The following is a 135,692-nucleotide window of genomic DNA, read 5'->3' as shown; positions in this document are numbered from 1 at the left end:
ATATATATATATATATATACATGGAAATGATGACTCCTTGCCGTCTTTGCTGAAGGTTGTCAGTTGATAATTAAGGGAGAAACGTCGTGCTTTTGTAGTAAAACTTGGGGTGAAAATAAAATAAAATGATGAATATAAAAATAAAATAAAAATATTATTCCCTTCAAATAGAGAAAAATCTTAGAAAAAACAAAAAAAAAAATTAATTAAGAAAACTATTTATTTTTTCAAAACACTTTTATATCACTTGAGAGTTAACATGTATAATATGTAATCCGAGTATTAAACAAACAATAAATCTCATAACTATAATAGCTATAGCATTATTATGTTTGATTTTCTCAACATCTCCCCGTCCCCGGGATAGACTAAGCTCTTGCAATATCACAGCACCGAATTCTTAGCACTACATCAAACCAAGTCTTGTTACGTATGAGATTTTTTTCATATCATATATTATGCTAGACACACACACACACACACTTTTACTATTTAATTCTCTTTCGTTTTAAATATATGTGTTCATTTTAAATGCGATTCTTTTCTTTCTTAGAACCTTAAATTGAATTATTGAAAATATAGATTACTTCTCCTCTGATAAATAAATAAAAAAGCCAGATTTACTTATATTTTAACTATTATACTGATATATTTATTTTTTCTGAACGAATCAGCAATACAAGTTTTAAATAATTGTACTAATTTACAATCTACCATTTCAAAGGTGGATACTCTATGTCTATCTAGTGCTAAACAACAACAAAATCCTAGATATGATCATGATATGTAAGCTTTTGAATTTTTATTTCATAATCATTCATCTAGATTTTTTTTTCCCGATTATTTGGATAAAACTAGCAAACAAATGACGTACGTCTAGTTGCTCTACAGTAATGTTCTTTGTTAATGTGATGTTTTTGTCGCTATAGAAAACAACATTATTTATTTATTAATTTTAGATAATGAGAAAGCTGCTGGCCGTGTGTAATGATCAGTGTAAATCTTCTTATGGGATTGACATGCAGCAACTAGAGCCGAATTTAGGTCGCCATTGAAGGTGGGAGCTAGTTCAGTTCAATTATTGCATGTGGGGACACCCTCATCCAATTAATGCAGGAACATCAATTTGCTCACTTCGATCGTTTTTGTTCATCTTTATCCTTTGGTTTCGCATATCAGGTCAGGCATCAACTTGATAGCCACTATAACAGGGCTACGTCCAATGAACTCAGCCTTTTGTAACAATTAGTTACTTAGACGTGAAGATGCATAATCTTCGTACGAATTTAATATAGATTTTATTGCTTATTTGATATAATTCACTTAAAAAAAAAAGTTACAAGAAGAAAATAAGATTTATGATATACCAAAAATAAGAATATATTCACTTCATATTTTTCTCTTTTATTAGTTAGTGTTTTTTTTTAAGTGAGTCACATGAAGAAACTAATAATAAGTTTGGTTGAGTAATAGGAAATTTTATGAAAAAGAATCACATGACAACCATCAAATTTAATGAACTGATTTTTATACAATTAGCGTTGTTCCTTTTCATTTTGACTAAATGAGACTTAATTGATTGCATATATGTGTGCTAATTAGTGACCATATTTCTCAAAATTAAATTCCTTCTATTCTTCTTACATTCCACTATTCCAGCCGCGTAAGTACTGTTCAGGTTGTGGATCGAGTCACTGTCCTGTTATTAATGACACGATGCATAAAGAGGCAAATAAATAATTGGATTGGATTAAAAAAGAGAGAAGAAGTTTATGCTACATTTAAACTCTTTTTCCCTTGGCATGGGTATTTTTTTCTATAGGAGACCATAAATTAAAGACATTTATAAGAATGGAAAGCAAAACGCGAAGTGGGTATTTTTCTGTTTTTGATTTCTGCTACTAAGAAATGACTTGGAAATATGATAATGGTTGTAATTATTAAAACAAAATAAAATTAGAAATATAATTTAAACTTATTAAAGAAAATTAAATTATAGGTCGAATAGACAATTAGTTTAGTCAATTATTGTAATTGAATCTTTAATTATTTGTTTTTTTATTTAAACTTAATAATAGACAGCAATATAAGAAATTAATACTAAATTATCGGCATAAATTGTAAATTCTACTTGCTCTTATATATACAATAAATATATAATTCTCTTCATTGTATCATAGCATTAATCTAGGTATCAAAATAAAACACAAACCCTTTAACTGACTTTTATAAGAGACGAAGACAAAGGAAGCATGGTTTCAGGCACTAGATAGAATCATCTTTATCATTGGCTTTACCTTCACCATTCAAATCAACCCGGCGTTGTCTTTGTGCCACAACCTTTGGTTAAAAACAACTATAGCACATAGATCCAACCCATGATTATAGCTCTAGCAGTCAGAATTAAGATTGGATTCATAGATGGCTCAATAAAGGAGCCTGATAAGAAGAAACCAGATGAGTATCAATAATGGAATCAGTGTAATATTTTGGTCAAAACTTAGCTGCTAGGATTTATGTTCAAAGAGATTGCTATCAGCGTTATCAACTGCAACAATACCAAACAAATGAGGCTTAATTTACAAGAATAATTCTCACACGTTAATGTGGTTCAATTACTTAATGTTAAGAATGAAATTCATGACTGAGTGCAAAGTAATATGTCTATAGGATCCTACTTCACAAAACTGAAATGTTTATGGGGTGAACATAATACACTATGCACCTTTTCAACATGCACTTGTGGATCAATTAAGAAAGTGGCTACATATTTGGACACATAGAAAACCATGATATTTTTTATAAGTCTTAATGATTCATATGTAGGTGTTTAAAGCAACACTCTGCGGCAAGATCCAATACCCATAATAAACAAGGTATATTCACTAGTTTTTCATTATAAGAAGCAATCACAAGTGACAATCGGGAACTAAAACCATGAGACTAAAACTAAACTAAGACACTCCAGATGTCAACAAACCACATTATCAAGGATTGTCGCGAGAGACACTCCAGATGTAATGGAACAAACCACATTATCAAGGATTGTCGCGCACATCTCATATGCACTTTCTGCCGCTAGAAAAGACATGTGGTTGAATATTGTCATAAGAAGAAAACAGTGATTGAAGTTGAGTTTAATGCATTAATTTCCAAGAGAAATCTAGTTACATCACACATGAATGGAAAAAAGGAGATGAATTTCCCTTTCAAAGCTGAAGAATGAAAACAAATACTCAATATGTTAAAGACTAAAATATCATCTCCAAATCATATTAGTAATTGTTCAACATATGATAAGCTCTCAAGTAAAGCCTTTTCACTTATTTTTAATGGCAACAGAGTACATAAATTTTGGATAATGGATACACAAATCATATGATTTATGATCCAAACCTGCTCACACACTCAAGACTTGTTAATGGCTGCACTGTTGAATTATCGAATGGATCAGTAAAACAATTAACTCACGTAGGCAGAGTTCATTTATCTTTTTATTTGATTTTTGACAATGTTTTATGTGTCTCATATTTATGATTGAATTTAATTTCAATCACTAAACTAGCATTTAATTCCTCTTCCATAACCATTTTTCTAAGCCAATTTTATATGATTCAAGACCTATGTTCGGGGAAGATGATTGGGACGGGAATTGAATGGAAAGGTCTCTACTTTCTCAACGGAGCTGAGAAAGGAACATGTAACCATACCAAAACTCCTAACCCAAACCTTTGGCATTACCATCTTAGGCATCCCACAACCAAAGTCTCTCAATTATTTCCTAAAATTAATTCTCATTCTAATAACAAATGCTCGATTTGTCTATTAGCAAAACAAACTAGACTTTAATTCTTTAGCATTACCATCTTAGGCATCCCTCAACCAAAGTCTCTCAATTATTTTCTAAAATTAATTCTCATTCTAATACCAAATGCTCGATTTGTCTGTTAGCAAAACAAACTAGACTTTAATTCTTTTCAAGTGTTATTGCTACTACATCTCCGTTTGATTTAATTCATGTTAACATTTAAGGCGGTTATAAAGTTACTTTTATTTCTAATCCAAAATATTTTATTACTATCATTGATGATTACACTAAATGCATATAGGTATATCTTATGAAAAACAAATTAGATATTAGGGATCTTCTAGTCAACTTCATCCACATGGCTAAAAATCAATTTGATTCCAACATCAAAATGATTTGTAGTGACAATGGTCTTGAATTCAAACTTGAAAGTGTTTATGTTCACAAAGGTATTATTTATCAAACTAGTTATATTAATACTTTACAATAAAATGCCATTACCAAACACAAACATAGGTATTTTTTAAATATAGCACGTGCCTTACTTATTCCAACTAGTCTTTCAAATTAATTTTGAGGTGATGCTATTCTTGCTTCCGCATCTCTTATAAATCAAACACCAACCCCCATTCTCTATGGAAAAACAACATATAAAAAACTCTTCTCCACAGTCCCATATGACTCACACTTGCAAGTGTTTGGTTGCTTATGTTTTGCTTCCATCTATACATAAAGTAGCTTAAAATTTGATCTTTAAGAATCTCGGTGTATCTTTCTTAGATATCCTTATAGGAAAAAAAGATATCGAGACTTTGATCTAGCTACAAAAAAAGGAATAGTCTCAAAAGATGTTATTTTCTTTGAAAACATATTTACTTTCTGTATACCTGCATCACATACTACTCTTGATGCCCCATCATTTCCACCTTTCACTCTCACTTTGTTTTTATATTTAGACACAAATTTTGAACCCACTTACCCACATACACCTTATATAATTCTTTCTACCGATCCTTTAGATCTCCTTACCGAGCCTTTATCTCCAGCCATCTTCATCCTATAAATTATTGATTTATCTACCTTAGAAACCCTCTCTTCCCCTATGCCTATTCCTCCCTTTTTGTCATGGTTATCATTTCATTACTACCCTTTCATACTTGTAGGATTTTATCTTACCATGACTTTTTTTTCAAAGCCTGTCATGGCATCCTCCATGAACCTAGTTCACACTTCAAGTATTGTGTATCCCCTCTTTACTTACTTATCTTATGCTCACATTTCTCCTACTCACAAGGCTTATATAGCTTAGTTTACTCTCCTTAAAGAACCCACTAGTTTTTCACAGACTATTCAACTTTCTTAGTGACATAAAGCCATGCACCATAAGTTTGCTGCCTTATAAGCCACTAGAACTTAGAGTTTGGTACTATTGTCATCCTGTAAATAACCAATCAGCTATATGTGGGTAAATAAAATTAAGTTGAAAGTTGATAGGACAATAGAAAGATATAAAGCCCAGTTAATGGCTAAGAGCTACAACCAAGTTGAAGGTGTTTATTACCAGGAAATATTTGCTCTCATAACCAAGATAGTCACTGTCCACGTCTCACATAGTGTGATAACTTTACGTGGTTGACATTTACATCAATTACAGGTTAATCTACTTGACTATAACTAGAACAAACTTGACTTATAATGTGCATATCTTAAGTCAATTCGTGGATAAGCCTCGACAACATCTAAAAGCGGCTCATAAAGCGTTGAAATATATCAAACAGACACATGGAAATGCATTTTGTTACCATCTACATGTGCACTTCAGTTATGAGTATTTTATGATGCTTATTAGGCACATTATAAAGACATGTGAATATTAGTTACTAGTTACTACATTTTACTTTGAGAGGCACCCATTTCTTAGAGGACCAAGAAATAAACAATAATATTATGTTCAAATACAGAGGCAGAATATCACTTCATGGCCACCACATGTTGTGAAATTAAATGGTTGAAGAACATTTTGAAGGACACAAAGATAAATCAGACATAACCAGTGACTTTGTTTTGTGATAATCAAACAGAAATGCATATAGAAAAAATTGAAAAATTAATGATTTAAATACCTATATTTAAACTACACATCAACCAATAGATGCTCCAAGCAGCTTGAGACTTTACTTACCAAGTTGGGTGTAATTAATATACATTCCAACTTAAAAAAAGAAATGTTAAAGGAAATCAAATTACAAAATAGACAGTTAGCTTAGTTAAATACTGTAATTAAATCATTAATTATTTATTTTCTTATATAGGCTTGATCATAGGCAACAATATAGGAAATTGATGTTAAACCATCAGTATAAATTGTAAACTCTGCTTACTCTGATATATACAATAAACATATAATTCTCTTCAACATATAATTCTCAGAATTGTGTTATCAAACAAACTTTTAAATATATAAGAGTGATTGATCATAGAAAAAAAAAGCTAAATAGTTTAATTTTCATGCTCATTTGAAAATTGAAAAGTTTGCTACTCCATTTTGAGAGAGAGTGAGAACAACGTCGAACATGTGTTTGGTTGCTATACAAGACATACACATAAAATTTTGTTAAAAAATAGAAATATAAATATAAAATTTTTTGAGTAAATTTTTACTAGAAATAAAATGCATATAAACATAAATCTCCTTAATTTCCACTATCTCCATCTTTCTTATTCTAATAAAATAATCAAATAATATCCAAAGAATTAACTAATTTGAATGGTTGAACCCTCCCATAGTTGGGTTCCACGTCCAAGCTTCCATTCCTGCAATTTTTTTAGGCTACATAGCACTAGGACACACCTTCTAATAAGATAGAAAAAAAGAGATATTACTCACTCTACTAAAAGAACTGGTGTATAATCACACCTTCTTTCTTATTTATATAAAAAGTGAAGGAGCTACTTGATTTATTTTATTTTATTTTTTAATATTTTGATAATTTAAAAAATTAAAAAAATTATATTTGTTTTCTATAAGGCTATCATTATCTTAAATAAACATCTTAATATTTGGTTAGTGTTTAGTTTTACGAGCGTCTAACTCAATTAAATCACTTTTAGCTTCTTCTTTTCAATATCATTCATCTATGTTTCATTGATTTTGAATTTGCCTTTGTAATTTGTCTTGGTTTTGTTTCTATGATGTTAGTGGAGATATAATAAATTTCTTAATATTTGGCTGGTAATCAATTGTATGAGCTTCTTTTTTATCACATCATTAAATAAAAAATTGTTAAACAAGTGGAGTCCATAAACAAGATTATTATTTTGGCGGGTTAAGCCACGAAATCTAAGTTGATCTAATATATCATTGTTTTAATATTTAAAAAATATATATCATCTTAATTTTTTTTAAATCAAATCATGCTTTTTACTAGTCGTTCAGGTTGCTTTTATACCTGCAAAGTAGATTAGGTCACATCATGGCAACTCCCACCTAGGCTAGGATTCAGTCGAGGGGTTTTAAGGTTAACGTATTCAATTGATTTCCCTTTTTTCCTTTATCCTTTTGTTTTAAAATTCCATCTTCCAATTTTTTCTTTCCATCGAATCATTTTTGGGTTTTTTTTTTGTTTAATTTTATCCTTTGACATGTGGTTGATTTGAAATTCATCTTCATAATTTTTTTTGTTTGCTTTTTATGAATTTATCATAGTGTCAAATGAATATCTCAATATTTGATTGGTACTCAATTTTATAAGTTTTTATTTTTACTATAATATCGTTGTGCAAAAAATAACTTAAAATAAAAAATAAAATTGTTAAACTTAGTGGAGTCTATAATCCTTATCTTAGGTTTGATGGATTACGTTCCGAAACACGTTTCAATCCAATATATCATTATCTTAATATTAAAATAAAAATAATATCATTTTGATTTTTTTAAAGAAATCTAAGTCAAACTTTTTTTCTTAACATCTATGTTTTATTGGACTCACCAAGTCAATTGAATCATGACTAGACAACCCACACATGAGTTAATTATAAACCTAGGTTAGGTAAGGAGTCAATTTGAAAGATTTTAAGGTTGACATGTTATATTGGATTTAATAACAATACTAAATATTTCTTTATGGCTTTGATATTTTTTTCTTGATTTGACTCATAGCATAGCACAAGTCAGTAAACTAGTTTGAACTAAGTCATAATTTATGCTTAAAGTTGTATGGAAGTTGATAGAGGTACCAAAAAATTAATCTAACCTTTGATCACCTAACCTTTGATCATACCAGCCTAACATATAATCAACCATCTCAATGTTTTGTTATCAACCGAACATGTCTAAATCAATAATTAGTCAACCACCTAATGTCTAGTTAAGTCATTCTATATCCAATCAACAAGTCAAACCTTCAATCAAGTGAAGAGAAAAGCGAAAAAGAAGAAGAATGAGGCTGAACAACCCAATCTTTGATCAACTTTAACCCAACTTGGATAAACCTGACATCTAGTACAATTGAACTCTCTTTAGCCAAACCCAACTAAAGGTAGAAAGGGGAGGAGTAGGGGAGGAAATTCAAGCTCAATTAAATCATATACCTAGATTACTCTTTTTCATAAATAAACAATCTCTCTGAAGCAAATATTTCCACTAATAACCATCCCTAAGCCTAACTGACACCTATTTTCTTAGCTTGGATATCCTTTTGACTAGTGACTGCTTTAAACCTAACTTAACATCAACTTTCTTTTTCACCAATACATAAAAAACACTAATTTATCAATTAATAGGAAGTGTGACACACCGATCAATAACTTGACTTTGTTGTAGCCTAACCACCTTTTTCACCAATACATAAAAAACACCAATTTATCAATTAATAGGAAGCGTGACACACCGATCAATAACTTGACTTTGTAATAATGCAAATTTTCTCCATCATTTTTTCTCTCACTTGTATAAATACAACAGGTTACCAAATAAAAATAATAGGCAAACCCATATTTATTTGACTCCATTACTCTCATGTTTCACACTATACTTTTTTTTTTCTTTGCTTCACACATATTCTACTTCATTTGGCTCTATTATTCTCATGTTTAACATCATACTTTTTTTTTCCTTGCTCCAAACATATTCTATTCTTTTTATATTTGCTTACTAAAGCTGAATTTTGACTAAAGTTTTTCATGACTTTATCATAAGTTATTACTGCATGAATTGAGTTTATATTCATCATAAATATTGATAAAACTAGTTTTAAATTCTCTAATATGATGGCAATTATACCCTTTGATTCAAGATTATGCTCTTCACTTTCCACTAAGATTCTTATCCACTAAGATTCTTATCATCTTGCATATATATGGTTTTATAATCACATGAAAAGAGAATAAGATGTAATTGATACATCAAGAACGAAGCATGGTTGCATGAGTATTTTACTTGGTTTCATTATTTATTAAAATATAAGCACTAGGAGGCAAAATAGATTTTTTTTTGTTTCATTGATGATTGAGAAATCAATATATAAATATGGTTTAAATTATGAACCAAATAATTATATATAATTAAATTTATCCAAATCATTTATTTAATAAATAAAATTTAAAATGTGAATCTTTTCATATTTAATAACACAATCATAATTATAAAATGAAACAATTAATAATATATTCTTCATAAAGTAATGTGAGCAAATTTAATTAGTTTTAGATGGTGAACTAGTTCGTGTAAATGAATGACAGCCTTTTCAAATCTTTTTTCATATTTAATAACATATATAACCATATTTCATGGAAAGAAATAATTATCAATAATATATTCATTATAAAATTATGTTAAATTCAATGATGTGTAAACATCCTATCAGTTTGATCAACAATTTTAGATAATAATTTTAGATAATGAATCGTGCATGTAAATAGATAACAACCTTAATTTTAAGATATTATTTTTCTTTTTATATTATTTTTTGGTTTTATGAAAGATTAATTTTTTTTCTATCCCACTAACTTGAGGTTTAGATTTTAAAACTAAAAAAAAATAGTATAATTTATTATTCATGGTATCGACTTAAAATTATTAACCATTTAGGAGAGTAGTAGCTTCTGTGGTTATTCCAAATGCAATGTATACATTATTTAATAAGAGGTTTATATTAAATTAAAGTTGTAGGCCTTCCGTAAAAATAATAATGTGACCGCAGGTAAAAAAAATAAAAATTATTATTTTTATATAAAAAGTTGATAATTTTTACTTTTTCATGTGAAAATAATAGTATAATTGTAGATAAAAAAAATAAAAATTATGAGCTTTTCATATAAAAAACTGATAATTTTATCTATCTAGATATTACATAATCCTTCAAAATCTACACACAGATTTCCTCGTATCATGGTTGGAGAAGAAACTTAATTTATATATATATATCTGTGTGTGTATCATGGTTGGAGAAGAAACTTAATTTTGCTTTAATATATATATATATTACTTCTTTTTAGAAAAATGCGGACTCCAATCTTTTTAATTATATTTTTTTTTCCAGTAGTGTTTTTAGCGTCAAAGTTATTATAAGAGCTGGTCATTACATGATTGCTGGCTTTATCTTAAACTTGCAGCTGCGATAACTAGACAGTGATACCAAGTCAAACAATCAGGGATAAGCCAAAAGTTCGAGTGTTCTGCTTGGTTTCTTCTTTTACTAAATAAATGTAAGCACTGCAAGGGAATAATTAAAAGGAATCTGTATTCTTTGATAAGGGCAACCTTCCAACACCTCTCTCTTTTTCATATATGTTTCTTTAATTTAGTTTTACAAAAAAAAATTTCTCTCTTTTTCATATATATTTCTTTAATTTAGTTTTACAAAAAAAAAAAAGTAATTATATTCATCTCCCTGAATAAAGTCGTCCATACCAAATTCAATTGAAAAAAATATTTTTTTGTTAAAATATTATTTAACAATTAATTAACCCTGAGCTCCAACCCTACCCTAGGCAAGCCATTTTTTCTTATTTAAAATATTATTTTATGATTAACTCGAGCGCTTGCATGTATTTTTATACAAAATCAAGTCTCCCCGGTACTCTACTGCATTAGTACTTTTCGAAATACCACTAATTAAATTACTAAAAATACTTATAATAATCTTTCAATATAAAACTTCTTGTAGGTTTAATAATTTAGCTAACCAGGAATTTCTTTTAAATTTATTACCGGAAACATTGTCCAACAAAATCTTAATTAAATTTCATTTTTAATTTGATATCAAATATGCCTCGCAGTAAATAATTTTTGAGAATTTAAATTGTCGGTTTGAACGACAAGTTGTCGCCGGGTTCCATCGAATTTGACAGGGTCTTCTATATACACGGTTTAAATAGTCAACCCATGAGTTTTTGTTCGACTGACGTGTGTGGTCCAGTTTAATTACACGAAACTCAGTAAGAGCTAAGAAAGTGACCCTTCCATGGAGGACACGACACGTCTTGCCAAAGGAAGAGCCAAAAGAGACACACACTTGTCTTTTTAAAGGAGGGAATCACCACTTTGACAACGAAGCACGTGCACGAAAACGACACGTTAACAAAGGCATTTATGTTCGGGAACAACGAGCTGGAGTCCACATGATGGAGAAGTGTCTTTTTAGCGTGATGTTTTTTATTCAAGAATTTATTAAAATAATATTCAAACATTAGTAACAAGCTAACAAAGATATCAATGTCGGTATAGTTTTGAATATATTCTTTAAAAATTATTAGTTTATGTTATTAATTTGAATTTTATTAATTTTAAAATCTTTAAAAATTTATATAATTATCGACTTCAAAACTAAAAATTAGTTAAAGTGCTAATAAAATATTATGAACATCTATATTAATAAAAATAAAAATATTTATATTTGATAATAATTAGTTATACACACATGTCTTTTTAGAAAGAATTTCTTTTATTCATTGATATTGTAAAATAATATTTTTTTTTGTTTTTTATAATTTATTTTTATTTTTAATATATAAAAAATGATATAAAAATAAAAAAATAAAAAATAAAAAAAATCAGGAATTTTTAAAAGTAATGTTTAACCATAATAAATAAATAAATAAATAAAAAGGAGGAGGCTTGATGCGGCTGACGTAAGCTAGGGTGGCAGTAAAGCAGCAAGTGTGCAAGTACTTTCTAAAAGCAACGTTCAGAAGACAAAGGCAAATTGGGAAGGGAGATGGGTCCGACTAGAGAAGCAAAATGCCAAGTCCTTTTGTTCAAATCACGTACTTGTTGGGGTGAAAAGGCTGAAATGTGTTGGAAAGAGAACTTTACAAATAGGCAGCCATTCAAAGCTGTGCAAGAGGATTCTTTGTTTCTGCCTTGATTGATTCATTATTATTAGCAGATGTGATGTCCGCGTGATGTTACTGGTTCGTGTCATACTTGTAAATTTGTGAAAAAGAAATTATATAGAAAAAACTTATTATGATTTATAATTTTTTAAAAAAAATGATACAAAAAACAAAACAAAAAAATTACACAAAAAAATATCGTAGTAATCTATAGTGTTTCATAAAAAAATTTACACTTATAATTCTTAACGGGTTTAATATTAAAAAAAATAACAAAAACATTTATAAAGATAATTTAAAAAAAAATCATAACAAAAAAATTATATAGAGAAACACTGTAGTAATCCATAATATTTTTTTAAAAAAAACTATAAGGCTAATTTTCAGTCATCTTAATATGAAAAAAAAATTAATAAAGACAATTCTAAAAAAAATTTTAAAAAAAAATATATGTGGAGAAACATTGTAGCAATCCACCTTATTTTAAAGAAAAAAACTACAAAACTAAATTTTCAACTTACTTTATATAAAAAAATAAAATTAACAAAAATGATTTCAAAAAAACACAAAAAAATTAAAAAAAAAAAAGAAGATAATTTTGGAAAAAAAACAAAAAAAAATATTTGAAAAAAATTAAAGCTGAATTCACAACCAACTTCTTCATATTTAAAAAAATTAATAAAAATAATTTTTTAAAAAAAAACATGTAGGGAAACACTCTAGCAAAAAAATCATTTGAAAAAATATTATAACAATCTACAATATTTTAAAAACAAAGCTACAAAGTAAAATCGGCAAATATCATTTTGAAAAAGAAAAAAAATCATAAAAAATTTATTTAGAAAAACATTTTAGTGCTCCATAAGATTTTAAAGTAAAAACTATATAATAAAATTTTCAACTGATTTAATATTAAAAAAAAATTAAAAAACAATCTTAGAGAAAAAAAATGTAAAGCCTAAAAAAGAGAAAAAGAAAGGGAAAAAATACAAAACAAAAAATGAACAAACAAAAAAAAACGAAAAAAGTATATGATGTGAGAAAGCTACTGTAATTTTCCAGACCTTTTGAAGATTGTTAACTAGGTCATGGATAAATTGGTGTCTTGGTTATAGGCTACTTCTCTTTTAGACTCAGCCGGCAAAGGAGGGCATGATGAACTTTGTCTAGTAACAAATGATATTTTTTGTATTTGAAAAATATCATAATAATATTTTTTTTATTTTAAAAAATTTATTTTTAATATAAACACGTTAAAAAAATCTAAATAAATACATCCAAGAAATTAATTTCAAGAAAAAAAATTAAAGATTTTTAAAAACACTATTTCTAACTAGGGAAAAAAAAACTTATTACCAGACAGGGAGAAACTAGTGGGTTGACAGAAATAACCAATAGCGACCCGATAAAAAGCTTATGAGCCAGGAGTCGATTCAAGTCGTTAAGCTGTAAGTACCAAACCGTAGTCCCCCCTGTTGCGATGGTATCAATGTAAGTATAGTTTTGAATTTATTCTTTAAAATTTATTATTTTATGTTATTAATTTAAATTTTATTAATTTTAAAATGTTTAAAAATTTATATAATTATTAACTTGAGAACTATAAAATTAGTTAAGATACTCATAAAATATTATGAACATCTATATTAATAAAAAAAATTAAAATTTTTATATTTGATAATAATTAGTTATACATGCATATCTTTTTAGAAAAAAAAATTATTTATGGATGTTTTAAAATAATAATTTTTTAGTTTTTTAGAATTTATTTTTAGTTTTAAGACATAAAAAATGATATAAAAATTAAAAAATAACTAAAAAATAAAAAAAATCAGGAATTTTTAAAAGTAATGTTTAACCATAGTAATAATTAAAAAAAAAAAAAAAAAAAAAAGAGGAGGCTTGATGCGGCTGACATAAGCTAGGGTGGTAGTAAAGCAGCAATTGTGCAAGTACTTTTTAAAAGCAATGTTCAGAAGACAAAGGCAAATTGGAAAGGGAGATGGGTCCGACTAGAGAAGCAAAATGCCAAGTCCTTTTGTTAAAATCACGTACTTGTTGGCCTGAAAAGGCTGAAATGTGCTGGAAAGAGAACTTTACAAAGAGGCATCCATTCAAAGCTGTGCAACAGGATTCTTTATTTCTGCCTTGATTGATTCAGCTGGCACAGCACATTATTTTTTATTTTTTATTTTTTTAGTAGATGTGATGTCCGCGTGATGTTACTGGTTCATGTCATACTTGTATGCTATTGTAAATCTGTGAAAAAGAAATTATATAGAAAAAAATTATTATGATTTATAATTTTTTAAAAAGAATTATAAAATTAAATTTTTAATTAGATTAATATTTAAAAAATAAAAGTAACAAAAAAATTAGAAAAAATTATAACAAAAAAACAAAATAAAAAAACTATGTAAAGAAATATTGTAGCAATCTATGATGTTTCATGAGGAAATTCAAAAAAAAAATTAAAAATTTTTAGTCAATTCAATATGAAAAAAATTGATAAAAAATAATTAAAAAACACGGGAAGAAACACTGTAACAAAACAAAAATCATGTGAAAAAACATTGTAATAATCCATGGTATTTTAAAAAAAATTACAAAGTAAAATTGACAAAGATTATTTTGAAAAAAAAATTAAAAAAAATGATTTAGAAAAATATTGTAATAATCCATAATGTTTTTTTAAAAAAACTACATAATAAAATTTTCAACTGGTTTAATATTAAAAAAATTAAAAAAGAATTTATAAAACATAAAAAAAGAATTAAAAAAAGACAATCTTGGAGAAAAAAGAAAAAAATATGTAAAGCCTAAAAAAGAGAGAAAAAAAAATACAAAATACAAAACAAAAAATGAACAAACAGAAAAAAAAAAAAAACAAAAAAAGTATATGATGTAAGAAAGCTACTGTAATTTTCCACACCTTTTGAAGATTGTTAACTAGGTCATGGATAAACTGGTGTCTTGGTTGTAGGCTATTTCTCTTTCAGACTCAGCCGGCAAAGGAGGGCATTATGACCTTTGTCTCGTAGCAAAGGATATTTTTAAAAGTATTTATTTTGTATTTGAAAAATATCATAATAATATTTTTTATTTTAAAAAATTTATTTTTAATATAAAAAAATTAAAAAAATATAAATAAATACATCCAAGAAATTAATTTCAAGAAAATAAATTCAATATTTTTTAAAACACTATTTTTAACTGGGGAAAAAAAAACTTAATACAAGACAGGGAGAAACTGAATAACCAATAGCGACCCGATAAAAAGCTTATGAGCCAGGAGTCGATTCAAGCCGTTAAGCTGTAAGTACCAAACCGTAGTCCCCCCTGTTGCGACTTTATGCCAACTACCACGCATCGCTATAATGTAACTAGAATTGTTTCGCATCTTTATTGATTGTCCTGCAAAGTACCCTGGCAAAGCTGCCATGCCAGGAGTCGTGACCCTGATCTCATCGTGTCAAGTGTCAAGGCACGATTGGTCATGGGATGGCAAGGTCTATTCTAGCCTCCCTGAACTCTGAGCCTGCAGTTTAACAGCTAACAAGGAAGCTGAGAGAAATCCCACTTTTTCTTTCTTTCTTTCTTTTATTTTCTTATCTCATTTTTTTCTTTCGGGTTTTTTTTCAAAAATAGAGAATATTATGAAAAATATTATTTTATTGTTTAAAAATAAAATAAGATGGTAATTTTCTTATTATTTATCCGTGCATTCTCAAAGAGATGGGCTGAGGGATACTCTTCTGATGGGTTTTGATCTTGGGTTGTGGCTGTTCTATGGGCTGGAAAGAACCCGTGTGTCCTCAATTGCTAGCTTTATGCCCTGCTTTAGCTAGGCCTGAAGGCCTTTTGTGGACTTGGGCTTTTATCCGTGTAATCTGGTTTTGGGTCTCATGAAAATGTCGATTGCTAGGGATCTTATGAATGGGAACTGGAAGGTAACAATTAACAGGTACTGTTCTGCAGAAAACAAACCCACACCCTATTCTAATTCTAAATCAGGATGCGCATATCTCTACTAATTTTATAAGTTTTGAAATTAATAATTATACAAATCTTTATTTATAGAAATCAGGGAATAAACATTACCCTGAAATTAACAACTAATTTTAATAGTTACTGTATACAAATATCCAGCGTAAAGGCCAGGCTAAATGGAATGTCAAAACAAATTTCATGCCCACCCATAAACTGAACTATAAAATTGAGGTCACAGGACTAAGTGGGTCTAAGCTGCTCTGAATATCAAGAGCTGAAAAGTAACATTAACCTTTCTTTTTTTAAGAAAAAAACACGAGGAGTTTTAAAAAATAAAATAAAAAACATTATTATAATATGTTTCTGAGTGAAACATTTTGAAAACGTAATCTCTGTCATATTCTAAAACAGGCACCGAATCCAGAGAGGATTTTCAAGTTTCAACTCCAGAATAAAGGTAACATGAATCAATATTCAATCTGATTCAATACTTTTTACTGACAAGCTAGCATGAAATCCTGGGCTTGTTTATGAAATTGAGATTTTGAAACTAGAAGACATGTTGATGGATAGCATATTAACATCCCTGTGAGAGTATGGACAACCCATCCCCTCTCAACTTATTGCCTGTCTTCCGGTGCTAAGCTAGGTGTCTCCTTGGGCTCCTTGAACGGTGTGTGTCAAATGATCTGGCAGGGAAGTAAAGTAACAATTAAATCATCAACTTTCGACCACATCCTCGGAACAGAAAAGGTAAATCTGCTATGATTTTTTCAAGGCCAAAAGAGAGCTTTTTTCAAGCTGAGAAAGGGTTACAGGTTAGGCTAACACCAAATATAGCTACAGCATATGATAATTCATGAAAACAAGCAGACCTCCTCCCTTCGAAAGGACCAGTGCTGAAAGCCCAGTCAACAGAGATGGTCCGAAATAAGAGTTTAGTCCCATTCATTCCAGATATAGCAGCTTGAGCTTCCATAAAGTTCTCATATTCTATCAGAGCATACCCCTGAACAAAGAATTTACCTTTTCAATATCTACAAGTAGAAACATCCCGATATATTATTTACAAAACCTGCGAAATAATTTATCAAGGAGTGGAGCATATCTTCAACCATCACCATTCTCTAATGTTTTTCAAGGGTTTGTTCTTGATACCTCACACATAGCAAGTCCTATCAGAATAAGGATATCCAATTCCCAAGTTGCAAATCCATTGGCAACAAATGCAAGGATCCCCTACTTGGTAACAATCATGACCAATATTCATAAAATATTAAGCACCCCCACGATCCACAATTATAAGAATTTTAATCTTGGTCACACGCGCAATAATAATCTTCCACCAATTTTTATATCCACCTAAACATTTCAAATCTATAAAAATCAAACCCAATCTAGGGTTGACTTGAACCAAAACTCGGGTTGTATGTTGGGTAGATAGACCTATGGATCAACATAAGCTATGATGTTTAAAAAAAAACAAAAACAAAACTCAAAATAACCTCATTTTGGTTTAAGATAAAAGGTTCGAAGTAAAACCCAGTGGATCCGGCTCCGGATCAGCAAATCACCAGGTGGATTTGCTTGACTGGATGGAGTTTTATAACTAAGCATAAAAAACACAACAAACACTTTCTACCGGAAAAAAAAATAACTACAAACAAATAACAATACATTATCAAACTCCTAAACTCTCTACCAGACATTGCCGCACTCACAAATTAAACTTAAATATTTTATTTTCAATTGGTTAATAATAATTACCTTAAGAAATCCGGTGCGGCGATCAAGATTGAGATGCAAGTTGTTGATGTGGCCATAAGCACCAAATAGAGTGAGAATATCATCTTCTTGTGCTTCTTCATGCACTCCACTCAACAAAACACTCCAACCCTCTACAGCTACATCATTTACATTAATAATTGAATATTGAAATAGATAAATAAAACAATAACAAAGTTAACAAATATCTTCCATCTTTCTATTTACTTTATTACGGTCTGTTTGGAATCATTCTTGGTTAATATGCACAAATCTCATCATTTTAGTTTCTCTTTTGTGCTACGCCAAAGAAGCATAAACCCTAGGCCTTAGGCCTTGTTTGGTTGTTTTCCATTAAAAAAAAATAAAAAAACCTTAAAAATCTTATATCCCTGGTTGATTAAAAAAGAAAAACTCGCATTCAAAATCATATAACGTAAATTTTTAGCACGGCTTAAGGATAGAGGAAATACTGACAGCGAAGAGGAGTGAAGAGTTGAAGGACATTTCGGTCAATCCCACCCTCTTCCTCTTCTTCTTCGTCATGGAGTAGTGTCTGTTGCCTTGATTCTCCTCGTCCTCCGAGTCTGAGACCTCTGCCTTTGCGCCTTTCCCTTCCTCTTCCTCTTGGCTGTTCCGTCATCAAGAAGTCGCCGTTGTCTTTGTCTACCATGACTCTGCCTCTCATTCTCTCTCTGAGACTTTTTTTTGGCGACGCAGTGACTGGTGAGGAGGCAGTATTCGTTGTAACAGTACAGTACAGTTTTTTGTTGCGTGACCGGGAAGTTCCCGCCAGTTGTTATTTTTCAATCTGTTTGGTCATTCGATTAACTTTATCCTACACACGCGGATGATATGTTTGTTATTCTCGCACCAGGTTATAAATATCTTCTTACTATAATGTTGTACAGGTAATTTTTTATTTTTTTTTAACATCTCTTGTGTTATTTATATTCTTACAGTCATTTATTACAAATTAGATAATCTCATATTCTTACAGTCATTTATTACAAATTAGATAATATTTGGGAGTGTGATATAGACTGAATGATTTTTAAAAAAAAATTATTTAAAATAATTTTTTTATTTTTAATATCAACATATCAAAATAATAAAAATATTATTAATTTAAAAATTAAAAATCTTAAAAATATAATTGGACCGCGTTGCCCAACAATACCTATCCTAAAGCAAAACCACACTAAAAACTTATTTTTTTGTGTTTTAAAAGAGTTTTTGAATAAATTTGAGTTTTTTTATGTTTTTTTATTCACTTCAAATTAATTTTTTAAAAATTTTTAAAAATTTTGAACAATACCTAATTTAGTTTTTTTCTCAAAAATACTTTTAAAAATAATTAATATTAAAAAATAAAAATAAAAAAGTTAATTAAAAAAAACTATAATTAAAATCAGTAAAATTTATATTGAAGTTTTTAGATAACAAGGGTGAAAGTGCTCGTGCCCAAGGTTGTTAAAATCATGATTTTAACACGGCACGAAAAATACTAAACAAACTCAGATTGTAAAAACAGATTATAAAATCGTAAAATCATAAGAAATTTTAAAATACATAAAAAAAATTCATACTTATTGCCTGTTGGTTAGAACATCTTATTGAACTATACAGTGGAAGCATGAATTTTTGAACTACTAAATATGATGAAATATTTAAACTATATAGATAAATGTTTTTCAAGCCACATAATCTTTCTCTCCGTTACTGAAATGCATCCTCTTTTGCATTTACTATTTTCAATTCATTTTTATTATCTTTTGAACTAAGAGATTGATATTACAACCAAGATTGGTTCAAGAATTAGAATAGAAAGAAATAAAAGACCTTCAATAACAGAAGTTCTTATAGAGGTCGGTCTATTTAACCAAGCTAATCACATAAAGCAATGAAGAGCCTTTAAAATAACACTAGAAAAAAAAAATGTAAAAGAAATCGTTTTGTTGTGAAAATTAACCACATCAAGGAATCAAAATCTTAAGAATAGAAAACGAAGTAAGATTAAGCAACTAATTTTTGCTTTAAAACTGCAAGCACGAGTAAAGTTAACATGGACACTGAGGAAAGGAAGGAGTGAAGATTGGAGCCACTGGACCGTGAATACTGTCATTGACCGCTTTTGTGGAGGATGGAAATCGTTATCACCCGCTGTTATGGTTGCTGATTAGGGAAGTCACATGAGTAACATCCAATAGGCACCTGACAACTGGATATGAGGGGGGGATTTTATTTTCATATTGAAGTTTTTAAATAACAAGGGTGAAAGTGCTCGTGTCCAAAGTTGTTAAAATCATGATTTTAACACGGCACAAAAAATATTAAACAAACTCGGATCGTGAAAACGGATCATAAAATTATAAAAAAATTTAAAATACATAAAAAAAAATTCATACTTATTGCCTGTTGGTTAGAACATCTTATTGAACTATACAGTGGAAGCATGAATTTTTGAACCACTAAATATGATGAAATATTTAAACTATATAGATACATGTTTTTCAAGCCAAATATGGATACATTTTTTCAAAGCCACATGATCTTTCTCTCCGTTACTGAAATGCATCCTCTTTTGCATTTACTATTTTCAATTCATTTTTATTATCTTTTGAACTAAGAGATTGATATTACAACCAAGATTGGTTTAAGAATTAGAATAGAAAGACATAAAAGACCTTTAATAACAGAAGTTCTTGTAAAGGTCGGTCTATTTAAACAAGCTAATCACATAAAGCAATGAAGAGCCTTTAAATAACACTAGAAAAAAAAAAGAATATAAAAGAAATCGTTTTGTTGTGAAAATTAACCACATCAAGGAATCAAAATCTTAAGAATAGAAAACGAAGTAAGATTAAGCAACTAATTTTTGCTTTAAAACTGCAAGCACGAGTAAAGTTAACATGGACATTGAGAAAAGGAAGGAGTGAAGACTGGAGTCACTGGACCGTGAATACTGTCATTGACTGCTTTTGTGGAGGATAAAGATCGTTATCACCGCTGTTATGGTTGCCGATTAGGGATTTGTTTAGTTGGGAAACTTAGAAAGAGTATTTTGTACTTTGTGATTTGTGAAGATTGAAGACAATGAATTAATTCCTTGAAGTGAAGAAACTCACATAAGTCTGTGACTGTGCAAAAAACATCCAATAGGCACCTGACAACTGGACATGAGGGAGGGATTTTATTTCAGCACCTCATTTTGGCACAATCACAAAATCAATCTTGAAATCATGATTTTACACGATTTCATCTGATTTTATCTATTTTCAATTGTTTCAAACAATTCATAATTTTTTTAATATATTTTAATATAAAAAATATTTAAAAAATAATTATAAACACAGAAATACTATTTAAATAGCATCATTAAAAAAATATCAAAAGACGAACTCAGATTCCCGAGCCAACATATCCCTCCAGGTTGTGGCTAAGATTAATAACACAAATTAACATGTGCAAAAACGAGATCATCCAAATACAAAACAAAGAGAAATGAGTTGAAAACCTGAGCTTACCATTTGAAGAAGAATAATAACAATACACATCAAAATTAAATTAAAATTGCTGCTGCTGCTGCAGCAAGTATAAATTAAAGTTGATTACTGTTTCTTTTCCTTTTCCTTTCTACCACTGAATTAAAGGTGCAATTGACTGCAGAACTAAATAAACAATGATGAGAGGGCTTCCTTTGTATGCCTCAACAGTTTCTTTAATACCATCCGTAATGGAAGGCTCCAGTCTTCCAGGTATTTTTTCACTCTATAATTCAAGGACTGCTAAGGTTCTTCAGATCTTCCTCATTCGCATACCATGTTGGTATTATCTTTGATACGTGGGGATAGAGATCCTTGTACGAATTTCTGATTGTTCCTTCAGCAACTCCAGTTGCTAGTGAAATATCTGCATCCAAGCCACTACTATCAGTTGCACGTTTTGAAACTCAAGCAGTTAAATTACTAAAACATGGGTATCCAGCGGTATTTAAAATCTAGAATACTGGATGGCTTGTCTAACTAAAACTGATAGAATAGGGTTTTTTCTGAAATATCTGGTTTTATCCAACACTAGGCCATTTGTTTCCACTTCATAAAAAGAGTTAGAGACGATCATCAAACCTCGGAGAGGCTTCTTGTCGTCTGAAAGCTGAGTTATTATATAAATAACAGCTGCTGCGATTGATATAGGACTCCTCCTGCAAGCATTACAAGTCATTAGAGGGTTTTTTTTTTTTTATTTGGGGGGGGGGGGGGGATGTCAACGGCAGTCAACATCAGCTAAAATATATTGTGTCCACAAACAAGTTGATTTCTGTAAACAATCATCAGCACCCAAATTAGCAACTTTCTCTCCCTTCCTCTTGCATGCAAGAAGAGAAATTTGAAAATTAGCAGGGCATGGCACAACCACAAAGTTGTGGATAGCTTTGAAACGATGTAATCATTATTCAGAAAGAGAAAAAAAGGGTGGCAGCCATATTAGTTGAACAACTTAGATTGATCCAAAAGTTTAATAGGTTAATAGAACACAGATTTAAAGACTATTTTCTTTGCCAGGTCTTTGAATTATTTCTTCTTAATCTAAAGTTTATGGATTTCACAACAGTTATTAAGCAGAAGTCATGAGGGGCAATCAATGTCAGATTCCTTTAGTGGGTTAAGTGAGAAAAAGAGAGGAAACCATAGCTTTTCAAGTAAGTAAAGGTAATCTGATAAACTTGTAAATACCTTATATCGAACTGTTCCGACGTCTTAACAGCTTCTGTGGCAGCTTTAAATGTATGATTAGACATTCCAAGATTGGAACAGAAACGTCTCTACAGATCAAGTTGACACCAAAGTTAATAGCAAATGGTGCTTACAATAACAATAAGAAACGCTGTCTGTAAATAAACAATGAAACTAACACAGCATTTTATGGGGGGGGGGGACACACCATAAAATCCCCAGCATGTATAGTTCCCATCTCCACAGACTGGCCTGCCTCCAAACCCAGTTGTTTCACTATGTATTCTTTTGCTCGGCCAATTTCCTTCTTTGTGGCTCCATTGGCGACAGAGCAAATTTCTAGTTGAAATCCAGAGGTTCAGGGAAGCTCAAACACTTAGGAAAGATTAAATCATGAAACATCCAGATGTTAAAAGGATGTTAGGCGGTACCCTTTACAGTTCGGGGCTTGTCTTCTTGTCGACAAGCAATATAGAGGCAAGCAGCCAATAAAGCATCCTGATTCCTTCCTCTACTGGACTTTTGATCCTCCACCTTCTTATAGATCTCATTAGCCCGATCCTTCAATATTATGATAAATGCATCGCCGGAGAAGGAAAAAGAAACATTAGGGGAAATTCTCGTGAACAACCAAACAAGAAAAGCATCCAAACCCTTCCTCATAAGAGAAAGAGATGGGGAAGCGCTTTTAATATTTGTGATTGTTCTATTCATTGTAATTTTAGATGCCTAGATAAGAATTATGTAATTCTCCATAAGCTTGCAATAGAAGTGCATAACAACATGTTATCTCATCAAAACTCACTCACTTTTCTCTCCCCACAGATGGGTGAGTCTCTTTCTGCTTGGATGACAAGAGTGAACAGTTATCAAAATATTTGAATTTCACACTTGCTTCATGTAGATGAGGCTTTATCAATCATACCGTAATAGCAAATATAATGCAGCTCTATTTACATGCCAGGCATTGAAATTCCCTTCACAAGTGATGCATCGGGAATAAAAAAAAGGATCTCCTATATTACAGTCTCATTCGTTTACATGAGATTTAATCGTATCCACAAAAACCAGTCACTTCATTCCAATTGAGCCATAGAGATTTAAGAATATGCTCGTGTATCATAACTTCATAAGAATGTGCCTATACATTTTAAGAATGCTGGAAAAGGACAAATCTGGGTGGAACAATATATATGGCTCATTCCCTGGTAATACTCTAGAAATACCAAGAAAACATACTTCATTTACATGATAGTTAAGGTTTAATGCCATATTCATAAGAGGATGTTTTAAAGACACTGTTGAAACCATAAGTGGTAATAACAATGTACAAATATCAAGTCTGAATACCTTGATTGTTGCAACAAGGCCCAACCTGAAAAGGAAATTTCACAAATTAGCAATGACTTTGCAATAGTGTATTTCTTCAAAAACATCATTGCACAAAGAATGTATGTGCATGGAAGGAGAGAATTCAGTAAAATAATGCCAGCACTCTTTGAAGTGTAGAACTTTGTTCCGTGAAGAATACACAGCGTGAAAAGGTACAGACTAATCAAGTTGGAACCCAAGTCCACCTCTTCTATAACGACATTCATAAATCTTATTTGAACCCAGATGATATAGTTTAAATTAATATCCATTCCCCCTCACTTCAACAAATCCCTTCTAGGGGAGGAATTCATATTTCTAAATACCTAAAATTTCAATAAACAACACCCCCCCCCCCCCCCCCCCCCCCCCCCCCCCCCCCCCCCCCCCCCCCCCCCCCCCCCCCCCCCCCCGCTACAACATCAGAACTAGACCAAATGCAGGAGGATCCCAATTCAAATCCCTCTCATGTAAAATCAAATCCACAGCACAAACATCCAACAAAACCCCAAATCTAACCAACACAAACCAAAACCACCAAACCATTAGCAAGTCATGAACTTTCATTAAATTGAACGCACAAACTGGAATGGCTACATACACAATCTTTTCAGCACACTGACAACTGGATGCTTATTCCACCAATTCAACTGAAGCTTCACTTTTAATCCTAATTCCTCATTTTAAAAGATGCAAGATAGACCTTTTCCACAATGTTTATGAGGTATAAACATAATCAAACTGGAATGGCTACATACACAATCTTTTCAGCACACTGACAACTGGAGGCTTATTCCACCAATTCAACTGAAGCTGCACTTTTAATCCTAATTCCTCATTTTAAAAGATGCAAGATAGACCTTTTCCAAAATGTTTATGAGGTATAAACATAATCAAACTGGAATGGCTACATACACAATCTTTTCAGCACACTGACAACTGGAAGCTTATTCCATCAATTCAACTGAAGCTGAATTTAATCCTAATTCCTCATTTTAAAAGATGCAAGATAGACCTTTTCCATTGTACAGGCCTTCAGTAGAAACAACCGAATCATCCATGGGTTTCAGCCCTTCCAGTCAATATCCATCCTTACTCAAAGAAAAAAATGCCATTTTGTCGTTGAATTAGCATTTCTACTATCACTATTAAGACCCATCAATCCCAATTTCATCAACCTAACCGCGGACTCAAACCATCAACTAATTCCATTAACATTGCACCCAATCAAAACCCATCAAAATCAAGATTCAAATCCAACTCCCCTATCCATCAAAATAAAAAATCTAAAGAAACCATCAATCCATAAACTTGTATCCCTTAACCTCAACCAACCAGATCCAAACACCTCCACAACTTCGTAACCAGTCAAATAAAGCAAGACCCAAAAAAAATTTACCTGTCAGACATGGTTGCAATGGTTTTAAAAGCCAGAATCAACCCACGATCAGGATTGGACCCACGGTTCTGCCACCGACCAAGAGAAGTCGACAAGAAATCTCCGGAAGCACCATTAGGTTTAGCAATAACAGTAGAAAGGCCACCATCTGTTAACAAAGGATTAGTAGGTCCACCAACACGAACTGGATCATTATCTCCTGATTCATTCGCAAAGGTTCTCCACTCTGATGTTTCATCGATCGAGTGAGATTCTAAGACAAGACCACACTCTGAACACACTGTGTCTCCTGCTGAATGGTCGCATACTACCTCTGTGTGTTTCTTGCAATCTGAACAGAAAGCGTCCCCCATGTTTCGTTGTTCTTCTTGATGGTGGCTTTTTTTAACACGGTGCGAGGAGAAGTGGGAGAAGAGAGATGATAGATGGAAGGGATCCCCGTCTTTAATTGGGGAGCTTATATAGATAAAGTTGGGGTCTGTTTGGTTGACATATTATTAAATGCCTCTTGCTTCGCTTTGAAGAAAGATATGGTTTCGGCTCGACCTAGAAAAATTAGGATCTACAGTTTTAATTCGCTGGTTTTTTAATTGAGTTTTACAATATATAAATTTGATAAAAATTAATTAACCCAGTGACCAGATAATTCTGATAGGATTAAAATTAATTAACCCAGTGACCAGATAATTATGATAGGATTAATATAAAAAAATTATTTTAAAAAAATAAAATAATATTTTTTTAATTGAATTGAATTTTATAATATATTATTTTGATAAAATTTAATTAAAATAGTGACCAAGCTAGTTCTGATTTGGTTAATGTTAAAAAAATCATTTAAAAAAATAATATAATAATTTTTAATTAAATTAAATTTGATAATATATTAATTTGGTAGAATTTATTTAACCTAGTCACTAGCTAATTCTGATTAAGTTAATGTCAAAAATAATTTATTTTTAAAAATATAACAAAATATTATTTTCAATAAAAACAATAAACTTAGGTCTAATCAATTATAATTCCTACACTTATGATGTTTTATTTATTTATTGAGTTTATAGAGTATTCAATATTTATTTATTTATTGAGTTTATAGAGTATTTAATGAATCTGGATATTAATTATGATACATATAAATAATTATGTTTTGGATTATTTAAAAAAATTATGAAGCAATAATTTCAGATTTTTTAAGTTGAATTGGCAACTATGGTTCAATTTCAAAACTCAAAAAAAGAAAAAAACTTTGATTGTTTGAAACATATATGTTATTTTCGCCATTTCTATAGTTTACCTATTATTGATTAAATCATGGTGGAAACATGATATTATTTACAGCCAGCAGTGCACTTAACTGACAAGTCGCATGGATAGATGGATGGTAATTATGGTTGTGTCACTTCAACTATGGGAGTCAAGTGGTAATTAATTACTTTTACTGTTGGAAAATGTTGTTTTTGTTGTGAATGTTTCTGTAGTTTTGGGGGAGAAAAATGCCCCGTTGGAAATCTTTTATTTGAAAAACAAAATACTCTACTATTATTATTAAGTGTGTGTTTATTTTTGCTTTTTAAATTATTTTACAAGTTGTGTTTTTTGTTTGAAAAAACATTAAATTAATATTTTTTAAATTTTTTTATAATTTTGAAAATAAAAAAAATATATAATTATAATACACTTTCAATTAAAAAATACTTTTGAAAACAACCTAAAACCACAATACCAAGCATGTATTAATTATAAAATATAAATACAAGTTTAATGGATAAAAATAGAAGAACTTTGTTCTTTCTTGATATATAATGCTTAAAAAAAAAAGTGAAGATAAAATAATTTTTTTGTTGGTTTTAGTTTACTATTGTAAATGCTTTTAAAATAGGACTTTTTACTTACAAAATGATAAGTAACAAGCATGTACACGTTTTGTCGCTTTTCCAAGATAAGAATAAAAAGAGATAAAAGAAAAAAATTACTTTAAAGTTATCTTAAATACAAATTTATTTTATATTATTTATCCATCTTTAAAATGAAAAATAATTTTTATATTTTTTTTTAATACTTTACAATTAATTTACGATGCTTTAGCCTAATCATGAGGTCACTGCAATTGTGGGTAGGTATAGAGTTCTTTTGTTTTTTTATTTTAAAAATAAAATTGTTTTTTTATTTTAAAATATTTTTTATGTTTTTATATTATTTTGATATATTGATGTTATAAAAAAAATATATAAAAAATTATTTTTGATATATTTTTAAATAAATTTAAAAAAACAACTAATAACTTAGTTGTCAAAAAAACCAATACAACCCATATAACTTAAATTGTTAAATAAAATCTCAATATATAATTTATATTATTTTTTGACACACTTTCAAGTAAAAGTTTTTTAAATTCAAATTTTTTATAAATTTATATTAATTTATGATTAATTTTTATCAAAAATAAATAAGGATAATAAAATTTAAATTTAAGATCATTTTATCATTAAAACTTAAATATCTTGTTAAATAATAAATTCAATTTAATAACCTGAATTATTAAATAAAATTTTAAAATATAATTTATATTATTTTTTAATAAAAATAAAACTGAGTTTTGTTCATTTGCTCACGTGGGCAGCGTGGATGCCTGGTTGAGCTAACAATGGAGGTAGCTTGGAGATAGTGATTTGCATGAATGCATGGGAGATGGATCGTGTTTGATTTTAAAAGCCTGGGGCATGCTCTTTGTATGCCTCCAGGGGGTGCTGAATTGGTGATATCTGGTCCAATATAGATCTGCCTTCATGATCTTGACATGACAGTCAGTTGGCTGCTCATTTTCTGATGGGATCTGGGCATAAATAAGTAATTTCTCCATGATCTTGGTTTCTTCTTGTTGTCTTGATTCTATTCATCGATTTTTTGCTCTCTTCTCCATCTTACTAAAATGGTTCGAAGTCAATTTTTAGAGATATAGAGCTAATTAGGTTTTAATTTTGTATTTTAAAGATTTATCAGATCGAATTCTATAATTTTTAACATGACTGAAAATTTATATAATTATTAATTTTAAAATATATAAAATTAATCAAAATACTAGTTTTAAAATCAATATTAACCTAAAAAAAATTCAATATCACATAAAATCAGGTTGGAGCATGGCTTTATACCCCCTCTTTCCTTTTCTTGTCTGATTTTTACTTAGGTTAGGGTTTTAAATCTTGAATTAATATTAAAAATAATTTATTAATTTTTTTTCTTAAGAAATCATGTTAACGTAAGAGATGTGATATTATAATTGCTGGGAAAGAAGATTAATATCGATGACATGCTCAAGAATACGTAAATAAATATATAAAAAAAATGAGTAGAGATTTTTATTTTCTTTTTCTATGAGCCCGCAAGAGTATGAAGAATAACAGGCTGAAGGTCCAATTGCACTGAAGCCTGGGTGCTGACGTGTTTTATAAGGCTGGGCTTAGATTTTGCCCACGTCAACCAAATACATGGATATTGCATATTGCCACCTGAAGTTGTTATTACCACTCCTGTTGCTCTTCTCACATCTATCTTTATTAATCTATAGCGAACTGGAAGACATAAAGATTTGCTTGCTTTTTAACAGGGTAGAGGTTTTTTCTTAATATTTTTTTTCATAAATATATTAAAAATATTTTATTTTTATTTTTTAAAATTTATTTATGAAATAACATACTAAAAATACCAAAAACAATTTAACTCGAAGCTAAAAAAATTTAACAAATCTTAAAGATACAAATCATAATCTTAAACACCAGTGCATGGTTTTTTTTAAATAATACTTGAAAATATATCAAGGTAATTACAAATCATAATCTTAAACACCAGTGCATTATTCTTTTTTAAATAATACTTAAAAATATATCAAGATAATTTTTTTATTTTTTATAATAATGTATTAAAATTATTAAAAAATATTAATTTAATATTTTTCGAGTAAAAAAAACTTAAAAAGCATTAGCAAATGCATAGCCAAACACCTCCTTTGTCGAACTCTTAATTTTTTGTTTGATTAATCGTTTACTAGTTTCTTATAGTTTAATCAGTTGTACTCGTAATAATATATTGTTCTATAGCTAAATTAACAGTCTAAGTTCATCCTTTTTTTGTTAATTTATTTCAACGGCCCAGGTCCACAATGCCATTACTATAAAAAAAAGAGATAGAAAAGCCCAAAATGGATTTGTTAATTTATTTCCACGGCCCAGGTCCAACAATGCAGTGGCCTGGTGAAAACCCAAGCTACTGACAAGTCGATAAACTCATAAAAATAAAAATAAAAATCATATAATCTCACCTTCACTAATTGCATAATCATGAACGACAAGGATTATGTAAAAACTCCAACATTTTCAAAACCAAGATCGATCAAATCTACTGCCAAACTTGAACCTGTGCGAGTAGCGACAACTGACAAGTCGATGAACTTTAGGTCAGTGAAAATTAATTTACCTTGATTTAAGCATATAAAAATAAAAGTTGCTTTCACTGTTAAAGCAGTCGCGAACGTGTATGATTCCCAGCTCGACCAATTCTGACAATGATTTGGGCTTCCAAGGATTTTAACGTTGTGAGTGGAATTGCTGAGGCTCTCTGATGTTTAACAAGACACCTCAAAGTAGGTAAGTAACTGGCCATGGCGCAAATTCAATGAGACGGGCAAAACTCCTAATCTACCTCACTGTGATTTTGCGTTAAAACCATGTTTTTAAATCTTTTTTAAAAAATTTTACGTTATTTTGATATATTGTGTAATTTTTTTAAAAAATAAATAAATATTATTTTAAAATATTTTAAAATAAAAAATAAACAATTACTATTGTAATATTAAATATTATCTCGTCTATCCAAATGTATTTATTTTTATGATTTAGATTAAAATGACTGTAAGACGTGGAAAAAAATTTATAGCTCAACATGTTAATGTTACTTTTTATTAACTCTTGGGTGACTCATAAATTTTAATAAATCCCATAAATATAAATTAATATTTTAAATATAACTAAACACCTTGTTTTAACATGGAATGGATTAAAAGCAAAATCTAACACAAAAATAAAGTTTTTATTATTATTTTTATGAATATTTAAATTAGTTTGTATGTATTTAGATTAATCTCACGTGCTCTAAATTTAATAATATAAGTTTTTAGTGGTAGTTTTGTAAAATTTAAACCGATAAAATTTAAAATAAATTTAAAATTTAATCAGCTAATTTATATACATTAAAATCAAAAAAACAAAAAATTCTTACAAAGCTTTGATGCAGGAAGGGTATCGATCTCGGGCAAATTTGCAAGAGAAGGATAATGTATGCGTAGGATTGCAAGTGGGTCTTCTGACGAGGACCACATGGTCTGGCACGAGCTAAAGGAAATTTTACGCTACCTGTGGTAATTTCGAACATTAAAATTTTTTTTAGCTAAAGGAAATTTTACGCTACCTGTGGTAATTTCGAACATTAAAAAAAAATTCATTAAGAACTATTATTCAAAAAACTAAATAATGAATAATAGAGTTTTGTATAGTAAATATTATACTTTGACCTTTTTTAATAAATTTTGAAAAAGTTTCGAGATAAAGGTAGAGACTATCTAGAAAGTGTAGGGTAACAATGCAAATCACTGCTTTTAAAATTTCAGAGATAATTTATTTGATGATTAAAGAATTTTATTTCATTTTTTAATTATTTCAGATTCAAATCTTAATATCAATAGATAAGATAATCTTAAAAAATGAATTTTGATTCACATATAAATCTGGTCTGAATATACTTTTAATATATATATATATATATATATATAAAATTTGCCATACGGCGCCTCTAGTTTAGGTGTCAAAGCCTTGATTTGCGCCTGACTTGCTTGCCTTCTGCGGCTTTTCCCTTTTCTTGAATGTGAATCCCAAGCTTCTTCTTTTTTTACTGGCATTTATCCAGTGGCTTCTCATCTCGTATAACATCATGCCTGACTTTTCGGTGTTGAATAATAATTGCTTTTTAATTGTTTTTTATTTAAAAATTGATAAAAATAATATTTTTTAATTTAAAAAAATTATTTTGACATTATCATATAAAAAATCTAAAAATCTAAAAAAATAATTTTAAATTTTGACATTATCATATAAAAAATCTAAAAAAATAATTTTAAACAAAGAAATTTAATTTTTTTCCAATCTCCATATGGAACGCAACACTACAACGGAGCTAAATTTTGCATGCAGACAACCTTAATCCTTTGTTATCAGCTTACCATTTGAGTGGGTTTTGATCACTGCAGTATCATCATGGATTAGAACTCAAGAGGAAGTCATGAAACAAATAAAAAAAAATTAAAAAAAATCACGAAAGGTATGTCAAGCAGATTACAAACTAGTCAAATCAGGTCTAAATTATAATTACATGTCGGGGATTTATTTCATAATTAATTTTATTTATTATCGAAATTAGAGTCACTCTAAATACATAGTTTATAAACTTCTTTCAGCTATATTGTTTAGCAATGCTCTCGCAAGGAACAGGGTAGTCTAGTTTTAATAGTCTGATTATATATAAATAAATATTTTTTTAGCATGTTAGTATTTTATACTGTCATCTCTGTAAAAACATTTTACTAATTAATTGATATGGATGTATAACATTTTACTGTAATATCATAATTTTAATAATTAATTGATTATAAATTTAATTTTAATAATTAAATGATTATAAATTTAAAGTTTTAAAAAAATTTATTTAAGAAAATTGTATAAATTTAAAATTTAAAAAAAAATTATTTAAAAATATATTAGTGAATAATATAAATCATATCATAACATCTTATTTAATAATTAAAATTTTAATTTAAGATAATTTTTTAATATAACCAACCCAATTCACTTTATAATGTTTACGTGTAACATAATATAATTAATAAATAATGAGTTTATTATTCACATGTCAAAATAAAGCATTTTATCTTAAAATTCTCTGTGAACAGCTGATGTTTTACTGCTGTACATAGCTCATTGGTCCGCATCTTGAGCGAAAAGGAATTGAATATAATCATGTATGAAAAGTAAATATAATAATATTAAAGAATTATGATCCTTCACCTTAATTAACCAGAAAAAAACCAAGAAAAAAAAATCAAAAAAATCAAAGAAACAGGACAATACAAGAATCTGACGTATCCAAATATACAAAATGGATAGATTAGCATCAAGAACAAACTAGGTTGCTCGACAAAGACAGAACCATCAGTAGCAAGATGATCAAAACACATGTACGAACAATATTAATGGTCATGAAATATAACAGCCGATTTGAATGACATCACTTCGCAATCTATGCTTAGTATAAAGTTTAATTTTCGGTAACCATCAAAATCATTTCCCCTTGAAGAAAACTCATGTTTTAATTGGATTACTAAATCGTAAGAAAACATTATACCAATTGTTATTAGATTGTCCGTTTGCCACCCACAAAATGAGAAACGACACACCAAACAATATCAAGTGGGTTGAGAGTTGCCTTGTCAAGTTTAAATCATCTGGTGAGTTGATCAATTTAATCTGTCTAGGTCAATTTTAATAAATTTTTTTATTCAAAACAATATCTTTATTTTAAGATAAATGCATATTAACTTATCAATACACAATTCAAGTTTTAGGTGAATTTAAATCTCATGTATGTTATGTTTTATAATTGCGGTTTAAGTTTTAGTTCTTTTTCTTACTATTTTTTTAGAGGAAGGTTAGTGTTTTAGATTTATCATTTTTTACAGTGAAAAAAAAAATTTAATTATATCAAATTAATGATATATTACATAACATTTTTCCAAAAGATTATATCATTTAAATTAGTTAGCTATTATATATCATGATCGATCAATCGATCGTTAATTTGAAACAATTTTAAAATTGAGAAGATTCTCTAATAAATACAGAGTATATTTAGATTTGTAAAAATTTAAATAGAAATTAAGTATGATATATATATATATACACACACACACATTGATCTTACATTTTCATATCCGGAAAGTATGGATCTCTTTATAGGATAAGAGATGTTAATACAAAAAGTTATAGAAAATTTTGAATATGTTACAAAATGATAAGTTTTTTATGTCTTAAACTGAGAAATTGTTATATGAAATTATATCTTCAAAGCCTAAGAGGTGTCTATTTATATAGAGCAAAATAAGATTGTTTTTTTTTAAAAAAAAATTTGTAAAGAAAATATATTTTTTTTGAAAAATTTGTTTGTTGTTTATGTAAGTGAAGGATCAACTTTTACAAAAGTTAAAGTGATAGCTAGTTGTTTTAGCTATTTATGATAATAGAAGAAAATGGACATGATGATTTAGAGGATATTGTCTTAGATATAAAATGAGCCAAAATATTTTCGAGTTCTTTAAAATACTTTGTTTTTACAGCAACAATGACTTCTTATGATTTTTGTTTAAGAGGTAGAATACCATAACACTCATCCTCATCGTCATTCGCTAGGCCAATGATAGAACCTGAGGATAATGAAGATGGAGAGGGATCATGGTCTTTGATGCTTTGTAGGAATTGCTTCATGATTTTAAAATATTTTTCTTTAGATTTTATTGAGATAATAAAAGCATAAGCATGAGATCTATGTGCTAAGAATTTAGGCTGAGGATTTAAGTCTATAATCTTAGCATTTTGGTGTTGCTTTAACCATTCTATGATAGCAAGTTTAGAACTTTTAGTTTCTACTACAAATGAGTTCTATCATTTTACATTGCATCTTCTGATAAGGATTGGATACCCATACAAGGTATTGTAGTTAAAATACCAAGAAACAAATCTAAAGAATAAAAAATTTAAAACAAAAAGGAGAATTGGTGGGAATTGTTTCTTAGTTTGTAAGGGTTTAAAATTTTGTTTGGAGTAAATGTATTTAGTTTCAACTAAAATGTGTGATTTTATTACTTCATAAATACAATTAAAGTAATCCCACAATTAAAGAAATCATTTAGGTAAATTTAAAGTCTCGATGGAATTATCAAAATAGAAAAATAGAATAGACGGGAGTGACTACTCATGGAATTTTAAAGGAAAAGGGTGTTGAACCATATTTGTTGATAATTCCAATAAGAATAAAAACGCATAATGAGATTACCAAGTTTGACATGGTAATTGATTGAAAATTAAATTACTTGATGAAGAGGTTGTTTTCTATCAGAATAATATAGAATATTTTAAATAATGCATATAGAGAATGTTTATTAATAATGATTTTATTGAAGTTTGAAATGTTTAAATTTTGCAAAACCTATTATCTCAAATATTGTCATATAGTAAGATTGGGGTTTGGAAAAATCGCAAGGTTTGAAATACTAGTTTGGAGGAAAGATTTTTGTAAATGTAATTAAAGGGTCATAATAAATAAATATATTTTCAATAAGTAAAATATTTTTTTAAAATTATTTTTTCATTGAAATTATTTTTTTCTTTCTAAAGCTTTTGAAATAGTTTAAATGGAGAATTTGAATTAAAATGAAGTATGGGTTTTTGTGTGTTTTAAAAATTGGTTTGAAGGATTTATTCATCTATAAAGATTTCTCTTTTTGTGATGATTTCTGGCTGATAGTTTGTAAGGCTAAAAGTAATTATGATGAACTGGATAAAAAATTTACCTAATGTTTTACTTGTAAAAAGCATTTTATCTCCTCATCTTCAATAACTGCTTTTATATCAAGATTTGATTGGTTTTGTAAAAGAAATAGTTAAGATAATGATTTTTGTAAGGTTTTGTGAATTTTAATATTATGAAAATTCAAATTTTATCTTTGTGGTTTTCTCTTTCCCTAGATTTAGGGAGGCATTATGATTTGTTTTGAAAGAATTTCTTATGTTAGGAAATCATGAATGAAAATTTTAATTTTGAGTTAACAATATTGTTATAATTTAACATTTATTTGAATAGGTCTTTTTTTATAGGAATTTATTTTTCATTAAAATTATCATCATAAAAAAGATTAGTAACGTGTTATTTTCTTTTTTAAAAAGCATTTAGTAAACTAGAACAAACATTTTTTTTTAATCTTTCTTTAAAATTCTATTTTTTCTTGTAAAACAAGTTTTTATAATTGTTGTTTTTTTTTTTTTTTGTAGAAAAACATCTTATTTAAGATGCATGAGATGAACTTTTTTTTTCTCAAATTAATGCATTAATATGATAAATATGAATAAGACATGGTGTGATGAAATTTAAAATCCTAATCTTTAATTTTTCTAGAGAGGAAAAATAAGTTTCAAGTCATTGATTTTTAAAGTAATGTTTTCATGACTAAATTTGTAAAAAGTAACCATGTTAGTAAAATGGATTGCAAAAAATAATGGTACGATTAACTTCAACTATAACACTAAAGAAATTTCTAAAATAAAATCCATTATTAGAAATTCAATGCTTATAATTTGTATTTGATAACTAATTTAATATTGCAGTAACTTACTGCCAAATGTTTTGTTAGAAATGTTTTATGTGTATATATCGGTGCTAATAAAATGGTGTTGAATATATAATAACTACATAAAATATGTAAATTATTAATGAATCAGATTATATTATAATAAAATTAAATATAATTTTTTATTCAACTCTTAAATCAGGTCAAAATTTAATTAGCATATTCTGTAGGTCATATTCCTTGTAAGGTTTGTAAGCTAGCATCAACCAAGGACATGAACATGTCCAAATTAAAGCCAGAAGCTTTATTTTTTATTTAAAAAAAAAACAATCATTATTTTTCTAGGACTCGTTTCTTAATTAAATTTCAAAACTCTATCTCATTTAACTTTCATTCCATTTAAACAATTATATATATATAATACCCTCATTTTATCAAATAAAAATTACTAAAATATTTTATATATTATTTTTCATAAGAATTATTGATATTCATAATTTATTAAATCATGATTTTTTTCTACCATTTAACTTAATTTCAAAACTTGAGAAACTCTAGTTTCGTAACTTTCAAAAGACGCTAATTGAGTGGCTGCATCACATCGAAAGAAACATTTTAATTTTATGTTCTAAAACAGATGAGGTATGACTTAGAATAGCGAAAGGTTTATGGTATCTCCATTATACTAAATAGACTCTTCAGCATCCACAAAAAAAAAAGGTTTTTCTATATAAAGACGACTCCATTGGTGGCCGGAAAGGGTAATGGAATTCAACCACAGATATGATAAGAAAATTAAGCGATCAAGATAGAACCACTAATTTAATAAATCACATCAATCTGACAAACCTGTTTTGCAAGAATTCATTGTGGTATTATGAAAATCATTTTAGCAAAGAAAATTCATATTTTAGTTGGCTGCCTTATTCAAAAGAACTGGATTAGCCTGTAAGAAATGTGGTTTTTAATTTTTATTTTATTTTTTTATTTTAAAATAAGTTTTTTATATATTTTTAAATTGTTTTAATATGCTGATGTTAAAAATAATTTTAAAAAATAAAAATATTATTTTAATATATTTACAGATAAAAAATATTTTAAAAAATAAAGTTATATACTAATATAAATATTACTTTACCACCATTTTGTATTCAATATATTATAAAATTAACAAAATAATATAGCAGTCATCTCATGATGCAGCTTCCAAGCTCTTTCGAGAAAATAACAATAATAATAAATACCGCAGCCTCTTCATAATTATTAGAAAAATACTTAGACTGACTAGCCTCAATTATGATACCATGCGCATGTTTTCAAAGATCCTTGAATTTTATCGTTGCCGTTGTTGTTATTATTTAATTGTCTGGAACATTTATGCCTTCAAACAGCCTTTCTCGACCGTGGTTTGCGTTCCTTTTTCCTTTCTACCTTCCATTTATTTCATGAAGGTTTTAGCTGAAACAGCCTGTGTTCTTCTGTGTTTTATATTTCATTCGCTTGGCATGACCGTAAGTGAGCTTTTATGTTTTGGACTTGAATTAAAAAGAAAGTTGATATTTCTTTTTCGTTAGATCCTTCAATCCAATATATAAATCTCATACTACAAATTAAATTCTCATTTTAACATGAATTGTTTGTATACTGTCTTTTATATGTGCTTTTTTAAAAATTTAAAATTTATTTTATTTTAAGTTAATATGTTTTTAATATGCTTGTCTCAATAATATTTATTTTATTTTAAATTAATATATTTTAATGTATTTATTTTAAAAATAATTTTTAAAAAATAAAAAAAATATTATTAACATAGTTTTTTAAATAAAAAACATTTTAAAAAATAACCTTAACAATTTTTACAAACACGCTAGCTAAATAAATAATCTAGTCTTGATTTGAAAAAAAAACTATATAAATTACCATAACATTAGGCTAAAAAAATAATAGCTCTTTTTTCAAGAAAGTTGTCTCAAATTATCTGTGATTTCATGTCATTAACTTGAGCATTAAATAAATTCCTTCCAATATCATATCACCTGGGGTTTCATGCCCTTAGTGGCTCCTTCTCTCCACTTGAGCCCGTAAATTTCTTTGCAAAATAATCTTAAATTGGCACCAAAATGGTGGTGCCGCCTTGGCACTCTCGTCGTCTTTTCTTGGCGGTAAAAAAGAGGTAAGTTGAAATTTCCGATAACATTATTTGTTGAAATAAGGAAATAATTACTGGCATTATTTTCTGACTACGTCTTCTCCAAAGGCACAAGTTGATTTAATTCTTTTTTATAACTGACAAATGTTTAGACTACCTATTTAAAAACATGTTAGGAATATTAAATAAAAGTTGGGACCACTCTCGTCACGCGCTTGACGCAGTCGTGGGTCTAGTATTCTCGAAGCATCAAACCTTAGAAACCCCGCACAAAGATTGCATATGGTCACGTGACTCGAAAGTCCATTACTGTAATTTAAATACCTATTTTTCCCTTATAAAAAACCAGGTCATCGTTCTAGGGGGTAATTAGGTAATTACACAATGATACATCTCGCATTCCAAGATTTAAAGGGGGCAGATACGTCTTTTCCTAGTATAACGCATGATGAAATGACCTTTATAACCTCCACGCAAAGATGTTTTAATTTTTTATAATGCAAATTTATTAATTTAAATTAATCTAATATATTTTTTCTTTTTTAGATTAATATAGGTGTCCGGGCCAGCTTGCGCGCACCATGACTAATCCCACGGGCCCTGAAGTTAACGACCATGTAAGCCTCCAGTGGCCATTATATGAGTAACCAAGGACTCGAACATGAGACCACGACTAATATATTTTTATTTTGATATTAACTACAAATTTATTAATTTAAATTAATCTAATATTTTTTTTATTTTGATATTAACTGAGTTATCCTAATTTCATGAAATTGACATTTTTAATTAATTTTTTTATTTAATATTAATTTTATTAAAAACTAAACTTAATAATATATTTTAATTTATTTTTTAATAAATTATTATAATCTCATGATAATTTTATCCTGACAGTGAGCCAAGCATGTATTATAATGTTATTATTTTGTTTTGTTAAAGTCATCCTGTTTTTTGTTAAAGTTATTATTTTGTTTTTTATGAGTTATTATAATTTCATCATACAAAATATATATTCACAAGTTAAATTAAGTCAAACTAAATTGATTTAATATATTTTTTATTTTAATATTTATAAATACAAATTTAATCTTAAATATTTATTTCAAATCCAGTTATATTTCCACCTGTTATCTAAATTATGCAACAATTTATCCCTATATAAATTTATGTTTTTTTAACATCTCCTAAATACTTTTTTTTCCTGCATCAAACAAAAATAGCAGATCTGTACCGGGGGGTAAAGATCTAGATAACACCTATACAATAACATGGCATATGTGTGTCAGAGCTCAGATGCAATAAGCGTAGAGCATCGTGCATCCTTTTCAAAAAGACATGGGCATCTGGGATTTCAAAACGTAGCTTTGCCATTACAGCAAGTGATGAAATAAGAGTAAATCACATGAAGCTTATTTTTGCATTTAAGCTTCATGTCCTCGAGCTCCAATGTCTTTTTCCTTTTCAATTAAGAACTTGAATTGTTCTTAGCAAAATCTTGAGTCTGTACACTGTAGCCCAAGGAATTTTATTGTAGAGAGAGAGAGGGGAAATTACGGGCTGGAAGAGAGAGAAAGATTTTAGAAAGAGAAAGAAGAAGAAGATATGAATCAATTGAATTACGGCAGCGTATCTTATTTTCATGGATGAGCTGCCTGCCAGGTCCTCTTCGGCTGTCTATTTGGGTCTTGTTCTCACTTTTAATTGCACAAACGATATTTTTCTCCATCTTTCTTCTTGTTAAGTCAACTTGATCCATTTAATTTTCGAGAAAGGCAAAATCAGGATCCTAATTATCAAATATGTCCCAACTTCTAGAATTAAACTTGGAAGTGGTCCATCCATATATTTTATTTCAAATTAATATAGGGATTGATTTGGTAAAGTTCAGGTTGACCTACCAAAATAATTAATTTAATAAAACGAAATAAGACTACCAAATTAACTACAAAGTTAATAAAACGAAATAAGACTACCAAATTAATTACAAAGTTTTTTTTTAGTTTTATTAAATTAATTACAAAGTTTTTTTTAATAAAAAACAACATCTCAGCCTAAGCTTTACATATTATTAAAATATATTTGAGCAGTGTTCATCTAAGCAAAATTTTATACAAAATAGATATTTTGAAGTGCTTTTTATCTAAAAATAGATTAAAATATTTTTTTATTTTTTTTAAAATTTATTTTTAACCTTACCATATTAAAATATTTAAAAATATAATTTTAATTTTTATAAAATAACATTTGAGCTAAGCAAAGTTTGAAAAAGATAGCTGAGTGGCGTTATTATTGCCATTCCAAGTAAAGTTGTAAACTTAAGAAGAGAAAAAAGTTCTGATCTTCATTTAATTAAAAATCACTTTGATCCACTTAATTAAATTATGTTAAATCACCTTTCATTGGCCAACAGAATCTGTGTCTATATGACACACGCCTGGGAAAGACGCGTGGAATATATAGAGTGAGAAATACAAGCAGATTGGATTAATATTTATTATTTGATCCTTATACTCTCAATATTGTCTTAATATGGCCCGTTTACTGTTCTTAGCCGGTTCCTTTACTCAAGAAATTTTATCGATGGCATCCCTCTATCCAATTTCGGTCCTAAACACTGTTTATTCTTGATGCATGGCCTATAGCATATGCTATATTCACCCTTTCGGACATGCTGTCAAGAACTAATAGTGAGTTGGATGAAAGCTAAAGGAAAGTATTCCATGGATAATCCAGTATTTTATCTACTAAAAAGATCAATTTCAAAGTAAAACCTGGCTCGAGCTGGGTCTCGAGCTGGCGGGTCACCGATTTGACTTGCAAGGCCGAGTTTTATTGCTATGGAAAGGACTATATTAAGAAGAGTTTTTAACTAGTGGGACTAACTAGATAAGAAGAAAAGTGGAGAGTTCACATCAAGCAAAATGTAAGGATCAGAAGGACCAATTCTAAATTAAAAGGAAACAATAATTACAGTTAGCAGAGAAGCGAAGTTAGAATCCAATCACATTCCCACTAGCGAGAAGATATGGGCAAAGCCAACCAAAGATGGGAAGGACAGCTCTTCGATTCTCTCTTTACACGCAATTTGACTGCTTAAAAAATACAATTTAATTTTTCAAAAGCTGAATACCATAGCCTCCATTTTAGACACCTTTCTTGCTTTCCTCCTTGGCTCCTTCGCTTTGCTTCCTCCTTCGTTCTCTTCCCTCTCTCTCTCTCTCTCTCTCGCACACAAATAACACGTCCCTAGAAACACCTTCTGACATTACCTAAGAAAAAACCTCAGTGTCTTTCGATTTTGAACCCACAGAAACTCCCCAGAACATCCCGCGGCATAACAACTATTAAGACAAGTTGTAAACCAACTTGTTTATTTCTCTCTACAAGCACTTGCACTTCTCTGTTCAAAACCGGGTTTTAGTTCAACACTTTCACAACCGAAAACCCTCTCTCTGTCTCAGAAAAGAAAAACCTTTGTAAAAGAAAGGAAGTACATAAGACTCAAGATTTCTTTTTTCTCTTTCTTTTTTTTATTAATATTCTCTTTGTAGTATAATACTGGGGTTTGCTTATCTCAAAAAAACTCTTTCTTTCTCTTTTTTAGTCGTTGGGTTTTTGATAAAGCCAAAAAAGGTAGAAGCTTTGTATTGAGAATAGTTGGCAATGGTGCAGTACTTTAGGTATCATCAGTTAAAGAAGGGTGAGCATCATCATGCTGGGGAGGATGAGATGCTATCTTTGATGAGTGCAACAAGCTCTGGTTATTTCAAGAGATCAAGGCCTAAGCTTTTTTCTCTTCTCATCCTTTCTCTTCTCTCTTGCTGTCTTATTTTAGGTTCTCACTTGTTTTGCTCCCCCTCTGCCTTTTCTCTCTTGTGTAAGTTCCGTTCTCTCTTTCATGGTTTTTGGTTATTTTTTCTTTCTTCTTCTGGCTTTGTCTTGATGCGTGTCTGTGGTTTTCGCAGATTCTTTTGGTGTAGAGACTGATGGGGTTGCTGCTAATGTAAATGCAAAAGCTTCTCTGTGTTCTTCGGTTTCTAACGGTTAGTTCTTTTTATTTTTATGTGCTGTTGCTCTTGCCTTCTTCTTCTGTTAATAAGATTGAATTGGATTTAACAGTATAAGGTATTAGCAGACTGGAAGTCTGTTGCTTTCTGATATTTAGAGTTTCCTTAGGCTACATCGACACGTAACCTAGAAAAGTTAAGGCCGAAAAGATGAAACTGTATTTTTTTCCCAGTGATTAGTTCATGAAGGTGAATGAATGATCTAGTTTCTTGAAACCACAAAAGTAGACACGAAGTTACTGGGTTAAAAGTTTCTTTCTTACCTTATATTTGTTTTCTGAGTTCGATAAAATGTTAGACTCTTGTAGCAAAATGAATTGTGATTTACTGTTAATTTCCTCAAATTTTGACGCAATTTTTTGGTGGTAAATTCAGGAACCATATGCTGTGACCGGAGGAGTATTCGTTCGGATGTCTGTGTTATGAAAGGGGATGTAAGAACAAACTCTGCCTCTTCTTCAATCTTCCTCTACACCTCAAAGAGTACCGATGCTGTGATAAAAAATGTTTCGAGGTTAGCTGATAAAGATGAGGAACTCCAGCACGAAAAGATCAAACCATACACCAGAAAATGGGAAACGAGTGTGATGGACACAATTGATGAATTAGATCTTATCGTGAAGACAGAAAATTTTAGGAATAACCATCATTGTGATGTCAAGCATGATGCACCGGCAGTGTTCTTTTCGACTGGAGGCTACACTGGTAATGTTTATCATGAATTCAATGATGGGCTTTTGCCTTTGTACATTACATCACAGCATTTCAAGAAGAAGGTTGTGTTTGTAATCCTTGAGTATCATGATTGGTGGATAATGAAGTATGGAGATATTCTTTCACATCTTTCGGATTATCCTGCAATTGATTTTAGTGGAGACAAGAGAACTCATTGCTTTCCTGAAGCCATTGTCGGTCTTAGAATCCACGACGAGCTCACAGTGGATCCTTCGCGGATGCAAGGGAATAAAAGTGTTGTTGATTTTCGCAATGTTCTAGACCGAGCATACTTGCCTCGAGTTCAAAGTTTGCTTAAAGAAGAACGGCTAGCTCAAGAAAAGCTAAAACAGAAAGTGCATTCATCATCATCGGAGATCAGAAAGGAAGTGCAAGATGCAACCTTGAAGAGACCTAAGCTGGTCATATTATCTAGAAATGGCTCTAGAGCTATAACTAATGAGGATTTATTGGTGAAGATGGCTGAAGAAATTGGATTCCGAGTTGAAGTAGTGAAGCCTGAACGAACAACAGAACTAGCCAGGATTTATGGGGCACTTAATTCAAGTGAAGTTATGATAGGTGTCCATGGCGCTGCCATGACTCATTTTCTGTTTATGAGGCCTGGCTCTGTTTTTATCCAAGTCATCCCTCTGGGAACAGAATGGGCAGCTGACGCTTATTACGGGGAACCTGCAAGGAAGCTTGGTTTGAAGTATGTTGGCTACCAAATTCTTCCGAGAGAGAGTTCGTTGTATGACAAATATGATAGGAACGATCCTGTTCTTCGAGATCCCGAAAGGGTGTCCGAAAAGGGATGGCAATACACAAAGTCGATCTATCTTGACAACCAAAATGTGAGGCTAAACCTTGGAAGATTTCAAAAGAGGTTACTTCGTGCTTACAGTTACGCTATCGCAAAAATGAACCGCAGATCTCATCTCCAATCACAGTGATATTCAGTACTTGTATGAAGTTGGATAAATGGTTTTTTCTTTTTCTTTACGTACATCATTGATTGATTCATCTCTGTACATTAGCAGGTACAAAAGGTCAACTAGGCGTATATGTTTGTATAAACTACAGAGTCTTTTAATATGTCCTCGCTTCACAAGGCATGGAATAAATAATAAGCTTCGTATGTGTAAATTACGCAATGTTACAAGTATTTTAGATGGGCTGATAATTATATTTTTCATTTCGTTCACTTTCAGTCTCTCCAAAGTTGTTATGTCAGCTTCTGCTGCTTCAAGCAATTATTTCTTTCCCTTTTACAATCCTGTTAATTTTGACGTCTGTTGCGTTTGAGTATGCGTTTTTCCAGACCAAGATAAAGCTGAAAATAAATGAAATCAAATTTGGAATGGAGGATGCTGTACGGATAAGACTGACACGTATTGCAATTTTCCATGAAACTTGAGACCTCGTGAATGCTGGTCTGTATTTACTGATTCAACGATAACATGTGATCACATGATGTGCATAAGGTGCTCTATTATTGCCTCAGTCTTATTTCGCAAGGAACAATATCCACGTTCACGAAGGGCTGCAGGAGAAACAAGCATCTACCATTCCGCTCGACTCTGATTGATACCAATCGAACAGCGTTTAGACTTCTTCAGAAAGAGAAGCAGCATGCCTAGTTCTGGAAAGTGAGCCCTTCTTAAAAATTTGCAACCATAGATATACTAGAATCACACAATAAAATGTAAAAGCAAAAATTGAAGGGAAAAAAACCAGGCTTTGAGATCAAGCATTTCAATTATGAATCAGGTTACACTTCGTTCCCTCTGGCATTTTTTTTGGCATGTACATGTAATCCTGACACTCAGTCTCTATCAGCAAAACTCTCATTGACATGTAAGTGTCTCCCACCTAACTTGGGAAGGCTGTGCTTCGAGCCGAAGCATCATTGCTGTATTCTTCAATTAGCTTGATAGAACAGCCATCAGTGTCAGTTGCATCTTGGCATTGCTTCTAGAGTTTTGACAATCAGACGTGTTGACCTAAAGCCATCGTTTTGTCGACTTTGTTGAGGGATGGACTGGAGGGGGCGTCTTGGCATTCCTCTTAGGGTCATCTGCATCAAAACGGAACATTACATGAAATGAGGTCCCCTTCTCTTATTTTAGATGATGTTTTTTCTATATATATATATATATATATACACTTGCAGTGGAGTTGAGCAAATAATGCTCGAGTAGGTTACACTTGCCAGGTTCAATAGGCTTTCCTCCAAGAGAAGATCTGCGTGATGTTGATGTTTGAACTCCTGTAAGAGATTGCCTTCTTAGTGTCCTGGCATTAGCTGTGAGTGGTGTCTTTAGATCAGTGTCATTGCATATGCCAATAATAGGTGAGAATTCTTCCTTTGAAATCTGCTGATTCCTGTAATTTGAGACAATATGTTACTGCAAAGAAATTTCACTCACATTTCAGTGGATAATGATTTCATATTTGACTTGATGAGCTGGTGGTTGAATGCAACAATCAAGAATTACCTTCCTAAGTCTGGAATCAACCAATCTTATTAATTACTATAATAGAAATATGAATCAAATTTTGAATCAAATTTTACAGATGTCTGAACACACACCTCTTATCGGAGCCGTTAATCAGTTTTCCAATCGTACGGAGGGATTTCCTTATTTGAGATCCTTTTCCATGAGTGCTTCCTTGTGTGCTACGAACAAGATTGGCCGCCTGAGAATCTGTAGAAACACCAAGTTCACTCTGCATCAGAATCTTAGCCTCATTTCTGGAAATTACTTGCGGTTCTGGTGTTATTGGTAGCTGAAGAGTTGGAATTTGCGTCCTGCTATTATCTGTTTTGACCATTCTTTTCTGATACAAACTAGTAGGACTTCGAGTATTGAGGCGATAAACTTCAACGGTGGAACTGCCACTAGCAAAATGCCCTAATGGTTTTGGCACTGCCTCTGCATTTCTGGAAATTACTTGTGGCTCTGGTGTTATTGGTAGCTGAAGAGTTGGAATTTGCGTCCTACTACTATCTGTTTTGACCATTCTCTTCTGATACAAACTAGTAGGACTCCGAGAATTATTGAGGCGATAAACTTCCACCGTGGAACTGCCACTAGCAGAATGCGCAAATGGTTTTGACACTGCCTCTGCATCCTGAATAAAACCATGTTTCTGCAGTGTTACCGAGTCAAAACGTAGGGGCCTGCTTACATCCTCTGCTCCTTTTGCCTGGAAATGCTCTTTCTTGTCATACTTTGGCCCTTCCAAGCTTAATCTTTTGGAACGAGTAGGTACAGAAGGGGTTTTTGATGCCTTTCTATCTTCAGTATTCGTGATTTTCTCAGACTTCCTGCTGCTGCCATTCTCAATACTCAGCCTCCGTGCACGTGGAGGAGTTCGCTCAGGCATCACTTTTGGTATCTCACATGGAGATCTTGGGTCCTTCATTTTATTAAACTGCACATTCTTCTCTTCCTTTCTGGCCAATGCTTTCTTGAGGTTCTCAACCTGAAAGTTGTCCGTGTTGAAATTGTTATGTAACCTGATATCCTTGAGTAGAATTTACATCCATTTGATTTGATAACAAAAGAGAGTAGAAAAGGAACATGATCAACAATTGCTCTCAAAGCGTGCAATTTCAGTTCGTAAGTAAAAAAATAACAGAAGCAAACTATAGTAGCCTCAATTCAAAGAAGAAGAAGAAGAAGAAGAAAATACAACAGCACTAGTACGTGAGGAAAGAAGCCAACAGTATGATGGAATGTTATAAATTTTGGATATACTTGTGAGAACCAACCAACTGATGCAACAAGTATACTGACCATAATGTTTTTGTTGTCAACAAGATAAGAATCCAAAAAACATCACATAGGCGACTTTCTATCCCACCGTTTGCAGGACTTGTAACAGGGAAAATTGGACAGAAAACAGATTCTGAAATCCAGATAAATAAAATTCAGATTTACCTGGTCCTTGAGTTGCATGATCTCACCGCTCTCTTTGTTTGCACGAACAGCACCGAGTTCAATAGTTGATACCCTCTGAGCAAACTTCAAAGTACTGATGGTTTCACCAAAAGAATCTCCTTCTGGACTTAAATGGGCAAACATTAACGTTTTAGCGTGTCCACCTGAAGTAAAAAACGCCAAGAAAAATGTAAGCATATGCTAGGAATCAAAACCAAAACAGAGAAAACAGTATAGAGAAGCTGGAATTTTTGAGAAACAAGTTCATTTGTCTTATTTACACATCACAACCTAAGGAATCTTGTAGTAGAAGTGTGAGTTTGCTGTTTCTGTAAGGGATATGAGAATTCTTTTGAGCCAAGGCTGTGATTACATCTCCTAGACAGGAGAGAGACTTATTAATGTACTGTGCCTCTTTGAGCCTATCTCCCGTAACTTCTGATTTATCCACTCGTTCACTTCCTGCAAGGTCCACCAAATGGAGGGAACTGTGGAGGGTGCTTCCAGATACATCTTTACCATGTACATGAACTGTCAGGATACTGCAGCAACATGTCAAATCACCCTATCAATAAAATGAAACACATGCATGGTTTCAGATTTCATCCTAGTTTGTATAAATCAACCAGAAAACTGACCTATGGGAACGACTGCTCCGGTTGTTGAGTGCAGTGGAACTGACAACACGATTGGCTTCACCGAGTTTCATCAGGTTAAGAACGTCTGCAGTGGACTTCACAGAATGCATTTTAGCATCCGGAAGGCTCAAGCCATTATCACCAGCACAACTCCGAATCTCTAATTTGTGCATGGTTAAGAATACAAAACTTATTACATATGCATGGTTACAATGAAACGGCAGAGTAACGACCTTGACTCACCTACTATGAATGCTTATTTTGCACTGTTTTTATGATTTTCAAATAATAATAATAATAATAGCTAAAAGGATATTTGGTAGCTGTTGAATCTTCAGCAAGAAGGTCTCGTACTTGTTCATTGTAAATTTCAACCATTTGAACTTGAATACTGTAATTTACGATTTCCTTCCTTTCATTAGACATCTGGAAGAGATCACTCAAAGCTAGATAATTAATCCCCATATCCTTGGTTGACCGGCCTGATGGACCACTCTGTTACCACAGAATTTATATATATCATCTGGGAGAATATTGGTTATTGTGCAGATAGCTAACATGTAAACAGAAGAATTCTATGTTTCTATTCAAAAGGGAATAGACTAAAGCCAACTAAGATTAGAAAAACTTACCATGGTATATGTTTTTCCTGATCCAGTTTGACCATAAGCGAAAATGCATGCATTATAACCATCCATCACAGACCTGATCAGTGGTTGAGTGTCCATAAATACCTCATCTGGAAATCAAGAGTCAATATGCAAAATCATCAGATTCAATACATATGCTGCACTGGAAAAATGTTGCTATTGGATAATAGTACCTTGAGTGGCAGTAGGTCCAAACACCCGGTTAAACTGAAAAACTTTCTTTCCATCCTTATGGGGCTTTAGTGGATCCGAAATCACTAGCGAACCGTCATCTCCAATATAATCGATAACATTGCTTGTTCTATCACCGAAAGCAGGCCTGATTCTGCAGTAAACTCGGATATTTCCTGTGGGAAATAGTAATTCGAACAGATCAGGATATTGAACTTCAGTCGCTCATAATAAAAATTAACATTTTAAAGATTGTAACAAGATTCAGGAAATAAGTGAAATTCATGTTTTATAACAGCAAGCTAACCTTTCAAATCCTGAACCATGTTGTACAAGTTCCTGTTCTCTTTCAATACCCTATGGTATCCAAGAGCTGCAGTAGACATCTCTTGTACTTGAATTCCTGATCCGTAGCAATTACAAGAGCATTTAGCTTGTAATTCTTTTTGTACAAATGTGAATGATATTGATATGTCTAGAGATTGGTATTTACAGGAAAAATGATAATTGACATCTAATTTATGAGATTGTTAACAAGCTGAGCTCGTCAGAATATCTCATGGAGCTTCCAAGATATCACAAGTAATAATGGAGTCGAGTCTGAAGAACAGAAATCTAAGACAGATAGCATTAATCGTAGCAGTGAAGATATTTAATTACACACATTGAGAAAGGGATGGTGACACTGTCAAAGTTAATGCATGGTTATTCTTGTACAATAAGTTATTTATAAAAGTAATATACCGAGTTCTCTCAAATCTGTCTGCAGTTGTGACTGTAAGCCCTGGAACTCCCTTTTTGTCAGCGTCAGCAAGGCCTTTATATCCTGAAAGGAAAAAAAAAAAAAAAAAACACAACCAAAAGAATTCAGAAAAAGTCTAATCCTCTAAAGTTTAAACAAAATTGTCAGCTTGATAAATGAGACTGAGGTCATTTTGTTTCCTCACATCTATCCTAATTAAACAAACTTTCTAGCCAAATTTTCTTAAGTGATTTTATGTCACTTGAATAATAGCCTTTTACATGTCAAAACAAAACAATTACTGCTACACTGCAACCTTTCAATCCATGTAAAGGAGAGGATAATAACAAATAGGTACTAACCAGAAGTTCTTTTTCTTGCATTTGAATTAATTGTCTGTGGTTGCAGTTGCCCTTTCTTAAGCAAGCTTGGCAACACTGTAAAACATGAGTCACAGGCACATCAGAATATCTCGTCAGAGACTAATGGTTTGAATCATGAACGAAGAAAAGAGATGTAATTTCATCAAGGTAAGGCAATTGCAAATACAATTAGAATGTTAACAACCAAGAAAAAATACGTAAAAAAAAAATTAATTAACGTGCACTTATGATATGCTAACAGCAAATTAACTTTCATCTTTTACTGTGAGAATCAACAGATTGAAGATGATCGCAAGACATGTATAGAGCAGCAACGATGACACTTAAAATCTTCAAATTGTATATTCCATGGCCAGAGGAGAAAGAGAAAAAATATTAAAGAAGTTGATGGAACTTTAACACAATTACAGCTTTCTACATGCTTATCTATCGACTGCATTTGTAATAAACTATAAAAAACTCACCTTAGAATCTCCTGGTTCAGACGATTCCTCCATAGGCTTTATTGTTGAATGAGAAGGTAAGCTACCACCTTTAGCTGTTGATTTCAACTGTTCGGACCAGAAGATGTAGAGCATGTTCATAATAACTTCATATATGAAAACACAGTTCAATAAAGAGAGATTCGACAGGAAACGTGTAAGCGCTACTATCTTGTACCAAAATATTTCCATTTAAACATGCGATTTGAAATGGTGGCGAGATGATATTTATATCTTTATAAATAGGTAAAAAGTCAAATTATTTGGGAGGGTAAATCTAGGTATTTCTAAGTATTTGCACTTTTTGCGCTAGACAAAGCATTCTCATGTAACTCAGATGCTCCTGGCTAACTATTAAACAGTGAATATCCTCAAATCAGGGGTGCTTTTTTACTAGGAAATCTTTTTGTATGCAGGAAGCAACCGTAGGGGATTGTGTTGATTTAAATAAACTAACCTCTGGGAACTTGTTATGAAGCTTATCTCGTAAACAGCTTAACAGGATATCACTGAACAGCTTCATTGGATCCTGTAGCATTAGAAAAACATTGATAAGAACAATATGCCCTATATAACAGTAAATTTCATACGTCATACAGATTATCATTACCATGTTGTTGCCGGAACGGAGGGACATGAGAAAGTTGCTATCCATGTTTTCCTTGGAATCAGCCATATGCTCAGCAAGTTTCTTGGCAATTAAATCTGCAAAATCCAATACATCACATCAAAGAGGGGAAGGATACACTAAGAAAAAGCAAAAACCACCGTACATGCTATGACTTACAGTTTCTGTTTAGCAGGTGTTTTGTATTCAAGTGATATAACACCATGAGATGTCTTTGCTTCATTTATTACAACTACTAAAAAACTTTGAATGTATCCCAGAGATGCCTATCGACTTGTGCAGGGAAAGAGAGAGCTAATACCTTCAATTTTCTTCAATTCTGAATCTGTTGGTGGCTCTTTTTCACAGGCCGCAGACATGTCCAAACGCCTACATGAGTCTGATGAGATGGGTTGAGAATTGTTCCTGATAGCAGAATGAATAACCATAGGAGATCTAGCAGGCTTATAGAATCCATTAGGGTTCATCTGCTTGTACTCATGGTATGATTTAAGCGCTAAGATGCAATCAACCACATTAGTCCCCGACCCTGTCTCCAAAGAATCCTTTCAAGATTAAATCGAAAAACTCATTAGTCAATTGTTGGTGCTGACATTCATAAATAAATACATTTGCAAATGCTTATACAATCAGACACATAAATAAAGCCTAATTTACCCTTTCAAGATCAGAAGCTTCGAAGGCAGGCAGCCTTAACTCTTCAACAGCCACCAGAAAATTCTTTACATTCTCAAAATACTGATAGGCTGGTAATGGCTGGGATTCTCGGGTTAATGGTAGTAAAGGTGCATGAATCTCCACCACCTTGACATAATTTTCAAAGCAAACAATTAAAACATTGAAATCACTAAAAATCTAGACCAGCTCTATGGTCAAAACAAAGATAAAAAAGCATTGTTAAAGAGACTATTTTCACATTTCATTGGGACTTTTAGCCAACTTTTCCTAATAATGATAAATGAATTAGAAGTAGCAGTGAAAGTACTTTAGGCACTGCCCCTGGATGCACTTTATTTATAGCATTGCAAAGAACCAAGCCATTTCTTAAGCGAGAAATGAACTCTTTCTCTGATGGATTGTTTGATATGCCTATTGGACCCACGAGATTTTCAAGCCATGAAGCCGCTTGATATCTTCGCCATGCTGCAAAAAAAAAAAAAAGTCAATAACATTAAAGATTATCACCATATTCTTCAAAAATTAACAATTGTTAAAATGTTAAAGATTTGATTTTTACTATAATAGAAGTTAGTTTCTAGTCCAAAAATGAAACTAAAAATCATAAACACCATGTTTTCTCGGAAACCAAACAAATGGGTAAAGTAGAAACAAGAAAGAGATAGTAATCAATAATCAAACCTGCTTCTTCAGCTTTTCTTGAAGCCAATATATCATATAATTCAGTTCCTGAAGAATCCTCCATTAACACCAACAAAAAGACCCTTCTTGTTCCTTAAAGAAAACAATCAAAACAAACGACAGTAATTAGAAAACCAAAACCCCACATTTAAAAAACAAAAACCCATTTTACATTCATCTTCCAAAAAAAAAAAAACCACAGTAACCAATGAAACAGACATTGATGTTCAAGAAGAACCTACTTGTTTCACTTTTTTGGGTACCTTTCACTGCTTAGAAAGCCTAAAAGAATCCAAGAAGTGAAGAGAGAGAACGAGGGAGAAATTCAGAGAGAGAGAGGATCAGAGAATGCTATCAAAGTTTGGTTCTTTCTCTCTTGGAAATGAGAAACTAAGCAAAATTTTGCTTCTTTTTGTTTATAGTTTGGTGTGGAGTGAGGTTCGGATCGGAACCTAGGGCTTTGAAATCGTAACGTTAACTGGTGGTTCTTTTGAATTCAAATCTGCAGAGGGAACAACGTGCAAGCATTTCGACCGTCGAGTTTGTCAAGAAGGTAATCAAATCAAACGGTTCATCTTGACAGATCTATGGTTCGACGTCTACATTGTGGAGAGTGAAGTGCACGCCTGATCGGGTATGAAGCGAGTAAAAACACGCCTTATATGCGCGTGGTATGAAGTGGGATAATTAGCTGTTTTCACTCTTGCAGCAAAAGCTTAGGGATTTGCTACTTTATGCAAAGGTAAAATTGGAGATCTGGCGCTTGATGATGTGATTTGTTTCCTAATTTGCATTATCATTTGAATGATTCTGTGTTTTATTTTTAGAAAATATTTCAAAATTTAATTCGAAGCTTGGCGACCATGCCGTAAATTCAAAGGTTGTTGAGGATCATGGGAGATATGATGTTAACTTCTGTCTAATTTTTTTTTTTCAAAATGGAGAAATGAGAGTTTTTTATTTTCCCTCTCATGAGTTGTTCTTTTACAACCTGGTGATCATGGAGTAATTTTATGGTGATGAGGAATAATTAGTTGCATGATATCATTTATTTTTTATAATTTATTTTATAAATTAAAAGATAAAGAAGAGAAATAAATTATATTTTTATCATTTTTTTTCCAAATTGGATAACAATAAACAGCTAATATAATACCACAATATATTTTTTATACACTATAATTTTTTTCATATATAATTATGTTTCTTGGTCATGAGAATTTGGTTAATTTTAATAATTTATGAAGTTAGTAACGATTGGTTTCAAATTTGTAGGTATCTTTAAGGGAAAAAAATGACTCACGTTAATAGACAGTAATTAAAAATTAAAAAAAAAAACTCTTACCATTCTAAAATTTTTCTGCTTCTTCTTCTTCTTCTTTTTTCCTTTTTCTTTTTCAATACCTAGCTCTTCCTCTTCTTCTATCTATTTTATTGAATTAGAGAGGCATTTTATACTATAAAATGTTTGGGGATAATAAAAACTAAGAAAATGATGTATAAGAAAAGAAAAAAAAATATATATGAAAAAAAGAGCACCTATCATATAAGAAAAAAACTAAGAAAATGATGTATAAGAAAAGAAAACAAATATATATGAAAAAAAGAGGGAGCTTTTATAGAGGTATTAAAAAGTTTTTTTTTTAATATGAAGAAAAAACAAATTGTCATGTCAATATGAAAAGAATTTTAGCAAAAATCATTGCATAGATTTTTTTAAAAAATAATTCTCAACAGATAAATAATGTTTAAAAAACAACCCAAAAACTTCAAAATATTTTTTTTATAATAGAATTTTTTTTTCTTCTAAGACATTTTTGAAAAAAGTGTTTAAGAGAAACAACACAATCTATACAAAGTGACAATATCTCTTTCCTTAAAATTCTAATAACAGATGCAAAACATTTTTTCCGCCTCTAGGGTTATCAGAAACATACTCGTAAATCTAATTTGCTTGATTTTAATTCATATTTTTAATGACTTATATAATGTATTTTAAAAGCATATTTTACCTCTAAATTATCATATGTCATTCAGGTAATGGCATTTAATCAACACAATTATTAATGTGGTGCATTTAATCTGGTTAGTGGCAGATTGGCAATGATAAAGATTTTTTTTTATTTTTTTTATATTGCGTACTGATTTTCATGTCTAACCTTTAAAAATTTAAATGTGTTTTTAAATTTGTATTAGTTTAAAAGTTAGTTTTTATTCTTTTAATTTCTATTTATTTCTATTTTAAGGTTTTTTAATTTTTTTTATTTTAATTTCATCTTTTTGTATTTTATTTTTTATCAAGCCAGCTAAAAATCAAATTCTCTTGTTGTTGTTAACTTTGATTCTGGTCTTTATTCTTGTAATTGTTATTTACTTTATTTTTACTATTTTTTGAAGTTTTTTTATTTTTAATTTCATCTCATATATTTTATTTTATTTATCTAATTTGATCATCATTTTATTGATTTATTTTTTTAATTCTTTTCTTGATTTGTTTTTTTTTCACTTTCACTCTTGAATATTTTATTTTATTTTATTTTTTATTTGATCAATTGTTCTCATTCTTTTTATTGTCATTTTTTTATCCATTTTGAAACTTATTTTATTTTTTAATTTAGTCTCTAATTATTTTCTTTGATTTAGTTTTTATACTAGGATTGGTCACATGACTCGAGCCATTAATTTTTGAAAAGTATCTTTTAATATCAATCTTTTTTAGTTTTTTTTTATTTTTTTTCTTGTAATTTTAAAGTATCTTTTAATATCAATCTTTTTTAGGTTTTTTTTTTATTTTTTTCTTGTAATTTTTAAATTTTTTTATGGAGTTATCTCAATTTTATATTTCTGATTGCGGAATAGTAGAGTTAACCTGAATTTACTCAAGTTTTTTTTTTAAATTCGTTATTTAATATTAGATTATTAAGTCTTAAACTTTGTTAATTTTTTTTTGTTTTTTTTATATGGGTTTATCATGTGTGGTGGCTTGGTGAAGTTGACTAGAACTAATCTAGTTTCTTATGACTTTTTTACTCATTTAACTTTGGTTTTTCTTTAATATTTAAATGAATAATATTTTTAATATATAATTAAAATAACTTTCTTATTTTTAATTATAATACTTTTAGTTTTTCATTTAGTTTCGCAGGGTAAAATGAAATGCCAACGTTAAAAAATGTCATTAGCAAGAACTTTCTTTTTCACCTTTACACTAGCAAAATAAAATAAAATAAAATAAAAAGTATTTCTAATAAAAAAATCTATTGTAATTAATTAAAATAATATTTCCATGAATTTTCTCACCTTGTAAACTAAATAAAGAATGTTTGAAAAAGAAAAACAAATAAGCACAGTATTTTCATCAAATATAATAGCAATTCATAATGCATCTTGTGCGTTTATTTTCACTGAAAAAAAATTCAGTAATTTTCTTTCAATTAATCATATAGTATTATGATTAAAAAAGATTTATTTTATATGTTTAAATGCAAGAATCTCTAGAGTTCCAACATATATTGCACAGACCACTTTAATTCAAATTTTAAATCGAAATAAAATCACTATATAGTTAAATCTCAGTAAATTAATACAATGGAACCATGGAGATTTATTTAAACTTGGGATCGAATAAAAATATTATTTAATCAAAATTATTAATTTATCAAGATCATACTGTGCTAAAATTAAAATGACTCAGATATATAAACTTTCCATTAAACCCTAAATAATATATATAGATAGAGCAGAACACAATCTTCGCAAACAACAGGTTAGGACAACTTCCCATATTAATCCAGCAGGAAAGCCAAAAAAGTGATATAAAAACCTTCCCTATTAAGGTTCCCTATGTATAGTAATATCCATTATTATTCATTGAGAGTTTTATCTTCTTAAAAATAAACTGTTCCATTTTACAATTCTACAAATATTAATCTCATTGGTCCCCTGATTTTCATTTTTTAGGGTTTCCATGTTGGCATCAAACACCCATTTACCAAAAATTCTAAAAGAGGTAAATAACCACCTCATAAGTAATTAAAAGTTAACCAAAATTGGATAATTGCTACATATAGTATCCTATCTGTCACCTTTCCTACGAGTATACTAATTCTGGTCACACTTTCCTTCATTAGTCCTTCACAATCCTTATCAATTCAAGCAACATAGTTATTGTAAATCAAGATTTGGTTTCATCTTCTCTCTTTATATATTGAAACACACATCTGTTGTTTCATATTCTTGTTGGTTGCAGAGTTCTGTGTTAGAGGAGACTAGGAGAGACCATTAGCATACATGACTGAAGAGAGGAAAAGAATGGGGAGAGGGAAGATTGAGATAAGGAGGATAGAAAACTTGAATAGCAGGCAAGTCACCTTCTCCAAACGCAGGAATGGGTTGCTGAAGAAAGCTAGAGAATTATCAGTTTTGTGTGATGCTGAGGTTGCCGTCATAGTCTTCTCTAGCACAGGAAAGCTTTATGAATTTTCAAGCACAAGGTATGTTATGCTTTTGCTTTTTTATAGAATTACCATGCGATCTGAATCTAAAATCGTTTTAGTTGTTTTAACAGAGTCAAGATTTGATATCATGTAAAGGGCTTTTTCCTATCTTTCTTTCTTTTTTCGTTCTTGATCTCTTGTGCATCCGTGGCAGCTACTGTGTTTTTTTAATTTTTGATGGCCAGGTCTTGGTCAAACTCGTGTTCAAGTGACTAGTGACTTAAAAGGCAGAACAAGTCAATGGGCCACTGAATACAAAATTATAAAACATAAATTCAAAAGTAAAGGAGCCATCAAGAGATGAAGGGGATGGTTTCTAGGATACAAATAAATTGAGGTTGTTCAAACAGGATATGAGCACAAACCCTAGTAGATTAACAATTGGAAGCTACTTTAGTTTTTTTTTTTTATCCTTTTCCCCTTTCCTTTTCATCTATTTTTTGGATAGTAAAGCTGTATGGAAAGATGATCGAGAAAAGGAATAGTACTTGTCAGGTTAAAAATAGAGGTCATAAAGAAAATTTTAAGTTATTCCTATTTTTAAAAGGTTACAAAGAAAATTTCAAGTTGTTCGATGTGCCATTGGTTTTGGGCTAGAGTTGGATAGATGGTGGTGTTTTTGGGCCATTTTCAGAAGCCTAGAACTGGTTCATGAGAGTGAACTAAATCATTGATAAGCCTTGCATAAGAGCCCTCTTTCCTATAAGCTGTATAGCACATAGATTTTAACATTGCAGTGCCAGTCAGTCAATGTGTGTACTTAGCAAATTTCCACACATACCAATAGAGAAAATCTTCAGTAATGCATGTGTTGAATAACAAGCAAGAGCAAATTAATCCTTATCACACTCTCTTTCAATTCTTGAATTGCAGCATGGAACACACACTTTCAAGATATGGCAGTGGCCTGGATTTGGATTATAATGATCATCCTTCTGATGACCATGGGGCAGAGGTATGCTACAGTTAAAAACAGTATCTTATTGTCAGTTTATCTCCAAACTATATTAAATAAGCGCTTAAAAATCTTTGTGAAAACAGCATTCAAATAGTGCAGAGGTTAATGCAGTGAAAGATGAACTCTCAAAGTTACGGTTGACATGCTTGTGAGTCATCATGAATTGACCTCAATTCCAGGCTAAATTTTTCTTCAGAATCGAGAATTCTATTTTGATGTCGCCCTTATGATTTTTGCAGGCAGATGATGGGTCAACAACTCGATGGATTGAGTTTCAAGGAGCTGCAACACCTAGAACATCAATTAAGTGCAGGCATTCTGTCTGTTAAGGACAAGAAGGTAAACAAATTCTATAATGAGCAGGTTCTCTTTGTATTTGATCATATCCTGCTGAGACTTTGCCGAACCTTTGCTTTCGAATGCCTTGTAACTCATTGTTAATTGTTACAGGAACAAATGCTGATGGATCAGCTTAAGAAATCCAAAATGCAGGTAAAGAAGGCATTTCATTATAACTTGCATGCCCTCGTCAAAGTAACTTTCCATTTCCAATTAAGTAACTTTGATACAAATCTTTTTGCTGCTTTTATTTTCAGGAGCAAAAGGCCATTCTAGAGAACGAATCTCTGCGTAAACAGGTTCGATCATGTACAATTTCGATAATTTCTTGAAGTGTCAATCTTCATGATTGATTAATTGTTTCTTTTCTCTCCAAATGTACATAGATTGAGGAACTCAAACGAGGATCCCGGCCAAAGTCTGCTTTCCTGGAATTAAGTCCTTTGGACAGGAGATTTGCCGTAGCAAGTTCCAAACCTGATAGTAATCGCAAGCCACAGGAAGAAGAAGATCTTTCCGCCACTTCACTGCACTTGGGGTATTTACACACGCTTGGGTTTAATTTCCTGTAATCCATGCTTAAAGAAATCTCCTAGTTTTCTATCATCCTGTAGTTGTTTAGTTGCGGAAAAACAGAAGACACGAAAACTTAGCTATTTTGAGATTCAGCTAAATGTACAATGACAGAGATTCTAGGTTTAAGAGGCAATTAACAAGCTGCAAGATGCACATATATAATTCATACTTGGTTGGACAATTCTGCTTCCTAGCATAATACAAATGAATATTTTTCTTGTTTTTTTACAAGATTCTCATCCTTTTCTCTGTTTTTCTCAGGTTGTCATCTGATGTTTGTCACAGGAGGAAAGCTGCCAAGATTGAATCTGTCTCCAATGATTCAGGAAGTCAGGTGGCTTCAGGGTGATGAAGCATGACATAGATCCTCTTATAATAGGAGGGTTTGTACTAGTTTAGTTGATGAATGTTTTGAGTAAATTTTCAGTCACAGATAGATGTTTTTGGTATATCAGTTTTACCTAGATTTCTAGAGATAACACTCAATGGCTGGTACAGTTTATAAATTGATATATGAATAATGCTAATCTTTTCCGAATTCACTGATGAATTTTCAACGATTGATTTGTGAGGTCAACAACAACTGAAATCAACTAATTCAATGAACTAGAATTTTCAAAAAAGTGTTTTTATCATTATATCTTTACCAAAAAACATCAGATAAAATTTTTTTTTTAGATATAAATTATTGAAAAAACAAACATGTTTAAGTGAAAACGCATTAGGCTTGACAATGTGTCAAATCCCAGACACATCAAAAGGATTTCACATCCTCTCTTAGATGTGTCACAAGATAATGGCTATTTCCTTCGGTTTGTCAAGAAAAAATAATCGTTCCCCTAGACTTATATAACTACCAAGTTCAATTATCTTGAGTTTGATATACCTACCATATTCATGTTACCTTAAACTTGATTGCATGCCAAGTTTAAGAACTTTAGATTTGACATATTTACTAGATCTACATTACCTTATTTTTTTAGGTATGCCAAGGGAGGTTGGTTGTTACCTTGAACTTGTCTAACTATCAAGTTCAAGTATCTTGGATTTACTTCATTGTCAAGTCCAAGTACCTTGGGTTTAATATATTTATCAGATTCACATTACCTTGAATTTGGAGGATGACTAAGTCTAAAAATCTTGGATCTGACTTGTTTGTTAAACTCATGTTATCTTAAACTTTGTTAATTATTTAGTTTAAGTGTTTTGGATTTGACATTTTGCTAAACCTATAACATTACCTCATTTTCTTGGGCGTACAAATAAAAGATTGTCATTTCTTTAAACGTGTCAAAAAAAGATGGACGTTACCTTAAACTTGCTAAATTATCAAGTACATGTGCCTTGAGTTTGTCATGTTTGGCAGACTTATATTATCTCAAACTTAACTGATTGCTAAGTCCAAGTCCAAAAACCTTGGGTCTATTATATTCGTCAAACCCCCATTACTTTATTCCTTTGAGCATGTCAACAGAGGATGATCATTCCCTTGAACTTACAAAATTATTAAGTTCAAATACTTTAAATTTAACATAATTATTATTAGATTTACGTTGCTTTAAATTTAACTACTTACTCTCAAACTACTTGTATTTTTTAAAACATTATTAATAACTGAATTTTATATAAACAACCAGGATTTAGGTATTTCAAAGAAATTTTTTATCATCAAAATCATTGAATTAATGGCCAAGCTAGAATTTCATGCGGGGGGACGTTAAAAAAAATACCCACGTAAGAAATGTACTGCTAATTGTTTTTTATAATTATGTTTGAAACATAAACATTCATGAAATGAAGTATAAAATTCGAGTAAGCTATTTTATTTTTAAAGTTAATTAAAACTAAGTTTTTGAACCAAGAATATTCATAAAATGAAATATAAAATCCAAGTAAGCTATTTTTTTTTGTTAAATTTAATTAAAATTAAGTTTTTGAACCTAAGAATATTCATAAAATGAAATTATTCGACTGCAAATTTAAATCATGTAGTAACTAATAGCCAATGACATGGCTAGCAAAAGAGACGTTTTAAAGAGAGATCTTTGGTTGTCTATGTCTCCATCCGTTCTTAATTAGAATAATCACAAAATTTTGTTATCTCTCATTCCAAAATAATGCTTAAGACTAGTTTATTCCTTAAACATGAGTCCAATTATACTTAAAGCTAAAAAGTGCGGTGTTTTTATTCTTCATAATTCATCCTCTTATATTTTACTATGGATTAAAATAGTGTGTTTTTTTTTTAAATTAATTTCTAATTTTATCCTCAAACTTTTTTCTCTCACAATTAAGTCCTTTTGAGATTAAATTAGAGTTTAATTGTATGTTTAGTTTTTTGAAAGGAAGAGTTGAACTAAAAGAAAAGGGACCATGAAAAAACATGTTGAAAATCTCCATTAAAAATTAATTTGAATCCTTTATCTATTTTAACTATTAGGTAATCGACTCTTGAATTTTACAAAATTAAATTTGGGTGTCAAACTTTATCTTACTCATTTTAAATTTTTTTGTTGTTGGAGAAAATAGAAGAGATTATCAAATTCTAGCTTAAATAAAGAAAGTGTATATTGGTGAGGAATTCAATTACCAAAACAATTATTTTTTATATCAAATGGTTTTATATAATAATGAGAGTTAAGATTAAGTGTTTTTTTCCCTTAAAAACACATAAAAAATTATAGATGAATTTTAGAAGTTTTTGTTTTGTTTTGGGTGAATTTATGATTTTAAAATAATTTTTTAAAGATTTTTGAAGGTTATAAATTGATTTAATAAGATCTTTAAAATATATCCTTATTATTTAGAACAAAAAATTTTTCCAACCGCAGTGAAGTAAGTATCATTTTATTAGTTTTCTACTAACTTTAATCTACATGTCAATTCTAAACCAGCTTTAATCTATATGTCAATTCTAAACCAGCATGGACTTCTTAATTCTCGAAGAAGAGGACATTATATAAAAAATGCTAGAGAGCAAGACAATGCCTAGTTTTCCAATAGAATTGGTCACTTGCGAATAGAGCACACATAAATTGCAGGGCCTTTTCTATTCATTTAAAAAACACCCTAAATAATCTTTAACATTATATTTTGGTGGTTAATTAATAAAATCCAAACCATAATTTATTAAAGTAAGATAAGGGATTCTTCGTTATGAAAACCAACCCTAGACTCCCCCATCCCTTCTAGAATTAATTAATTAATTAATGGTGATGTTAAATTGAAGTAGACATGTTATGCATGCATTATGAAGAGGAAAGAAATGTCAGCTACTGGTGCCTCTATTGGCCAAGTGGCGTGAGCAAAATTGTCATTGCTCCTAGGGCAGCCCTCTATGATGCATGGGTTAGGCCACCAATGAGACTAGTCATATAATTAAATGGAGCATGGAAAAGGTTGGAACCGTCCACAATGTTTATTTTTAAATCTGAATAAAGTAATTAATGATGGTTTTTTATGTTATATAAAGCCGTATTAATCCGTGTTTTGTACAAGAGATTCCAAAGGGGGAAAAAAGATTAAAAAAAAAAAGAGAGGTTTTTTATGTTATATAAAGCCGTATTAATGCGTGTTTTGTACAAGAGATTCCAAAGAGGGAAAAAAGAGAAAAAAAAAAAGAATTATGCATAGTTTATTAAGTGGCTTTCCAAAGGACGGGGACAAAGTGGCCTCTCACAAACATGATCTTGTATTGACCTTCAAAATCATGCTCGTAACCCTTCTGTCACCTCTCCTTCTCTCTCTCTATATATTTTATACATAGAGCCGTATGAATATATGGCTGTAATCTATGCAGGTCGTTTACATACCTTTTGGCTACAATTTACCCTTTAAAGCGTGTGTGTCTGTGTATTTTTCTTGAGTAATGGAAAATGTTGTAAATCTCCAAGGTAATATTGAAGAATATATATTGCAAATATTTAAAGGTTTGTCTGTTCATACATGATTTATAGTGTTGTACTTGACAGAATCTCGAGAAAATAAAGTTGAAAACAAAAGGTCTTAGCTCCCACCACGTGTGAAGGGTTTCAACTCTCCTAATGTACTTTCCTTTCAGCTATTTGGGTGTTAAAAAAATAGAAATTAACAAAAGAAAGAAAAAAAATTGTCATTGCAAGGTAATTTTATAGAATATTGATTACTATGATTTGAATGTCTTCTTCAGCTTGAGCAAAATAATATATGTCGATCTTCAAGCGCGCGCACATATATATATATATAGATCAGTTAATTCTTCCAAGGAAACAGATTGTTGACAAATACTTTCTATATGGACCCATTTAATTTAAAGATTTAAGCCAATACCATTTTAGAAATTAAAGAAAAGTGGTCCTCTACATGAAATAATTCAATATTGCAAGGCCTCTATCAAAGCTAGAGGTGTAAAGCATACACCAATCTTGAAATCATGAAATAGAGCAGTAATTTTGGTCAATGGCAGACGAGAGAGAGAGAGAGAGAGAAAATGGGCTACAAAAAATTCAATTGCAGATGCAAACGGCAAATCTCAAGTGCCTGTTCCAACTACTGGCTAGTATTTTTATAGTATTTTGACTCTATAATTAATTTTTTTTATGTGGATGTATAATCAATTCAAATATAAATAATAGATGTAAAGATGTGATTGGAAAAAGGAATTGATATTAATATGTGGAAATTAATATGAGATATTGTCATCATTAAAACCCCAGAAAACACACAGATTTATGTGTTCCTCAATGAGATTTTCATCGGGTTGGAAGATACCTGGCCATCAAACGTGTGTGATTGTTGAATTGATGGTGGAGATGAGGTGTTTGAAGAAAATAAGGGGGACCCACAAGCATAATGAAGGGTGGAGATCATCGATGACTATAGTGTAAAGCACCTAGAGAATGAGGGGCCATAATGATGCTTTGCAAGGAAACATTTGAAAATGTTAATACACACCGAGTATACGTAGGAGTCCAAGAAATCATCACCACCACACCGCAAAACTCCACAGTCTCCCTTTATATTGGCCACCTCCAAACACTATCATCACCTTGTCGGCCTCTTTCATCTCCCATTTCTCCTCTCCTCCCTCAATCCAACACCTCTCTCTCTCTCTCTCCCTCTGCCAATTCTCTCTATGCAAAACCAATCAATCTATCCATCCTCTTCTCTTTGATTCGACATCTCCTCTAATCCTTCTTCAATTAAACCTAGCTTGTTCAAGCTCCTTGGCTTCAAATACCAACTAGTTTCCCTTTCTATCTTTCTTTTTAACTTCTCTTTGTGACACTGAACATTAATCAACCATGAAACACCAACAGATTACCCTTCAAAGAAGCAGTACCTGTAGCAGAAGCACAAGAAAGATAATCCCATCTAACTACATGAGATCAATCCCTGAACAAGAAGATCATCACTCTCCACTCTCTTCACAACGCCTTGATGATACCAAAATCTATTCAAGATTCACTTGTTTCTTTCGTTCAATCCTCAAGATTATATCTTTCCCCAATATAATCATCCCCAAAACCTGTAAATGGCTATCAACCCCAACCCATTACCTCTCCATAACCCCTTCTCTTGGCCGGAAAGTGACCGGAACCCTCTTCGGAAACCGCCATGGTCATGTCAGCTTCGCAGTCCAGGATAATCCTGGCTCTGAACCGGTCCTTTTACTCGAGCTTTCGATCTCTACGGCAATGTTAGTTAAGGAAATGTCATCAGGTTTGGTCAGGATCGCCCTGGAATGCGATAAGGTTCGTGCTCCTCAGGTTCAGACAGGCCGGCAGGGGAAGCTGTTTAATGAACCAACATGGACTATGTATTGTAATGGAAGGAAGTGTGGATACGCCGTGTCGAGGAGGTGCACGTATTCTGATTGGTACGTGCTTGGAACTGTGCAGAGTGTTTCAGTCGGTGCTGGGGTAATTCCGGTGGTGGAGGATGGGCGGAAGAGCGGTGGTGGGGAAGGAGAGTTGTTGTATATGAGGGCTAAGTTCGAGCGAGTTGTAGGGAGCCGTGACTCAGAGGCGTTTTATATGATGAATCCTGAAGGAAATGGAGGGCCTGAACTCAGTATATTTTTACTTAGAATATGAGAAGAAATAAAACAAGGGATCAAAGACTTTGCGATTTATTGTTACTCGGTAATGTAAGGTGGATATGCTTGTTTAATTAAATAATTAGTAACATGCATGGTGATGTATTTCTTTTTTTTTTTAAGTTTTCTATTTTTATGTGATTTTCTTGTTTGTATTTTGTTTAGATTTTAGATGTTAGATAGTTTGCCTTGTTTGTGGAATAAAGCACAGTAATGAAGAAAAAAACAGATCAACAATGTTTTTTTCCTTGTCTCAGGGTTGGATCATACAAGAAAATTTAACTTAGATTAATTTTATATATTTCATTTCATCATCTAAAATAGTACCTATCTAAGTAACAGATCTCTCTCTCTCTCTCTCTATATATATATATATATATATATATATATGTATGTATGTATATAGATTTATATTTATAGTTAGCAACATTTTCATACCATTCACAGACATTCCTTCATTTAAATTAGATTAATTTTATATATTTAATCATCTAAATTTAAACTGCTCTATATTTTGCAAGATCTTTAATGATTTTCAGTGAAGTTAAATTAAGAATGATAATATAAGAACTAAATCTACTCATCACTTAAATGTATAGAGGGAGGGGGTGTGAAAACGAGTTTCATCTTTTAACGTGCACGCGTGCATGCCACGGCTAAAGAAGAAATGATCGGCATGCTTATTGCCCTGGCCCAAGACCATGAATTTTCACAATAATTCTACTACAGTTAGTATTATTCTAGCAAACAGGACTGCCTCGACTGTCAACTTGGGAAATTGTAGAGGCATTTATACATATATTTATTTGTCTGCTAAAGGCAACATTAACTTCAAGAAATTTAAGGTTAGCTTTTAGTTTAGATGTAAGTGCGCTTGATATATATGACTATGAGAGTTTGATTGCCTTATAAGTTGATTGATTAGGATACCCATGGCCAAATTATCCGAAAGGAATATTAATGTTATTTATCTTGAGAAAACATCTCTAATATATTAATTAGAAGCAGGGAGAATTGTCGAATAATAGGAGAAAAATTTAAGAAAATTAAGAGTTATTTCACACGATAATCTAAATGATTCATATATAATTTTATTTTTTTGTTCATGTATAGCATTATTCGAAGTTAGGTAACCTCATTTTATTTGAAATTAAGAATTTTAGTGTTGATTTTATTGGACGATTTCTTTTACAATCCACTTTTCAAAACATTTTAATTAATCATGGATGAGTATATTAATTCAATATATACATGGGGTTTTTTCTCATTCGAAAAATACTCTAAAAATCAACATTACTCAATTTAAAATGTCTTAATTTGGACTAAACATCGAAAAAATAGCATTAGTCAAATAAATATTTGCAGATTAAAGTGGATATATATATATATATATATATGAAATTATTAATTAATTATAGTAATTGAGTTTGGCAAAGAAATAAAACTTAGGTCTGCGCTCACTACTGTGTCGACCCACTTCCCTACAAGTTGGCACATCGCGGCCATAAATCACTTAAAGGAAACACTACTCTTTGTCCCCAAGCAGAATCTTTATTAAGGATCCGTCATTTTATGCAAAAGTCATAATCTTTTCCAGTATCTGGGGAAGGTTATCGTCTATCCATGGATAAAATGACGTGCATTGATTTGTGATGAGAAAAGCCAAGCTTGATGGGACGAGATATTATGCTGTTAATTGTTGATCATTGGATAATTCTGTAATGAGAATTGTTCATTTGGAATTATATAGTAAGTATGCTATTCAATTTTTTTTTAACGTAAAAAGATAATTAACATTATTAACATGTTTTCTTGGAAAAGAATTTTAAATTATACAAAACTTAATTTGATTTAACTATGTTAACTTGGTATGTATAAAAATAATATGAATAATTGATAACAATCTAGATTGATTAAGAAATTTTTTAAATAATATTTTTTAAATATTAAAATAATAATATATTAGATTAAATTTAATATTAAAATTAAAATTAAAATTAAAAAATTAAATTAAACAGTGATTTGTGCTTCTACAGTAAATTTAATATTAAAAAATAAAATTAAAACTAAAAAAAAGTTAAAGCACTGTTCAAGTCGAAGGTGCGTTTAATTCCTTTTTTAGTTTTTGTTCATAACTATTAGTGGTTGTTTTTGTTAAAGTCAAACTTACGAGCTTAACAATTACATGTGACGCACTGTGATTGGTTGAAATTTTGATCAATACTGTTCATTGACTTTCACTATGTTTGGTTGTTATTGTTATTCTACTAAATTAAGCACAGCTATGTTTCATCTAAAATTAATGCATGTTTTCTTGTGAAATTAAAGCATTTAATTATTATTTAAAAAAATATTATTTTGTTTTTCAAATAAAACAAGTACCTCTTACTTTTAATTAAGATCATAGTTGTTTATTGTGAAATCTAGTTTTCATAATTAAAATGACAACTTTATTTATTATTATATTAAATTACGCATGATAAAAATAATATATAGTTCTTTACTAACTCTATTTAAAACAAAAAATCTGTTAAAATGATGTGACCATACATATTGTTATCCAATTTTGTTTTTTAAATTATTTGAACTTGTGAATTATTTTCATAAAAAAAATATTGATACATTTCATGTGATTTTAAAAAGTTATAAATAATTTAATATAAATAAAATATTTTTAGTACTTTACAGTCCTTATCAATCATTTTATATCTAAAAACTCCAACAATAAGATTTAACCAAATACCATTTACCCGCTTTGAAGACTTGGAATTTTCATCACAAACTCAAAACATAGAAATGCTAAAGTGAAAGTGGAATTTAAAAGGCTGCTTCTATAATATATTTCAAGACCCACCCACCACCTTACCTTCCATTAGAAGAAAGAAAGAACTACAGATGGATTTTGACGAGGGTTTTCCGTAATTATTCAATAACAACAACAATTGACGATGTCGTATCTCAAACGGATCAAGATCACATGGGAAAAAAATATCTTGGTCTGGTTGAATTAATCTCAAACGAATCCATGAACACCCAAAGATGCAAGATATGGTATTACAGAAGAGGAATGAAAGTACAGCCAAGATAACATATGGACAATGTAAACGTGTCGAAGCTGTGTCCCATAATCGAGAAAGGACCTCAAGATCTATAGGTTTTTGAGTCAACAACTCATAAAGATACGTTATCTTCAGAGGTCCAGTTCGGAGTTTGGACATCTGCTTCTGTATTTAATAACGTCTCGGATATCTTTGTCTAGCATTAGACAATAGTTTTTGAAGGGAACAATTACGTGGTGTTTTATTTTTGTTTATCTGAAAAATTAACGTGTATGGTATAAAATAAATGTATAAAATTTATACCTAACAAATAGGAAATAGATCATAGATTACTCACACAAGTTTTTGTTTAAGATTTAAATAATTCTTGCTGTACTTTCAAAGATTTTTTTTTTTTTTAATATGGTATATTGATTATTATTGAATTGGCTAATTAATATGTTTTTGTTTAAGATTTAAATAATTCTTGCTGTACTTTCAAAGAATTTTTTTTTTTTTAATATGGTATGTTGATTATTATTGAATTGGCTAATTAAGGATGCCCCAGCTGGCACTCCTACTATAAAGTGCAATGAAAAACAATATCAAAATCGTTATGACAACTTCTCTAACCGCTGATCCCTAACTCAAAATATTTTAAGGTTTGTAATAAGGCTTTGAGTCAGAGTTTTTGGTAATATATATTGAGGTTAGAAATCTTGAGAAAACTTGTGCTGCCAATCTACAAGTAAAGGCCCTTTTAATTTCAACCCAATTGGTTCTTCCATTTTTTTGCCAAAAAGAAGAAGAAGAAGAACACAATTCCCTGGTGATCTCTTTAATTGATATTCTATTTTTGTTTTCACCTTAATTTTTTAAAAAAATTCAGATATCTTAGACAGCTTAGACTAAATTTTTACAGTCTGGAACTAGTCTTTATACAGGGTTAAGCCCTGTAACCTGTAACTCAAAGAGATTTGATGTTGCTGGATTTAAACTTGAGATAAAATCCCTAGCTAAATACCGCTCGACCAACCCTGGGGGATTTTTCATCTTAATTTAATATTCGGTAACTAATGATTTTGAATTCCATCAAAGAAAATGAGAGAAGAAATTATTATGAAAAAACAATTAAATATAAATAAAATAACCCGATCAATGAGAGATTTAGTCTCAATCCATAAAAACCATATTAAAAATAGACGACCTCTAAAAAAAAAACATAATTGACCATAATTAAGCATTAGCTAGAACAACTAATAACCAGAGTGTCAATGAGGGCACGATCGAGAACATGTGGAAACTGCATGCATGACATTGTTTTCTTGAGCAAGATAGTTTTGGATGAGATCGTCTCTAAGCATTAATTAGAAGAGAACACATACGCATCCTCCCAATCTCTTCTACCAGAAGGATATTTTTGTAGGTGTAGACTAATTGATGCAGCTAGCTGGCTAGTTCGTAAATATATTCAATTTTGAGCTTCTCTCACTCCTCTTATTCAAAGGCATCAGTTCATAGAGACTTTAGCACCAACAATATGGTGTTGCTGGCTTAAAATGGTGGAACATGGAATGGAGACAAACCCAAAAGAAAAGAAATTGAAGAAAGTAACGTGGCTCTTATTCATCAAGACTGTAAACAGCAGCACTCACTGAGCTGATCCAAAATACAAAAGATGTAAAATAAGAGTATTAGCACAAGGGTACTCACATGGGAAAATCGTCTTGGGGATCTAAGAGAACGTGAACAAAACACTTGTCACATATATATAGAATGGAGTGCCGAAAAGAAACCAGGGCAAGATAGATATAACTTGAATAAATATTACGCATGATAGTTGTTTTTGATAAGAGATAGATATAACTTGAATAAATATTATGCATGCTTACAGAAACTAGCTACCTACCTTGTATAATAAAAGACACTACAACAGCTCCTGAGTTTAATGTGAATTTATACACTTATCGTCATCGTAGATTGGAATTGTGAAGTGATAATTTTACCTTATAAACAGAACACAACTGGCTTTGAGAATAGGGATATAATATATATATATTGTTATTAGAAAAAAGAAATCTCCTATATGCTCCTGGAGGAAAAAAAATAAAAATAAAACTAGAGGGGAGGGACACTTTCAGCATTTTTCATTTTAGTTGCAGAGTGAAATTATTAAATTAATCTTGAATTTTAATTGTTTTTGTCTTGTTAATTTTACCTTATAAACAGAACACAACTGGCTTTGAGAATAGGGATATAATATATATATATTGTTATTAGAACAACTTTGAGAATAGGGATATAATATATATATATATATTGTTATTAGAACAAAGAAATCTCCTATATGCTCCTGGAGGAAAAAAAATAAAAATAAAACTAGAGGGGAGGGACACTTTCAGCATTTTTCATTTTAGTTGCAGAGTGAAATTATTAAATTAATCTTGAATTTTAATTGTTTTTGTCTTGTGTCAAGGAGTATTTTTATCCTTTCACTTTTTATATATATGTATGTATATATGTATATATATATATATATGTATATATTATTAAGGTGTCGCCTTTATTTTTAAACAAATATATGTATATATGTATATATGTATATATTATTAAGGTGTCGTCTTTATTTTTAAACAGTATGTGTAACAAAAATATATTAGATTTTATGTTGGTGGTTGTTTTGTTTTGTTTTGTTTTTTGTTTTTTTTATTGATTTCAGAGTTAATCTTTATATACATTATCAGAAAATTATTTAAAAAATTATTTAAAGAGAAAATTATCTAAAACTTATTTTGAATTTAATTGAAGTAAAATGAAGAAAATCAGGAAACCGAAATGCTCAAATTATATTTTTTGTTTATTCATAATTTTTTAAAACTAGCAAATTTTTTAATTCGTTCAAATCTTTCTTAGAGCTTAATTTTATCAAACGAGATTTAAGATAAAAATTGGTAAAAAAAGGGGATAATCGGTCCTATCCTAGTTACTTGAAATATAATTTAGGTAAAATATAATTGGAAGGATCAAAACATTATTTTATATAGGAAGATTTGAAAAAACAATTGGGCAATTCAAAAAAATCTTCAAAATGGTTATTTTTTATTCGAACTGCCTGAATGCTTACCCCCACTGCCACCAGCTGACCCGTGATATTTTCAGAATATTTTTTTTATATATAAATACGTGGCCTAAGGAACACCTAGACGTTTATTCAAGTTAAACTGACCTTGCCGTCGCCAAAAAGTGTTTATAGATATGGATTTGGTTAATTCCTAGAAATGACCTGTAGTGGTCGAGTATATAAAAATGGTTCTACTGTATCTTAACGACGTGGCTCTGTCCAGGTCCATAACCATAAATCTCTGTGATTGTTTCCTCAGTCATCGCCGAGCCCGTCTTGCTGGGAGCATTAGCAGGGCTTAACATGGGAAGATTATGTCGTTGCTAATTACAGTATAATTATGTATCAAGACATGATTACTGATTAATTTGGTTTAAGTGCTAGCCACTACGCATGCAGGAGCCCGTCTTTCTCTGTGGGGAAAAGGAAGATAAATTAATTTCAATTTCTCCAGTTCCAGTTCGGACCTCTGCCTAAATTAATCAAGTTTCCAGATACCTGTCTCATGCTAACCCTAAATGTGTAGGACTGACGAAGAATGAAAAGCTAATAAATTCCAGGATGACATAAATATTAAGACTAGAGAGAGCCTCGCGCGCACGCAGATAGCAGTTAAGAAACATCCCCAGGCATTACGTATTTCAAGACTCATTGGGCTAGTATCCAATTAACATGGAAGATCAGAGACAATTTCAGATGAAAAAGAAAAGAAAGCAACGTGAATATTCATCAAGAGCATGAACAACTGTTATATAGCGATGAGTTCAAGCACGAGTTCACGTGGAATACAAACATGCAAATTATAGTAAAGTTGGCGATTAATAATAGAGGGCAACGTTGTGTTGGATCATATATATATATAATCTTGAACAAATATATTATATATACTGCATTCACTATTGTTTTTAGATGTGTTTTTTAAAATGTTTTTGGTTTTAAAAGATATTAAAAAATATTTTGATAGGTTAGTATTAATATAAAAATCTAAAAAAAATATTTTTTAATATTTTTTTTTAAATACTTTGCGCTGCAGTATCTTAACCATTCTGATTCCCTTCCTTTTTATGCCTTTGAACATCATAAATGATTAGCCTCCACGTCTTTAAGATCCAGTTGAACCATTTTATATATAAACTGGAATAATAAAAATCATATATAGAAATTAAACAAGTCTATAGACTTATAATAGTGATCTTCATGTAGCACTCTGCCTAGGTCTGTTAAGCTTCAACGAATACTATCCTTGTATTGGACTTGAAGCTAGTCATTTAAGATGTAAAAAAAAAACAAATCTTCATGACGTGGCTCGGTCCAGTCCATAACTATGATTAGCTGGTGTTCTTCCTTAATTTTATTAGATGAGCTTGGGCTCTGTGATGTTTAGTTCATTTTATATATCTATAATTTTTTGTTTGCTGTATGATCCGTGAAAAGGTGACGAGTGTCTTGTCCGCTGATCAGTTTTTGGTATGAACTATTTTTTCTTGAACATCAATGTATGTTCAAATTGAAGTTCTTACAGCATAACCTGAAGGTTGGAGAGAATGGATTAGAGCCAAGAATTAGGTTGGAGAGGATTGTGTTGGGATACTTAGATTAATCAGTCCTTTTTAATAGATTTTTAAGGTTAGATTATATTCTTAAGCTAATTTTTATCCACAAAGTATAAATTGTTCGCATCATAATTCAAACAAAAACTATTAAAAGACAAATTCGTGTAACTACAAGGTGAGCTTACTTACATACACAGCATATAGATGAAGCCATGAAAAATAACATTTGTTTCATATTATAGGAGTCACAAGACTTGAACTAATGTTCTTAGGTAGAGATAACAAATTTATCATGTTTTTAATGATCATATTTTTAATGAAAAATAATAATCTATATTTTTTTCACATAAAAAAAATATTTTATCATAATATTTTTTTTAAAAAAAAAAATTTGAGTTCAAGAACAAATCTACTTATCAATCAAATTAATCTTTCTATATTGTTAACTAACTTATGACTCTAATGTAATGATAGTTACAACCGCACTAAAAAATTATCACTAAAATGCATGCTAAACATTATATTTATCCGATCTTTGAAAAAAGTAAAATGCATGCTAAACATTATATTTATCCAATCTTTAAAAAAAGAATAATTAGCATATATTTGGAAAGAAGAAAGCATCTCTTTTTATAAGTCAATTTATTTTGTTCAAGAGGTCCAATTGGTCCATGAACATCGCAAATTTGCAATACCCTTCTCATTTGCAATTTGGGCCTTTTAAAATCAAAACTCAGACATGGCTAGAAACATCATGGGCAGTATTGTTGAATTCTAGAACAACAAGCACAAGCCCAAATTTCCTTACACTTCGGGAAGAAATGGGCTAAGAACATTTTCCTTCCGAGGTTTTGGAAACAGAGGTAGCATAAGGGTTTAAGCTAATCTGCAGCAGAGAGAGAGACTGAAAGAGAAAGAAAGAAATTTGATCGAACAATTTGATAAAAATAGTTGGAAAATGCGTTCAGGGTTAAAGGGAATAGTAAAGAAAGGAATAGGAGAGATGGGTTTCAACGCAGGTGGTGGAGCCATTAACTGGTTCCCTGGCCACATGGCTGCTGCCACCCGCGCCATCCGAAACCGCCTGAAACTTGCCGACCTAGTCATAGAAGTCCGTGACTCTCGTGTAAGTATACGGGTTTCATTTGTTTTATTTTTTCCGAGGTAAAGAGCAACTTTTTTTACTTGTTCTTGTTTTTGTGTTTGGTAATTAATGTACAGATTCCATTATCGTCAGCAAATGAAGACTTACAACCTCAACTTGCTGCAAAAAGACGTGTTATTGCTCTTAATAAGAAGGATTTGGCTAATCCTAATATTATGCATGTAAATTGTCTGTTTCTTGCTTCTTCGTTTTGTTTTTTTTTGAATTGGAAAGGTTGAATTTTTAGAGTTGTTTGTTACTTAAATACTTGTGTAAAGTTTAGAAAAGGGAAAATAAAATTTGGGTATAGTTAGTTATGTTAAATTTTGTTTGGAGAGTTGTGAAAGATTTCAAATTTAATTGATTAAGTTACTTAAATTGGGATTTGACTGGAAATGCGGGTATTTTGTACCCATTTGATTTTGTGAATGATAAGAATTTTGGGGATTTTTATAGTTTCGAAAATTTGTTAACAAAATAATTTGTCTATGTGTTTGCATAAATTAATTTCATGATCATTTGATTCCGGGAATTTGAATAGTTGGTTGGGGATGCTATGTTTAATATGAGTGTGATGTTTGTATGTTTAATTGTTGTAGAAATGGATTCGTTATTTTGACTCACGCAAGCAAGATTGCATTCCGATAAGTGCACACAGCAAGAGTTCTGTTCAGAAGGTTAGTTGATAAGCTAGATAAAGTGCTGTTAAAATTTAGTTTTCAATTTTGGTTCAAATATATGTATAGTTGCTGATGAAATACTGAAAAATAAATTTGCTTTCATCATAAGAAAACCTTAAATCTATGCTAATTGATTGAAAATGTTGTGTTTATTACCATGTCTCAGCAGTACAAAAAGAAATACTTGCATTTGCATTAATGTTTTCTTTTTCATTGGCTGAAAGAAAGCAGGTGGCCAGCCTATGCAATATTTAAAGTAGAACAGCTAGCTATCTAAAGAAAAGAAAACAAATGAAATCAAACACGAAACTGACTTCTGCTACAATTGCTTGACTTTCATTCGGTCAATTTTATTTGATTTACTCCATTTGCCTGTGTGTTCAATTAAATTTGAGTTTTTAATCTAATATTCCTGTAATATTTTCAAGTTTGTTCATAATGCTGTTTGTGATTCGTGTGCTGAAGCTTCTTGAAGTTGTGGAGTTCAAACTCAAGGAGGTGATATCGAGGGAACCTACTCTCCTTGTTATGGTGGTTGGTGTTCCTAATGTTGGGAAATCAGCTTTGATAAACTCAATCCATCAAATTGCATTGTCTCGCTTTGCTGGTAAGATGTTACCATATTTTGTGTAAACCATTGTTATGAACTATAATTTGGCTTGCATGTTAACTACCTGTCTTTATGTTCAAGTCATGTGTTGGGCGATGATGATTTGAGTTTTCTACATAGTGCAGGGGAAAAAGAAACGAGCTACAGTGGGTCCTTTGCCTGGTGTAACTCAAGATATTGCAGGATACAAGGTGAAGTATCTTGGTTGCCTCATTTTTTTCAGGCCCTGGATTATGTGATAAGTATTTCTGTCCGTCAACCTGCCTATCTGCATACAAATGCTCAGTATGCTGTTGCACACCCATATACACTCTCTTGCTATCCCCTACAAAACATGATAATGCACTGGATTTGCCATGTATAAATTCAATAGCATCACTTTCATATTTTCACATAAAAGCCTTTCTTTTCCATTTTCTTTTATGTTTTTTTCTCTTTAGTTCTTGCTGTGAACCTCAAAGACATCGTTTAGAGATCCATGAGTCTTTGCTCAGATGCTTTTTTTCTCACTTAAAAATATATTTTATTTTTCTGCCAAGCTGCTTTTGATACCTTTATCAAACTAGAAAAAAATGATCCTCTCAAAATTCTGAATTATTTCTTTTATCTCTGTCTATTTCTGCCTGTCGCTTTTTGTTGTTTTCTTGATGAAATATTTTCAGGCACCATCCTTTTGGTTTGTTCATGCTGTTGTTGATATACTTTATCAAATGTTGATTACTTTGAATATGATTTGCAGATTGCTCATAAGCCTAGCATATACATGCTGGACACCCCGGGCGTGTTGGTTCCCAGTATCCCAGATATTGAAACAGGATTAAAGTTATCTCTTGCAGGTTTAGTCCTCTTTGTTTCCTTTTTAATTACCTGAGCCTGACATTTCCAAAAATTGCCATATGCATATGCCTCAACAAGTTCAAGACACTTGCATTAATTAATTGCTACCATCCCATAAGTATCGTCCCCTCTGCTGCATGTTCACGTACACCTAGCAAAAATTATGTGTTTGAATGTATGTGCAGGATCAGTGAAAGATTCTGTTGTAGGTGAGGAGCGTATTGCCCGATACTTGCTAGCAGTTTTAAATACTCGAGGCACTCCTCTTCACTGGAAACACTGGAATAACAGAAAAATGGATGGGATTCGATATGAATCTGAGGAGAAACACAAATATGATCCTAAAGATCTTCGGCCAAATAGGAGGAAGTCACCTAGTGTGTCTGATGTGGTGTATGTTGAGGTAACAAAGTCATGCTGCCTCTCTGCTTCTCTCTCTCTATATATGTGTGTGTTTGTGGAATCCAGAATCTGAGGCTGTTACAAATTTTATTTGAAGAGATTTATTCAATTATCTTGATTAAATTATGATTGGGTGACAATTTGCAACTCAGATGTTTAGAGTTCATCGGATCTTCATTCATTGAGTATATATAACTACATAACTTATTCTGTCGACATTGGTATCGTTTCTAATATTTTTTTGTCTCTGTTCTTGTTCACCTACAGAATCTTGTCACAGAAGTCCAATGTGCAATGTACAAAACACTGGCAGAATTCAATGGTAATGTGGAGGATGAGAATGATTTGGAGAATCTTATAGAGCAACAATTTGAGGTGCTGCAGAAGGCACTGAAGATACCTCATAAGGCATCTGAAGCTCGCTTGATGGTATCAAAGAAGTTTCTCACTCTTTTTAGGACAGGTAAACTTGGTTGTTTCATCCTTGATGATGTCCCTGAGACCAACACTGTATCATAAGATCTGGAATTTCAAAAAATTTCTTCTTTCTTTTCTCTCGGAGATATCCAAAGCTGCAATACCGCATATACTGCACTGTCACCTGTAACCATGTGCTGTATTTTAATTTTGAACTCATTTTTCGTGTGAAAAAACTTGAGATGCCCGTGTTCAAGTTGGTAATGAGCTTTCTGTTAATCTGGTACTGTTCCCTCTATTAGCCTCCGGTGATGTTGTTTGGATGATATTGGATGGTATCTCTTACGACCTTGGTGTCCTCTTCTGGTTCAAGTCTCAAGGCTCAATTAAGCAAGTATAAAAATGGATTTGATCATAATCTTGAAAATTGCACCGAGTCCAGGACTTCAGGCGGGGGGCTAGATGAACCATATTCTTCTTATAGGCAGTGGCATCGGCTAGGAGGAAACACGACAGAATTGAGAAACTAAAGTTCGCAGAATGGTTTATGGACAGACGATGGGAATGTCTCGTAACGAAGTCCTTGTGTATTTACATGAATAATTCTCAGCTCAAAATTTATTTTTTTAATAACCAATTTTAAAAATATTATTAATTTAAACCAGTTTATTTTAAATTTCTGGAAAAACACAAATATAAAACAGGCATCATTATAGTAATAGATCAGTTACCATTAGGTGTCGGGTGGATGATTAACGAGTTATGCTCTCTTCGTCGTCGTCGGCGTTCAAATCTTAAAATCAGACAGGGAAATAAAAAATCTACCAGTCTTAAAGACGAAGTGAGTTTGGGGTGTTAAAGCTGACCCGAAGGAAGCTCCAATCTGAAAACCAGATTGGAGTCGCTAGGACATTCGGCTCAACTTGAGTTGGGAAGAACATGGAAGCTGCTTAGGATATCTAGTTGCGAAATGCCAAAGTTTTCTGATTGTAAAGAGACAGTGAGAAAACGAAATGCAGAAATCAGTGGCTTTTCCTTGCTGTTTACTTTTGAGAACTAACCAAAAATCATATAATTTCCTCCATCATCTTAGTAGTATTTTATCCTACAAAATATCAACATTTTTGTGTTAAAACTACTTGATGTGTGATGATCATATATATTTGGAAGTGATGGAAGAATCTCTCTCTCTCTCTCTCTCTACACACACGCACATATTTGGCTCTGGCCGCCGTCTCAAAGACAAGGCCAAATAAACTTTATGACTATTAATTTATATAGACAATACCCTTGGCAGAGACACCAAGTTAGCAGGGTCACTGGCTATAGAGGGACCAGCATTGTCCACAAGTAAAACGCAGGGCCTCAAAACTGGTTATGAACAATAACAATGTCCATCTATCAAGATGAAGATTCAAGAGAGGGAGAAGGAAGAGCAGTTGGAGTCCAGTTAGTATAAAAGAAAAGGAAGCAATGCATACATCTGATATGGAAGATGGAACCGTAGTACTGGTGGCTATCAACTTAAAAGGAAAAGTGGCAGTGCGCCTAGGAAGTTGCTAAATAGGCAAAGTGGGTTACGCTGTACCTGATCGGATCACGGTCATTATGGGTGCAAAATCCTCCCTACTTGATGCATTTGCGGGTGCCTCTCCCTCTCCATACATGTTAGCTCCACCTTTAGTTTGTGAAAAATTATAGTAAATTGACTTACTTTTACAGTTCAAGAGATCGCACATATATTAATGGAAGATAAAATGAGTATTTCCTTCCATCATCAAGCAGAAAGCAGTTTTACTGCAAGTATTTAAAAAAAAAAAACATTAAAGTGGAGATGCGGGGTATCGATCCCCGTACCTCTCGCATGCTAAGCGAGCGCTCTACCATCTGAGCTACATCCCCTTGTTGTTCTTGTCATGTATTTTATCTTATTTTCTTCCTTTTCTTTGGATGGTATGGCATGGCATGTGCAGCAGAGGAAGAATTATAGATCTGGGAACAACTTGTTAAATAATTAGTCTTAACTTTAGAATTTAAATAGTTAGATGAGACATGAAAATATAATTTATATTATTTTTTAACATGAAAAATATAAGATTATGTTGAAGAATTCATATTAAAAATGAAATATGCATGATTTTTTATTTCCAGATGACGAGGATAATCTCTCATTGTTAGTCACTACATCTATCTTAAAGTTTTATTTCAGTTAATTCTAATTTTTTAGACTAAATTTATCTACTTTGATTTGAACAATTTCTGGATTTTTGGTAATAAAAAAAATTAGTGTTTTATTTGAGCTTAGCATTCTAATTTTGCGGAGGTAAGCAAAATCCTTACCACCTTTTCTCAATCCTCATTATATCATGTTTTGCAGGTGTTTTAGTACTCAATTACTGTTCTTCACCGTTAACGACTTCAATTTAGCCTTATGAAGAGCTATCTCATCATAGTAGGTTTTCAACCTCACCACAAACATGAAAGAAGTCGGAGACATTGAGATATTACCTATAATAATCTGGTGCAAGACTTAATCAGCTCGGCTAAAGAAAGATGATAACGAATTACATGAAAGGAATTACCTATAATAACTGGAAACCTAGTGGAATTTAGGTATTTTGATTTCTCACTTGTGGTACTTCTGCATCAACTTATTCTGCTACGTTGCTGGTTCAGAAGCATGCATATTGGTGGTTGGGACACTGATCTCCGATCCGTTTATTGCCATGGCAGCGGCAACTGCTGCTGCTGCAAGTTAATTCACGTCTCAGCATTGCGTGGCTTAATTAAGTTATACCATGATCAAATAACAGGCTAGAATGTCGTTCATAAAGTATTGAATCTGATAGAATCTAATGTATTCCAACGGCTAACTGACCTCCCCAAGATCTTTTGGCGCTACCTGGTGTGTTTCATCAGTTATGCACCAAGAGGAATGCAGGTAATAGTATCATTGCAGGTAGAAGATCTCCAAGCGTGCAGTTCAACCAAATAGCTGGCGCAAATGTCTAAAGACCTGTACACGCATCAAGTAAATGCTGACATCTAATGATAGGAATACATCTCTGTATTCATGTGTTTAACAGGGTCACTTCAAGAATGACATAATTGGACTTGAATTTGATCCTTTGTGCCTTGACATCCGAGGTTGAAAGGTGAGATGATCCTTCAGACAATTTAGAGGATCAACCCAGGTAGTCCTAAGTCGTGGGATGTGGCTGCTCTATTTTGCCTCCTGATATCGTACAGACTACTTTTCTTCATGGCACTTCAGTAGAGGGAGAGCTTGTCATCAGCACTGCACGGGCTTTATGCCAAAAGAAATCTCCAAAACACTCTTTTTATGGATGATTGGTCATAATTGTCACATGGAATAAAAAAGAGAAAAAACCAATCTTCGAGAATCTAGGTCAAACTCGAGTTTAAATACATTTGATGCTTTGGATTGACGACATTTTCTTCTTTCTAGAGCACCCATGTTTCAGGTCCTGGATTTGATATATCAACAAGCTTAAATTTTATGATCCGTAATTTCAAATTAATTGTATGAGAAAGTGGCTCTTTTCTCCTTTGGATGTAAGAATTCAACAAATGAAGCTGCAAAGGATTTTATATAATCAGAGAAAACAGCTTTGTTTCTACCTTGCAATTTCAATGTCCATTATGAATATCCAAGTTTTATCCTGTTCCATGGGTGATTTTATTCTACAGGATGCAGCAAAATAGGCACTTCGTTGTAGGGTTTGGTGGAGGATGGGTACGGAAATATATAGCCTGCTTGCATCAGTTTGTAACCAAAAGATTACATAGGTTCAACTCCGCCCAATCATACAGGTTGCGGGAAATAAAAGATTCGAGAACGTAAATCTGTAAAAATTGCTTTGGGAACTCTGCATGATAATCTGCAATGTGGTGGATCAAATACAGCATACCATTCTGTAAAAATATGGGTATTATTTGACTAACCAGTTTAATGGGGAACAAAATTGAATTACAACATGATCACAACCGCCAGATGAATGCTCGATTAAGCGCTCATTTATTTTCTTCAATGAACTCTCTGTACTCTTTCTTCATTTTGACCCCTGATACAGTCCTGCATGGCAAGTACAGGAAATTTGACATCAGAAAACAACCATGTGAACAGCAGCTGCATGATCATTCATGCATCATAGAGAGAGAGTAGAAAAAATGAAATTTTCCAAACCTGATCATCTCCTTGTTCTTGAAGAACTGCACACATGGTGTGCCCATAATTCCAGCTGCTTCTGCTATCTCTGGATCCTCCTCAATATCAATTTCAACAAAATGGACATTTTGATCAAACTCATCAATCACCTGCCATTAACCATTGAAAAAGAAGAAGAAGAAGAAGAGGTGGTGGGGTGCGGTCAGACACAGAAAGATGGATTCCCAAAAATGCAAACAAACACAAAGCATGGATGAATATTATATAAATTATGCAGGAGAACCTCCAGTAATTCTCCTAATTATACAATGCAATATAAGCTAGCATGGAACCTACCTTGCTGAGAATTGGCTTCAATGTCCTACATGGACCACAAGTTGGTGATGTATATAGCACACATATAAGCCGTGGACTTTCATGATACAACTTTCGCAGAGCATACTGAGGAAGGTAAATCGAGGAAATAACATAAGCTTTGAGCTAAGGACACAAAAACCTTATACACAACAACTTGACTGAAAACTGTTGATGCATTGCCATATTTCATCATAATAAGAACATGCACCTGGCCCTTATGCTTTGTGATGGTAATGTCAAAGCCCTCGTGAACATCTCTGTCAGTGAGTTCCTTCTTAACCTCTTCAGTTTGACGCTGTCAAAGAAAGAATCATGAAAAGCAAGCAAGTTTAGGTGGAGTATTGTTTAGATATGCTATCACATACAAGTAAAGATCTGCATAAAATTCCACAACAAAATACTAGAATATGGATGATCAAACTGTATTTCGAGAAAACTTACAATCTTATGCATCTCACTTTAACTAATTCATTTAACTTCCATAGATTGATCCAATATTAGAGATGTGAGTTTTAACCAAAAATTGAAGTCCGTGATCATGCTTGGTGAAGATATTCTTAAAAAAATATTCTAATTTCAGTAAGTGATGAGACATTGAAAGAGGAGCTTCTCCAGATGTAAGATTGCAACCAAACAAGTGATGTTAGAGAAAGACATGTTCCACGGATGGAAATCAATGCTTGAGAACAACAAGAGTACATGACACATGAGAATGTGAAATAGCTAAGGGATGAGTAAAACAGAAAAAGTTTGACTTCAGTAGTACGTTAATTTCCCTCCTTTTTCTTATAAAATGAATAGCAAGAGGAGAAAGAAATACCTGATGAAACTCTATAAGTAGGTTGTTGCTCACAAGGTATCTCTCAACTGATAGAGCAGCAATACATCCAGATCCAGCGGCTGTTATGGCTTGCCTCCACTCATGGTCCTTTTAAATAAACAGGATACCAAATCACAAAACCTTTAAAGATTTCCCAAACAAAAGACAAGTTTTGATCACAAGGAAGTTTGAATCTATGCATCAAGATAGTTGAAGATTAATGAACATGCCTAAAGGACATGTAAGACATTGTCTCAAACAAGTTGTGCTGATCACGAAATTCAACCCTTGTGTTATACTTTAATATTAAACTCTGCAATCATCAGGGGATGACCATAACTATAAGAGGATAACTCTGCAATCATCAGGGGATGACCATAACTATAAGAGGATACCAGGAACAATGCAGTGCCAGGAACGGGGGTAGTAGACACTAGATGGGGAATGTTGTTTAAGATATAATCACTGTGTCAAAGTTCTTAGATTCTAGGAAAACCAACTTACACCAAAGTTTTGCAGTGCATCAGACAACTTTAAAATAAAACAAAATATTTTTATTTTTGCAGCATCACTTCTGCAAAGTTTATCTCTCCATTTGACTAACACATTCACAGTAATCATTTAGTTATCATATTTTGCTCAAAAATCAATCACAAACTTTATCTTTGTTGAATGAGAATTAATCAATTACTCCCATTAACATGCTTTGCTGTTACACATCCCATCAACATATTTCTAAGCCTTGGCATCACCAGAGAAGCAAGAATGATAACAGAATCTTAAGTACAATAATGACATTAGAATGAAAATTGAAAGGTCTTAAGCCTATCCAAATGACAGTTTTTTACAGGATTACCTGAACATCTCCAGCAGCAAATACACCTTCAACAGAAGTTTTCCCAGAACCATCCTGAACTAACACATAGCCTGCACCATCAAGTTCAACTTGGCCTTCCAACAGCTGGCTATTCGGAGAATGACCAATACCATAGAATAAGCCTTTTGCCTCAAGCACGGATTCCTCCCCGGTATCAGTTTTTCTAGTCAAAATACCAGACATCTGGCCCTTTGTATTGCTAACGATGTCCAGAGTCTCTGTATTGAAGTGCACGGTGACATTTGGATTGTTGATCACTCTGAAACATTTGCGATAATCAACCTGTTAAACAAACATTTCAGGGAGTTGAAACTCAACATACAAATTGTTCATTAGTGTATAACTCGGGAGTCGTGAAATCATGGCAGCTAAATCACAAAAGACGAGAAAATAATGCCATGAAAGAAATTGTTTGCAACATTTAAGAAACTGGTGTGATTGCCTGCAATTTAAAGGCCTCCAGATTTGCAAGGATAAGCGACTGCATTTTCGTTGGAGTTATCTTAAACATTAGCACATAATGAGAGAATTTGTTTTCTTTCTAATAGTATAATTAGTCCAGGAGAGATATTTTTACACTGAAAGGGGTTTTGCAGAAAAATTAATGACCGCTCAGAAATAAACATAACACCAGAGATCACATACTGCAAAATGTTGATGAAATTAAACCTTTCAAAAAGGTCTGAAACACCTGACTTTACAAGAAAGATATGATGAAGATGGCACAGCAGGAATGTGCTTAAGAACATATCAAAATGCAAACATGTTTAACTTGACATATAGAAGATAGTTTTGTGAAACGTTAAATATGCACTTTTATATGTTTTATATTTAGGAGCAGCCTAAAGTAATTAATAAAGAAAGTGCAGCAAAACAATCCTTGCCAACAACTGCAATGGAACAACACAAATAAGGGTGCACCAAAACTCACCTATCTTGCATTGCTTTAGATGCCCTAAGTTGATCCTTGCGTACAAGTAAATGGACATGACGAGCATATTTAGTTAAGTACAACGCTTCCTCTGTGGCCGTATCACCTCCCCCTACGACAGCAAGAACTTGCCTTTTAAAAAGTGGTGATGCTCCATCACAAATTGCACAAGCACTAATTCCCCTACTCCAAAATTCATCTTCACGGGGTAATCTGAGTCTTCTGGCAGTAGCTCCTGTGGCAAAAATGATGCTGTGGCACTTAACCTGAAATATTAATTTAAAACAAATTTAGTATCAGAAGCATGAAATTGGATTTGTTTCCAAACTCCAATTAATTAAGAATTCACAGCTTATGGCATAACAAATACATAAACAATTGCATGTGGCCATGGCACATAACTCACGCATAAAAACAGTGCATTTCAAACAATTTCCAAGAAAACATTGGAATCACATGCAGGAAGCATGCATTTTTTTATAAAGAATACTCGCTAAAATAGGTCATCTCCAAGCAGAGTTCAAAGCAAAATTTTCTTCCATAAAAAAAATGTGTTTAAATGATTTGATACTTCAATAGTTGAAATTAATGAAACTACTCCAATATATGTACAGAACAGAATGCTAGAAAACTATATATCACCTTACGTTCACTACTCTTCACGGTAAAAGGACTGCTTTTAACATCAACAGATTCCACATCTTCTTGGAACAGTTCTGCCCCCCAACGTTCAGCTTGCCGTCGCATCCTAATCAACAAACAAAGTCAAAGTTCTGTGCAATAATTTAGTTGGAAATAATTATGTGTGTTCCGTTCAAGAACAAGAATAAATTTAAAGCAAAATCAACTTTGTTTTTTGTTACCTATCCATCAAATCAGGACCGGTTATTCCATCAGGAAACCCTGGGAAGTTCTCCACTTCAGTGGTAGTCATCAACTGCCCACCAGGCACACCACCAACTTGATACCCCTCAAACACTACAGGCTTCAAATTTGCACGAGCAGCATATATTGCTGCTGTGTATCCAGCAGGACCTGAACCTATAATTACCACATTCTCAATACCTTTGCCTGCAGGAAACAAACACCAAATTAACAACCATGGCGCGGTTGTTTTGAGGAAGCAAAACACAATTATATACCAGAATCAAAACTTGAAAATCATTCATATAATCATTTCCAGAGAAAGAGACTGCTAGAGATAAAAGGTTCTAAATACATTGTATCAAAATCAGTTGCTTCAAAATTAAAGATGAGACCCCAAACTGAAAGTAAAAACTAACATACAAAACAGTCATATTAGTATTAGATTTAAGTTAAAATAGATACTTGTACCCAAATTAACAATACGGGCATCACTTAAGAAAAGTTTTACTTCTTTTTCTAAATCATTCAAAGTCCATATCTTTAGTGGTAGTAAACGCATCTTCTTGAACAGCATATAAAATGAACAAGATTCTCACGCCTACAATTTTCCAAGCATCAAACACAAAAAGGGCCTTCAACCAGCACAAAAATTAATAAATACAAGCTAAAGCAACACATTAACATCTAAAAATCCACCAATCAACAAGATATATCAAAATCACCCCCATATCTCACACTAAAAAACCATATACACAGAGAAAGAAAGGAGGGGACCTGGAGAAGGAGAGGGCTCAGCAGAGGAAGCTTTGACACGTAGAGGAGAATGAGAGCTGGGAGCTGGCGTTGAGGGGGAGTTGAGACAGAAAGAGCGACGGAGGGAAGGAAAAGGATTACTCTTTATGAATATAAGAGAGTGGGAAGGAAGGGAAAGAGTGGCGGCGGCGGTGCTTGTCATGGTGAGACGGTGAGTGGACACGGTGCCGGTTCCGATTCTTATCTTCGGACTAGCTGACATATTGGCTGCCCACCATACAATATATACCAAAAAAAAAAGGCTTTATAATATTGTTAAATAATTTAAATATTTTTGTAGTCAAATACGTGAAAAATATTATTGAGTTTCATACAAATAAAGGTTAATTAAAAAAATTAAAATGATTAAACTTAAATATAATCCAATCACGTGCATATTAAAATTAGCAACTTTACAACTAAAAATGTATGTCAATTGTTATGATAAAATTCAAAAGGTTATAATTCATTGATTTATTATTATATAAAACATTGAAATTTTTAATTGATTTATGATTTATAAATAAGATGATACCGATTTAAATTTTTTAATATAAGTATATATCATTCAATAAGTACTTAAATATATTGTTAATAAAAAGTTAAGAGCAATTAAATCCAATTTTAATAATTATATGGTTTTTTTATTAGTTCATGTATAATTTACATATGGGATCTTATATGTCTAAACCTCTTAGTATAATTAAATATTTTTTAATAATTTAGATATGTTTTTAATCAATACACCTTATTATATGAAAAATGTGTTTTATATAACTTGAAGTTAATTAAAAAAAAACTTTGAAACAATTAATTCTTGATATAACAATTTATTTCACATTCAAATCATGTATATACTAAAATTAAAAAATATTTTTAATTAAAATTATATATAATATAAAAAGTGATATCTTATCCGTTCATAATTGGATAAAATATCAAGATATATTAAAAACAGATAATATTTTTTAAATTTTAGTTAATCTCTGCTATTTAAAAATAAAATTAGATTATGTAATTTATAAGTAAACTTTATTACAACCTCAAATGAAATTAATATCACATGATTCAATTAGATGATAAGTTTAAGAGCACGTTAAAACCTTTAAATGAACAACAAAGATATAAATCATATTGGATAATCTTAATCAATTTTAATCTAACTGTTAAATTACATTAAATGACTCAAAATTATAGTAATAATTATTAAGCAAGTCAATCTAATTTACATCAAATTAACTGATATATCGAGAAAGAAATTGACCAAGAAATGTGGAAACGTGTCCAACCTTTCCGAGCGAGTAAATGCAATATGGCAAGCAAGCGAGTGTGCTTACCCGCATGCAGTTTTTGTCAGTTCTCTTCTCCAAAACCCATAAATCACCAGGTCCGTTGCTGCGGAGCTTGTACTATTGGAACCTCGAAGAGTCCGGTGTCAGTGATTTCTACACCGTTGGATTGAGAGCAGAATCTAATCAACGGCTACGAAGGCAAAAGTTTTTGCTCCGTGACGTTGGCAGTTTAATGGCCTTACGAGCCACGTGGCCTTCAGATAGGATAACGCCAGTTGTCTTGAGCCACACCAGATAACCGAGCCTCATTTCCAAACAGCGAATTATCGCTCGCCACGTAGGAAAAGGATGCACATTGTATTCCTCTTCTCGGAATTCTCTTTTCAGAAACTGTATCGGGTCAACGGAAGGCCTTTTGGGTGTGGGCCTGCACCAAACCAAGTACTGATAAAAATTGACGGGGTAAATAACACGAATGAGATTGGGTATTCTCCGGTGAAGTGATTCTCCACACACACAAAAAAGAAACAATGAATAAGATTTCATTTTTAAAAATAATAATACCATTTTAATTTATTTAAAAAAATAAAAAAAATATGAAACATTAAACCAATTAATTGATACAGGTCTACTCTCTGACCAACTCACCCACCGACCAACAACTCAAACATTAAATCAGATTAATTCTCGAATCGTGTAATACTGTCATGATAGATTTTATTTCTACATTGCCAAGGTATTACATTAAAATCTCAAACATTGACCATTAAACCAAAAAAATACATAATAAATCTTTTATCAATGGAGTTGCCATGAGAAGGGTCAATTATCCATGATGTTTTGGGTGGGTTTTTTTTTTTTTTTTTTACACAACCCGTCTTGTACATTTTTCATTTTTACATGGGATGTTGTTGGGTTTTATGAGCAGAACAAGCAATATTACAGCAGAAAGATGGAGACAAAAGGCCAGGAATAAAGCTGAAGAGTAAACAGATAGAACAGGTGAGGTGGATAAGAAAAATCAAAAGAAGAGAGTATAGTGGCGAGGTCAAATCGAGATTTAAAATTGTAGAAAAAATATTGGAAGTCCCGAAGAAAAAAGAGAATTTAGTTTGGATCAAACAGGAGGTTGCTACTGATTTATGCATCCAATTGCTTTCATCCCAGTACTGTTATCAAAACGAAAGAAGCAAAGAAGTTCAAGACACTCCATGCGGACCAAGGGATTGAGTATCCACGTAAGCAACGAGGTAAGATTCCAGAGGACGACGTTGCTTGTCTGTTTTGTCCTGAATGATCATAGATTCTTATTACATAAAAGACTTACGGTTAAGCTTGAAAACTAGACAAGGTGTTAGGTGTGTAATAATTACAATGGTTTTATTTTGTTTATAGTTTTAAAACGGGTTTGTTAGGGGAAGCCCGAGTTAAAGAAGGGTTAATTTAAATATTTTTTAAAAAATAATCAAAACAATATTATTTTAATAAATAAAAAAAATCAATAACTTGATAGCTAAATTTTATCATATTATCGAGGTAACCTAAGTTTTTTATTAAATCAATTGAATTTATTTTAACTCATATCAATTTAAATCATGAGTTAATTTATTAGACTGAATTGATTCAGGGTTTTAAATCAATGCTTCTTTTTTTTTACTGTCTGTTTGGTTAACTTGCGGCATCGGAGAACAATTTTTTCATAGTGTTGACAAAATTAGTGGATTAATATAGCTCTTGACTTGATATAATTAGTGGATTAATATAACTATGAAGATTAATTTATTAATGGATAATAAGTCTAATCACTGTTTGAAAATTGAAATGGTCATATTAATTTTGCTTGAATAAAAAGTTCTAGAAATTAATCGGCCACCCTGACTTTGGCCCTGAAGCCGGCGGACCCTTTCAGAGCATGGGCGGTCGGCCACCTAGTTTTGGAATGTTTAATCTAGTAGCTGTCCAAAAACCAATCGGATTAAGCTAGTCTCTGTTTGCTTTTGGACATAAACAGACAATGGAGCATTTCCATCCCTCATTGCAGAAGCTACTACTACACATGTAGAATTGCTTAAAATCAAGTAAGATAATCTCCATCAAATGGTGTGTGTCTGTATATATATTTTAGTTTAGTTAGAGTTAGTTTTAAAACAAGTTTGAAAATTTTTATATTCCAACTATTATTTATTTGGTAAAATAACTATTTAAAAAATATTCATTCATTCGAATCAAATCGATCGGTATTCATTGAGCTTGAATTAAATTTTCATCTCTAATAACATTAAAAGAAGCTACAAGGCCTTGGAAAACACAATAAATGCAAACTAAAAAATATTGTTCATTTGAACGACGTAATAATTGTGTTGCCCTTTGCATCACAAAACTTAAAACTAATAATTAATTAATAAAGATAATAATATTTTTTCATATAGCACAATAATCATTATTAAATTGATAAGAGATAAGTAAGTTTTTTCACTTTTGGAAAATATAGTAAAAATACTTGAATATCTTTAAAAATAAAAAAATTTATTATTAGCATTAAAGGAAAATTTGGTATTTTTAAAATGATTTTTTCATAATTAGCATGTCAAATGAGAGGTAATAAAATGATCATGATATCCTTGGAAGTTAAAATTTTAGAACTAGTGTCAATAAGCTTTTTTATCTTTTCACAAAGGGTTTTTTTTTTATTATTATCATGTTAGCTTAAGAGAAATTTAATGTTTGGCTGGATATAAAAAATTAAAAAAATAGGAATTTGCATGATGTAAAACTTCAAAACAAATTTAATACGACCACACGTTACTACTTAGATTTTAAATTCTAAAAAAATACAAGAAAAGAGTTTTCGGCAAGACTTAATTACTTTTTGTGCGTGATCATAGAAGAAAAAACTTGATTTTAATATATGAAAATCTAGGTATAATGACAGTTGACTAAGAAAAAAGAAACTCGTCAACCATTTTTTAGTTTGGATTATTTTATATTTGAAGAATCTCATTTTGTTGGGTGTTAGCTTTAAATTAATATAATCGTGATCATAAAGTAGTAGTTTAGTAGGGAAACTCGAGAAGATGCCAAGTATTGCACTTATTTGATATTTTATTTCTTTCTATTTTTCACGTCTCCTCCGTTTACTTGTAGTGTGGGAAGATTTTTTTTCCCTTCAGTTGACTATATTCTTTAATTATAATAAAATTTTGACTTGATATATTATCTAGAATTAATTGAAAATAGATTTAATTTAATGTTTTAAAGTAATGGAATAGTCGATTTTTTAAGTCAATATTAGTTTTTCTTAGTTAAGAAGTTCTAAGAATTAATGTTTTAAACCTGTTATCATGTTATAATTTTATAAATAAGAAAACAAAGGGTAAGAGTACCTTATGATATGCACGCATCTTCAAAAAAACAAAAGCATTTTATTGATAAGAGGAAGGATAGGGACACATTATGATTACGATGCTAACATATCACGAAGAAAATAATTTCTAGCTATTTAAAAATTATAAAACAGATATAAAATATATCATCAAATTATTAGAATATTTTCAATTTTATATTTAAATTACATTTTTTTTATCAAATTCACCATTGAAATTATTTTACTTTTTTAAATCAAGGATTTCGGTTATAATCACTTAACAAAAATAAATAAATCCTTGTAAAATTTTTCTTATAAAAAAAATACAATTTAGATGAAAAATTGATGTAAATTTTTAAAAATAAATGAAAGTTTTTTAAAATGTTTTCTTTGGAAAATAAAGGTAAAATTTATACAAAGATGATAACGTTAAGATTATATATACTTGAGAGTGATATTTTTAAAATTCGCTCAAAATTATTTCTATCAACATCGACACCAAAATTCCCACATCATGATGTGAATCTTTCATTATGGCATGATGATATTGCCTGCAATTACTGCTTCCGGTCAGATGAGGTGTGCTGAGTGATGGTGGAAGGTTACCTTTGGTTGGCCAACTTGTTTGGAAGTGCAATTTTTTCTAGTGAAAAACCAACCATAGTTTTTCTTTGATTGATGGGCCTCGACATGCTTAAATTTTTTCAATCATGAAAAAAGATGTTTAGATGAGATCAATATTTTAATATATATATATATATATATATATATAATTGAGATTATGAGCAAGGAAAAATTATAATCTCACGTTTAGATGACATCAATATTTTTATAAGGTGGATAAAATTTTGGGTAGAGTCTAGTATAGAAAATTATGTTAAAATTTTATAAAAGTTTGGATGATTTCTTACTTTAATAATTTTTAAAAAAACAAAGAAGTCTCTTGTAAGATGGATATATATGCAATGTAAAATTTGTATTATGTGCGACAAATGGGGTAATTTAGTATAAGAAAGATTTTAAATAAAAAATTATTATATTTACATGCGTATCATGATATAAAATAAATAAAGATGCATTAGATTATATACTACTATAGAAAAGCTTGTTGGAGATTCATTGTCACTTCATTGTTGACATCATTTATCACTAAAAAAAACTTACCAAATAGTTTTTATCATCACTATAGAAAAGCTTGTTGGAGATTCATTGTCACTCCATTATTGACATCGTTTTATCACTAAAAAAAACTTACCAAATAGTTCTTATGCCATCGTAAAAGGCTTGATGGTGACTCCAAAAAAATATCACACATGCTGTTAAAGTCATGACTTGGAAAACAAAACAAAAAATAAATATTATTAAGTCAACATCTCATGCTTATATTTAATGAATTAAATTAATTTAATTGAAAAGCAAAATTTCTTTCAAAAAGTTTAAATTTAACAAAGAATGATAAATTTAAAAACCAGGGATAACCCAAGTTATTTTTAAAATACATAAAAAATCCTATAAAAAATAAATAAAAAAGGTAACAAAGCTTAATCTCCAATTAAATAAATAATAGAAGATGAAACTGAAAAATCATGAGTTTAAAAATATGAAAAAAAACCAAGCAAACTCAGGAAAAATCTTTTAAACTTGTTTAATCTTCCAAGTTCATAACCCATAAAATCCTATACTTGGACTCCATTAAAAAAATCAATTCCTAACCAATTTAACATTGAAGAATGAAATTGAAAAAAATTTAAATTTAAAAATTTTTTCAAAATAAAAAAATAGCAATCGAAAGAATAATAATCAAATCTAATAAAAAAAAAATGAACAATCAATTTAAAATTTTTTTCAAAGTAAAAAAATAGCAATCGAAAAAATAATAATCAAATCTAATAAAAAAAATGAATGAGGATGAAATCATAAAAACAATTTAATTTTAAAAATTATCTCAAATAAAACAAAATAGTAATTAAAATATTTGATCAAATCCAAAAAATATAAAAAATTAAGGAGGATGAAATTAAAAATAAATTCTAAATTTCTAAATTATTTCAAACAAAATAAATAGTAATCAAAATAAAAAAATCAAATCTAAAAGAGAAAAAAAATGAAGGGATGCTTTGAAATTTTTCAAGGTTAGGTATGGACTTTAGGGAGATGAAAGGAAAAAAAAAGCTATCAGGCCAAACCAGAGGTTCGTTAATTAAAACTGCTACTTTATGATGGAAGGGACACCAAGATGAATTGAACTCCGTCCAAGAAGCTAATGTTTAGCAGTCGCAAAATGCTCTACACGCTATCCAAAGATAGGAAAATCAACTCACACGTTAACTTATACACTGCATGTGTCAATAATTTTTTTAAAATAATATTTTATCTTTATTAAATTACAAAATTGCCTTTCAATTTACTTCATTATAACCAAAAAAATGATTGAAAATTAAAAAAAAAAGTTCCAGAAATTAAGTTTAGTTTTCAAAGGTAATTTAGTCATTTTATTCTATCAAAAAAGGTGAAAAGACTAAAAAGCCCCAATACTCTAGTTTGTACTAGATTTGTGGGCCCGCATTACATCACGAGCCAATATATGTTTTTGTCAATAAAAAAAGATGTTCGAGCATTTGAAGTATGTTTTAAAAAATAAAACTCAAGATATAGACTCAACAAAGAAAAAAAGAATGGAGAACCTGCAAAAACCAACAAATAAAAAAATTTAGGATAACCTGGGTTGTGTTGAACTCTGATATATCTCACTTGAAATGAAGTTCTAGAACTCTGATATAGTTAAAAATCTGAGGATTATTCAGATAGTAATAATTGGACAATAACAATTTAATATCTAGGCAATAACAATTCAATGTCTAGGAAGTAACAATTGAACAGTAATAATTCAATGTCTAGACAATAATAGTTGGATAATAACCGTTCAATATCTAAACAATAGCAGTTCAAAGTTAGACAGTAATGGTTAGACTTTCACGTGAATACTATATGTAAAAATATAAAATAATTGAGTCATGCAAACACTTGCACATTGAGATATTAACTCTGAAAATATACATGATATATATATGTGTATATTATTATGAGGAAATGAACATGTATAGAAAATAACATGTAAGAAATGAATTAATATGAATTCTTTTTAATAATCGACTTGAAGGAATCATAACCAAAAACTTTCTTGTGATTCAGGAGGAGCAACCAGGATTAGATCTTCTGTTAGAGGAAGACATGAGACAAGCAGAGCAGGTGCGTGATTTTCTCTCCTATTTGCGCTTATACAATTTAAAGTTCTTCTGGTGAATGCAGTTACAATAAATACCATGTTTAATGCAAATAAAGTTTAGCATATTTATAAGATTAGCCTCGGCTAATGACATTCGTGATCGGATTGTTGGGAGATGAATTAGAAGATTAGTTTCGGCTAATGGCATCGGTGAAAGGATTGCCGGAAAATGAATTACAAGATTAACTACGTTTAATGGCATCCGTGGTAGGATTGTCGAGAAATAAATTACAAGATTAGCTACGTTTAATGATATCCGTGATAGGGTTGTCGGGAAATGAATTACAAGAGTAGCTTGGGCTAATGATATCAGTGTTGGGATGCCTGAAAATGATTGATAAGATTTGATTTATAAAGGGTATTAGTGTTGCCTAAGAATGTCCAAGTTGGACTTTACAAAGTCACCCGGTGCATGCAAATAAATAAGAGTATTCAAATTAAGGATTTACAATTGAGTGTCAATCGGGTTTAGATGATTTACAAACAAAATACAAGTTAATTGTTAGAATTCCTATGAATCCGATAAAAAATTTATACTTCGTTCGTATAATACATGGGCGCATATATATATATATATATATATATATGTTTCTTTTATCAATATAATGGTATGTTCATTTATGTAATAGGTAATTCAATATTAAAGGAGATCATTAATTTAGGATTCCACTAAAATAAGGTCCGGAATTATAGGACCATGTGATGATGGATTGATTGAGAATATAGCAGCAGTCGATAACTTGGAATGTATTAAAAACAAATGAAACTCTGTCAAAATTTTGATAACTTGTTTTTAAAAAAATTACCTTCAAATTAAGAGTATATGTTAGGATCTTTTAGTGTTGTTCAAATTGTTTAGTCGGACTGTTATATTTTTGTTAATTGTTTTCTATTAATGGTAATTCAATCATTTTAATATGCTAAAATAATGTAAAAAAACTTATTTGATATTAATCAATTTGATAATAAGAAATAAAATTTGTTAAATAAAAAAACCATTTTTACCCTTAATAACAAGTTCATTAATTTTTTTTATGTGAAAGGAAAAAATACTATTAAATTGTGACAATTCATAATGCAATAAATCTTGATCTACGATAAAATATTGATATATATTAGTTGTTTTTATTTAATATTTTTTTGAACTATAATAATTCTTGTATATTCTTTTCTTTATTAAAATTATTCCCTACACAAAGTATTAATTATTAACATGTGATTAAGGAACAAACGTATGTAGAAGATTAGAATTTAGAACCATAATTCTCAAAGAAGAGAAAAGAAAGAAAAGAACAACACGACATCTAAATGTTTAAAACATTTGGTCAGATGTGCTCACGTGCCCTGTTTTCTTGAAGAGAAGAGGAAAGCTGCGAAACTCGATCCCAATGGGGTCGGCTCAAGATTCTTCCCTTTAATGTACCATTATCCTCATCCTTGCCGAACAATATTGCTTTTGACTTTAGTGTCGTGCTTTTCCTCTTTCTTTTTTTCTTTTTTGCATTTTACCACGAGGAGTATTCTTTTTATTTTATGCATTTATCATATTGATTTTTCTATATGTACTTTAAGAATGCATTCTTCACACTAACATGGTATGTTTATAAAATTTTAATTTCTTTAAATACAATTTTAAGATGTTTGAGAATGTGATATAAATAATGTTTTATACCTTTAAGAATGCATTCTTCACACTAACATGATATGTTTAGAAAATTTTAATTTCTTTAAATACAATTTCAAGATGTTTGAGAATGTGATATAAATGAAGTTTTATAAAAATTTTAATTTTTTATTGCTCAATATTTTTATATCTTTTAATGAGATGATGATGTCAAAAATAATTTTTTAAAAATAAAAAAAATATTATTTTGATTTATTTCTAAGCAAAAAATACATTTTAAAAACAATTTCAAAGACTTGATTTATAAATAAAAAATAAAGTTGATGTGGATTAACCCAAGATTTTTTTTAAAAAAATTGTTATTTTAATAACAAAATCAGTTTTTTTTACAATTTGGTATGTCAATATTTTGAATAAACGGTTAAGAACATGTTTGTTTTTAGTTTGAAAAGAGTTTTTTAAAAAAATTAAATTTTTAAATTTTTTTGGTTTCAAATTAATATTTTTTCATTGTTTTTAAATTATTTTAATATATTAATGTTAAAAATAATTTTTAAAAAATAAATAAATAATATTATTTTAATGTAATTTTAAATATAAATATAATTTCAAACAAACAGTTCATGGATTGAACCATTGGACGGGCCAAGTCCAACATAGAACGTATCGTCTCGGCTGAGTAGTAACCATAGCTATGCCGATGCCATGTGCGTTAGGCACAGTTCACACCACCGTGATCAGGTACATGAGGAAGGTGGGCAAATGGGAAAAGAGAAGCTGTGGTTGGTGAGGGAACTAGCACACGCTTTGAGTTATATTTCTATTGAAGATTTTTTTTTTAAAAAAAAAAACATAGAGAATTTTAAAGATGAAGTCAAGAAAGCTCAGCGACCAAAATAAGAACCTTCTATTATGTCCAAATGCCCTGAATTTCCACCTTTCTTTATCAACTTGCCTTCGCACTCTCCCACCATAACGCGTCGGCACACTCACCGATCTCATTGCTTAATGTTTCCCATCACCAAATTAGAGGATAAGTAAATTTCAGATTTAAATTTAAAATAAAATTGAAGGAAAGACGTTCTTGTTCTTCTGGGTTCTTGATCTTGTTAATGAAGTAATTAAAAACCTCTTTTTTTTTTCTTTTTTTGGTCAAAGTGAGAATCTTTTTATCAATATATATAAAAATAACTCTACAAAAAATGCCACCACAGAGACCTATTAAAATACAAGTGAAATTAACCATCTAGGTGGTGGCCAAGTGATAAGGACTTGGGATCAAGGGGTTTGCTCCCTCTGTGGTCTCAGGTTCGAGTTTTTGGTTGCTCATATGATGGCCACTGGAGGCTTACATGGTCGTTAACTTCAGGACCCGTGGGATTAGTCGTGGTGCGCGCAAGCTGGCCCGGATATCCACGTTAATCTAAAAAAAAATACAAGTGAAATTCGTGAAATCTAGTTGGAATTAAGAACCCTAACAAAAGATTTAATTGTTTCTTAGGAAACATTCAATAAATTAATTCAAACAATAAAAAAGATTAGTTTTACACCAAACCTCAAGCATGAACAAGGAATAATTTAGCTATGCATATGCCACAGTAGCAGCAGAAAATCTTTGTTGTTGTCTTTCATTGACCAGTCAAACTGATTATTGCAACGATCAAGAAACAAGTGGTATGATCCAAAGGTGCACAGCATGCATTCCTAAATAGTAAAATTTGGACCAACATCCAGCATGCAGCTACAAGTCACACTATATATAAAATCGTATTATAGTGTAATACATGACATGTTTATTCTGACTATATATATATATATATAAGAATAGTCTAGCCTTAGAAAATACGTTCCAACCATTTCTTTCTTCTTGAAAAGAGAGAGAGAAAGGAGAAGGAAAAGACCTTGCATTTCTCATGAACTGTGGAGTCGTCTTGCTGGGTTTTTATTGTTGGGGTTGGGAGTTCTTAACAGCCCTTCTTCTCTTCTCTGCCTCTTCTCCTTAAAAATCTTGTAATATCATCCAATAATCTCCTTTTCTCTTTGTTTTTTTTTTTGTCCTTTCTTCTTTTTCTTTGAATAAATTCATGGCAGATGACAAGGGTTTATTAGAATATGTTAGAAAATCAACCCCGCCACCTTTTTTATTAAAAACCTACATGTTAGTGGAGGATCTGGCGACCGATGATGTGATATCATGGAACGGGGAGGGGACCGGATTTGTGGTGTGGCAACCGGCTGAGTTCTCTCGTGATCTCCTACCAACACTCTTCAAGCATAGCAATTTCTCTAGCTTTGTCCGGCAACTCAATACTTATGTATGTATTAAAGTTTATACTACCCTTTTTTTGGTTCTTGATTCTGCATGGTATTTTATCTATTCAAAGTTCTTAATTGTTCTTGGTTCAGTTGACTTAATTGGTTCTTAATTAAGATTTGAATCATCTTCTTGGTTTTTATTTTTTTTCCTTCTTTAATCTTTTCTAGGTTGTTGAATGAAAGAATATAGGTTAATGGCCCTGTCTAACCTAACTTTCTACTTTGTCTTAATTAATCAATTAATTCTTGCAAAACTTAGACTTTAGAGCTTGGTAATTCCAAGTAAAGTGAGTCAGAAGTTTCATGCCTTGCATCGTTTAATTTATTATTATATTTTTGTTACAAAAAGGAAAAACTTTAGAAGCCACATGTTTTTGGTGGATTTTTTCAACATGAGTTTATATATATATATATATATATATATGCAGGAAGGAGGGGAGGGAGGGAGGAGGGTTAGAAAGGTAAATTAAAATAGTGTAATTAGATGGTACACACACACGCACTCTTTTGCCTCTCAAGTCATCCTTTTTTCTAGTTTCAAATCTCTTCTTTTTTATACTGGAAAAAAAAAAACCTTGAACTATTCATAGGAAAAAAAAGTAAATCTAAACCTGGAGTAACACGATCCTTTACTAATTAACCACAATTAGATAGACCCTAAAAAAGTAATGATGCTAATCAAGAATTCTTCAAAGTTTTGTCATTTTGTCGAGGCACGTTTTGTTTTGCCTTCTTTGAGTCGAAGGACAGATTCCCTATGTTTCTTTCATGTCATTGTTATGAATAGGGTTTTCGAAAAGTTTCAACGAGCCGGTGGGAGTTTTGCAATGACATGTTTCGGAAGGGAGAAAGAGAGCTACTACGCCAAATTCGTCGAAGAAAAGCTTGGACTAACAAGCAACAACCTATTGCACCATTAATTCAAGTCACACCACAAGAGTTTGAAGAAGATCAAAGATCATCATCCACTTTATCATCGTCCGAATACTCTACTCTAGTTGATGAAAATAAACGACTCAAGAAAGAAAATGGGGTCTTGAGCACTGAGCTTACTAGCATGAAAAGAAAGTGCAAGGAGCTACTTGATTTAGTAGCTAAAAACGCACATTTGGAGAAAGAAGAGGAAGATGAAAGGCCAAAGTTGTTTGGTGTGAGATTGGAAGTCGAGGGGGAGAGGGAGAAGAAGAGGAAGAGAGCAGAGATTAGAGAAAGTGCAACCATTTTACTATCTCAATCATGCAAATAAAATGTGTGTCGTGTAGAATAATCTAAGGACAAGTCATCAGCTACTAAAACAAAAAAATGAAGTAGCTAGCGTAATTAGACACAGAAAAGTTTGAAGTTGTATTCTCTGTTGTTGTTGCTGCAGTAATGAACAAGATCTGTACATTGCCAAGTATCTTTAAGGGTGTTAAAACGGGCACAAGCCCCCCTTATGTCAGCTACATGATTGAGTGAAGTTAACATATGTTTCTTGTTGTTGAAAATGTATAATATACACAAATTTTACATGGTTTGCTTGGCAATGCAACTGCCGTTCGGAGGAGTAAGTTACAATATTTATATTGCTCACACAACCCAACTCAAAATCTCTATTCATTTTTCTTGGATAACTAGTGTTTGATACACGGGATTGGATAGAATATAAGTATATAAATTTTATTAAAAAATAATATAAATTATATTATAATTATCACCTAACATATTAAAATATTAAGTTAAAATATTTTTTTATATAATATTAGAATTTTGATAATCAAACGGTCATAAATTTAAATTTCATTATCCTTATTTATTTAATAAAAATTAAATATAAGATAATATAAATCTATATAAATTAAAAATTAAAAATTTTTTTAATTAAAAAATAATATAAATTATATTCTACTAACACAACTAATAATTTAAGTTATTTTAAGTTATTAAATTTAAGTGTAGTATATGTCTTGGATTACTTGTGAGACAAGCTATATCTAGTCTAACATTTTGACTTGAAAAACATTATTAATAAGAGGAATAGTCCGGTCTCATAAGAGTAATCACACATTTAAGCCGGCAATACTTCTTACTTTACCTGAGGTTGTAATTAAAGTATGTATCATAGTTAACATTATAAGAAAATCACTCAAATTAGATATATCATTTTGAAACTGTATGCTAGCTGCTTATAATTTATATATGATCAAATCAAAAGTTTAATTACAAATCATTTTCCATTGATGTTATTGCCTCCTAACTTGATCAAAAAGGAAAATTGCAACTTGTATGGGTCTTGCCCTATGATTTGACATGTCTCGTTGGGAGATTGAAAAACTACAACCTCCGAAAAAAAAATAAAGAAGAAACAAAATGGAAAGAAATGTTAATGGCCGACACAATGTTACCCATTACCAAATTAATAAATGACAAGTCTGATATTAACCAACAAGAAAAAAAATGTTCAACACATGTTCCTCTTCCTCGCCTGACTTATGTTCAACACATGTTCCTCTTCCTCGCCTCACTTGTAGAAATTAAATTATAAATAAAATGAATGAGACAGAAAAATATTCTGCAGGGCACTGAAAGCATATTCTCTCCCATAATCGTGTTTAATCTTTCAAATAAACACATCTACCAGGTGTAAGCAAATAATTGATTTCTAGAAAGGACAAGGCATCATGTTGACAATTCTTAACGATCAGCTAATTTTTCCAAGAAAGTTTCACAATGGTTTGAAAAACTGGTGAGCATAGCATGGTTGGTGGGCAACAACTTCAAAATCTGAACCATGTGTTAATTACAGCATTCTTCTACTCCTGAGAGATGGTGCGTGTTGACATTGAAATGGTTACCATATTCGGAAAGAACTTTGATATTGGAATGGACGATTGTAAGAGAATAAAAATATTGTTCGGGAAATTAGCCCTGGCTGGTTGGCGCCATTTCACGTGCTACCTAATTAGAGCTTCATTGCTCATGGACTTTCATCAAGAAAGACCTAACCCGATATCAAATTAGCCACCAAAATTCGTAGGAAAAATTAAATATTGTTTGGTAATTCTAATATATATTCGGACATCAATATTGACTAAGAGATTTCCACTTTCAACAAACATAGTAATAATAATAATAATTAAATGGTGACTTGTAGCTATCTTGAAAACTTACATGTAATTAGCTATGAAAACATAGTCGTCAAATGTAGCCTGATTTTAAAGTTTTTATGAGTTGATTAAATGATTTAAACCTAATGTAAAATGGGTTTGAAATTAAAGTGACTAGAGATTTGAGCCAATTAAACTAAGATACTCGACAAGTTAATCCATGATCTTACCAACCAAAACCCAAATAAAAGACTCCGTCAACAATTTTATATATATATATATTCTAAAACAATGTCTTACCAAGTCATGGGCCCAGCCCGATCAGGTATTACGAAGGTTTCTGAAGAAACAGCTGGTGTATATCACTCTCTTCACGTGCATGTGGGGTATGTAAAACCATATTTTACTTTTGGTATTTGTCCTTTTCTTCTTGATTTACTTTTTCCACTAATTCTTGATCATGAACTTAAAAGGAAAGAACAATGTCAAAATTATTGTCAAATTTCAATTCAGTGGCTTCTTACTTTCACACAATGACTATCTATGTGCTCTCACTTTCAATATATATATATGAGCGAGCGCGCGTGTGATACCAAGTTTTAAGTTGCAGGGATATAAAACTTTTCAAGTTGCAGTGTGCGGAAATGCATTTTGCATCCTAAATTGCAAGTTTCATTTGTCAGGCACCTAGTTAGGAGTGAGGACAAATGCCATGTGTTCAGCAAACAAGAATTTCTTTGCAACATGCACAAGAGGGAAAATATCATTACATAAATATTGTGGAAACAATTTGATGGCTGAAAGAAAAATATAAACAGACCGGATAGATTGTAGTTGACTAGTAAAATATTCTTTAGAGAACAAGCCGAACTAAAAAGAGGGGGTTTGGACCCTCCAAGGGCGAGGTTGGATCGGAGGGGGAATTCGATTTAAAGGGCACAGGTAAAGAAATTTAAAAATTTCCGACCTTGTAAATTACTGATTTACTGGTCGCTCGATCAACAGTGGGAAATAAAACAACATTGACACATGCTCCGATGACATGCATTAGACAGACTTGATATTAACATATTTTTCTTGCTACTTTCAGATTTCTTAATATTTTTGCACCTACCGAAATTAAGATGGGTACTAAACCATTGGGTTGGAAGAAAGGCAAATGTCAGATGTCCATCAGGGCGGATAAAATTGCCATCTACGTTGGCAAAGAATTTGCTGCCATATTATAGTGAAATATCTTAAGCTTAGATACGAAGCACGTAGATTCATGTCTCTTAGGGAAGGTTGCAAATTCCAACTGTTGTGGGCCTTCTTGTGATGATAAAAAAAAAAAAAAACAAAAACCAAAAATATCGGCAATTTTGACTGAGAGAGAGCATATTCTAAAGAATAAAGGATTGTGATGGACGAGTTACGGTACAGGGAAAAACGTCAGGACAATATTGATCGACTGTTACGAACACTGATCACATATTTCAACGGCAAAGCATAATAAATTTTTATCTGAGCTTTCCCGACCACAGCTTAATTACCGGAGTTCTCAAATAGTGAAAACCAAAAGCACTACTTGAGCACGAAATATCACTTAACATGCTCCGAGACGGGTCCACTGTATCCCATGCAACAAGTAAATTGCACGAGCAGATCAATATTAGTTTGTTCTTATGATAAACAATTTCATACACCAGAGCTAGCGGGATATTAATGTTCTGGGTTTAACTATGTACATACAATTTCGACTGTTATTATTTACAAACTATTAAATTGTTCTTTTTTTAACAGAAGGAGAAGCATATCTCTGCTCATACATACAACCCATCTGAAAAAAAATTAGGGGCATAAAAACAGTGTTGAGAATTTGAAGTTACCTCAACAACTTGCTGCAAAATGATTAAAAATGGTCTCAAGTGTTGACTGGCTGATACTGTATTCTGCTATGCCCAGTTGATTTCTGGAGTAAAGAATACCTATTGAGTTTAAACTCACCAAGAAAAGAGAAAAAAGAGCATTAATTTAAGATGTAGTGGTGTACTTCACCTATTTTGTTCGACGTGTCCAAAAACATCTGCAAGCGATAGGTCCTTACTATATGGCAACTGCAATAAAAATTGAGCCGGTCAGTACCTGCAGAGGCCATTCTGGACTGCTGGAAGAGAAATGGATGCAACTCACACACATGAGAGCTTGCCTGCGGGCATGCACGCACAAGAAACACACCCCTCACCCTCATGATAAGAAAGGAATGCATCCTCATTGGCATAAATTGCTTAGGTATATTAGTAGTTGGTATATTGCGAGACCTCTACTACTTAGGAATGCCCAAAATCTGTAGTTAAACACCCAAGCATTTTTCATGTTTCAAACTAAAATGCTTGGTATCTTAACTTGTTTTTTCTATCACCATTCTTTCTCTAACACTGACGTGAAACTGATTGAGTTGCAAGTGAAACAGATAAATTGAAATGAATTCTTTGCAACTTAAATCAATCAATTTCTATCATCAAACTGATATAAAGAAAATTATATCAAAGGATTTTCTTTTCAAATTTATGATTCATTCACCAGGAACCTAACAATCCTGATTCTTATTTGGGTTTCATAAAGCCTAAAATGGAATTGAAAGAATAAAGTAGAAGGCTCCTGATAAACAAAATCAGAGCTTATGGCTTTTATTTATTATTTTTTTCCACTTTAGTGTTTCAGGCTACATGGGAAAGAATAAGATTGGAAGAATGAAGTGTACAGCTCCTGATTAACAGAACCTCCATGCATCCTTATATCATCCTTCTGGTTTCAAGAGCCTAGGTCTTTTATTTATTTATTCTGGCTTGATTGATTCATGCTTGCACCTACATTCTTTAATAGTAGCACCTAATTTCTCCTTCCATCGGTATTTTAATTCTGAACACTTGGAATTTGATATATTAACATGGAAGTGGATTTCACAAGGTTTAAGTACCTGGACTTCTACCATGAAATAACAATAGCAGTGTCAGGTCCTTTTCGCAATGGGAAAACATGCAACTACACTACACCACTTATTAACTAAAGGAATGAAATTCCATATATTTCATATTATTCCTGAAGAAATTAATATTAATGAAACAAGAATGAACTGGAATGGAAAAACAAAACCAGGACAAGAATTTCCAGTTTTATTCAATTTGCAGTCATCTAGAAGCACGTCAATAGTGAGTGAGCTGTGGATTAGTGAAATTATACCATTTCAAACATCAAAGGTGAAAAACTCCATGGACAAACTCAATAAGAACATGAAATCATTATGAAGTTTACCTGATATTTAACACTCAAACCATTGCAACCTTGAAATGCTGCCCCAGGAAAGGATGACAGGATAAATGAATCAATAGCAGAAAACTTCTCTATAGCTAACCACCACTCTGAAAATATTGGCAAAGGTATCCCACCTACAGAAACTCAAAAGCAAATCATAATACTTAGAATTGGAGAAAAGAATGGCTACTAGAAGTATGAAGCACCAAGCCACTAGCCACACAGAAATCAATAAACTAACTCAAAAAAGTACAGATTTTTGTAGATTTCCCATAGTGTTTTTTTTTTTTTTTTTTGAAAACTATACTATCAAGATTATAGATAAAGTCTACTTATGCATTGTTAACAAGAAAAATATATGGTGACAACTCATAACCATCATACTCGAAGAATGTGTAAGTTGGAACGAAACATAATGTGCTAAACACATAAATGGATTAGAATATATGGTGGTATGTGAAACTCCTAATTACAGAGGAAGAACAAGATGGACAGACAATCAATATGTTCACAGATTATTACCATCTCGAACCAACTGCTCTGATAACTGTTCACCAAAGACCCCATCAGAAATGGGTGTTGAAGATATAAGTGTCTTCACTCTTTCTTCATTTCCAAGCCAGCTTCCAATCAAAATAATCATTTCTTGAGACAAGCTGATCTCCATCACTGATGCATTTTCAGATGTAATGGAGTCAATTCTCCCAATGCAAACTTCAATGTCATCAAGTAAACTTCTTGGATGTGAAGGAATGTCGAAAAGTCTGCTTTGAATGGTTTGGCAAAGGTTTTCCAAATCTACAGAGCTGACTTCGGTAGGCTTAACCTGAGGGCACAGATGGAGAACTTAAAAAATCAGATCCAGTCTCTAGAAGGATTGTAAATGTAAGTTCCTGAATCTTTATTCATTCAAATTAACAACCTCAAAAAAAAGATCATTAATCTTTGAGTCATGACATACCTCTAGTTCAAGGTGATTTCCAAATTGTGTTTTCAAATGCTGAGGACTTCCAATGCATCTTAATCGGCCTCCAACCTTCAAAATTAGAACAGGAGAAAAACAAGTTCTGTCAATGGTCATTACCAGGTTTTTGAAGCTTGTGAAGCACTGAGTGAATTGGTACCATTATTCCTATTCGGGTGCACAGTGCTTGAGCTTCATTCATGCTGTGGGTAGTAAGAATTACTGCTGTCTTCCCTTGTCTGGTTGACAAACGAGATATGACTTCCCACATGAATCGTTTAGCAATAGGATCCATGCCTAAAATCAGTAATAATTAGTATCTGACACTCATTTGAGCTAAAGAAGAACAATAATGTTGAGTTATCGATGAATCAAAGATAATTTCCTACCGAGAACAACATTATTTCACTAAGGCTGGTTCTAGAGGACACTTTGAAAACAATGAAAAAAGAAGAAAAATTCTAGATCTAGTACAAGATGAAAACTCTCAGTTGAATTTAAAAAAATGGCTTGAATATTGCATGGAAAGGCAATTCAGAAAAGGTCTCGGGGTCAAAATATGTAAACTACATTTTCTTAGAAAGGAGCCAGTGCAACACACACTCGGGTTTGCTAGTCTCGATATTAGATTTAAATATGTTTTGTTTTCTGTAGAGCTCCTATAAACGTTGCAAAATTGTACATGAAGAAAATGCATCCAGAAAATATAAAGTAAGATGAGCCATTGCATTAGTATAAATTTGATGAAAGCTCAGTAATATCACTATTAACACAACAAATCAAGTCTTGAAACAAAAGAAAAATCACAAAATTGATCCAGATACCAGAATCCTAAATGCACACAACATATGGTGCACATTGAATTCAACTAGAGTTTGCACTGGTTAGATATGAAAATGTCTATGAAATCTAAAACTGGGACAGAGATGGGGGTTTAAGAAAGAAAATTATACTGCAAATTGAAAGCTTCATTCTCTACTTAGCAGAAGTGAATATATATGGATGGTGAAGTGTAAATGAAAGGTCAGCTATCTAAAGCAAGTGATGATTACAATGATTTCTGTATCATTATTTTTCAAGAATGTATTAATGGGGAAAAAACCAGCAACCCCTCCCCCAGGTGGAAATTTTCAATGCAAGGGATTGGTGCACTTACCTGTCGATGGCTCATCAAGAATTACAATAGGTGGATCTCCAATCATTGCAATTGCAACAGACAACTTGCGTTTGTTTCCCCCACTAAGAGTGAAAGATGGTTTGTTGGCATGCTTCAGCAAGTCAAACTCCACCAACTTTTCCATTACAACCTGCCCACAGGATTAAATGACTTGCAATGTCAGTTGGTGAGGTTTTTTTTCATGTAACTTATTTTGTATGTACAGACTTTTGCTTTGTACAGTAGTAAACTAGACATGAATCCTTGCAAATCAGGTTGGAGCACTTATTCACCCCATAAACTCTAGTTATAGCATTTGGAAATCATGAATAAACCACCAACTTAGGTTTACAGTACTCTTAAACTTGGAGTAATATACATACATCATCTATTCTGTAATCTGCAACTCCTTTTATTCTTGCATAAAGCTCAAGATGCTCTTGGACAGTTAAAAATTCCAATAGAGCATCAAACTGGGGACAATACCCAATCTGCAAATGATTGGTACAACATTGGCAAGTCAGAAAAATCTCAACCATATATCATCCAACAAGAATCTAACTTCTATCAAGAAAAGGAATAGAAACAGAGAAATTGAGGCATACATGCCGACGGGCAGCCTTGGGATTTGAACGCATGTCTTTACCAAAAATAAAAGCACTTCCATCAGTTGGGGATTCCTCTCCTGCAACAATTTGAAAAGGAAAAAAAAATTAATGAAGCATCAATTTAATGATTCTGTAAGAAAAGAGCCTCAGTTGAATAAATTAAAGAAACATTTATGACTAGTCACAGATATCTATCGAAGACATCAGATTATGTTACACGAAGAATAATGGAATATACCAGTTAACATTGACAATGTAGTCGTCTTCCCAGCTCCATTTGTTCCTAAAAAGCCAAAACATTCTCCTGCTTGAACTGAGAAAGTCAAAGAACGCACAGCAACTTTTGTACGATGTTTTTCTCCAGGATATACCTAAAACAGGGAAGAGAAATTGCTATAATACAGTAGTAGATTGTTGCAGTATCGGTATACATGAAACAACTGTTATAGAAAACAAATAGGAAATACCTTCCTAAGGTTACGCAAGTAGATGATAGCATTGTCAACGGAACCTGCAAGTACCCTATTTCTTTCTGTTTTCACATCTATGTCTTCATCAAAGTTGAGATCAACAGTTTCTGATGGAGATTTTAGAAGTGGTTCTAAATCATGAGTGTCATGATGGAGATTCATGATGCTCCTCCAATACCGCTTAATTCCTACTGGAGTCAATTTGTGAAAAGGCAACAGTTCCCACCCAAGTGTGAGAAGAAAGTAACCGATGCTCTGTCACAAGTGAGAGAACTGAATCAGCCCTAGTTCAACAGGAATGTAGGTATGGATAATAATTATTTTTTTCATTCCCCTTCAATGTCACAAGCTAAGCTTCTCATTATTAGAGAAAAAAGGTTTTTAATGAGCACATCTCACTACCACCAAAAACTTGCCAGGATGTAACTTTAAAGTTAAAAACATTATAGCAGAAGGAGGGGGGGGGTATTAAAAAGTTCACCTCAAAGCCGAGATAACAAAGGGAAGCACCAGTTACATTCCAGTCAAAAACTGCATTACTAGATTTATCTTTCATCCCTTGTCTTAGAAGAGCCAGTGAAGCGAGTCCATCAGCGAAGCAAAATCCTGGTGATAATCTGAAGAAGTTCTGATAAAGCATATAAAAATGTCAGGGAAATGACTGTCAGCTATGCAGCACTTGCAGAAGAATTCTCTAATTTTATGCAATGCACTATGTTTTTCCAGTTTGGTGTGGTGAGACAGGTGGAAGTGCAAAGTTTACAAAAATCTCTCTTTTCTGATGCAACTATTGCAGGATGGATAGGTTTATGCTCAAGGATGTGAAGAAAGAAGAGTTACACATCCTATTCATTAACTCAAACCATCCTGTCTCCCTCAACACCCCAAAATAACATGAGATAAATAAAGGTCCTAAAAGGCTTAAAGATGTAGAACATTGTGATAGCTTAAATGAAGTTTGGATATGCTTGATTCTTATAGTTCAAGTTTCTGAATGGAACAAAACCCTTTCTGCCTCTTGTAATGCCTGCTTAGATGTCTTGACATTTGATTGGTTTGAGAAATGCCATGTATGGTCAATACAAAAGCATCTGACTCTGGGGAAAGGAATCAACCTTTAGCAAATTATTTGCACTTGCTGTTGTTTGTATAAGGCCCATGATAAATGAGATAACCATGAGAATCAACCCAGTGAAAAAGTGGACCAACAGAACCACATTCTGCACGTACAGTAAAAACATCAACATTCACTTTGGAGAAAAATTAATGGCATGGAAGTCAGGAAAACTGAATCAGGGAGTGACAGAGCACTACCTGAGCCATAGAGTGTTCAGAAAAGCAGAAGGTAAGGCAATATGTTGAAGAAGCAATTGCTAGTCCATACTCTAAGAACATGAGGAAAGTTGGCAAGAAGCAATCCTTTCCAATAAACTGGTCCAGACCTACAGGCCGAAATTAATATTGTCAGCAAGTAATATTTACCATAATATATGACTGTAAAAAAAAGGTAAAATTTGAGGCAGTCATGGCTGGATGGTGTTTCATCCAGAGCCAATTCAGTAACAAACGTAACCAAAGAAACTTTTCTCCTAGTTTGCCATAGTTATGCAGAGAAGTATTCACAAGTGTTATAAACAACAGCATTCAATTTCCAGTACTGTCTAACTCCCACAATTATGTGGAAACTGGAATTTGAATGGAAGTATGCCTGTAGGTATAAAAGATTCCCAATTAGATATTTTATCCACAATCTTAAGAAATGGTCATCACTCAGCATGGGTGGAACCTAGAAAAGAATGGGTAGAAACAAGAAAATAAGTAACAAAATATGGTAATAGCATGCTCCTGTAAAATCCCTTTAAACTCATTCAAGAATTCTTTCAAAATAGAATATCAAATATATACATCCATTGCCATGTTCATATGAACACCCAGCAAAATGCCTAACGTCGAATGCATCAATCAATATGCTAACCGATAGTACTTATAGAAGTGAGAAACCCTATTTTAGCAAGAGACTTTCAGACCAAAAAATAGACTCCTGAAATTAGTTGAAAAATAAAGAAAATGCAATTGCACTCTTTAGCTTGGTAACTCGCGGAGTATAGCGTGGATAGAAGCTAGGGTTCTCAAGCTCATCACAGACCTATGCTGTAGAGAAATTTAAGAAAAAACTCTAGTGTTTTATTATAAGTTTGAATAATAATATTCATCCAAAAATAAACTATACATTCTTATTTATACTAGTCCTAAAATCCTTTATAAGAAAGGATTCTTAATGAAAACTTAACTAGCTAATAGAATACATCTAACATTAGAATTTCTAAATAGTAAAATAATAATTAAATTAAAAGTTTTAGGATAAATAGAAAAACAAATTCAAATACGGTAAGGTAAATAAATACAATCTCACACACTAACGTCTGAGCCTTATTTAAAGGTCTCTCAATCTCTGATCATCATGAAGTTCTAACCTAATAGGAAACAGAGCCTTCATAATCTTTTGTCAAAATTTCAACTTTATCCAACAATCAAATTATGAGTTATGCTTGATTTACCAAAATGCGTTTTGGATTCTTCTCAAACCCCTCAAAACCTAAAAATCTTAAAACATTTATGAAATAATGCAATAAACTTTTCTATGCCAAGAATATGGAAGAAATTTCCCCACATCAGCCTTTTCTATTTCTGAAAAACTTGTCCTCGAGTTATTTGTCAAAAATTAAACATTTCCACTCCAAATGAACAAATATTTTGAATATAGTATTGAAGCTAACATATTCACAAAATAGCATGTCCATGACCGGTGAGCTTTAAATTTTAATTTTTGATATGAGCATGCTAAAGAAAACTCCATGTTTAATGTTATAATTTTTCGTTCCTATGAAGTCCACTTGGAGTTCCTTCACACATTCTTTTTCTTCGAACTTGACCTCATCATCATCTATAACTTTCAATACTCCAACTTCTGTATCTAAGAAAAATACAAGATAATCTTTCATAATATTTTTACGAGAATTGTCAAAAAATTTCATGTCCTCCATGTCCTTACTTGCAAGATCTTGATCCATTATTGAAAGATCATCATCTACCAGTAGCTTCTCCAACTTCAGGTCAAAAGACTGAAATTGTTTGCTAACACCCTCTTTGATCACGTTATCTTCAACATGATTAGATAACTTTGAAATTTTGCTTTCACTGAACTCCTTCATGTTTTTTCTCCTTGCCTTTTGAGAAGGTTGAACATAAGACAAATAATAAGAAACTATTTGCTTTATCTACCCAATGTAAAACATCTTCATAATCATCTTATATAAACTCCAAATGATTGTCTCAAATTTTGCCAAGATGAAATTAAAGGCATACCAATACGAGTTCTAAAGTCTATAAATTCAAACTACCATTCTTTAACACCAAAAGAAAATTGTGTACAAGTCCTACTTTTTATGATAAGTAACCTTGTTGAAATAAAAGTAAGATTCCAACTCTACTAACCACTTAATAAATCTTTTCTTCAAAAATCTCCCATTGTAGAATGAAATCTCATCAAATTCAGGAATGGGTCTAGGGTTTGGCCTACCTCGAGATAAGTCTCCAAACAAGTTTATCTTCTGTTCTCGATCCCTGTCTACATTACCCATTAGTTGAGCTAGATATACTATGGTTTGCTCCGAACAATTAAACCTTTGTTCCCAACAATCTAGTTTTTGCTCTTGAGCCCGTACAACACCCTAAAGGGCCTCAACTCCCACATCGCAAAACAGGTCGCTACTGTCTTCGTCTATCAAAGAGGTCAACTACTCTAATATCAATTGATGTAGCGTAAAGCGTTAACGAAAGCTAAGGTTCTCATGTCCTAAAGTTACAAACCTAAGTTGTATGGGAATTTAGAGAAAACTCTCTGGTGTTTCATTAAAAGTCTGAATAATAATCTTCATATGAAAATAAACTAGATATCCTTTTTTATATTAACCCTAAAATCTTTTATAGAAAATGATTCATAATTAAAACGCTTACGTGACTAATATAATCCATCTAGTATTAGGATTCCAAAATAGAAAAATCCTAATTAAATTAAAATTCCTAAACTAAATAGAAAAAAATAATCCAAATGCAATAAGGTAAATAAAGACAATCTAGCATAGTAACTCCGGGCCTTATTTGAAGATCTTTCTTATCTCCGATCATCGTGAAATTTTAACCCAATAAGAAAAAGAACCTTAAAAATATTCTATTAAAATTTCAGTTCAATCCAACGATCAGATTAAAAGATATATTTGATTTACCAAACCGCGTCTTGAACTCTTCTCAAACTCCTCAAAACCTAAAAATTTTAATCAATAATGAAATAATGCTATACACATTATGATGCTAAAAATATGGAAGAAATTTCCCCACGTCACACCATGTCCATAAGAAATCAGTCTAGAAATTAATCTAATATTGACATGCATCCTAGTAAAACACCAAGTTACACAATTTAGCATTTCAATATTTGATATAGCCAACGTACTTATAGAAAGTAAGATTAGCATATCATACCATAGCATGAACATATATCGATACATCTAATAAGACAACTTAAGCATCTGAACTACTAGTATGTTGCCAAACATTTTTAGCGGTCTATAACTAGAAATTGAAAAATAAATTAATAGCATTTTGGTTATATGCATAAAGTCAATAACCAATGTGAATGGCATAAATGTGACCAAGCCAAATTCATAAACCTAAATTAAGTTCCTTAGAAGTATATAGATAGGAATGAGAGCCTAGAAACATACCAAAAATATAGAACAGTAAGAGAGCAAAAGATGAAGGAATTAAGAAGCTAATGAAGTCCCAGATGTATGTAGAAACCCAATATGAAAGTACAGAAACCTGAGAGGAAGGACATTATTATAATGTTAGTTTTTTAAATATATTTCCAGTAAGCAAAATGTCATGAGCTGACACCTCTAAAATATGAACGTACCCCACTAATCAATTGTTGGTGCTTTGCCTTAACTTCACGTTCCTGCATCAAGCTAGATATTATGAAATACTTCCCATGGAAAAAAAATGAAAAAAATGCAAATATTTATTTCATTGATGTTAGCAACTAGGCATAAAAACAGACTGTCATAAAAATAGATTAGGTGAAGTAGTTTTGATATTGATCAATGCATGAATTTCAAGCAAGAATAAACTCAGCTAGACATGCAGTTATTTTAGTAGCTGTATATAACTGGTAAGAGTTATAATAAGTACAAGGTCAAATAAGCCACGAGAAATAATAGTGGTAGTGAAAAGCCAAACAACATATAATGCTCGGAAGCCAAAAGAACCTTGAACTTTTTTTAGTTGTTTTAAAATGAAAAGCAAAACATATAAGTGAGGTTGGGTGGGCACCACATTTAGAGTTGTATATACGTTATGTTGGACCAATAACATCTCTACATGTTGTTTAATGAATTGTAACTATATTTCAAAAAACAAAATAAGTTCCTTAAACCAAAATAACTCTTTTAGAGTTGAGTCATCTATTTATCACAAGAAATGTAAGACTGGCAATGGAGGAATTTGCAAATGAAGCAAAAAAGAGGTAAATATTATGGGGCAGGAGAGGACTGGAGGACCATAATCCCATCAAGATGAATAATGCAATTCCCTTTGGTGCAAGGATTTAACACTACCAGACCACCTACTAACTTGTAAAGAAACATCCTAAACTGATGAAATATCAAGAATAAGCACGTTTTTTTTAAAAAAAAAAAAAACATTAAGGCCTCAACTTCAATTTTCCAAAGACAACAAATTTACTGTCACCACCAAATTAAAGTTGTCAATATACATTCTAGTAACAAATCACATTATAATGCCATCTAAAATCTCAGAAATGAAACAAGGCCAACAGCACATGGAAAAAATTATAATAAAATGCTCATTAAAAGAATTCAATAAAGTTGCATGCTAATAAGTGAAATTTTGTTGTTGACATTATCAGATAGGATGCTTATTCTAACTCTTTAGCTTATTACCATGAGTGAGTCCTAAAACAAATTGAACCACATCTGGACCCATCTGAAATCTTATACAAGATTCCAAGTGACTGAAATTTATCCACAACAACTTCATTGACTACAAACAATTGTTCCAAGAAGCATAATACACTAAAATATAACTATCTTTTTGCCAGCAAAACTACCACATGCCCACCCAGTAGAGAGAGACAGTAAAGCTGTGAAGAAAAGTGCTTAGACTAAACATTTCCCAATAGAGTTCAGATATAATACCTTCACAATGGCAACTGCGAATGAAGCAGGAATGAATGAGAAGGCGATATTGACAATAATTGCAGCAGAAAAGGCATCCAAATCCTACATACTCACAAGATAATGCAATAAATTCAAGCATTGTCTAAATGGAACTGTTCTGAGAGAGTGATAGAAAGAGTAAATGCCAACAAAGGCACTCCTACATCATGATGTGAAGAACTTCGTACAATATAACATCAAACAAATCTCAAGGTTCCATTTTGTTATAATTAGAAATAAAACCTGTTCAAATTTCACAATGTCTCAGTATAACTCTTCCCTCAAGTTGAAATTGAATTATAAAGCCTATAGTTCTCCATTCATAACATAATTGGATGCCATGTATCACAGGATAGCAACTGAATACACAATAATAAATGCAAGAGATTGTGTCCCCAATCAAGCATGTAGAATTCTTCCCTAGTACAGCACACCCACCCCACCTCGCCCCACATTTTAAACCTCCAGTATCCATATGACAAATGTTCTAAATATGATAAACATATTCAGACACAGATTTTTCAGATTATATAATGACATAGTTTTTTAAACCCGGCCCGGTGGCTGACCCGGTCCAAGGCCCGGGTTCCGGGTTTTGACCGGGTCACCGGGTTTTGACCGGGTCGAACAGGTCGGCCGGGTCAATTTCTATTTTAAAAAAAATTCAAAACGACGTCGTTTTAATAAAAAAATAAATAAAAGTCAACGGGTTACCACCGGGTTTTTGACCGGGTTTTGCCGGGTCGTCCGGGTTTCCGGGTCAACCCGCCGGGTCATAGCTTACCTTATTTTTTCATCAACCCGGCCCGGTTCCAGCCCCGGGTCGGCCGGGTCCCGGGTCAACCCGCCTGGCCGGGCCGGGTTTTAAAACTATGTATAATGATTTCCGTCCCCCAATGGCTTTCCTTCAACATAATTTTCTTTATAGTATTCTCAATACCTGGGATAGAAATCTATAAAAAGAAGTCTAATCCATATGGATCAAGCTTTGCTGTCAGCCATTAGAAGGCTTGAAAACATCTAGCATGAGAAAGGAAACATACATGATGTTGTAAGTGCTGGCTTTTGGTCATCGGCAGAGGGTGGTTGCGTGTTTGAATTGTCATATTTTGATCACCAGTAGCAAGCCTCAAAATCGCAGCATTCATTATATTGATAAAGGTTGGAGCAGCATGCTGACAGGAACTGTTGTGTAGAATGGTATATCCCAAGCTTCCATCATCATGTTGTTTATCCATCACAACAGCCCCATACCTGCACATGATAATATATCATGAAATGAAAAGGAGGCATCTGATCAATAAGCCATGCATGGAAGATATAATCAACCAGAAGTTCCAACTGCTTTTCTTGGCAAAAAGTGTTATACCATAAATTGGTTGTGTCCCAAATTAACAGTTCAATTTAGGAGAAATATCAGTTTACTATCCATTGAAAATCTAAACACATTGTTTAGACAGGTACAATTGAGAAACTACATTCTGGACCAGCAGGGGATACCATTGTTTAGACAAGTACAATTGACTAACAGAGTGGTTGCATAAAAGGTGACAATATATGACACCAGCCCAAACCCAGTGAAAAAAAAATACATTTAATAGTTATGCTATTACCTGTGGCTTTGTGAAAAGATATATAGGCTCCATATACAAGGATTTAGATGCTTACACCATTTATTTTATGAAAGAAAAGAATAGATATTGCAAACTTTAGTTCTGCAAAAGTTTCACAATGGTTTGAAAAACTGAAACATGATGAAGCTGGCAAGAAGATTGATTACAGATAATAAATGAAGAAATGTTAAAATGCAATTCAGAAAACTGTATAAGAGAGTGAAAAGAAATTCAGAGTTCAGGTCAACACACCTTGACTGATAGGATTCATTAAAGCTAGACATTAAAAATTCACTCATAGAAAGTAAAACCGGTCCCAAAGTTGGTCCTGCTGCCTTGATTGCATCAGCCAATTCCCTCTCTGCATCAGGGAATCTGTATGCACTCTGTCTAAAGTTTTGAATCCACCCCCCTTTAATATATCCAGCAACCTGCATTTAGCAGCTTTGAAGATCTCAAATGTTCCCCAAAGGAAGTTCACCAGCCAGTCATATTTTATGACTTCAAAGGCTGTGAAAACAGCATACATAACAACAGACAGAAGAAGAAAAGAATAAGATCTACAAACCTCTTTTGCAATAGGCAAGGATAGATCAAAAGGAATTGGACCACCACCACCACCACCACTTAAGAGAGGATTAAAATGTGAAGTTGTTAGAGTAACAGACTGCTGATCAGGATGTGACTTAAGCTTGAGAAAAAGAAGACCAAAAAGCAAGAAAATGGCAGGAATTAGAAGTTGGAAAACAATTGTTTTCCTATCTCTCCGAGCAGATATAGCCCTCTTTATGAATAATGCCTTAGTATGCTGCCAAAATGTTGATCTTGAAATCATACAGCAGCTACAGCACTGCATACCTAAGAAATTGATGAAATTTAAGATTGCGGCGGCCATTAAACCAGAGAATCTCCCCACCATGGCAGATATGAATCCAATAATCTTTTTATAATTTCCCAAAATTTTTGCATCAAAAATTGTTTCGGAAGGGCGATTGTCATAAGCTGCAGGAACTGTAGAGTTAGATGAAAGAATGTTGTTTCTGTCCACGAAATCATCAGTTTCATCATACCCGCATCCTGCAACTCTCAGGAATACCTCTTCCAGAGTTGTGACTGAAATACCATAACTTTCAATGCCAGGATAACTTTTGTCCTCACTGCTACTCATTTCTGATTTAGAAATTGATCTTCTCATGCAACTTTCAATTTCCCTAAACATGCTTTCAAAAGAAACCGATGATGCCAAAGGCAGCTTGAAAGAAATCTCAGTTCCAACCTGGGGAGAGAGCAAACCACAGATGAAAATTAAAAAAGGAAGATCATCAGGGATAACATATGAATAGCATCATGAATACACGAGGAATCTTTTGGGAAACAAGTAAACTTAGAACATGCATGCATGCATGCATGCATGCGAGTGCTAGAAAATAATAAATCAAATTCAGAAGCTTAATTCCAAACACATTAAGATAAACAACTCCGAAGCAATCAGGGGGTTTTTGAAAAATTCTTCATAAACTCTATTCTTATATGTGCATCTTAACAGGTCCTGAGATAGGACAGCTTAAGAAATGTCCAATGCATGTCAAAGTTGATACCTCGCTCACACATGTTGCAGATGGAACATGGCGGTAAACAATATCAGAAGCCACAGAAGCAGTAGGTGACGACTGAAAGAAAAGAGAAAAAATAACATCATCCAATAGTTTGGTGATGAAGACCATTATACATGAGCATTAAGAAGTTTCATTGAAAAATATCAGATTGAGGAGCTGACCTTCACTAATGTAAGGGTATAACCAACCCCATACTGATGCTTCAAAAATAGGGAGCTGTTAAAACCAAAGATTGATATGTAAACATCTGAACTAACAATTATTCTACATAATACAAACTGTCATTTTTTTTTAACAATTTACAGAATCTTGGATCAAAACGAAGGTGCATAGCATTAAAAAAAGAGGGAAAAGGAACAAAAACATTGATATGGTGTAGTATGCTCTGGATATGACATAATAAAAGTAACAACTATATCAAGCCAATTTGTTAAAGACACAAATGGCCAATTATTCTACCAAAGTTAGCCAACCAAGATTTATCAAGGCATGATCTTGAAAGAAGCGCTCACATAAAAATCAGAGGAAAGCTTGCTTAAAAATGATTTCTCAGAGGTCACAGTAGGAATACTTTGATCCAGCTTTTAACAAAAGCACCAGTCAAAGTTTCATAAGGGATATTGGACAATCACCAAGAAGAGGGCAATTACTTCTCAAAAAAAAGCTACATCTGGTATCAGAATCAGATTAAATGGTGAAATCCATGGCTCTATTAAGCTTATGTTGTCTAGCTGGGAAGAGAATTTATGGAATCGCAGCACAAACCAGAATTTCCCATATAGAAAATTAATTATTGCAGTTATTTTCTAGCCTCTACGGAGTCTAGACAAGAGAGAAAAATTAGAAATAGTAATGACGACTGGAAATTATGCATTGTTCTGTAATCATTTGGCAATCATCTTATACAGGTTTTCACGTGTCAAGAGGACGTTCTTTATACAAGATGTATAGATTCTAAGAACACAAAAGATTATGAAGTGTATGGTGCACCGAATAACAGATCTGCCAATATATTTAAGAAATGATCAAATTAATCCAAACCAACAAAAAAGGGCCTTGCCTTATACTCTCTCTAACCACTAAAAGGGGCAAAATTCCCAAGATTTTATCACCAAAACCATCTAAACTTCTTTTCATTCACCACTTTAATCAATCATTCTCCATAACTGTAGGATTCTTGTATTTTGTCTCTTACTACATCCCAAAAAATGAAGACTAAAATAAAATATTCCTCGAAGTTTTGCTCAATCCCTTTCTTTGTTTTCAGTGAGTTTACCAGAAAGCCCCTAATCCATATATTAGTTGATCAAGTATTTATTATATTTTTTATATATGACGCCTGCAATTTATGATGCCTGCTCATAAATTGCAGGGTCTTGATAAAAATTTTCTTTAAAACTTTTTCCTCTACAAGGAACAGAGGATGATACGTGACAATAAGGTAGCACTCATGATGCGGTGGCACAAAAAAGGGAACCTTGGTGAAGAATTTGCACTGGAAAAAAAAAACTATTTTTTTCTAAAATGAAACTGCCAGGGAGCTGCCGATCAAAATTTCATGTCCAATGAGAACTTGCCAAAGTATACAAACAAAAATTTCAAAACACAAAGCTGCTTAAGAAATGTTCATGACATTGCATCGATAGCATCATGCGAGCCTGCACTCAATGAAAAGAAGGTATGCTACCTTCACCATGCTTGAAATCCAATATAAACCAATCATTTATTTCTAGATGTTTTTAGTTCCATTTTCTGGGGAAGGTATATAAATCAAGCATCAGAAATGTGACATCTGTCCTACTCTTAAACTGCTATTTGCCCACTAACAAAATAGTTTCTGAAAATAATGAGGTTTCGTTGACCCAAGAAAATATCAGATAATGGTCTAAAAGAATTTACCTTCCACAGCATTTCAAGGATCCATTAGCCATGATAGCTATCCGATCTCCTAGTTCATCAGCTTCATCCATCGAGTGTGTTGTAAGTAAGATTATCCTGCCCTTCTTTATTCTTTTTATTAACTGCCACGTCAAGCGCATTGAGTATGGATCCATCCCACTCGTAGGTTCGTCAAGAATTACGACCTGTGATAGACTAATGAGAAATGGTTCCTCACAATTTCAACAACAAGAAACAAGAACATGCTTTCATATTTAAATCACCTTGCTATTTCCTATCAGTGCAATTCCCAGAGATAATTTCCTCTTCATGCCACCAGAAAGAGCCCTCACAGCAGTATTGACCTTATCAGCCAGACCCACCTAAACACCACAAAACAATTTTTTTTCAATTTTTTAACTAAGAAAAAGTTCATTCTCCAAGCTCCTACTGCATACCAAAACTTGCACTCAAGCTAAGAAAATGTAGAATATCAAATGTGTAAAGGAAGCCAAAAAAAGGAGTGCATGTATCAGTTCAAGGTTGACTGAATGTTATATGCATCCAGGCTTAAGAAGAAGGGATGCTATATGTAGGCTAACTTACAAAATAAACATTATTGATTGACATAATTCAAAATATTGAGTGAAATATGAAGGACAGATCCAAATTAAATGAAGACAAACTCACTTCATTGACCATATCAGTTACGATCCTCTCCAAAATATCTTCCTTCACACCCTTCAATGCAGCAAAAATTTCTAAATGTTCTCTCACCTGGATAAAGTAATTAACCAATTCAAACTTAATCAATCTCCAAAATTCAGCATCTACCATCTCAAGCAAAAAAAAAGAGAGATCCATTTAATTTATCAGTCAAACAAATCCTGGAATAAAAATTGGAAATCGAAAGATAGCAACTAAAGAAAATCAGTTATTTATCAACTTGTCCAAGAATGAGTTTTTACGGAGACATCAGCAATAGAGATAGTGCCATAACCACTAACAGGTTCATCTAGTTGTGGTCATAGATGAAATAGTTGATTCAAGTACAAGATTAAGCACCATGACTTTCGGAGGTAGCATTGTTCATTGAGAATGAAAATTCCACAATAAGAACTCAAGGAATTTTTCCCTCCCTCACTGTCCATGAATCTGAGTTGTGAACCTCCATAAGAATTTAAAGGAATCTCAACTGGCACTTCCATGCAACTAAAGAACCCACATTATTTCTCAGATTTGTGTTCCTATTAGATGAATAGGGGGCAAGGACCGAGCCAAACTTAAGCATGATTTTTTCCTTTGAGATTATGTGAAAAGCTGGTGAGAATTCTGGCATCCTTCCATCCTAATTAAGCATTAAATTGTACCATGAATTTAGTCGTACTCATACTGTTATGGTTCTAACAGCAATGAATTGTACCTGATCCACAGCTACAATTACAATCCTAACAGAAAAGATTCAGTCCACTTGCAACCAAAGTGCCATGAAGGTGTCTTAATAATCATGGACAAAAACAGCTAACAGATAGATTAAATGAGAAATGAATTGGAAGATACAGATAGTAAAGGATGGATCAGCTGTTATCAAATCTACAGCATTTATTAGTTAAAATACTATATACTTCATATTACAATTAGCAGACGGCTTGATGCATATGAGTGGATTATAACCTTTGAGATCCAGTCATATATAAAAATTTAGCAACATCACCGCAATCATATCTCTTAAGAAATTGATATTTGCTATTACATTTCTCAAGTTCCAGAATACGCATGCGACAGGCACAATAGATATTCCAACTATTCCATTTCATCATGAGCACAAACTAAATATGAAAGCGGTTAAAGAACAACAAAACTTCTTATACTACACTTGAAAGGGCAAGTGTTGTAATTGACAAGTTTAAAGACAAAATATGGTCAGGATAGTTCAATTTTCTTAATGTGTCCACGCAAATAACTAGTCCAAAACTTCGGCTGCATGTAATATCCAGGTAGCATGAAGAAGAAACAAACACTTATTGTCAGCATTAGAGAGTACTAAATGTATATTGTATGGCACAAATTGAAAAAACAAAACATGCTTCTTACTTACAGTCAATTCTGGAAAAAGGATATCATTTTGAGGGCAGACACCCAGTCCATTCCGTATCTCATCCTATGAAAGATTACAAATTGAATAATATAAATAGAGTAAATGATGAATTAGGTTACTTAGCAGCCCATTCAAACAGAGGAGCCGCAAAGGCAAAAGGGAAAAGGTAGTTTGAGAAAAAGAAAACATAATTTACCATGTCTGTTGTGATATTCTTTCCAAATACTAAAGCATCCCCAGAAGTAGGAGGAAGAAGACCAACAAGCATTGAAATTGTTGTGCTTTTTCCAGCTCCATTATGTCCTTGAAAATGATAATTTTATATCAGAACAGCAAAAATGTTATCCTCCAAAATGATAAATAAGGTTTCCCTCTTTTCCATAAAAAGCTACAGTACCCAGAGTAATGCATCTGCATTTCATGGAGAAAAACCCAAGCACATACATGTATTTTAGGACTGATAAGAAATTCACTTCTCAAATAATTTCTTTCAACACTTTGTCAGCTTAGTTAATGTTCACAGAGAGGGTATTAGATTCCAAGGGATCTACCTGGAAGGAGTCTCAAAGCATTATGACTTGCAAGAAATGACCAAGTCTCTTGACAATCTAATCAAGCAAGAGTTTGGGGGTGTCTGTGGATATCATTGAGGATAAAAATTGTCTATTACTGGTAGATGTTAAGTCAATTATATAATGAGATTCCTCATGCAGGTACCTTGAAAGATGACCAGAAGAACAATGTCTTTTTAAACAAGGTACTCTACACTCGTAACAATTTATCCCATTAAGTGGGAAAAAGAGGTATCTTTTCTCTATAAATAAGAGAGCTATCCTATATATGGTGGACAGAATGGAGCTGGTTAACTTGAGTGACACAAGACCAGTAACTCGTTGCCCTTCCAAATTAACAATTGACTATCAGGGCAGTTAAATATGATCCAATGATTCTTCAGGTTTTAACCTTGAGAGATCAGATTCATAAAGCTTCTTTTATACAACTACTATTTATTTTATTAAGGGGAAAAAAGAAAAAACACTGAACAATCTCACTTATAAAGCCATTTTAGAAGTGTAGGATTCACAGAGCTCATATCAGAAATGCAAGTGTCACAGACTCAAACAGAATACATATTATCAGAAAAACAACTGTAATTGGTAGAAAATCATCATTTTAATTTTCAGGTATCAAACTAGGAGTTAGAATAAATACAAAAGACAAAGCATGAGACAGAAATGAAGGAGAACCAAGTGAATTACACAACCAACCTAGAAGAGCAAGAATCTGATTTTCATATAAGGTAAGCTGCAAAGAATTGACAGCACAACAGTTTCCCCTTTTAGAAGCATACACCTTACGCAGATTCCTAATCTGGATGCATCTAAAAATTGAACAAAGAAAATGTAAGGAGAATATTCATTATCCACTGCAAACAGAGATAGCTTCATATTTAGCGAGTACCTTTTATCAAGTTCTTGTTGCTTCATATCTAAGCTTATCGCTTCAACAGCAGGTTCATGGGTATTATTTCCTAAAAAGCTTGCCCTTTCATTGGAAATCTCATCGTTAAAGTTGGATTCTAAACTGGAACCATGATGTTTGACAAAATTATTCTTCCTCCAGAAGCACTTCTGGAATAAGAAGTTCCATGGGTAACTCATCCCATTTTCCCTGGGAAGGACCTGATAAGATGACTGATATCAGTAAGGTTCAGAACACATGCAATAGCATAAAAAGCATGCTAAATATAGCTGCCAACAAACAAGAATTCAGGGTGTGTACTTCTCTATGGATCATAGATGATACAATCTAACTGTTTCCCTTTTCTGATAGGTGAAATAACCATAATCAATTACAGCAATACCTACCAGATGAGAAAAACCACTTAATGCATATATTAATGCATTAAAATTACATGACACGGAGCATAACTTTTCAGTTGCTATGATTTTCTTCCACACAACAGGCATAGAAGAACTTCAATTATGGCAATGCGTAGCTGTTCAGTAAAGCCACTTGATGTGTCACTAATTAGTTAACAAAACTATCAAAATTACATGACTAGGGACATAACTTTTAAATAGTTATGATTTTATTCAATATATATTAAGCTGTGAAAAAGATCCATGTGCATGTATATAAAATGTTCATAATTACTAGAAAACTTGATACTCAACCAAGATAATTCACCATTCCCAACATTATACAAATCTTGACAGAAAGACAAGAAGCCCGCTTAAAACAGTTCTTAAACGGTCAACAATACTGGCACAACAAACTTTACAATCTAAGAGAAACCGATGTTCACAGGATCAACATAAACCAGAAACAGATCATTCCATGTAACCAAGCAAGAAAACCCCGCTGGACAAGGGATGTTAACCCTACCAATGACAGAATAAATGTCCCAAAACTATCTTTTGCCAGTACAACATACAGTAAAGGAAGAGACTATACCCATAAGAGTAGAGTATAACACTTCTTCCATGAAAGAAAAAGAGTTTAAGAGATGTACCTTATCAAGGTACAGGCCAATAGCACAGTATATCAATGTGTCAAATAACATCATCAGAAGACAGACCAAAAAATTCACCCCAGATGACTCCTGCACCAATATTGTCTAAAAAGTTTAGAAGCACATAAAAAGGCTTCTAAAATAATCAAAAGCAAAGGAAGAACTCCAAATACAGAATATACCCGCCATATGTTGCTCCAGCGAAGTCCAACATGAGCACGCTCGTAATCGGCAAAGTTAATTGATCCGAGAGCAAAGGCTGTAGGTGATAGCAAAGAGGCAAGGACCTTCAATATCCTATAGGTACAAAACATTAGATAAATATTGCCTGCGTTATAAAATATGAGAACTTGCAATAAATGCAACTAGGAAGAAAATGTTCTTCGTTAAACTCTGCCAGAACAAAATTGTTCATAGCATGAGTACTTACATAGGGACAGCCGGGTCATTGACAGTGTAATAAGGAAAGAAGGCCCCAAAAAACGAAAGGGTACCAACTGCCACTGCTGTTTTTGCTCGTGTGAAGAATGTAGATATCAAAAAGGACAGCATAATTGCACTGAGTCCAAATGAAAAAAAATACACAAACACCACTGACTTGTCGCTGTACTTGAAAAGGTTATTCAAGGTGCAAGCTGTAATAATCCCAGATGAAATTGCAAACTGCCAAAGTACCAAACTACCAAAAATGAGAAACAGGCTATTCAATACTAAACAGCTTCGCCAAGGGTGAAGCATTTCTAATTTCTAGCAGAACTCGAGCCTAAAAACATGTTAACATAGCTTAAGCCATTGAACACCTTCACTGGAACCTTTCATGGCATTTAATCATGGACTGCCAACCAAAAGAAGAACAAAATATTGCAAATTAAACATGTGTACATGCATGCATGCACGCACGCAATTTGCATTCATACAATATCTTTTTTTTTCTCACATTAGATAGAATGGCATCGATTGCATCAAGTTATAATGCAAGTCTTTCAAAACAAGCAAGTAAGGACATGCAATAGTGGTGATTCAATCCAAAGACATAAGGAAAACCTGTTCACCTGCAAAGCATATGTAATAAACCAAGAAAGATGGAATATCCCATCTTTCAAGCCCATCATGTAGAGACCTTCTCTTATCTTTTGTTCCTGAAACATTAAAAATCAAGGATGCACTAAGAACAAACACTAACATTGACTATGCATTTCTCTATTTAAAAATGTCAAAATAAGAAAAAGATACAACAAAAGCAAGAAAATCATACAGATATAGAGTAAACTTAATGCTAACTATCATAGCCATTACCAAACCTTCTCGAACACAGAATAACTGATAAGGCCAGAGATTGGGTAGAGAAATCCCAAAAGATACCTGCTTATGCAATTCCAGGAAAACAAAAAAAAAATCCTAATTAACAAAGATAATAGAAAACTTTGAAACCTTAGGGGTAAAAACACATACAATACTCCCATGACGCTCTTGATAATTGACTGAAATTGATCATCGGTATATTCACGTGTTGGAAAGGGAGCGATTCTAATTTTTGAAGGGCTAAATTTTGTCCATGGCAACTTGAGCGAGGAAGATTTGTTGAATGAATTGGACGATGGCAGTTCTATATGTTCAGTTGAAGACTCAGTTTCAGTTTGCTGAGAGGCAAATATTATGAATGAATCCACTACCTGCTGAAGCTGCAGAAAGCATGGAAGCTCAACCTTGTTAATTTACTCTTTGAAAAGTGTACGGCATTCCCCGCACAATTTGTAAAGAAAAATCTAAAGCATAAAAGGATAAATTAGAGAATCTGTACAGGATTAATAAAAGAGTTCCAATGTCAGGTGCTTGTATATTTAGCCAATTATGCAAGACATTTTTAGTTTTGAGCATAAAAGATTGTCTCAACATTATGAGGTTCCAAAATTCAAAATCAAGATTATAACATACAATCTAACTAAACAATAGCGATAGTGCCAAATGTCTGATCCAAATACTTACGAAGAACTTCAAACATGTAAAGCTATTTTCACTAAGGTATGAAATTTCAATTATTCTTTCCAAACAATTTTGTCCAATCTTCTTCAAGTTCCCCAGAAAAATAAGCAGTGCATGATAACCATGAATGGAAGGAGCTATAGCTGAAATTTGAAAGCAAAATCCATAAATGTTTCAAACTACAACAGCCACGGTTGGTACATGGACAAGCAAAAATAATTTAATAAGAAGTAACTTATAACAAACCTAGACGACATTCAAAGCAAAAAACAATTACCGGCACATGTAAGAAGCAAATAAATATTTGTGGACTGCAGGAAGAAAAAGCAACTTGAGAAGAAATAAGTAAACATACAGTGAAAAAAGCACTGGAGCTGTATTGCATGGTCGGTATTATATTAACACCCAGTTCCAAGTCATTGAGATAAGGTCCATTCACATCCATTATGGTTCTAACATCAGGAAACCCAGAGAAAGCCCATGTGTGGTTAAGCCGTATACTGTAATCAAATAGCTGAGGACCTTGATTATGAAATACTACCGCTCCTTTGATTTTTGGATTTGAGCAATTCCTAAGGAAAAGTGGGGAAAGACCATCATGGATGTCAATGCCACAGCCTAAAACCATAATAAAAATGAATTGAATCCATGAGGAATGAACTTTTACCAGAATGCCAAGGGTACAACTTACTTGACTTGACTGCAGGTGCCATAAAGATCAGAGGTTAAATATGTTTCCAACTCGAGTTCATCTTTGTAGATCAGAGAAACTTGCTGAAATTACAAAATCAAATCCATGAATCTCTCGGTCACAAAGGCCCTAATCATAAACAGAGGCGGCGGCGGCAACGATAACAATAACAACAACAACAACAACAACAATAACAACAGAGGCTATCCAGGCCTTCTCCATAGACCACACTACATGAAACCTTTGATGGATGTCATACAGAAAAGTATAGAAGTATAACGCACACATACACAAGTAAACCCACATTTTGAGAGTACATCCTTGTTTGGAGGGTACAAAAATGTTTTTAACCTGCAAAATCACTAAAAGATGTTCAACGGGTACCTGCAGTAGAGGGAACTTGATTGACATTAAGTTAATCATCGTCCTTGTTTCTTCTTTATCTGGTGCAAAAGCCAAAAACTCTCCCCTCACCAGCAATGCCTCCAAAACTTCTTGAAAATTCGGGGACATACCCTTTCCTACTTCTACAAGCATATTTTCCTTTATATACCTGAAACAATTCAACACCCCCACAACAACATTTACTTCCCACGACATCATAAAGAGCTAATTCCACAACATAAACATGAAATTAAAAATTTGCTATACTTATTCTCTGTATTTGGCTTAAACTAACAAGGTAGAAACAATTTTCAAAACTCTTCATAGTGTTTTGTCACTGAATTATAACCAGCGAAGTAGCATTGAAATTTAAATCACAGTGAAAGTTGAAGATAACTTACGCCTGCGCAGGGTGAATTTGCAAATCAACTCTTGTCCGCACCGCTATTAGCAGTAACATTACAATTGTAGGAAGCAAGATCTGCAAAATCAAAAGCAAATTTTAACAAAGAAAGAAAGAAAACAAACAAACAAACAATTCATCCTATTAACGGACAGTTAAAAAATGAGAAGAACATAAAAAACTCGCATCAATTTGAACAAAAGAAACCAGATACTTGATTCAAGCACAAGGAAATTATAAAATAAAAACAAAAATCAAGAAACAGCACATAAGTGATGATCAATAATTAGAAGCATGTGAAATAAAAAAGAAAAACACAAGAATCGTATAATTTAATCAAAAGTAAGAGAAAAATCAAATAAAACTTCAGTCAAATTCGAAGAAAATCGAGAAAATTCAAGATCAAATTGAAAAATATTAAACCTGAACTAGACTAAAAATAAAATTACCTCAGCAGAAGTGATAAAAGGATGGCGAATTTTGAGAAGCCAATTCTTACGAAGCATAGCCTTCAACTGCCTCGTTGAGTTCCCCATACTTCAGTTTTCTTCTTTCAATTTCCTCTCTTTCTCTCTCTACAAAACCCTAAGGACTGGAAGCAGCTATTAGAGAGAGACGAGGTGGCGAGAGGGAGACGAAAGTGCAAGGGAAGGTGTTGCTGGTAAAAAGTCCGTGAGGTTTAAATTATTATTTTTTTAATATTTTAAAATTATTTTAATGTGTTAATACAAAAATAAATTTAAAAAAAATTATTTTAATATATTAAAATGAAAATACTGTTTAGAAAGAGTACCGCTGGAAAATTGCACTCACACCGAAGAAGGGCTGCGAAATTGAAATATTTTTATTTATTTAAGGCATGAGTGAGTTTATTTATTTATTTAGTTGCTAAGTATCTTTATGGGTGTTATAAAAGTTATTACTTCGTACACCAGAGTACTGGTGTTTTGATTGGATTGGGTGATTGGTCACAGTGTAAGGGGCCATGGATTCTTACTTTATTGCCCTTTTTTATTATTATTGTTTGGATAAAGCTTTATTTAGGAGCCTCCACGAAGGTGGTCAAAGTTGGCAAGTAGCAGAAAATGGTTGGGTCATTCAGCGGCAAACCACGTCACTAAAATATTAACAAATTATTTTAATTTATTAATATTAAAAATAATTTTAAAAAAATAAAAAAAATTATTTCAATATAAAAAATATTTTTAAAAATAACTACAACTAAACTCTTAATAAATATATTAAGGAATCCTAGTTCAAAATAAATACACTATTTTCTTTGTAATAATAACATAATTAAATTAAATTACATTTAATATTGACTCATAAAAAAATATCACAATAAAAAAAGTATTTAAACTCGAGTTTAAATCAAGTATTTGTTTGTTATTGTAACCAACAGAAGTTTACGTACTAGCAATAGCTCATAAAAACCATTTCAATGATAAATAATGTAAAATTCAACCAAAAAAATGACCCCATTCATTTTATTTTACACTTTGAATTGACTTCTAAAAAGGCTAGTTCTTGCTTGTGAAAGCCTTCAAAATTTTCCGGAAAAAAGTCCACAGTTCCATCATTTACATTATAAGGAGAGAGAAAAAGAGAGATTATCAGGGGTCATTTTCTTAAATGCACACAAGTTTATGTTTAGTGTATTTTTTTTAAAAAAAAATTAATGTAGGTACACACAAGTTTATGTTTAGTGTATTTTTTTAAAAAAAAAAAATTAATGTGGGTGTTCAAGTCAGCTTGCACGCACCACGACTAATCCTACGAGCTCTGAAGTTAACGACCATGTAAGTCTCCAATGGTCATCATATGAGTAACCAAGAACTCGAACCTGAAACCACAAAAGGAGCAAACCCCTTGGTCCCAAGTTTTTATCACTTGGTCACCACCTAGGCCATCATATGAGCAACTAAGAACTCGAACATGAGACCACAAAGAGAGCAAACCGCTTGGTCCCAAGTTTTTATCACTTGACCACCACCTAAATGGTTATGTTCAGTGTATTTTTGATACTGTGGTAAATGGCATTTTTTTCCTGAAATTATATTAATTTTTTTTTATTTTTGATATTAATACATTGAAAATATTTAAAAAATAAATTTATTTTCAAAAAAACAGACAGAAAACATAAGTTACTATAATAAACCTGTTAAGGGCTTCTAAGAATTATCAGAAACTTTACATTCAAAATACTGTCGCAATATTGTTCTTCAATGAGATAAAGGAGAAAAGAGTGGGAAACAGGTCAAGGCAATCGGTTTTTCTTCACAAAAATGTTGAGTGGCGTTGAAATAAAGGAAATTTGTTCAATTACACGTCATTGCGAAGCAGAGCGAGATTCTTCATCTAAGCTCTAAGCATGGAAAAGATAAAAAAATCATGACACTATTCTACTAAAAAATATGAAAAATAATGAATTTTTTTTCTCATGGAGCTCCTTTCACCAACCAGAAACCGACATTATAAAATAAAGAAATAAAATACATTAAATATGTCCACGTCAAGGCATGACAAGTGTGCATGGTCACCATCTTATCTAGCGAAAATTATACCTTACTCCATCTTCCATGTTTGATGGGTCATGACAACAGGAAAACATCAAATCAAATCAAATCAAAGGAGCAAGCTCTGCTTGTCAACGTCATGCAAGTTGCTCTTGGTCGTATTTGGGAGGCCGGTAGAGTTCCAATTACGCGATGAAATTTAGGGGAATCACAGCCGGGGATGGATTGCTGAATAATTAACCTGGCCCCACATTGATTGGACTTATTGGTAAGATATTGATGTGTTTATATCAATTATCTCAGGTTTTTTAACACAATCTTTTATTTTTTATTTTTAGTTTTAAATTATTATTTTCAATAGTTTTTAATCATTTTAATATATTATATTGATATTAAAAATATTTTTAAAAAAAATATTATCTTAATATATTTTTAAATAAAAAATAATTTAAAAATTAATTTTTAATATACTCTCAAATGAGCCCGAGTAATAAAATTAACCACAGAATTAGACTAAAAACTTATTTGATAGTATAATAAAAGTTGTTTTTTAAAATATTTTTTAATTGTAAAATATATTTAAATATTTTTTTATTTTTTAAAATTTAACTATAATATTGATATATCAATATTATCTAAAAATATTAAAAAAAAATAAAGTTAAAAAATTAAAAAATTTCAAAAACACAACTGCACTGTAACATGAAGTAATGCCTTTGAAAAACCATCAGCAACACCAGTCATCTTCTCTCTATTTTTTTCTTTTTTATAAAAACACTTTTTATTTGTTACATTGCTTTAAATAATTAAAAATTAATAAATAATATTAATTGACTTGCACGAAAATTAATCATGTTTTACAAAAATTAATAACTTTTTATTAAAAACACATTAGCAATACTTTAAGATATTTTATATTAAAAAATTATTTTAATTCACAATACAATGTGAGCTAATAATCCAGTTATAAACTATAAGATGCTCGAATAATAGAAGTTATCACATACATATAATTTCAAATTAAAGTTTTTAACTTTATTGTATTTGCAAGTAGTGAGGTTTTGGTCCTCCACTAAATAGAGAGCTCATGCTTTGTCGTGGGGTATTATATATTTTTTTTCATCGTGAATAAATGATACTAGGTTACATAAGTGTTTATAAAAAAAACAAACAACAATTAATGATTCAAGTTGCTGACTCAACTTGATTTAATAAGTTCATGTAATTTAAATATTATAAATATAATAAATAAATTGATAAAAAACTAACAATGTAGAAAAATTCAAACAAAACTAGCTCATCCAAGTTAAAATACTACATTTGTGACATGTTCATGATATTATTATAACCATGGTTAAAAAACAAATGAATAAAATTATAAAACTTAATATTAAACAATTCAATATTGAATTTCAAAATTTCAAATAAAAAAAAATTAAAAAAATATTTGAGTCTGTCAGATCTAACCTCTTAACCCTACAACCATGGTTAAATAATTGAAATAATTCTATAAAAAAAATGAAAAAGATAAAAAGATAAGTTTTTAATAAATTAAATATTAAGAGATAAAATTAATATTGAAATAATTCTATAAAAAAAATGAAAAAAATAAAAAGATAAGTTTCTAATAAATTAAATATTAAAAGATAAAATTGATAAAAAATTAAAATTTTAAAAAGATCTAAAAATATATAAAATTCAACTTGTGATAATTTTTGAAAATCATAACTATGATCATAAGCTTTTGACAATAAAAACTAACTTAAAAATATACAAAATTATTAAATGCTAGTTTGAAAAAGATAATTTGGTTATTGTATTGTAATTTTAAAATGTAAAAAGATTGAATTATCCCTAATCAATCTTATAATGATTAATAAATTATAAAAATAAATCATGTTATTCCAATAATAAATTTATTGATTTTTTATTAAAAAATAAAATAATTATTATATTATTGCAATGAAAAGTAATATATATGGAGGGACATAGAATCCTCCTTATCGATTATTTTGTTTTTAATGAATATCGATTTTCCATTAGTTTATTTCTTTGTGGTGCGGGTCGCCACTTCTCAAACGCATCGTACGTAGGCTGTTTTTCTCTTTTCTTTTTTATGAACTTCAATAAAAGAGGAAGAAGAAGAAATTTACAAGATTAATGTGACCAATAATTCATTGACCTTTTAAATTTCTGTGCACTGGCTGCTTTAGGAGAGTGAGCGGGACCATATTCCGTTGCCCTTGGTTTATAAATTACAAAGCACGTTTTCTCCATCACCTTTGGTGGCCCCCGGGTAGAGGATGATGCCATGGAATTATTCCTTGGAAGCTCGACAGGCACACCCAGAGTCGATATCTTCAAAACCTATTTGGTCATGAACAAAATACTGCAGCTATAGATATATTGACATTGTTTAAAAAATTTGACACCGTTTATTTGTTATTTTTAAAACGATTAGGAATGACATTTGTTATTTTTAAATTAACTAGAAACAAATAAGTATTTTTTTATTTCAATTACAAAATAAAATAACTAGAATATTCTTAGAAGCTAAAAAATTAAATCTGGTATCAAGAGATATTTTTGTATTTTCACAATATTGTTTTGTTACTGCAATTTAAATTAAGAATTAAGAGACAATTTAGTATTTGATCACATATTAAAAATAATAAATAATTAGAATGCACAATAAAACAATAAAAATATCTTAAAAAAAAAACACAAGGTCAGAAGGTGTTTTTTTTTTCATAGTATTTTTTTTTTGTATGTAGAAAGTTAATCTAGAAGCACTTTTGTATTTAGCGGAAAAAAAAAAAGACATGTGCGAATAGCACACCCAAGACGCGTGAGAGGTGTCAGCACCCTTTGAGAAGCACGTGTGTTGCCTTCTAATATTAAAAACATGCTCTCTTGTCGTGTTGTTGATGGGGCATTTGTGTTCTTTTCCTGTTGGTGCAACACGTGTCTCGTGTGGTGATCTAGTATGTAATAAGTGAATTTTTTTATCTTTTACTTTCTCTCACCTCCTTTAAAATTACTACTTGATCATTTTGATTATTGATATTTCAACTTCAGTCTCTATTTTTTTTATTTTTTCAACTTGACTATTTCATTAAAGTTTTATTTGTTTTCAATTTCATCATTAAATCTCAATTTACCTAATATTACATTCTCTAATTTGATCTTTATTCTTTTATTTCTATTTTTTTTGGTTTGATCTTTTTGCAAAAGTTTTATTGGTTTTTAATTCATCATTCAAATCAAGTTGATAGTATTATATTTTTTTTAATCTGGTCCTTGTTGTTTTGATTTCTAATTTTTTTTATTAGCTCTTTTGTAAATGTCATCATTTTTTTCAATTTCACCTTTTAATTATAAATATTATTTTTATTTTTATGTCAATTTTAAGTTGATCCTTTTTAATTTTTTGGCCTTATACTGTACTGATTTTTTATTCAATTTCACTCTTCAATTAAATATAAAATTTATTTTGTATTTTAATTTTGTTTATCATTATTTTAATTGCTACTTTGTAAAAATATTTTTGTGTAAGTAAAATTATTTTTAAAAAAAATTCATTCTTTAACATATAATTGATTGAGAATTAAACTTTGTGATTTTTATAAATTGGGTGTTTCAGGTTTAATGACCCGGGCACGAGTTTGAAAAGTTAATATGGTTTTCTTTTAAATAAAAAAAAAGAGTTGTATAATTTTTTTTATCAGTTTATTCCAATGGCATGATTTGGGTTGTGAGTGAGATGATTATTATTATCAAAGCCACTCCTACAAAAATCAAATCAACATTTGATCATATTTTATAGTAACCTAATTTTTAAGTAAAATTTAAAAAATAAAATATTTGTGAATATACCATGTAACTAATAGTTTAGTTGCATATAGAATTTATTTTATTAATGTAAAACATATTTATTATCAATAAAATCATTTTTATCTTTAACATTCAATTATACTTGAGTAATGGATCTACAGTAAAGATAAAGTTCATGAAACAAAAAAAAATTGTATATAAAACTATAAAATTGTTATAATTATTAATTTTTTGTTGCATCAAAACATTATTATTAAATGTTCCTAATGAGTATTTTATTAAAATTGAACATTAATTAGAGTTATTAAAATCAGTGCATATTATGTTTATTTTTTTATGAAATGAAGTAACCGCTCGTATAAACTAGGATATGAGAGGTATTTGAAATTAATATGTAGGTGCTTATCGGATAACATGTACACTGAATAGACTTGCAAGATAATTCCATCTGAAGAGATCACTTATGCCTATGAAAAAGCTCACATGTGATCCTTAAACTTTAAATCATTAAGTTACCTTATATAAAAAATATTATGCATTTATCTCGACCACATGTTGTCTTAATTAATGGTAACAAATAGGCAAATATCGAGTATAACATAGATTATATTAAGGTATTTAAGTAATTAAAAGATGATTCATCACCTTGGTGAATTAGAAAAAAAATATTTTATATGTTCTCAGATAGTATTAATTGTGAAATCTTTTAGTCAAGGTGAAATAAAATTTGAAAAGAGTTTTAAATTTTATTCAAACAATCAATTACCATAGTGCTGAGAAATAAAATGATATAGCAAAACAAATATACTCAATGATATAATATCTAAATCAAAACATTATTTGTGAAGAGATAGTAATTACACTGAGAAATTAATCATCGATAGGTTAAGTTAAACCATTTATGATTTTTTCAATATTTGGAAGATCATAATATATTATTGAACATTATACTTGATCTTCAAATATAAATCAATCAATTATCGAATTGATAATAAATTAATTTATTTAATTATATTTTATTTAATATTATGATTTATATTCAGGTCAACTTACTAGAAAATCTAATGAGTCACATTTATAAGAATTATTGGTCAAAAATTAAAATAGAATGATTAATAGAATGTGACTTGAATGTAAATAAATTTTAGAAATTGAGGATTAAAATATAATTAATATATGAAATTATAATTTTAGATCTAAAATAATAAAGTAAGGATGTGGTTGAATAAATTTTTAAAATTAGCCTATAATAATACATGTGGTGTTATTTAAAAGGAAAAATGATATTTTTTTTCATTAACAGGGTTTTTTGAGTTTCCTTGTAAATAGAAAGTTATATCTTTTATTTTTTAAGGTGAGTAGAATATAATATAAAAACGCATGACATTCAAAAGAAAATAGCTAGCACTTCAAAGTATAACAATTTATCTATTCTAGAAAGGTTTAAGATATTTATGATCGGTGATTTATGTAGATTATTGTTAATGACAAAAAATTGGACGACTTCTATTTCGTGACAACCTAACCTTAAAGCAATTATTCAAGATTAAAAAGAATATATAATCTTCAGGTAATTTTTGTATAGATCTTAAATAACTTTGGATCTGTCTAACAAGATCCTTGAGACTCCTGAAAAATTTTAAATTTACTATTTTCATTGTGCATGCACGTTTTAAAAAAACCCAACAAAACAAAAAACAACAACTTATATTTAAATGGTATGTAATGTTGACCATGGTTATATCATGGCTACCTTATGTGAAAATAGAGGTTGGAGGAGTGTTTAGATTAACGACTTCGAATCAACTAAAATTGTCAACATTAACATGTGCTTTTATGATTTTTCATTTTAAAATCAAGGTTAATGTAATCAACCCACTTACTAATCTCAATATAATACATGCATAGCTTTGTTGTTTTGTTACTCTAGTGGGAATTTATTCTTCAGTTAAGTATGTGTTTGGTAATACGGTTTAGTGTGTTTTTACAAAAATGATTTTCAATTGAAAATGTATTTTTTAAAAAAAATTATTGACATCAACAATTCAATACATCAAAATCATTTAAAAACATTAATTTAATACTTTAAAATGAGAAACAAAATTGAACACAAAAACTAATTCAAATATAATGTTGAGGAACAAAATTGGAGAACATAAATACATTAAGAAAGGGATAAAAAAATAATAATCAAAAGAATAATGGTTAAACTAAATAAAATGATTAGGGATAAAATTAAAAAAATCTTAAATAAGCATTAAAAGCAAAACGTGCAAGCTCCTTCTATTAGTTAAGATGTGTGTTGCATAAACCAATAACTTTTTATTTTTTTTATTTATTAAAAAATTAAATTGACCTTTACCTAACTTGAGTGAAAAAAAGAAGAAATCCTTTAAATATTAATTATAATTTTTTTTTATCTTAAAAGGTAATTTAGGCATTTTATATTGCTTTTGAAATTGAAAATTAAGAATTGCCCCTGCACAAAAAAGTTATTAATTTTTTTTTTGAAGTATTTGAGTCGATAAAACTACTGATTTGCCCCCTTCATCTTATAATGGCTTATGTATCCCGTTAAAAATACTACATTACCCCCAAAACCAAAGTTGTTTAGCTTTGTTTATGAAGGGTAAATTTGTCCATTCATTGTAGAAATCTATAATAAATTGTAAGGGAGTCCATAACGAAACACTTATTAGGTCTAGTTTTTCTTTTAATGCTTATTTAGATTTTTTTTTAATCGGTCTTTTTCTGAGCTATGAGAACGTCATTTTATTTTTTGAGAAATAGTGAGAAGTACATGTAAGCTAACTGGGCTATCAACTTGTCAAAAACATGAGCGCCAAAAACACCCAATTCTGTCGAGGGCCTAATCAAAGCGTACTAACCACAGCCAGAACCATGAAAAAAAACTTCATTGGATCCAGCCTTGTCAAAGACTTTGAGTAAATTCAAGGATGGGAAGAAACAATAGAAAAAAAAATCCACTTTGGATGGGAGTAGATTATATAATCTTTTCATTTTGAGGGAATGATTTTGTTGTGATGAAATGAATAAGAAAAGCTTCATCACAATTTCTGGAGGCTTTTCAGAAATAGAATAATATTTAATTTTTAAAAAATTAAATATTATTCAAAAAATATAACTTAAATATTTATATTTAAGTACAATATTTCTTCATAAAAAATTTGAAAAAATAGTTTTTTAAATTCATACCAAGTTTAAAAAACATATTTTAGATGTTCTTAACAACTTTTTAATACAATTTTTTCAACTAATAACATGTTTTTTTAATTTTCTATTGAAAAAGAAAAAATAATAAAGAATACTAGAATTGAAAATGAAAAATAGTTTTTCATTAATGAACATGCCCTAAACTTCGATCCCAAAACAAATATGGCAGTCTTTTCAAGGATGACATGCACCAATTTACCGCTGAAAATCCAGGGATAAACTACCTATATTTTTTTTATTTCTTAAAAATAATGATTATCCGAAAATCTAAGCAAGTTATAAAGAAAAAATTAAACATTTTTTTTA

The 135,692-nt window shown here is 31.4% G+C and overlaps 10 protein-coding genes, 1 long non-coding RNA gene and 1 other non-coding gene across 16 annotated transcripts; 6 read left to right on the top strand and 6 right to left on the bottom strand.

The window, feature by feature from the left end:
* Positions 1-16,527: 16,527 nt before the first annotated feature.
* LOC105142250 (RNA-binding protein 8A-like) lies at positions 16,528-18,679 on the bottom strand. Its single transcript, XM_011049786.1, has 4 exons — positions 18,374-18,679; positions 17,900-18,036; positions 17,008-17,141; positions 16,528-16,821 (listed from the first exon to the last, which is right to left on the bottom strand). The coding sequence occupies exons 1-4, from the start codon at positions 18,582-18,584 to the stop codon at positions 16,773-16,775; spliced, it is 531 nt and encodes a 176-aa protein (XP_011048088.1). The 5' UTR covers positions 18,585-18,679; the 3' UTR covers positions 16,528-16,772.
* A 2,708-nt stretch (positions 18,680-21,387) lies between these two features.
* On the bottom strand, positions 21,388-25,871 carry LOC105142246 (transcription initiation factor IIB-2-like). Its single transcript, XM_011049782.1, has 7 exons — positions 25,403-25,871; positions 23,983-24,007; positions 23,064-23,193; positions 22,841-22,971; positions 22,633-22,721; positions 22,024-22,100; positions 21,388-21,808 (listed from the first exon to the last, which is right to left on the bottom strand). The coding sequence occupies exons 1-7, from the start codon at positions 25,753-25,755 to the stop codon at positions 21,675-21,677; spliced, it is 939 nt and encodes a 312-aa protein (XP_011048084.1). The 5' UTR covers positions 25,756-25,871; the 3' UTR covers positions 21,388-21,674.
* On the top strand, positions 24,014-48,501 carry LOC105142248 (uncharacterized). Its single transcript, XR_845525.1, has 4 exons — positions 24,014-24,257; positions 39,490-39,500; positions 47,090-47,097; positions 48,490-48,501. It is a non-coding gene; the product is annotated as an uncharacterized LOC105142248 (long non-coding RNA).
* Positions 41,045-43,989, top strand: LOC105142247 (uncharacterized). Its single transcript, XM_011049783.1, has 3 exons — positions 41,045-41,878; positions 41,967-42,044; positions 42,444-43,989. Exons 1-3 carry the CDS (start codon positions 41,665-41,667, stop codon positions 43,736-43,738), a joined length of 1,587 nt encoding a protein of 528 aa, XP_011048085.1. The 5' UTR covers positions 41,045-41,664; the 3' UTR covers positions 43,739-43,989.
* On the bottom strand, positions 44,504-52,250 carry LOC105142249 (P-loop nucleoside triphosphate hydrolases superfamily protein with CH (Calponin Homology) domain-containing protein). The gene is made up of 20 exons (XM_011049784.1): positions 52,028-52,250; positions 51,786-51,878; positions 51,412-51,569; positions 51,084-51,230; positions 50,728-50,971; positions 50,409-50,503; positions 50,256-50,327; positions 49,781-49,867; positions 49,296-49,370; positions 48,936-49,017; positions 48,499-48,594; positions 48,194-48,367; positions 48,003-48,109; positions 47,685-47,865; positions 47,371-47,533; positions 47,024-47,274; positions 46,733-46,896; positions 45,379-46,274; positions 44,998-45,170; positions 44,504-44,862 (listed from the first exon to the last, which is right to left on the bottom strand). Exons 2-20 carry the CDS (start codon positions 51,847-51,849, stop codon positions 44,789-44,791), a joined length of 3,303 nt encoding a protein of 1,100 aa, XP_011048086.1. The 5' UTR covers positions 51,850-51,878; positions 52,028-52,250; the 3' UTR covers positions 44,504-44,788.
* A 3,673-nt stretch (positions 52,251-55,923) lies between these two features.
* LOC105142245 (agamous-like MADS-box protein AGL18) lies at positions 55,924-58,713 on the top strand. Its single transcript, XM_011049781.1, has 8 exons — positions 55,924-56,278; positions 57,155-57,236; positions 57,323-57,387; positions 57,479-57,578; positions 57,690-57,731; positions 57,836-57,877; positions 57,965-58,116; positions 58,416-58,713. The coding sequence occupies exons 1-8, from the start codon at positions 56,076-56,078 to the stop codon at positions 58,501-58,503; spliced, it is 774 nt and encodes a 257-aa protein (XP_011048083.1). The 5' UTR covers positions 55,924-56,075; the 3' UTR covers positions 58,504-58,713.
* Positions 58,714-63,118: 4,405 nt separating this feature from the next.
* MIZ1 (MIZU-KUSSEI-like protein (Protein of unknown function, DUF617)) lies at positions 63,119-64,464 on the top strand. Its single transcript, XM_011049780.1, has one exon. The coding sequence runs from the start codon at positions 63,437-63,439 to the stop codon at positions 64,226-64,228; it is 792 nt and encodes a 263-aa protein (XP_011048082.1). The 5' UTR covers positions 63,119-63,436; the 3' UTR covers positions 64,229-64,464.
* Positions 64,465-72,783: 8,319 nt separating this feature from the next.
* Positions 72,784-76,330, top strand: LOC105142243 (P-loop containing nucleoside triphosphate hydrolases superfamily protein). Of its 2 annotated transcripts, XM_011049777.1 has the most exons (8): positions 72,784-73,068; positions 73,164-73,268; positions 73,686-73,763; positions 74,232-74,373; positions 74,497-74,567; positions 75,116-75,212; positions 75,399-75,616; positions 75,883-76,330. In XM_011049777.1, the coding sequence occupies exons 1-8, from the start codon at positions 72,901-72,903 to the stop codon at positions 76,132-76,134; spliced, it is 1,131 nt and encodes a 376-aa protein (XP_011048079.1). In that variant the 5' UTR covers positions 72,784-72,900; the 3' UTR covers positions 76,135-76,330. The 2 variants fall into 2 exon arrangements, with proteins under 2 accessions (XP_011048079.1, XP_011048081.1); XM_011049779.1 differs by lacking the exon at positions 73,164-73,268.
* Positions 76,331-77,861: 1,531 nt separating this feature from the next.
* On the bottom strand, positions 77,862-77,934 carry TRNAA-AGC (transfer RNA alanine (anticodon AGC)). Its single transcript has one exon. It is a non-coding gene; the product is annotated as a tRNA-Ala (tRNA).
* Positions 77,935-79,889: 1,955 nt separating this feature from the next.
* Positions 79,890-85,132, bottom strand: NTRC (NADPH-dependent thioredoxin reductase C). The gene is made up of 10 exons (XM_011049776.1): positions 84,848-85,132; positions 84,070-84,277; positions 83,849-83,954; positions 83,207-83,472; positions 82,255-82,534; positions 81,399-81,506; positions 80,787-80,873; positions 80,558-80,662; positions 80,240-80,370; positions 79,890-80,128 (listed from the first exon to the last, which is right to left on the bottom strand). The coding sequence occupies exons 1-10, from the start codon at positions 85,086-85,088 to the stop codon at positions 80,068-80,070; spliced, it is 1,593 nt and encodes a 530-aa protein (XP_011048078.1). The 5' UTR covers positions 85,089-85,132; the 3' UTR covers positions 79,890-80,067.
* An 11,123-nt stretch (positions 85,133-96,255) lies between these two features.
* HSFB3 (heat shock transcription factor B3) lies at positions 96,256-98,278 on the top strand. The gene is made up of 2 exons (XM_011049775.1): positions 96,256-96,746; positions 97,535-98,278. Exons 1-2 carry the CDS (start codon positions 96,516-96,518, stop codon positions 97,991-97,993), a joined length of 690 nt encoding a protein of 229 aa, XP_011048077.1. The 5' UTR covers positions 96,256-96,515; the 3' UTR covers positions 97,994-98,278.
* A 3,124-nt stretch (positions 98,279-101,402) lies between these two features.
* Positions 101,403-126,467, bottom strand: ABCA1 (ATP-binding cassette A1). 4 transcript variants are annotated; one of them, XM_011049771.1, is made up of 40 exons: positions 126,252-126,467; positions 125,801-125,880; positions 125,400-125,568; positions 125,016-125,098; positions 124,680-124,896; positions 123,794-124,023; positions 123,643-123,703; positions 123,394-123,480; positions 122,772-123,004; positions 122,524-122,638; positions 122,342-122,431; positions 121,288-121,508; positions 121,095-121,207; positions 120,023-120,129; positions 119,827-119,889; positions 118,419-118,505; positions 118,013-118,111; positions 117,750-117,934; positions 116,012-116,066; positions 115,833-115,904; positions 114,803-115,510; positions 114,487-114,665; positions 113,665-113,875; positions 112,601-112,684; positions 111,301-111,342; positions 111,110-111,206; positions 107,640-107,767; positions 107,441-107,545; positions 106,807-106,953; positions 106,323-106,580; positions 106,094-106,226; positions 105,853-105,932; positions 105,631-105,738; positions 105,248-105,398; positions 104,252-104,388; positions 104,089-104,163; positions 103,650-103,953; positions 103,128-103,261; positions 101,871-101,929; positions 101,403-101,784 (listed from the first exon to the last, which is right to left on the bottom strand). In XM_011049771.1, the coding sequence occupies exons 1-40, from the start codon at positions 126,336-126,338 to the stop codon at positions 101,703-101,705; spliced, it is 5,676 nt and encodes a 1,891-aa protein (XP_011048073.1). In that variant the 5' UTR covers positions 126,339-126,467; the 3' UTR covers positions 101,403-101,702. The 4 variants fall into 4 exon arrangements, with proteins under 4 accessions (XP_011048073.1, XP_011048074.1, XP_011048075.1 ...); XM_011049772.1 differs by lacking the exons at positions 125,801-125,880; positions 126,252-126,467 and having other exon boundaries at positions 124,680-124,942; positions 125,400-125,491; XM_011049773.1 differs by lacking the exons at positions 123,794-124,023; positions 124,680-124,896; positions 125,016-125,098; ... (1 more) ...; positions 125,801-125,880; positions 126,252-126,467 and having other exon boundaries at positions 123,638-123,697.
* Positions 126,468-135,692: the final 9,225 nt, after the last annotated feature.

This window comes from Populus euphratica, unplaced genomic scaffold (genome assembly GCF_000495115.2).
Source record: "Populus euphratica unplaced genomic scaffold, PopEup_1.0 scaffold138.1, whole genome shotgun sequence".
In the NCBI taxonomy this organism is placed as follows: Eukaryota; Viridiplantae; Streptophyta; class Magnoliopsida; order Malpighiales; family Salicaceae; genus Populus; species Populus euphratica.
Note: the sequence above shows the minus strand (reverse complement) of the source record. Positions and strands in the feature narration are given on the sequence as shown.

Bases quoted from the DNA above. Each gene is read 5' to 3' on its own strand.
- MIZ1 (XM_011049780.1), top strand. From the start codon at position 63,437: ATGAAACACCAACAGATTACCCTTCAAAGAAGCAGTACCTGTAGCAGA.
- NTRC (XM_011049776.1), bottom strand. From the start codon at position 85,088: ATGTCAGCTAGTCCGAAGATAAGAATCGGAACCGGCACCGTGTCCACT. The intron at 83,955-84,069 runs GTAACAAAAAAC...TTTGTTGATTAG, and splicing joins GGTCCTGATTTGATGGATAG to GATGCGACGGCAAGCTGAAC. The intron at 80,371-80,557 runs GTAGGTTCCATG...GGTTAATGGCAG, and splicing joins TGAAGCCAATTCTCAGCAAG to GTGATTGATGAGTTTGATCA.
- HSFB3 (XM_011049775.1), top strand. From the start codon at position 96,516: ATGGCAGATGACAAGGGTTTATTAGAATATGTTAGAAAATCAACCCCG. The intron at 96,747-97,534 runs GTATGTATTAAA...TGTTATGAATAG, and splicing joins TCCGGCAACTCAATACTTAT to GGTTTTCGAAAAGTTTCAAC.
- LOC105142247 (XM_011049783.1), top strand. From the start codon at position 41,665: ATGGTGCAGTACTTTAGGTATCATCAGTTAAAGAAGGGTGAGCATCAT. The intron at 41,879-41,966 runs GTAAGTTCCGTT...TGGTTTTCGCAG, and splicing joins CTCTGCCTTTTCTCTCTTGT to ATTCTTTTGGTGTAGAGACT. The intron at 42,045-42,443 runs GTTAGTTCTTTT...TGGTAAATTCAG, and splicing joins GTGTTCTTCGGTTTCTAACG to GAACCATATGCTGTGACCGG.
- LOC105142250 (XM_011049786.1), bottom strand. From the start codon at position 18,584: ATGAGAGGCAGAGTCATGGTAGACAAAGACAACGGCGACTTCTTGATG. The intron at 18,037-18,373 runs GTCAGTATTTCC...TAAATGATGTAG, and splicing joins ACTCTTCACTCCTCTTCGCT to CTGTAGAGGGTTGGAGTGTT. The intron at 16,822-17,007 runs GTCTGCTTGTTT...CTTCCCTGCCAG, and splicing joins GGTCCTTTCGAAGGGAGGAG to ATCATTTGACACACACCGTT.
- LOC105142245 (XM_011049781.1), top strand. From the start codon at position 56,076: ATGACTGAAGAGAGGAAAAGAATGGGGAGAGGGAAGATTGAGATAAGG. The intron at 56,279-57,154 runs GTATGTTATGCT...CTTGAATTGCAG, and splicing joins TATGAATTTTCAAGCACAAG to CATGGAACACACACTTTCAA. The intron at 57,732-57,835 runs GTAAAGAAGGCA...TTTTATTTTCAG, and splicing joins TTAAGAAATCCAAAATGCAG to GAGCAAAAGGCCATTCTAGA.
- LOC105142246 (XM_011049782.1), bottom strand. From the start codon at position 25,755: ATGGGGGACGCTTTCTGTTCAGATTGCAAGAAACACACAGAGGTAGTA. The intron at 23,194-23,982 runs GTATTCAGACTT...ATAATATTGAAG, and splicing joins GCCTTGTTGCAACAATCAAG to GATCGGGCTAATGAGATCTA. The intron at 21,809-22,023 runs GTTTGATGATCG...GCTTGGATGCAG, and splicing joins CGACAAGAAGCCTCTCCGAG to ATATTTCACTAGCAACTGGA.
- ABCA1 (XM_011049771.1), bottom strand. From the start codon at position 126,338: ATGGGGAACTCAACGAGGCAGTTGAAGGCTATGCTTCGTAAGAATTGG. The intron at 125,881-126,251 runs GTAATTTTATTT...TTGATTTTGCAG, and splicing joins CTTTTATCACTTCTGCTGAG to ATCTTGCTTCCTACAATTGT. The intron at 121,208-121,287 runs GTACTCGCTAAA...TTCAATTTTTAG, and splicing joins CAACAAGAACTTGATAAAAG to ATGCATCCAGATTAGGAATC.
- LOC105142249 (XM_011049784.1), bottom strand. From the start codon at position 51,849: ATGGAGGATTCTTCAGGAACTGAATTATATGATATATTGGCTTCAAGA. The intron at 49,371-49,780 runs GTGAGTTTTTTA...CATGTTTTACAG, and splicing joins CTGAACCAGGAGATTCTAAG to TGTTGCCAAGCTTGCTTAAG. The intron at 47,275-47,370 runs GTCAGTTTTCTG...ATGTTGCTGCAG, and splicing joins CGGAGCAGTCGTTCCCATAG to TATCCTGACAGTTCATGTAC.
- LOC105142243 (XM_011049777.1), top strand. From the start codon at position 72,901: ATGCGTTCAGGGTTAAAGGGAATAGTAAAGAAAGGAATAGGAGAGATG. The intron at 75,213-75,398 runs GTTTAGTCCTCT...ATGTATGTGCAG, and splicing joins ATTAAAGTTATCTCTTGCAG to GATCAGTGAAAGATTCTGTT. The intron at 75,617-75,882 runs GTAACAAAGTCA...GTTCACCTACAG, and splicing joins CTGATGTGGTGTATGTTGAG to AATCTTGTCACAGAAGTCCA.